At 45.7% G+C, this 141,752-nt stretch overlaps 1 protein-coding gene and 2 long non-coding RNA genes across 9 annotated transcripts; 1 reads left to right on the forward strand and 2 right to left on the reverse strand.

Annotated features, from left to right (window-relative positions):
* Positions 1-1,582: 1,582 nt before the first annotated feature.
* On the reverse strand, positions 1,583-3,770 carry LOC115512748. The gene is made up of 2 exons (XR_003968475.1): positions 3,605-3,770; positions 1,583-2,909 (listed from the first exon to the last, which is right to left on the reverse strand). It is a non-coding gene; the product is annotated as an uncharacterized LOC115512748 (long non-coding RNA).
* Positions 3,771-3,798: 28 nt separating this feature from the next.
* Positions 3,799-12,939, reverse strand: LOC115512751. 2 transcript variants are annotated; one of them, XR_003968477.2, is made up of 3 exons: positions 12,520-12,939; positions 10,196-10,253; positions 3,799-4,123 (listed from the first exon to the last, which is right to left on the reverse strand). It is a non-coding gene; the product is annotated as an uncharacterized LOC115512751 (long non-coding RNA). The 2 variants fall into 2 exon arrangements; XR_004343554.1 differs by having other exon boundaries at positions 3,799-5,579.
* SEL1L3 (SEL1L family member 3) lies at positions 11,810-116,829 on the forward strand. 6 transcript variants are annotated; one of them, XM_030314093.1, is made up of 25 exons: positions 11,810-12,005; positions 25,993-26,563; positions 36,934-37,060; positions 38,712-38,833; positions 39,188-39,306; positions 42,091-42,149; positions 50,110-50,242; positions 52,069-52,201; positions 53,733-53,873; positions 66,556-66,767; positions 67,925-68,104; positions 76,743-76,862; positions 78,599-78,739; positions 83,063-83,125; positions 86,201-86,377; positions 89,575-89,702; positions 91,977-92,060; positions 99,415-99,505; positions 99,638-99,722; positions 100,978-101,087; positions 106,274-106,401; positions 107,240-107,342; positions 107,427-107,499; positions 111,939-111,990; positions 115,650-115,738. In XM_030314093.1, the coding sequence occupies exons 1-24, from the start codon at positions 11,841-11,843 to the stop codon at positions 111,947-111,949; spliced, it is 3,276 nt and encodes a 1,091-aa protein (XP_030169953.1). In that variant the 5' UTR covers positions 11,810-11,840; the 3' UTR covers positions 111,950-111,990; positions 115,650-115,738. The 6 variants fall into 6 exon arrangements, with proteins under 6 accessions (XP_030169953.1, XP_030169952.1, XP_030169954.1 ...); XM_030314092.2 differs by lacking the exons at positions 111,939-111,990; positions 115,650-115,738 and adding an exon at positions 109,204-109,640; XM_030314090.1 differs by lacking the exon at positions 111,939-111,990 and having other exon boundaries at positions 11,815-12,005; positions 115,650-116,829.
* The last annotated feature ends 24,923 nt before the right edge of the window (positions 116,830-141,752 follow it).

Below are 141,752 nucleotides of genomic sequence, written 5' to 3' on the forward strand. Positions count from 1 at the left end.
AATAAAAATAAATAAACTTAAAAAAAGAAAAAAAGAAAGAAAGAAGGATGGAAGGGAAGGAAGGAAGATAAACTCTCTTTAAAAAGAAGGTAAAACAAAATAAAAATTGAAAGCCATCAGGGCTCCAGGTGGAGTTTGGAATCAATAGACTGGTCTTGTTTGCTTTTAAAAAAGTTTCTTCCCTTATAAGGAAGGGAACATAAGATAAAAACAGAGAGGCAGGCAAACCATAAGAGACTCTTAAATACAGAGAACAAACTGAGGGTTGATGGAGGAGGGCGGGGGGTGGTCACAGGAGGGAAAAGGTAGGAGATGGGCATTGAGGAGGGCCCTGTTGGAATGAGCACTGGGTGTTGTATGTAAGTGATGAGCCGCTGGGTTCTACTCCTGAAACCAATACTACACTGTATGTTAACTAACTTGAAGTTAAATAAATACATTTTAAAAATAAAATTTAAAAAAAAAAGTTTCTTCCCTTGGACTCACCACCCTTCCTCTTTTTTATTTTAATTTCTTGCTAGTGGTCTTGGGGTAAGGCGGATCTTTCATTTTAAAAAGGTAAGGAGGCCGGTCTTGTTAATCACTGGTCTCTTTCCCACGCTGAAACTTCCCACAGGTCACTTGGCCAAGTCTCAGCCTCAGCTGCCAGGTGCCGAGCCCTCCGGCCATATGCACACGAACAAATGCAGGTTGCAGTTTTAATGACCATGACCTCTCCAAGGACCACGTCTGTCCTCCTGCGTGGGTGCATTCCAATTTACTAGTTTTGAGATGCAGTGAACAGAAGGCTGTTCCTGCAACTGCCCAAGAGTGCTGGACCCAAGAAGGCACGAATCTTCTGGTGCCTGTATGGTTGCCCCGCTCACCCCTCGGCCATGCTCACTGCCTCCGAACAGCTGCCGCTTTCACTTCTTGTTTTTTAGTTTGTGTTTTTTTAATTTCCTAAGTTTTTTGTTTGTTTTTGCCCTCCACTGTTCTGGCAGATACATTTCTACTTTCCAGAGAAATGTTGAAACCACTTGTGCTAAAGGTATTTTTTTTTTTTTAAATAGTGTCCTGTCAACGATGCATTGAGGATGTAATTTCAGGAAGTCAACATCTGTTTAAACACAACTTACTAAATGCTGCTGCTCATCATTTGGCCTTTGCAATTTCATTTTACTTAATGCCATGTTCAATGTTCTTGGTTCAAAATACGTCCTAACTTTAACTTTTGTCTCAAAGGCAGTATTTTATTAAAAAATGCACTCCATTTGACTTTCTTCTAATAGCACCCTTCCTCAAAATATACTGGATTTCTGTATCATATCAATTTATGCGTCTTCCTGTTTGTCTCTCTCCGTAGCATCATTTATCTGTATAAGCAAATGCTGCTTCTTCTGGAAGGAGGGGGAGGGATCACCATAGTACCCACAGTTACCCCCCAGAAGAGGTCTTTTGTTATGCGGTCTCTGGTGGGTATCACACAGGATCGCCTCTTCAAAGCGAGACGCATCCATCACTCATCAACCCGCCGGTCCTTTTCTGGAGTAATTTTGCTCCCTTTCCACTCTGGAGTAATTTTGCTCCCTTTCCACTCAGATTTGAGGGAGTTAATTATTTAATATGTTTGCAAAGCACATTGGTTTCCCTAGAGAAAGTGTGCCACATAAATATATATAAATGAATAATTAATTAAAGTTTAAGCAGATTACTTGGTGAGTTCTTCCTTAACTGCCCCATTTTCCTAACGAGGTGTTTTGAAGTTACAATCTCCTTTTGGTTTCTCGCCCCTCCTCCTCTCTGACGCCTTCTCCTTCTTCCTCTTCTTAATTTCCTTCCGTTTAATTCTTTTTCCCCTCTGTCAATTCTATCAGTGCCTACCATATTGTGGGCACTCGGTCAATCAGAGCAATTTAGTGCCAGATCCACAGGTAAAAGCCTTCATTAACTTCAACGGGTGTCATAAGCTCCTCAGAACTCTAGGGTGAGATTAATAATTAGATAATGATTCTAATGCACTGTGAAAGCTAGAAGCCAGCCTCATGAAATGCTGAGTGATGATCAGTAGTCGAGATCAGTAGTCGAGAAAACCCTTGTTTACTGACCCCGTTCCCTGATCTGTTTCAAGTAAAACAAGAGATCCCTGATACTCTAAAAATTAATATAAATCAAATCAAATCCCTCCTGCAATCCTGACTCCTCTCACCGGTTAGAACAAAACAAGGAGGTTGCAATCGAAGAGCACGGTTTGGAGGTCCTTTGGATTCTATTTGAGGGAACAGCAGACTAATTTGGATCATGCTTGAAGGAGTGCCATAATTGCTTATTGAATGTTGACGTTCAAATCCTAGTTATTCCTTTACCAGAGATTAAGGGGAATTAGAGAACAGTTCACCTCCATCCTGCTAAACCTGACCCAGTTTATTTACACCGTAATCTTACTACAGAGCATGAGAGGTAAAACGAGCTTCTCTTATCAATTAATAGCTGGCGAAAAATTTAGATTTCAAGTTCAACATAAGAGCTATTTATTCTAAAGCACTACGGAAATGAAGAGGGGCTCCCTGTGATGCTGGAGGGAGGGACTCTGGGCGGGCGGGAGTGCTGAAGAGAATTTTTTTTTTCCTTTCCCTCTTAAGAGTTTGAATTACTGTGCAATCTTGGATTTTCTAGTGACCCGTGTTAAAGCCCTGGGGCTAAAGCAGACCTATAATGGATCTATTTCTGAATTGTTCAGCAGTATTGGAGTTTAAGACAGCAGTCATGGTGTATGCATATAATGAGGCCAGTGCCTCCTTCTGCATCCAGGAGGGCATTGGTCATAGCCCTTTGCTGCCGCTCAAAGTACAGAAGGGAGCAATCTCTTCCTCCGCCCCGTCCAGAATTCTCCGTGGTCGCCATTCTGTCCTGAGCAGACACCGAAGTTGCTTTAAGGATATGAGATACGAGGTCAATGAAAGACCCTACCCTTGCCCACGGGTCCCCCTGTCCTGCTTTGCCCGCCCCAACCTTCAGTCCCACCCTCCTCGATCCGAAACGCACTCCTCTGGGTTAAGGCATTGTTGCACATTCAAATACCTCTGGGAGGTAGAACATATTCTCGTTATCAGGGATTAATAATTTAGTGTTCGTTCGACAAACATTTGTTGTTTGTTGAATTTATTCATAACATGAATTAATCAGAGTCAGAGAGTGAGAAGACGTGTTGGAGTTCAATGCTGCCTTTTGACTGGTAGGGTGACCCCTCTCAACCTCAGGTGGTACACCTGGAAAGCCACGGGGCTGGATCAGATCTCCCAAGCTGCTTCTAGGCCCAGCACTGCCTACGTCTCAGCCAGTTGTGGGAACGAGCACAGACCAGACAGTGGTGACGGATGGGCGTGGGGGTGGGGGTGTCTGGGCGTAAGGATGCTGGGGGAGAGCCTGAGACTCGACAGAATGAGCATAGAAACTCATCAGAGGGCTCAGGTCTTTGATTTGTTTTGTATCAACCTGTAGCTTTGGGTCTGAGTTCTAGAGCTCAGCACAGAGTCTGGTACACAATAGGTATCCAATAACATTGGATTAAAAAGGTAATCCAATAACATTGCATTAAAAAATATAAGAAAATGACAACACTTACATATTAGTTTTCAAAGGCTGCTCGAACAAAGTGCCCCAAACTGGGTGGCTCGAAGCAATAGAAGTTTGTTGTTTCACAGTTCTAGAAGGTAGAAGTCCAAAATCAAGGCACAGGCAAAGTCATGCTCCCTCTGAAGCCGCTAGACAAGGATGCTTCCTTGTCTCTTCCCACTTCTGGTAGCCCCGGGTGTTCCTTGGCTTGTGGCCTCGTGCGTGGCTCCAATCTCTGCTTCTGTCTTCATATCTTCTTCTTCTTTCTGTGTCTTCACATTGTCACCCCTCGGTGCATGTCTATGAGCAAATTTCCATCTTCTTGTAAGGACACTGGTCATATTGGATCAGGGCCCACCCAACGATCTCAGCTTCACTTGATTACATCTGCGAAGGCCCTATTTGCAAATAAGGTCATATGTGCAGGTACCAGGGGTTAGGACTCCCAGCATATCCTTTTAGAGAACACAATTCAACCCATAACAGGGTCATCCCCCCAGGATTCCACAGGAATTGTTGAGGCAGTGACCTGAAATATGGATGTGAAATGTCTTGGTGATTTGAAAGTATTTAGGAAAATGTGGTATAAGGAACTCAGCTGGGATTCGAGAGTGCTCCTCTCTGCTACCCTTCAGGCTGTCCACACAGAGGTTCGCTACGAGGACTCGGAAGTCCTGCTTAGGGGTGTGAAGACAAATGTGGGGGAAGACTACAGAAAACAAGGTCAAGGACACAAGGACAAGGTTCACTACCTTCACAGGGTTGGCTGGGCCTCATTCAGGTTCTACGTAAGTGAGGTGACCTCAAATACCCCCCGTGCTAACCAGCCTTCCCAGAATGGGACCCACAGGCAGGTAACGCCTGTTCACCAAGGTCACACTGGAGAGAACAGAAATCCCCGATTCACACTCAGCTTTATGTGTTTCATTATCGTAGACTTGGAAGGTCACTTAATGAAGACAAGCTTTAATAAGCACCATAAGGCATTAAACATTGCACTACCCAGAACACAGATGCGGTTCCTGACCTCCCAGAGCCTGGGTCTAAAGGACACAAAGACGGTCACAGAGGTATGTTACATGTTTGTTTCCTTTCCCTTTCGGGGGCTAGCGCCAGGGAAGTGTTGCATTCTTAGGAACCACAAATCCAATTTCCAATTCTGGGCTGAATAGTAATTTTTCCTGAAGGTTTGAATAAATCATCCAATCTGCTTCAGTTTCAACTATTTTCAGCATTTCTATTTTAATCATTAATTTTGGCTGCTTAGGACCCCAGAGACACTGAGCCCATTTGTGACTTAATTTGGGGTGGGGATGAGGCAGGAGGCAGAAGAGGCACTGAGCACCAAACAGGAGAAAGTAGGCTCGAGCTACCGTCTGAAAGATTTGGGCCAGATGCAAGGAACATTTTGTTGTCAGTGACAACTGTAATTCTTTGGTTTGCTCTAGCAGGGCAGATGACAGAATTTGCACAACCGTAATTTTGGTCAAGACCGGAGAGATTCTAATGTAAGAAGATAGTTTAATTTTCATTCTGATTGGACCACAAGGAGACGAGTCAGATGAAATAGCCCTTCAGGTAAATCCTAATACTCAAGATGATAAGAAGTGCATATAATCCATCCTGCTCCCCTTGTTGCTTCGAATGCCAGGGAGCTCAAAATGAACTACACTGTTGAGTTAAAATATAATATTAGCCTAGGACACTGTTTCAGTTACCTACTGTTGTCAACAAACTACCCCTAAACTTAGTGGCTCGGAACAGTTTATTTTTACCTTTCATGGGTCAGTGAGTTGCTAGGACTCAGCCGGGCAGTTGTGGCTTAGGGATTCTGAAGCAGTTTCAGCCGAACGGGGCGGGGCTGGGTTCGAGTTACGTAAAGGTTCGAGGGATAAACCTTCAGGATGATTTGCTCATTCGCAAGTCTGGCCCACACGGGGGGTCGGAATGTCTGAGCATCTCTCTCCTGTCACATGGCTGGCTTGCTGGTGGTGAGAGTTGACACACGGCAGCTGGCTTCCCCCCCACCCCCCGGGGGGTAAATACTGGGGGAATACCCTCCCCCGCTCCAGGGTTATAATGGAAATGGGCTTCATGGGTGGGGTCATCCTTAACCCCTTGACAGGTTATTTATTTTCTGTTTTTCATAAACTTACAAGGGATGGGCCTTTCTTTGTGAGCCTTTTTTGGAAGTAGGTGAGTCTGAAAAATACACAAGAAGTGCTTTACTCTTGTCTAGGGCTTGACGATTTGCCACGCACCCTCACCCATGCTACCTCACTGGCCCCCACAACACCACATCGATGGCCAGATCGGTGACTTTATCCCCAGTTTTGCAGAGGCTGGAGACTGAGGTTCAAAAAAGGATTCCTGACCCGGCAAAGGCAACACAGCTGGGGAGTGGCGGGATGGCCCCAGACAGATGTGTCCGACATGGCAGTGTCTGTCCCCAGGCAGCATGAAGCCCGGACACACACCTACGTTTCAAACCCGGGTGCGAGCCCTGGACATACCTCACGACACCTGCTTGCCCCTCCACCACCCGCTGTCACTACAGAAGTTTCGTGTAGTCGTGGAAGCTCCGGTCCTTGAGCACGGCTGCTCTGACCAAACCAGCTCTGCTACCTGGTGATGACCCTGGACCTGGGATCTTTCAAATGACTCAGTTCCTTCGTCTGTAAAACGAGGCTGCTGCTGCTGCTGTCATGAGGACTGAGTGAATTAGTGCGTCAAAGTGATACGTGGTAAGAACTTTCAAAAGAAGTCTCTCAGTCAAAGGCTGCAGAGATAAGTAGCTGTTAAGAGAACCCTGGGCTAGCTTCCTCTTCTCTATGCTTCTCTTGATTTTATATGGACCTTACTAAGTGTCCATGCAAGTACAGCTCATCTTGACATTGCATTTCACTTGATATTGTTTATTACCGGATAGACTAAAAGCCCTAAGTCGATGTTAATGCCTGTCTAAGGATCGCGATTTCAGCTGCAGGATGCAGTTATAAAATATCGTCAGGACTTGTAGATACAATCCGCTTTCCCCAAGGTCTCAGGTGTACTCACTCTCTCTCTTCAATTATTTACACTGACACTCCCTAGGTGCACAGTCGCTGTCCTTCCTCGCTCTCCGTCCCACGTGGATCTGCACACTCACACCCAACCTCCCTCCACCCTTTTCACACACATGTTCTTCTCAACATGCTCACCCGAAGATATTTTTCTAACTACATGCCCTTGACCTTCTGCATCCCAGCGTTCTTCCTTCCTCAGACCCTCAGTATACAGCTATCTCTGTGCTCACTGAGCCGAAAATGTCCCCTGGCCATCCCAGGTGCCCTGAGGATGGTAGGAGAAGTTTTTGCAGACAGGCCCAGTGGGGCAGGTTGCAGACCTTTGTATGTATGAACGAGGAGGCTTTGGATACCTGGCTGCACCTGCTGTTCGGCTCTCAAGGGTCTCCATCAGTCATCTGAGGGGGCCAGGGAGCGGACTCCCCTGCTGCCCCCCTGGCCATGGCATAAACAGCCGCTGCGCAGTCCAGAACTCTTGAGATAGCTGCTGCTTAAGGGGGCAAATGTTCCTGACTCAAGAGGAGGCTTGGCTGAGGGAAGCTGCCTGCTTCTTCCCAGCTCAGGGTCGGGGGGAGAATTGAGCTGAATATGCACCTATTCAGAAGGGCAAAGAGCCAAAAATAACCGGGAGCAACAGCATTTCATCTGACAGGCCCAGAAATAGAGCTCATTTCGGAGTGCGCCAGGCTTACAGACTGGGTGATTCTGAGACCTTCCGCATCCCCACAGAAATACATGGAAAAACTCCCAGCTGACACAAATGCTTCCATCCTCTCTTCACACAACTTCTCAAAGCGAGGACCCTGTGGCCCAGGGAAAAGGAGTCTGCAGTCAGAGAGACTTGAGGCTCAAAAGATGGGGGTCTGGGGACCCGGGGATGAGGATGGTACCTGGTGGAATGTTCTAAGAGAGGAAGAAACAGGAAACAATTGGTGCATACGGAGGATTCAAAAAAGGAAGAACAGAGACAGGAACAGATTTAGGGAAGGTAAAGCCTAGGCTTTCTCATCCCCCCCCCCCACCCTGTGAGAAAAACGGAAGTACTGAATGTTAAAAACGTCAGGCAGGATTTAACTGGATCCCCAAGGTCATTGTTGGCAGGAAAAAAGGCCATGGTTTTCCAATGGGGATGGGAAATGTGTGGTCTGACAGCAATCTTCTCTTCCACTTTTGTTTTCTTCTCTTGTATTTTGATGTAAAAGGCAAATGTCACAGTTCATTTATCTTTATTCCGCATATCTGAAGTTGCAGAATGGATGGGAAGTGGCAGGGTACAGAATTCCAGAGGACCCTGCCCACGGGGACAATTGTGTACTAACAGGAAGGAGCTGGAGGAGATAACAATGGATGTAAAAGGAAAAGAAGGCAGGAAGGTAATAAGGGGGCAAGAAGGAAAGGACAGATAGAAAGAAAAAAATGAAAAAGAAGATGATGAAGTCAATCTGATTGACTGACTATGCCTAAGAACCTTCTACGTATAAGGCCAGGGGACAATGCCCAGAGCTGAGGAGAACAGGTGTACAAACCGACCAGAATACGAAGCAGGATTAGCCAGTTGCCACACGGGGTTACAAGCAATGTTCGCTGGGGACAGAGAGAAACTACCGGTTGATTTTTGACCTGAGATCACAAGGGATGTCTCTCTAGAGCTGGTGGCATTTGCCTGGGCCCAAAGGTTTATATAGGAGGGCGCTTTCCTCACTGCTCTGCAGTGCCCTCCCTGCCCCCTCTTATAACTCAGAGATCAGGTGTCTTTGCAGGGACACACCTCAAGACAGATCCCAAGACATCCTCAGTACCTAGAAATGTGGTTTCCAAGTGCCCATGCGTGGACTGTGACAGCCTGAAGGTAGCAAAAAATAAGGCAATGACAAGTCTGGAATTTTTCACAAATTATATTCCGTTTAAAGAGCTGTCTTTTATTGTGATATTGGATCCTTCCTAATTTTTTGACGGTAAAAATACCGTCTTTTGGATGAAATAATGTTGATAAAAATAGTATATTGGGGTTTTTGTTTGTTTTAAATATTTTTCTTGGCAAGTGGATAGGTAGCCAACTGCATTGGTCCCTGGGATTTTACAGATGTTATGCCATTTCAGATTCTAAGAACTCCTGGCCTAGAACGCCGTTCCGTGCTCACAGAGGCAAGCATATTCAGTGAAGGTCATGCCTTTTTCCTGCAGCCCTGACCTGACCCGTCCAGGCTTCCGGATGCTTCTCCCCATAAGCCTTGCAGAGAGAGAGGCTACCAAGCTCCTGCTGGACTCGGTCTTTTTCTGTGTTGAGGTGTGGGATTGCTCTCTCACTGTCTCTCAGAGGGGATGAGATAACCCTAAGGCAGTGATGAGTGAGATCAGATACAGTCCCCAGGGACCTTCCCAGGTTAGTGGAGCATTAAAACTTAATTCGAACCAATAAATTGTAAAGGTGGGAAAGAATGGTATTCTAAAACGAACGGTCTTCTTCTGCACTCAGACCACACCCTTCAAATTACTGATCCGGACAGAGGAGGCAAGGGCAATGACCGATTCCGTCTTCTGGATCAAAATGTCACAGTCCACTGTGAATAGAAATCCTGACCTTCTGTTTTTCTTCCCCCTTCAATACAACATTAATCAGTCAATCCTGCCACACCCCTGCCCTGGGCCACAGAGCAACCTGAACATCCCTTTTTGAGGACCGAATTGTCTTGGGGTCAGTTCTCTGCCTGCCTGACGCTCCTCACGGAACAGGGCACCTTCTTACCTCTGGATTTTGGGGAGTTGAGTGATGCCTGGCGCACAGTAGGGGCACAACAGAGGTCTAGTAAGTAAGAGATTCGGTGCACCACGTTAAAAATAGCTCAGTGCCCCAAGGGGTGCCTCCACAACGGCTACAGTTAGGTAAATTCAAACTCACAAGGCTTCTGAAACTTGGATTCCATGAATCCTGATTACAAACAACCTAAGGGAGCCATTTCGTTCCCTGAAGGCCAGACTGAGTCTGTGTGCAATGAAGTGGCAGAGAACTCCAGAGAAAGGCCCAGGAAGACAGGCGGAAATTCCAGAAATATTGTGAAGCCCCATTTTCTGGAACTGGCCAACAGTTTTCCTTCCATACACATTAAAAAGTATAGTCTATACTTTGACCTGCCCCCCAAAATAATATGGACACAATCTGGGACAAAGCTGTCAAATCTTTCAACCCCCCTGGACACTCAATAGAATAAATGATTTTCCACATCACACAGGAGAATTTTCAGTGCTTCGGGTCTTTGGAAGTGGGGCAGGGTGCTGGAGACAGCTGTCAAACAAAGACACTCTCAGATGTTTTAATGTAGTGCCTGCTGGATGAGGTAGGAGCAGAATGACCCTATCTACACGCCAATGGTTCTGGAAATGGGGTCTGTGGACCAGCATACAGCTTCTCAAGCCTCACCCAGGGCCAACTGAACCTGAAATTCTAGTGGGGTTGTCCAGCAACGTGTGTTTTAATAAGCCCTCTCTGGGATTCACATGCAGGCTGAAGTTTGAGAACCAGTGACAGAAGGCATTACCTTGGAATGAGTGACTGGGAGCCAAGAACCTGACCCAAGGCCGCAGCCCTCAGGTGACCTAAAAAAAGAAAGGAATGACTCAGCTCAGTTGCTGAGTGTGGCCAGGCCTGTACTGAGACGGCCCAGGGCATACCCTGGGCACTCCATCTGTACCGCCAGACTCTCCTGACGCCTGCCACGACTTGCCCTACCGTGCCCTACCGTGGTGGCATCTCCAGAGGGCAAGGGCCGTGTCCTTCCAGGCTCCCAATCGTTGTTAGTTCCAATACGCACAAATCCACCAGTGCCAAAGGGAAGCTCCTGAGAACTTTCGAACGTGGGTTAACTATTTCGGAGCGACAGCTACCTGCCCAAGCACTTGTCTGAACCGCTGGACACAGCCCAGCGCTTTCCAGAGCACCAGGGCGGCCGCAAGCTGGAAGTCTCCAGGGCCAGCCGTGCCCCTGCGCTTGGCGGCAGGACCCGTATCCGCGAACAGCCAGTCCCAATCTGGGTCCCACGGCCGAGGGTGTGCCTGGATTTATTCTAAAAAGTGGGCGCTTCACGAGCCTCACCCTTTCGTTTAGGGCTTCAGTACAATCGCATTGACCTAATTAATTCGTTTTCTCCTCGGTCCGAAGTGGAAACCGGGGCACAGGGCTGCAAATCCAACGCAAACCCGCTTTGGGCGCCGATACTCTGGACAATTAAAACAAAGAGCGCGGCGGCGGCGGCGGCGGCACCGCACAAAACCCTCGGGAAACATCCAGAACGTGCCGCGAACCAGCCGGCAGGGCGGGGCGCAACCCGGGTTAAAAATGTGCCCGCAGGGAGGCGGCCCCACCCCTGCAGGTGGACAGGTGGAGGTTGGCAGGGGTCAAAATCCATCCTTAAAAGACTAGAAGCTGCGCCGCTGCGTGGCGCAACTGCAGGGGGCACAGTCGCCCTGCGCCCAGCGGGAATGGCGCCCTCGCCAAAAAAGCAAGGAAACAAAACCCATTGCACCGGCGGGAACTGGGCTGCGGGACCCGCAGAAGGAGTGGGTGGGAGCGGGAGGACGCGGGAGCGGGGTATAGAACGAGAAGGGGAGGGAGGGAAGGGAGAGAAGGGCAGGGAGAGAAGGCAGAAAGTGGAAGAGGGGGTTAGGAAGAGAAAGGTGCGAGGGGGAGATGGGAGAGAGGGAAAAAGGGGAATGGAGGGAGGGGAGAGAGGGATCGCGGACAGGAAGAGCGCCGAAGGGGGGCGGGGGAGGAAAGCGAAGAAAGGGGAAGGGGGGGAGGCGGGCCGGGAACCGAGGGAACCGGGCGGGGGGGCGGCGGCCAGGGGGCGGGACCGGGGTCAGTCCCCACCTGCGGGGTCCCCGGCCGCGGGGCGAGGTGGAAGCTGGGGTCGGAGGCAGCCGCCGGGAGGCGGGCTGGGCACGGAGGCAGAGGGGAGGGAGGGGACGGGCACTGGGAGGCGGGGAGGAGCCGGCGCTCGGCTGGGGCTGCGGGGGCGGCGACGGCGGGAGCGGCAGTGGCGGCGGCGGGTCCGGCGGCGGCGGCGGCAGGTGGCCCCGCGCGCGGCGGCCGGCCCGGCCGGGGGCGGGCGGGAAGGTGGCGCCTCGGGCGGGGGCCGGTCCCTGCACCAGGTGACCTGTTCCGGCCCGGATCCGGGCGGCCTCGCCATGCAGCGGCGCGGCGCGGGGCTCGGGTGGCCGCGGCGGCAGCAGCAACAACCCCCGCCGCCCGCGGTCGGTCCCCGGGCCGCAGCCATGGCCCCCCCGAGCGGCGGCGTCCCCCCGGGCCTCGGCGGCCGCGCTGCCTGCGCGCTGCTCCTGTTCTGCTACCTGGTGAGCGCCGGACCCTGCCCGGGTCCTCCCCTCCGCGCGGGGCCCCGGGGACGCGGGCGGGGGCGGCCGGGGACCTCCTCCTCGCCGGGCGGTACGGCGCTGCTAGTTTTCTCGCTTCCGCGCCGCTGCGCCCCGGGCGCGCCCGGCACCTGGGATGGGTACGCGGGGCGCGGAGAGGGGTGCGTGGACCGGACTTGCGGCGCGGCGCTCTCGCTCGTGTCCGTTCCTCTCCCTCCGAGACGCGCTCCGTACCCGGGTTACGTTCCCCTGGAGACCCCCCCCCTCCTGTTCCCCACTCCCCCCGGGAGCGTCGCCAGCCGCGTTTCCTCCCCACCCGCCGCGCGCGGCTCTCCAGCCCCCTCCCTCCCCGTCCTGGGCTCCCCTCACAGTCTCGCAGCTCCTTTCCTTCCCGTGCTTAACTTCGCCTCTCTCTCGCGGCGAACGCCACCCGCCTCGAACCTCCTTTTACTTTCCGCCGGGGCCTCATGGCCCGGACTGTTTTCTGCCAACGCACCGGCGAGGAACCTAGCGTTTCCAGCGCTCTTCAACTCCTCCGTGGTCACTCCGGCCAAGTTGCGGATGCCAGAAAGAGATCTAGTTCTTTGTAACACGCTTACCGCCCGAGTGGGGACTTTAGCTGCGTCTTGAACGTTGTCATTTGAGAGAATACGCTTGGCTTATGCACGTCAGTTTACAATTTGCACTCTTCTTGGCTTCTGTTTCCGTCATCAACTAAATGGCAGTAACCTATTTTTCAAAAGCAGCTCATTTAAAATACCAGAGTAATTTAAACCCTCAGAACAAGGTGGGGGGAAATAGTCCTCGTCGGTTCCTTTGATGGCTTGCTTTCTTCTGCTTTGAATTCTCCTAAACAATAGTAAATTTACAGAAGGTGACACCCTTCCTGTCCAGCCTACCTTATGTTCTAGGATCCTGCAGAAACCTTGGGTTATCTCGCCATATATTAGTGTAAATAAATGAAATAGAAAATGCTGAATCATGAAACTGATGTAATAGGAAATTCACAGAACGCTTAAAATTGAGCAATGTCATTGTCCAGAATTATTTTCATTTATGTGGTATTGCCGTTATGCAGAGTCTGTCTTCACAGAAGCTAAAAACTGCTTGGGAGACATTGTCAGGCATTAGAATTGGATTCCAAAGAAATTGCCACCTAGCCCAAGTTTCTTTTAACACTCTTTACTTCTTGGCTGTTGCATTTCTTGAAGCAAGAGGGTGTAAAAATGCAAATTGTAATTCTGCTTTAGAAAATACCTGTTGAGCAATCCACGCTTTGCCTCATATTTTAAAGTACCGAATTTCGTGGTTGGATTTACTTGATATTTTCATGAGAAGTTGTCAGTTAACCTGAATTTTTTTTTTTTTGCACCCGAGAGATATTATTATTTAATATTTATGCCACAGGGTTACAGCACACAGGCTCATAAATAAAACTGCCAAAACAAATGAGAGGGTTTCAGTTTAAACAGATGATCCCCGTCCACAAGGCACTGGTTACCCACAGAGGCAGAAATGATATAGTAGAGTTGTGTGTGAAACATTAGTGTACAGGTGGTCTGGAAAGTTCCACGTGGAAATCCGAAGACCTGGCCGGGAGAGACCAGTTCTTGTCAGTTCCGAGAACTCAGAGGAACAAGAACAAAGCCTAAAGACCTAGTGGTCTGTGGGAACAGAGGCGGATGACGGAGCGGGTGTAAAAGTTCTGTTTGGACCCAGAGGGGATTTAAGAGAACAGGTCACAGAGAGGGGAAAGAGACGATACCCAAAGCATAAGGTGAGATAGTGAAGTCATGAGGTGCGGCTCCGAAGAGAGAGTATAGAAAATACCGTAATGTGGGAACTAACTGGAGCGTGGATGAGTGTCTTGGCAGACAGAGAAGGATGGGATTTGGGAACGATCACGAGGAGGGAAATGTCAGTGCTTCCTGACTGTGTGTGTTTCCTTCAGATGGGCCTCAGATAGGCTACTGTACAGGAAAGACTCGGATAAACAAGCAAGCCATTTTGCAACTCAATGAGAAGGTTTTGTCAAAGCCAGGAAAGCAAAAGTGTGATTTGGAAGATGGGTTTCCCCTTTTGTTCTAAAGGTCTAGCCGTCTGCTTAGGATTCTGTTCTAGAGGTACGAGCTACCTGAGCCACTGCTAAAAGGTAAGGCTTCCTGACCTTGGAGAAATTCAGTGTGCAAGGTGGGGGAAACCGCAAACATTGGCACAAAACACATGAGGGCCAGAAAACAACAGATGAAAAAAATGCGTAATTGTGTCCGTTCTGCTTGTCAAGGAATGCTTTGTAGAGGAAGAGATGGGTCGGGGGAGGCGAGGCCGGCAGGTGGAGGGTACGAGTGGAGCGGAATAACGAGGCAGGATCTCAGGAATGTGCAGACACTGGAGGGAGAAAGCTGTCCCATAATTTGGAAACGTGAATAATAATAAGAGTAGCAATAATAGTCTGCATTTTATCAAGTCATTTATACCCATTATGCAGTATTAATTTTAACAACAACCTTGTGAGGTAGAAGCTGTTGAGATCCTTATTCAGATGAAGTGACTTGAGACTCAGAGAGGTTAAGTAAGTTGCCCCCGGCCACACAGGTAGTCCAGGATTGCAACCCAAGTCCATCTACTTCCAGAGCCCCAGTTCTTAGCCACGCTAACTTACTGCTTTTCTGGATCTCACTGCTTGGAACCCATTCCTCCCATGCATAGATGCATGCATGGGCCGTTAGCAAAGCTCTTACAATTAGCAGCCACTGTGCAATTGGCCAGGATGTGAGGTCATGTCTAAAGTAGCCTAAAATATACAAAGCAGGAAGCACAGGCCACAGAATAGAAGCAGGATGTTAAAAAGAAAAAAAAAAAATAGGTGAAACCAGAAAATATTTGCCATCTGTGATGGAGAGGTTAAAGATAGGGTCCTTCTGTAGTCCAGAGGCAGCTGGTGGGGGTTAGCGCTCGAGTCTGTATGAATGCGTGTCCAGGTGTAGAGCGAGTGTGCCTTGGAATGCATTCCAAAGCCAAGTCATCCGTGATTTGGGAGCTGATTCCCACTTGGTGTTATCCCCACCAGTTCGCTCGTTCGCAAGGCCTGGAGGCTGAGAGTGCTTTTCTGAACAGATGCCTTTAAGCCCCTGCCCTCGTGGGTGCGGGCTTCCAGGAGCCAGGGTCCTGAGGCAGCGGGCGCCTTTCTTCCCCATTGGCGGGGACAGAGTAACCTTCAGTCACAGCCCAAGAACAGTACTGTGACTGTAGCTAGGATACTGCCAAAGCATGAATAATTGTGACGAGGCCTGAAAGATAAGTCACGGAACGATGCCAAGCAGATTTCGGAAAAGATGATCCCTGGTTCCAGCAGCTGCCAGAAAATTCTAAGGTCACCAAAGGTCAAGATGCAGAGAGCCCCCTCAGAGAAGGTGAGGGCCTCGAAAGTAAAAGGTGACAGAATCGCTTCCGCTGAGGTCACTGGTGCTGAGCGGTGTGGTCCATGTAGAGCTTGCCAACAGACAAGTCTCTTACATCATTAACTCTTACCCTCCTCCAGACCTGGCTAGACCAGCTGAGGCTGCCCCAGCCCCATCGATATCAGTGGCACTTGTAGAAGGCATTTCTGTCCATTCTGAACTCTGGTCTCGAATGTATAATTTTTTCTTAAATGAGAAAAACAGATCTCACGATGGCGAACATTGATGTCAGCTGTAGAGCCGAAATATTCAGAGTGGACATTTACACTTGTTAGACAATCAGAGGACAAAGAAATAAGAGGGCATTAGTGGCACGGATGTACGTGGGGATTGTTAGCAGACGGTGGCTGCGACAGAATTCTCCATCAGTGGCCACAGACCGTTGGTTATCCCTCTAGAAGTATTCATTAACTCCTTACTCTGGAACACAGGACTTGAGAAGATCAAAACAAGGTATAGAGAATTCTCAATTATCTCGCTTGCCCAAGAGTGAAAATGAATATATGAAATACAGAGATCACCTTCAAACTTCGCGTCAGCCAGTAGGGTCCACATTCATCCTGACCAGAGCTCCGAAAATCTCCCAAGCCATGGTGTTTGCCTCTTGCTTTCTATACCTTCTATTCCTGTTGACAATGGTGTGGGAGCCATGAATTGGCTGACGGAGGCAGCTGGAGGAAAGGTAGACGAGAAGGCTTAAAGAATCCAGGCAATTCAGAGAGGATGGATAGACTCAAGTAGACCATAAATAGTCTCAAGTGAATTCCTGTTACCCCACTCATCCTATTCCCCCGAGAAAGGAGCCAAGGGGCAGGAGGGCTGTGCAGCGTGTGAGGAATTGTTGGAGAGATTGGCCGACATCCTCATCCTCCCCTTACCCTAGCTGGGGAGCTGGTCCGGTTCAAGGTGTGTTTGTAGGTAAGACGATACCTACCCTCCCCACAACCAAGCTGTAGTGAGACGGTGGGATTTTCGCCCACACACATCCCCGCCCCGCCTTCAGGATGAGAGTGAGCAAAGTCCCAACTTTTCCCCCACCTGTAGCCAGAAAGTGGGACAGGTGGAGAGGTGAGTTGGTGAGTTGAGGGCCTCTCCTTTAGGGTGTTAACTGGGTGTTAAGAAGGACACTATCGCAGACTTGGGAGTCAGATGGGAATTTGAATTTTGGTTCTGGTTTTTAGCAGTTGGTTGGCCTTGGGCAAGTTACTTACCGTCTCTGAACCCATTCTATTTTCTCTGTAAAACTGGAATGCTGTGTCCCTCCCAAAGCCCTTGTGAAGATTAGCTTTGAAGGGAGACGTTCTGTGAAGGATGAGGTTAGAAGCGAGTGAGAAAAGGGACTTTCCGCACCTGTCCTGATGCCTGCACAGAGTAGGTACTCCATGAAATCAAACCAAACTCAACCTTGGTTACCATCTTATGATTTAAGTTAAAAAGAAATAGCATATCAAACAGTATTAAAGAGGCAGGGGGGAGCAGACACAACTAGAAGCATTGATCATTGTTGTGGTGGTTTCTCTAGCCAGCTCTCAGTTTGGGGAAGGCATATTAGTAAACTGGGAAGTATTTCCCAAGGCACATCTCGATTTTAGGGTCCATATTGACATCACTGCCCGTTCGGTTTAATTGCATGCTTTGTTGACATAAACAGGATTTTTGCTTTTTCTGGTCAGCAGAAATTGGAAAAGTAGGCGTTTTAAGGCAATACAGTTACCTCTTGACTTATGGAAAGTTTGATCTGGCCAGTTTGGAGAGAAAGCACACTCATTAGCCCAGGTTTCCTTAGGTGACTGGTGGGATGGAATGGGCAGGAATGAGAAAAACACACAGTTGTTGTTTGTATATCACATGAACCCACGTACACGTGTTAGTGTAAATAAACTTCCCATAACAAGACGTGAATGATTGAAGATTTTGCAGTCTCTCTGTCCCTGCCTTAAATGACAAGTGGACCATATGGAGAAAAGAGCCAAGTTTTCTCAGCTTTTTAGAACTGGCAAGATTATTTGAATAGAATTTCTTCTTATTGATTTTGTTTAAAGGCATCAGATGCAGCCATCCTAAAAGAAGTTTAGGCAGAATTGATAGATTTTTTTTTTCCATTCCAGAAGATACATAAATTCATCTGTTTTGCAATTCCCAGGCTGAATCGAATGCATTTTGGTCTCCAATTTGGGGTCTCTCATCATGAACACAACATTAACTGACCCATTTCTTTCTTTAGAAAAAATGTACAATACATACTCAGTTACACAAACACAAAGGAATCTGTTTTGTGAGTGGGTGTGACATTGTCAAATTTGACTTTGATTAAGGCTTACTTCTGGTGTAAACAGATGTTTGAGGGCTCAGGCATCTTTCAGAGCCCAGCTCCATTGTGTGCAGAACAAATCAGTAGCTTCCGAGGTGGAACATCTCTGTGACTGCCTAAATGGCATAATTTAAGGGGCACAGAAATGCCCCGTCACTCCCAAAATCTTGCTTATAGACACAGTGCGTTTAGGCTTTGCTTTTAAGGCATTCTTTTCACCAGGCTGGCATAGAAATGTAGGTATGTGACTTTACTGCAGCACTGTTTTCATTATCACATTAACATGGATGAACTTGCCAGATGAGCAGGAGTCCAACAGAGGGTAGAAGGATAGGAAACGTTAAAAATTTAATTCGTATTTTTGGTGTGGAGACATGGAAAGTTCTAGAATGTAGGGAGGTTGTCTGAAAGGTCTGGAGGGACTTGATAGCTGAGAGAAGTCCACCCTAAATGGGTAAGGTAGGTGCCAGAGTGCCACCTTCCCTGACCTCACAGTCCCTCACGTCAGCCCTGACCCCCAGGGGCCCGGTGGGATGCCAAAGCGTGAGGGTTCTTTCTTTACAAGGAGATTAGCGAGGGCTGGATGGAAACGGAGAAGTGGAGACGGCTCCCCATCGCAAAAGACCTTGTGAATGTCAGGAATGGGAGGCAGGGACTCAAGATTGGATGGAGTCCTCTGGTTAATATACAGGTGCCCCCCCCAGGAGCAGTGACCCAGGACAGACCACAGCGGGTCCTGGCAGAAACGTTCACGCCCAGGACTTTAGTTCAGCAGGAAGCACTTAACCAAAATCCTACTGTGTGCCTGCCTACCTGTATTTCAGAAGCCAGAGACATAACAATGAGTAAGACATGGACTCTGACCTCATAATTTCTAAACAAAGGAACGTTGGGGGTAATTTTTCACTTCCGCTAATGCAAGCTGGCATGTGAAAATACCTATGAAGGTTGGACACGTGTCATGCCTGTAGCTGAAACTCTTCAAGTTAATTGCCTGATTTTCCTGGCAGGAAACAGCTCATAAGCACACACATGACTTGAGCCAGGAAATCAGCTTCAGCTTAATCAATATTTAGAGTGTGATGTGTTGCTAATCGGTGTTGGTTTTGTACATAACAGAGGTAGCCACAACTCACGGCGTAGCAGCTGTCCACTGGGTCTCCTCCAGCCCACAAGATGCCAGCTTCCTACATTGCATAGGTGTCCAAAGGACTGAAGACTGTAGTGCCTTCTGGCGGGATTCAGACCTTGCCCCTAAAGCCACACACAGTGATGTCAAGGTCCCCTTTGGGGCCAGCACTCCCCCATCCTATGAAGAAAACAATTGTCCATCCCTGAAATTGCTCTTCTCTCCTACTAACGCTTCTCCCACTTGTCCAATCGTCTTTGTCAGCCCGTGAAATTTTCCAGCCCTGAAATTTTTAGCCTCGCTCGAACTTCTTATCCCACGTAGATGTTACTGAAACAATAGGAAGATGTCAACACCGCCACCAGGGAACCTTAGCAAAATAACAAATCAAGCGCCATCAACCACACGTATATGAAATTATATCTAATTGCCCAGTCTCATTTCTTCGGTATGATCGTTCCTTCAAAGTGCATATTTTCTGTCATCTTGTGTTTTCCTGAATTCTAAATCTAGAATAAAAGCTTGATAATCTTAGAACAGGAGTCGGCAGCCTGTGCCCCACGGGCCCGCCAGCCAGCCGCCTGTTTTGGTAAACACAGTTGTACTGGACCACAGCCGTGCTCGTTCGCTTGTGAGTTAGTTGTCTGTGGCTGCTTTCGGCAGAGCCGAGTAGTTTTCACGGACACCAAGTGGCCTACAAAACCGAAAATACTTACCATCGCGCCCTTTTTTTAGAGGAAAAGTCTGTGCTCGCTTCAAATCTGGAAGCACACCATCCAGGAGAAATACGACGTAAGCCACAGATGCTAGTCACATAGGTAATTTCAGATTTTCTAAAAGCCACGTTTAAAAAGCAAACGGGGGGCGCCTGGGTGGCGCAGTCGGTTAAGCGTCCGACTTCAGCCAGGTCACGATCTCGCGGTCCGTGAGTTCGAGCCCCGCATCAGGCTCTGGGCTGATGGCTCAGAGCCTGGAGCCTGTCTCCGATTCTGTGTCTCCCTCTCTCTCTGCCCCTCCCCCGTTCATGCTCTGTCTCTCTCTGTCCCAAAAATAAATAAACGTTGAAAAAAAAATTTTTTTAAAAAGCAAACGGAGGGGCGCCTGGGTGGCTCAGTCGGTTAAGCGTCCGACTTCAGCCAGGTCACAATCTCGCGGTCCGTGAGTTCGAGCCCCGCATGGGGCTCTGGGCTGATGGCTCCCAGCCTGGAGCCTGCTTCCGATTCTGTGTCTCCCTCTCTCTCTGCCCCTCCCCCGTTCATGCTCTGTCTCTCTCTGTCTCAAAAATAAATAAAGGTTAAAAAAATTAAAAAAAAAAAAAGATGAATAAAGATAAAAAGCAAACGGAAAGAGGCAAAGTAAATTTTAGTCACGTGTTCGATTTAGCTTACTGCGTCTCCGTAGGACCATTTCTACATATAACCGGTATAAGAAATATTAATGAGGTATTTTGCCTTTTTTAAAAAAATCGTCTTTGAAACCCAGTGTATGTTTTACACTTACAGCACAACTCCCTTTGGACCAGCCACGTGACCAGTGCCTCATGTGACTTGTGGCTACTGTATCAGCTTAGCATGAGTCTAGGACCCATAAACCCTGGACTTAGTTTTGCTGCACTTGAGACTTGAAAGTACATGCAAATAAAATAATCTTCATATGCATAGGTAGAGATTTCCTTTGAAAACAGAATTTTGAGGGAAGGGCCCAGAGAGAGTATGCTGTCAGGTGTCCTACACCTTCTTCATTTTCATCTGTCACCACCGATCTCCGAAGTGATGAGCCCTATGTGCGGAAGGTCACGGGTCATCAAGCAAAACTGAAACCGGTTTCCACGTGCCGTGCTTATTCACTTGGGACAGTGGACTGTGCGTGTTTAGCCCTGAGATGTAAGATAATGGACACTGTTACCAACTGCACTTTGCAATGAAATCTGGTGAAATCGAATAGCCTTCCCTCCAGAATTTGGTTTACCAGAAAGATTCACTGGAGTTCCTAGCGTCAGTACTAAACGCGTGGTTAGGGGTGTCTGGGCGTCTCAGCCAGTTGAGAGTCCAACTCTTGGTTTTGGCTCAGGTCATGATCTCATGGTTTGTGAGTTTGAGCCTCTCCTCGGGCTGTGTGCTGACAGGGAGGAGCCTCCTTGCAATTCTCAATCTCTCCTTCTCTCTCTCTGCCCCTCCCCCACTCACTCTGTCTCTGTCTCAAAATAAATAAACTTTAAAACAAATTAAGGGGTGCCTGGGTGGCTCAGTCGGTTAAGCGTCCGACTTTGGCTCAGGTCACGATCTCGCGGTATGTGAGGTTTGAGCCCCGCGTCGGGCTCTGTGCTGACAGCTCAGAGCCTGGAGCCCGTTTCCGATTCTGTGTCTCCCTCTCTCTCTGCCCCTCCCCCGTTCATGCTCTGTCTCTCTCTGTCTCAAAAATAAATAAACATTAAAAAACATTAAAAAAAAAACAATTTAAAAAAAAAGATTAAAAAATAACTCAAGTGGGAGGGGCGCCTGGGTGGCTCAGTGAGTTGAGCGTCCAACTCGTGATTTCAGCTCGGGTCACGATCTTCACGGTTGTGGGATCGAGCCCCGAGTCGGGCTCTGTACTGACAGCAAGGAGCCTGCTTGGGAGTCTCAGTCTCTCCCTCTCTCTCTCTCTGCCCCTCCCCTGCTTACGTGTTCTCTCTTGCTCTCTCTCAACATAAATAAATAAACTTAAAAAACAGTTGAAGTGGGTGAAGAGGGCTGGGGTGAGTCTTTAAGGAATACATAGGAGGAATGAGGAAGAGGTTTAAAGTCATTCTCTGAGAAAGAACACAAGGTAATATTTAATATACCACAGGGGGCGCCTGGGTGGCGCAGTCGGTTAAGCGTCCGACTTCAGCCGGGTCACGATCTCGCGGTCCGTGAGTTCGAGCCCCGCGTCGGGCTCTGTGCTGACAGCTCAGAGCCTGGAGCCCGTTTCCGATTCTGTGTCTCCCTCTCTCTCTGCCCCTCCCCCGTTCATGCTCTGTCTCTCTCTGTCCCAAAAATAAATAAACGTTGAAAAAAAAAAAATATACCACAGCATGTGTTGGACTCTAGTCCAAGCTGCCTCACTGACTGGGCCAATGTCTTCTTCCCAGGGAACTGAGCGTTAGGGGCACTTGGTAGGAGGGACACCAGCCACCGTTGGCCGCTGTGCCGTCCAGCTTCCATCTGCACCTGTGGCCTCGGTCTTCAGCCACCCTCTGCTGTGGGCTCGAGGCCGGATTCCCGTCTTGAGCGGCGGGCCAGACCTCCACACGTCCGACAAGCCACTGCTTATGGACAAATGCTGGGGGTATCTCTCATTCACAAGGAAGCCGAATTCAGCCCGGCAACCCTTCAGTCTTGCTGTTGTGCGCTGTGGGGTGAAGAACGGGGGGAGAGAGAGAGTGAAAACGGGGTGGCGGCGGGGGGGGAGGCTTCTGGGCTTGCCTCTGCTGAGCCACCGGCCCGGGTGATGTCGGAGAGCATCGCCTCTCAGCGACCCATTTCCTCGTTGGGAAAATGGGGTGGGCTGATTCCTCGCCGAGGGCTCATCCACTCTAACAGTCGCCACTTCTAATTCTAAGATTATTTTTATGTTTGTTCCCCCCTCCCCCGTGTAATTTGGAAGTATAAATGAGGACATAAAACAATTAAACCCCTTACTGCGGGGGCAGACAGTTTGGACTGTACCCACCTCTTTACATATTTCTTCCCACGCTTTTCCCATGACTAATCAAAAGGAATGGCCATTCTCCTGTTCTCACTCTGCCACTTGGAGAAACTATGTTTTTTATTTTCATCTTTAGGACAGTTGCTCCCCGCCCCCCGCCCTACTCTGTTTTGTTTTGTGATATTCATGTAATACAGAATTCAAAGATAATAAATAAGAATATACAGCCAATGTCCCTCTCTTACCCTGTCTTCTGGTCACTTTATCCTTCTCCATGTGAGCAACCCGTGCTATGTGTATTAAAGAAAATATGTATATATTTTCCTTTATTTATTTATTTTTAAAATGTTTTAATGTTTATTTACTTGAGAGAGAGAGAGAGAGAGCAGGGGAGGGGCAGACACACACACACACACACACACACACACACACACACACACAGAATCCGAAGCAGGCTCCAGGCTCTAAGCTGTCAGCACAGAGCCTGACATGGGGCTTGAACCCACAGACCGTGAGATCATGACCTGAGCCAAAGTCAGAAGTTTAACCGACTGAGCCACCCACGCACCCGAACCAGCAGTCTCTTGATGGACATTTAGTTTTCCATCTTTTGCTATTACAAACAGTGCTGCAGTGAAAACATGTACGTACATCATTTTGCACAAATTTGAGAGTATGTGTAGGATAAAATCCTAGGGGGGAATTGTTGGACTGGAGGGTTTTTTATACTTTCGATGGCTGTTGCCTGACCACCATCCACAGAGATCACTCTTAGCAGCAATACATAAGAGGTCCATCTGGCCGGTACAGTGTGTTATCGGACTTTTTTGATCTGTGTGAACCTAGTAAGTTCAAACTGGTGTCTTCCGTGTCATTTCCATGTGCCTTTCCTTTACTATCCGTGGGAATTCACTAATTGATGAACTATGTCATTTCGCTCATTTTTCTTGATTGTTAGCTTTGTTTCTAATTGACTGTCAGTGCTTTTAAAATAGAAACGCAGTTCCCTTTTACAGAAATTTTCGTTGATTCTTCACCGTTAGTAGAATGAGACTCCACATTCCTTGGACTGGGATTCGGTGTCCTTCCTTGAGAGCCAGAAACCTGCCTTTTGTTTTTCAACCTCACATCCCCATGTCCTTTTGTGTCGTTCCCCTCCTGTTCTCTGGTCAAAGCAATCTGCCCTGTATCTGGTCCCCACGTACGTCGGTGTTTCCCTGCCTTCTTGCCCCTGCTGATGCTGTTCACACCACTTGCAGAGTTTTTCCCTTTGCCTTTCTTCCTAAAGAACTTCTCTTCATCCCTCAAAGCCCAACTGAAATACCATTGTTTCCGTAAAGGCTGTTCTAGAACCCCCAGGAAGAATGACCCTCCCCTGGGATTGTATTCCTTTAGGACTTGCTTATAGTCCGACTAGAGCACTGACACGTTCTGCCTTGTGTCACTATTTATAAACACGATTTCCTGATACCCACATTTATGTCTTAGCCCCCTCTGCGTCTCCTACACCCTTCAGCCAGAATTGAAAAAAGAGTCCTTATTTCTTCCTTCTTTGGAAAAGACCACAGTGACCTTCCTCTTTAAACTTGTAAAAATACTCACAGCACAAAATTGACCATCGTAACCACTTTCAAGTGTATAGTTCAGGAACATTAAGTACATTCACACTATTGTGCAACCATCACCAAATCCATCTCTGGGACTCTTTTCGTCTTGTAAAACTGTAACTCTGTGCCCTTTAGACACTCACTCCCCGTGATCTTCTCCCCGCAACCCCTGGCAACCACCACCCTCCTTTCCGTCTCTGCGAATCTGACCGCTGCAGGTATCTCCTCTAAGCAGAATCACGCGGTATTTATTCCTTGTGACTGGCTTATTTCACTCCGCATAATGTCCTCAACGTTCATCCATATTGTGGCATGCGTCAGACTTCCTTTTTCAAGCGGGATCATATTCCGTTGGGTGGGTAGATCACATTTTGTTTATCCATTTATTCATCGAGGTCAATTCTACCTCTTGGCTGTTGTGAATAATGCTGCTGTTTTCTTTTCCTTTTTTTTTTTTTTTAAATTTGTTAATGTTTTTATTTATTTTTGAGACCGAGAGAGACCCAGCATGAGCAGGGGAGGGGCAGAGAGAGGGGGAGGCACAGAATCTGAAGCGGGCTCCAGGCTCTGAGCTGTCAGCACAGAGCCTGGTGCGGGGCTCGAACCCACGGAGTGTGAGATCGTGACCTGGGCTGAAGTCGGACGCTCAACCGGCTGAGCCACCCAGGCGCCCCTCGAGTCCCTGTTTTCAGCTGTTGGAGGTGTGTAGCCAGAAGCGGGATTGCTGGGTCACGTGGTAATTCTAGGTTTTGTTTTTTTGAGGAGCTGCTACAGTGTCTTCCTCAGTGGCTGCGGCATTTTACCTTCCCGCCAGCCATGTACAAGGATTCCAGTTTCCGAACGTCCTCTCCAGTGCTTGTTAGTTTTGTTTTGTGTTTGTTTTTGGATAACGGCCATACGAATGGGTGTGAGGCGGTCCAAAGTAACCTTTTTGCTATTGTGTTTTGGATGCCTGAATCACAAAAGTTATATTTGGAAGAGCTCTTAGCACCCATACATCAGCGCCTTATGCTCGAAACATCGCCTTGATCTCATGACCAACTTCCAAGATTTCTTCTGGAAGGAAGGTCCGTTTTAAGAGGTCTTCGTCGTTTAAAGAACTAGGTAGATACACACACGGCTAAAATCCTTCTTGGCACTTGGAGCACCATCCGTGGTGAAAGAATCAGACGACACAGTCTGTGGTCCAAGGCTGGCTGTGTGTGATTTGGAGCAGCCGGAACCTCCTGCTGGTCCTTCCGTCATGCGTGCTTGTCCTGGCTCAGAACTTCACGGGAGAAAAAGAGGCCAGGTTGGCATCCCCATCATGCTCCCTCTCGGGTGCACTTTGAACTCTTCTCCCGCCCTTTGATTTGGCTGTGTCTGATCACCATTTGAAGTCAGGACAATAGTTTGGAAATGTCTGAAGCTGGCTCGTCCCTTTTTTTCACACCAAGGCAGGTTCGCAGCTCCTGGATTTGTCGCGAACTAGCTCCTCCATTTGGAAACCAACTCTGGAATGATTGCCACGGAGCTTTGAAAGCCCCATTTTGATCAGCAGATGCTACTGAGTCTGGGGAGAGAGTTGAATGTGGCCTAATCTTCATTCGTGTGTGTGTGTGTGTGTGTGTGTGTGTGCGTTTTTCTCTAATTGTTCAGTAGTGGTTTTGCCATCTTTCGTGTCCCACGTTCTCTGCTTTATGTAGACGGGTATTTTTGTATCCCAGGAAAATGATTCACATATCTGTTAATATGATGATTTTTTAACTCCCTGTATTTCTTTCTTCTTCTTCCTCTTTTTTTTCCTTTTCAGAATGTCATGCCGTCTCTGGGCAGGCAGACGTCCCTGACGACGTCGGTAACACCCAAAGCGGAACAGAGCATGGCTTACAAAGACTTTATTTATTTCACCGTCGTTGAAGGGAACGTCCGCAATGTTTCTGAAGTCTCGGTTGAGTATTTATGCTCTCAGCCGTGTGTTGTCAATCTGGAAGCCGTTGTCTCGTCCGAGTTCAGAAGTAGCATCCCTGTGTACAAAAAGAGGTGGAAAAATGAAAAGCATCTTCACACCAGCAGGACACAAATAGTGCACGTGAGATTTCCGAGCATCATGGTTTACAGAGATGATTATTTCATCAGACACTCCATTTCGGTATCTGCGGTGATACTACGCGCCTGGATTACTCACAGATACAGTGGTGGAGACTTGAATGTTAAATGGGAGGACAATCTGCTACATGCCGTAGCTAAGAATTATACTCTGCTGAAGACGGTCCCGCCTTTCGAACGCCCTTTCAAAGACCATCAAGTGTGCCTGGAGTGGAACATGGATTATATTTGGAACCTTCGGGCAAACAAGATTCCCCAGTGTCCTCTTGAAAGTGGTAGGTCATTTGCCTTGCAAGGAACCTCATGCGTATTGCTTCAGATAGCCTGTATCACGAGAGGATGGTGGAGAAGGTTCTTATACCAGCAGTGGGGGGAGGTGAGGAAAATGGCGGGCACACCGAGCCTGTAGTTTAGGACTTTAGGGAGAAAGAGGGAGGAAGTAAAAAAGTGAAGAGAGGGGAAGAGTAGGAGAGAAGAGATTGCACTGGAGGGTCACAGAGGTCGTGGAGGGACCTTCAGAGGCTTGGGTCTGAACTGGGAAAGGAGCGTTACTGCCACTGAAACAGCCACTGGGGAAGTCTTCCTCCCTCTCTCCCCTCATGAACCCTTTGACTATCAGTTATTTTTAGGTGGAGTGTTTTTTTCCGGGAGGAGATGAGAACCAGAGCGGCCCTTGTGTCAGGCAGGAAATCACGTGGGAGTTTTCAGCCCAGCGTACCTGGGTTCAACTCCTTGCTCTGCCACTTTCTGCCTGTGAACCTTGGCATTCTGGGAGCCTCAGTTTTCTTATCTGTAAAATGGGGATAATAAGTAGCAATTCCCTCAGAGCAGTGCTGTGGAAATTAAATGAGATGTAATGTGCTTAACACGTAACCAGCACTTGATAAAATTAGCCACCACGATGATAGGGTCCAAACTCTACATCTTATCCTAAATGTCCCATGGTTATAGCCACCGAAGGACCAGTGCAGGAGGTTCCCGTGCCCTCCGTTAAGCACTGGGGTTGGAGATCTCTGGCTGTGCACTCTTAGAAGTTCTCTCCATTGGTAAGAGGCACACCTTGCTATGTGGATGCTGAGAGCCTGCTGGCCCTTCTGCCCATCCTGCGATGGGGAGTCAACCTGGGCATGCTCCCAGCACTCACCTGGAACCCGGCCGTATTTCCTGAAATGTGGCCCTAGGACCAGCTGCAGCGGAGTCACCCAGGGCTCTGGTAAATGCAGATTTCCAGGCCCCATCCATATCCTACTCCGTCAGGATCTGTAGGGTGTGGGGCCCTGAAATCAGCATTTTAAACACACTCCGGTGACTCCGATGTATCTTAAAGCTTAGGGGGCCTCTAGAGCAGGGGCAGAGCTGGTAGGACTCTGATCTAGAGTAACTGCGGCTCAACCCCCCGGCAGGCTTGGTGGGCGAAGCAAACCCATGGGCCTGTGATAGCAGACCCTTCCTCGGGAGGCGCCTGGATGGCAAATCACATCTAGGCGTCATCACTCCTAGATGACTTAAGAACACTGAGAAGATGATGGCCACGAATGTCTCCTGGGGCCACCCCCAAACAGCCCTGCATATAATGACAGCTTCCAGGGCCGGTACTACCATATATTATAGTTGGTCGAAGGCCACTTGCCATAGAACGAACACATTTGCCATTAAAAATAATCTCTTTCTTTCGAAATGATTTTCGATTTGCAAGAAGTTGCAAAATGGTAGAGTCCCATGTATCCCGCTTCCCCCTAATGGTGACGTCTCCCCCAACTGTAGTGCAGTATCAAAGCCACGAAACTGATGTGGATCTAATCCTGTTGAACTAGACTGCAGACCTTGTTCAGAATCCACCCGTTTTTACGTGCGCTTCTGCGTGTGTCTAGTTCTATGCGATCTTATCCTGCGTTTTGTCTGAATGGCCTCGTTCTGTGTCTGGCTTATTCCCTGTTTGTGTGGTGCTTTTAAATACAGATATGCAGAAGAAGAAGGCAGATTCCTTTTCTGTGTGTGTGTGAGTGGGGGGTAGGGCGGGGCGGGTAATTAACTAGTCGAGCTGCCTGCATTTCGATGATCAGTGTGCATCCTTCTTCCAGGCAGAACCCCATGCTAGCATCTTTCTGGAATGCCCTCCACGGGGAGACCTAATTTATTAAGGAGAAGGAAGCACGAGGCGCGTACAGCCGGTTTTGATTTGCCTCCGATTTTGTCAGGGCGTAATGATTCCATTTCATGTTTGGCAAATCACATATTTCTCATTGAACAATGACTAAATTGCAAGCTGGAAGTTTTTAAATGAAGTCATTTATGGACTGGCTGAGGTCTTAGGGCGCCCGAACATACCCTTAACAGGTGAACTGCCTTTTCTTTTCTTTTGTTGTTCCTTCCTGTGTTCACGGAGCTTTGGAACAGCGCAGTGGGATTTTTCTCCCCACCTTATTCCGAGCATTACTTTTGGGGTGAGAGCAAATCTAATAAGAGCGTAACGCAGGGGAAAACCTTTTCTAATAATTAAAGTCACCACAAATGGGGGGAGGGGGCTCTGTGCACTCTCAGACCAGGTCTGTGTGCGTGGCTGTGATTCCTTCACCAGAAAGGGGAACATTTCCTCTCCCTCTCTTTAAAAGACGAATCAAAAGAGTGTCTGCGGCCGCCCTACGGAAAGTGTCCACGACCTTTGTTCTTGATGCGGCTGTGCGATGGAAGGGGGCCAGGCCTCTGGCTTGTTCTTAGCAGGGGCTTCTCTATTCGGCTCTTGATGAACAAGAGTCAAGTCAGAACAACAAGATGGCATTAGGGAGCCGCGGGGGTGCCTTTCATGTCTGGTCCCCTTGCAGTCTGCAGCCAGCCCTGGTGTGGCGTGTGGGGGGACGTTTTCTGTGTCGAGTGCCTGGTGTCCTACGAGGGCTCCGTGTCTGAACTGAAGTGCCCCCTGACTCGCTTTCATTTGCTTTTTCCTTTACAAAGAGAGAGCAAGCCAAGGTCCCCATGCACGGCTGTTCCGTGAGTGTGGCTGAGTGCCTCTCCACCTAAAGCTTAGGTTTGGCTCCCGAGGTGAGGGTTGTATGCACCCGCCCCCCCCCCCGCACCCCCCCTACCGCTCCCCGGAAGCTTATCTCCTTTGCCAGGGCCGTGGCAAGCCCGGCCGGTGGTCCGATTGTTGGTGGACACGTGGGTAGAGTTTTGTCCTGCCTTGCTGAGAAAATCTAGCCCAGATCAAAAGTCAGCAGCCTTTCAGGACACGTGTGTGCCAAGGCTTGGCCACGTGCCCTCCTGGTGCACCTGCTCCGGCTGCATTCTGGGCATGTGGGCCATAGGTGGCCAGGCACGCCACACCTGAGGCTCCACTTACTCTTGTCCGCTTCCTGGGGGGAGGGGACCAGGCGGTAGCAGTCGTCCCTCACCCGTTAAACCTGTGTCTGACTCATGCATGACCGTCGAGAAAAACCCGCGGCACGGGCAGCAACTCTAGGCCCACCTGGACTTCTCTTCATGCCTGTCCTGCCGCGAGAGGTGAGAGGGCCGCTGGTCCCGTGGCCCCCGTCTTCAGACTACGTTGCATATTCAATCACTGCTCGCCGTGCGTATTGCTGTCCTACTGGCCTGTGTCACAGCCTGGCTTTGCCCTCATTCCTCACATGGCAACCGGTGCAAGGGGGTCCCACCGCCCCCCACCCCCCCGCAGGCGGTCCCTCCCATTACAGTGAGGAGGAGCTGCCCAAGACCCTTACCATGGCCCGTGCAAGGTGTCCCTGTCCTCTTCCTGTTCCTGTCCCCTTCCCACTGCCTCTCCTGCCATGCTCCCCCCCCCCAACCTGTCCACCTGCTCCAGCCCCACGGACCTGCTTGTTCCTCCTTGAGCTTCCTGAGTTCATTGTCCCTTTGGGACACTTATGTCCCTGCTCCCTTGCCCTACATGGCTTGCTCCCTTGCGTCAGGCCTCCGTGCTAATGTCGTCTCAGGAGAGAAGACTCCCCTGACCACTTTATCTATGATGGCAGCCCCACCCCTCCCTCTCCCCCCCCCCCCACCATCGTCATCTATCTTTATTTTCCTTCTCCGCCTTATCGTCACCAGACATTGTAATTAAATATGCGTCATTGCTTTTTTGCCTGTTGAATGTCTCTGTCTGGTAGGCAAGCTCCGTAACGCCAAGGTCCTGGCTTGTTTTATGCGGTGCCCGCCGCAGCCCCTAGCACAGGCCAGGCATGCGGTGACTCTTTGTGAATTGAGTGATGAATGCTCTTAGCCACGGGGCAAGGACCTTTTTCTCGTAGGGCTGTGTGTGACCGTCACACTGTGACATCCTCACACAGCTGTGTTGTCACATTAGGGAGCATGCAGGGGTCGTGGGCGGCTGTGTGCCGTCCCTAGGCTTGCGCACACACACCACAGCTGATCGGATAGAGCCCATCAGGGCGGTGCTGGTTAAGGATGCAGACTCTTGGTCAGTGATTCTCCTCGACAACCACACATGAGCTCACCTTTGCTCTGCCCTAGTGGTTTGAGTCTGCGATTCCTCACCTCCTGCTTTGACTACATCGGTGTCTTTTACGGGGGGGGGGATAGCCTTCCCCACTGCCCCCCAATACCTCCTCCCCACTGCCACACCATACCCATTATTTCCGGTAGCCAGGTCAAATTTTCCCCCCCCCCCCCCCCCCCGCCCCTGCCCTGAAGATTATTTTTCTTCTCTTTTCTTTTTGTCACCCCCAACATCAGAAATTAAATTCTCCCCCCTCTGGCCTTCCCTAACCTCGTGTTGGTACTTCTTTCCCTACACGAGGTGTATCATGTTCAGGTCAACTAAGCAAAGAGTGATTGAGCACCTGCTATGTATCCATTTCTTTACTAAGTCAGGTGGCTCAAAGATGCAGACATGGTCCCCTCTGTCTTTAGGTGCTCACGTGGGAGGGGAAAACAGCCACCCCATAGTAACAGCCGCTTTCTGTTACTGAGTACTCGCTGTGTGTTAGGCATTGTGCTAAGTGCTTTATGTATCTCATTTAATCTGCCCAGCACCCTCCTGTCAGGTTTGCAGAGGAGGAAACTGACTCAGAGGGTTAGTGTGACCTGTCTCAGGTCGCACCGCTCTTGATGATGGAGCAGAGATTGGAACCCAGGTCGTCTGGTTCCCAAACCCCACACATAACTATTAGTCTCCACTACGGAGAGAGGTCATGAGACCATTTCTTGACTTTAAGTCATTCATTCATTGAAAAAAGCCATTGAGCAGTCTCTGTGTGTGCAGAACTTTGCTCGGCTTCTTCACAGAGGAGGCGACACTTGAACAGAGACTTGAAGGGTGACTAGAGTTTTCATAGTCAGAAAACGAGTAGGGGGGACAGCATCCAGGCAGAAGGGAAAGCACGAATGACAACACACAGAGGAGAAAACGCAGCCGGGTGGCAGAATGGCGACGAGTCTGCATCTCTTGATGTGTGAGGTTTCGTCCTGCCCGCCACCTCTGAGTGGGTGGGGGTGGCCACCTAGACTCCGTGTTGAGAAGGATTCTGAGGCTGAGTCTGGGCCTGAGTCTGAGAATGAGCGCCATGTGGACGGATGACCAGTGTCTGCCACAGGGTGGCGATGTGGAGTAGCAGCTCCTTGCTCTGTGTTTGTTCACCCAGGTAGAGGAGGCTCAGGTATGAGTTGGGCAGTTCAGGAAATTACACTAGAATAGCAGGTTGGGGCCCCAGGTGGAAGGTTCTTAAATGCCATGCGAACGTGTATTAAGCATTCTGCCCTACTGTCTGTCTATATGAACATTTTTCTGTTCTTCCCTTTTAGGACAGAAACTGGGGGACGTGGCAGTTTCCTTCTTTTCCGTTCTCTTTTCCTTTTGCTAAACATCCGGTCTCATCTTCAGATCCGGTGGATTAGAAGTGTGATTTCTTACAACAAAATTCCATTACAACAAAGTAATGGAAGGACTAAGTCAGATATTGGAGCCAGGCTTTACCTGTCTCTGTGAAAATACCAGTTAGAAGTCAATGACATGATGATAATGTTTATAACTATGAGAACCATGTGTTTGGCACTTTTATTAAAAAAAGAGAGACTTAGTTCTTTCCCCCCACCCCTCCCCCCAGTTAATCACGGTAGTCTGAATTTCTCAGTAATAACACTAATTAGTGCCTGGTATCTGCCTTGCCCTTTATGATTTTCAGAATACTTTTTGTGTGCACATTGTCTCATTTAATCCTCATAATAGTCCCATGGGAAGGAGTCTTATTCTCATCCTTTCTTTTCAGAGGAGAAAACCAAGGCTCAGTTTGTTTAACGGGAGTCCAAGCTTCCTGATTCCTTCGACTTTGCTATGCCGCCTCTCTGAAATATGCTAATACAGCCCTAACCCAGGTTCTAAATTAGAAGGAATACTCTTTTTTTAAGTTGAATTTTTACTGATGTGAATCATCCTGTTTTCCTCACCCACTGGACTTTGTCTCTTTGAAGCAGATTGAATAGCCGCAGAGGCCCAGGGCGGGGAGGCCTCCGAATGTGGCTGTCCCTTTCTCCCTGCCTGCGTGGAAATGCTCAGACTTTGTTCTCTGGTGTTTTAGCCTAAAAAGGAATACATGTACCTGGTAAAAAATTCATAGAGTGTAAAAGGGATTGGAGCAAGAGCGAGTTCCCGCCCACTCTGTGTTCAAGTTCTTTTCCTGGAGGCAAACTCACTAATACTGGTTTCTGTGTCTCTTTCCAGAAATGTTCTCTGCTCACATAAGCATTAAGTTGACGGCCCTTGTCTTCGTGCACACATGGGAAGATACTGTAAACTCTGTCCTACACTCATTAACAATACAGCAGAGATTTTTCTATGTTACTGCATGTTACATGGCCTCATTCTTTTCAATAGCTGCTTAGCAAATCCTGTTGCCTGACGGCTCATAATTTACTCAGCCTGTCCCCTGCTGATGGTCACGCATATTGGTCACGTATTTTACGATTTTACTATCAACAACAACGGTTCACGGAATATCCCTGTCCATGTATCTTTGTACACACCTACAAGCATATTTGGAGGATAAATTCCTGGGAGTGGAATTTATTTTATTCTTAACACTCCTACTATTGAATATTCTACTGACTTCCTTACTCGCCCACTTCACTGCCTTGTATCCTTTGGGGGGAAGTTCTGACCTAAATCATACTTGCTAGAAAATGGAATTTTAGTTCTCAGGCTTTGCTTTTAAAGAAAATGAAACACCCAAACAGTCCTGCCTTTTAACGTCCCGTGTTCGGAAAGCGCGATTGAATTACCCGTACTCTCGCTTTCCTTCTCCAGGTTGGAAAATCTTAACTTCTTTTCCTCCCGTTTCCACTTACAGACTTTTAGCTGGTTATTTTTTGCCTCAAGATTATCTCTAACTTCTCCACAAACGGCCCGAGGTCTCCCCTGTGTCACTGTGGTGGTGCTTGAAGCCTGTCCTCAGGAGGGTTTTGTTACGTGGAAATGGGACCCTCTCCAGAGCAGATGTCCATGTCAGGGCTCTGATCACCCTGTTGAACTGGAGAGTGGGCTGTATGGCCAACCCCGGCCACCCCACTCAGGTTAGACGGGGTGGGGGGCGGGGGGGAGGGTGGCGCCCTGGTCAGTCTCCGCAGGCGCTAGCCGTAGTGCTGAAGAAGGATGGTGATGCAGGCTTTTGCCGAGCCTAGCTGTACCCTGAAGGAGAGCCTGGATGTGTGGTAGTGGTGGGGCCCTGGAGGGTCAACGTAGCAGCCATCCTCTAACCAATATGGGCATATTTCAGTCTTTTAACCACCAGCGAGGCCGCCCAGGGGCAAGCCAGCTGAACCTCAGCGTGAGTTCTCTTTGATAAGGCCTTTGAGATACGATGTGGTTTCAAAAGAAGCCCGTTGGGTTTGTAGCGGGAGACCTGCTTTGAGTCACGCCTGCATCTCTTATTAGCCGTAAAACCTTCAACGAGACACTAACACTTTCCTTGTCTCCCAGTGAAGGAGTTTGCGCCATACAAAATCCAATGCCTCCTCTTGCTCTAAAGTTGGAGAAAACAAAACAAGCAGAACAGTCAAGGTGGCGGGTTCCAAACCTGAACCGTGTCCCTGGTATTTTATGTTTATGTCGTAGTGATGCCTTTTTCCTGCCTAACTTCTTCATTCAAGATTAGCCAAAGAAAGGGATTTGGGGGAAGGGTCTGAAAGAAGAGAGACTGTGATCTGATTTGGGCAGCACGGGGCACATTATAAAATTGTGAAAAGTGTTGAGCAAAGGAGAGGCAGGTTTAAATCCTGACTCGGCCGCACTGTGTTCATTTGTCCATTCATTTCTTCATTCGTTCACTCCCTCAGCATTTGTGGAGCCTCAGGGGTTGGGTGCCGTTCTGGACTCCAGGGAAGGGGTAACGATTGCAGTAATGTCCCTGCTCTCTTAGGATTTATATTCTAGAGGCACCTGGGCAAGCCACTTATCCTCTTTGGACCTAAATTTTGGACTTAAGTTTTTGTACCTGTGAAGTTTTTAATGGGGAATGACACTGGTACTCTTACTCCCCATTCTGGTGCCCATGACAGCCATCACCAATCAAGCATAGCACTCCAAGCAGCCACAACCAGTTAATAGAAAACAAGCCTACATGTTATCCTGGGCTAGCCGAATTCTTAAATCCTTTCCTGCTCCAGAATTTCATTCTTACTCCTTCTAAGTAAATGGGAAGACAGGATTATACTGAAGAAAAAATTGCAGTAGAACCCCAAAATAGAACCATTGAAGCTGCAGGTCTTACAGGGAAAGCACCATCGCTTTGGTTTTTATTGGGTACGAAAGGTATGTGTTTCTGTAAAATTATCTTAGATCTTTCGGTCTTAGATTTTTCCATCCACATCTTTTGCTGCAAGTTCTCCTGCTCAACCTGCTTTACTTTGATCCCTGGATAAAGGAGAGGCTCATCAGCATTGACTTTTAACTCCTTTCCCTTTGGAAACCTCTTTATGAAGCCTCCTTTTACTGGAGGCAGGCTGGGCAGAATCAAATCCTGCTCCTTTTGATAAATGTTTCTACTGCACACGAGGTAACTCAACAGCAATCACTAGCAGAAGGCCTCCTAGGGGGCTAACGTGGCCATCTGGCCTTTTATGTTCCACTCCACGCGGTGGAAGCCAAACCAAGGTTGGGCTGACAGCAACGTCTTGGTGATTTTCCCCTCAGATTCCAAAGACACCTTTGCAGTATTTCCATTTGTGTGCCCTGCTTCCCATCCCTGTGATCGACCAGCAAATCCAGTGCTTCCAAGTGAGCTCAAATTGTGAAGAAAAAAAAATGGCATTGTTTCTGTTGGGATTGGTAGCCTTTGAGCTTTCAAATGCCTCTCTGCCTCTCGCAAAACAAGGAGATGGGCACTGGGGACAGCTTGGCTCTATTTTATTTAATTCTATTAGATATACTCACAGGGGTTGGAGACTATGAACACTTTGCTCCTTTGATTTCTAAGTTTTAATGACCCAGAGGTACCTCTCTCTATAATAAAACATTCTGTCCAATGAGGAATGAGAGCTGGGGTCTCCAGTATCCTAGGCTGAGGCTCCCGTAATCTGTAATCCGTGCCATATAAGCATTTGGTAATTGGCACAGAACTTAGCTCTTCCCTTTTCAATGGAAGAAACCCAGGTTTCTACCATTGAATCATGGACCTTTAAACCACAGAGTGTTTTAAGAAAGAGGAAAGGGATCTTTATTCCTCGGTTTAAGTCCGTGATTTTTTTTTTTTTCCTTTGAAGGGGAATGGGTATGGGCAATTTAGAAAAAAAAAAAAATCATTCTGGCCTTGTTTAGAACAGTAGGTATTAAATATAGATGAGATAACTCAGTTCTCCTTTTAAGACTTGATAAGGGCATCCCTATCTTCTCTAGAGCCACAGAATTCTCCCACATTTGCAAAATGAAGTGGAAAGCTCTCTGGTTTTAAGGGGTTTGGTTAGTCATTTTTGCAGAGGGTAATGTGTGGAGTATATTGGAAAGTCTGCACAGAAGCAAAAAGTCTGTGTGCTCTTAAGGGCATGGATTCTGAAAGACTGTTGTGAAATTAAATGAGATTATTCCTGGGATGCTATGATTCCATATTCTGTGTTATATACACGGTAGCTAACCATTTTGGGAGCTGTGCCTCCATTTCCTCATCTGTAGAATGGGGATAATAATGAGGCTTCAATGAATCTCTCTGTAGCTAGCTGGCCAGATGAGCTGTAGATGCATTTACAGCAGCGTGGACCATAGTGAGTGCTACTCATGTGATAATCGTTACTGTTGTTGCGTGAGCTCCGAATGCTTTCCTTATTGGAAGGGCAGCGTGTGAAATGGTTAAGAACCTAGAACCCAAGCTCCGGGTCTGCCACTTATTTGTTAGCCGTGACCTTAGGCGAGTCATTTTCCCTCTATGCCTCAGGCTTTTCATCTGTAGATTGGGACTAATAATGCAATCTCCTTTGTAGGGTTGCTCTGAGAATGAATTGAGATCGCTCTCTGTAAAGTGCTCAGAGGGCGCCCGACGTACATTCAGGGTTCCATAAACCATCGCTCATATTTCCAGACGATTTCTTTTAACTCTCTGGAGCGAGGCAGAGGGTTCCAGGAAGAATGTGCTTTGGGAAGCAGTGCTTTCTGGAGATAATTGAAAGGCAGCCGTCTTGCTGTTTGCAGATGTGGTCACCCTGCTGGGCTTTCTCTATGCCTCCAGTGGAGAAAACACAGGCATTGTGAAGAAGTTCCCGAGGTTTCACAACCGAGAGCTGGAGGCCACCCGACGCCAGCGGATAGATTATCCAGTGTAAGAATGGGCAGAGGACGGTGGGGGGCGCTGGGCTGGTGGGGCAGGACCGTTTTAACCTGAGGACAAGGGCAGGCTAGTGGAATCCCTTAGGAGGACATACCTGTCTAATACGTTTTGGAAAAATGTTGAGATCCACACAGCTTAGACGGAATTCGTGGCCCAAAGTGGTCTTGAGTTATTCTTGCGATTAGCAGTCCTCAGTTTGCCTTAGACTCTCTGTGTCGGTCCCAGGAATGACATGAGCAGGGGCGCAAGGTGTGGGGGCCTGAAGCCTTGCAAGCTTTCGGGGGCAGCCAGCCACAGCCGGCACACGTTGCCGCCTTTGCTTTGCCTTTTCTGTCTTGGAAGACTGGATGAGCTGCTTGAAATCTCACAACTTCTGATCTCCTCCATTGATTTCAGCAAAACCCAGATATAGTTTTTTCCTTCTGCTGAATTGAAGATGCTGAAAATGGTTCCTGGTTCACCTCAGACCGGATGGATTTAGCAGAGTGATTTAATTCTTCCCATGCTGCTGGCTGTAGAAAGATCTTGAGTCACTTTACTGAGCGTATGTTCTTGCTAAGCTTCCTTGTAATAACTTATCTTCATGAGCTTGCTCAGCTGGGTGGGTCAGGAGGGAGCTGTGTGGCACCATCTGTTTGCATATCTTACCACTGATTCCGAGGCCAGATTGTAAAGCCCAGAAAATTCTAAAGGACTTGTTTGGATATATCCCCCAAAGAACCCGGAGCCACTGCCACTTTAACCCCCAACCGTGACTTGCTCACCGGGGTAATGGCAAGAACTCTGTACGTTGGTTTTGACCTTGATTGCCGTTTCATCTGCAAAATGCAGTTGTTCCCAGCTCCTCGTCTTTGAACTTCTAGTCACTAGCACGATGCGTGGCATTAAGCAAGCGCTCGGCAAATATTTGCTGAGTGATGGACGGATCACACATCTTGGCTAAATGTGTCCTAGTTAAGTTGACTACTCTTATTTTATTCCCACTCGGCAAATCACAGATGTACAATACTTTTTTCAGCTAAAATAGCCCCGGTCCAGAAAAGAAACAATTAGATTAGTCGTTCCATGTGGGTCAGCCAGAACTGTGATCCTGCGCAACCTAATGTGTGCGTTAAAATAGTGTCTGTGTGTCCCCATTAACATAGAGCGATGCCATTTGCAGATTATGACATTTTTCTACCTTAAGGCTTTTATCTTGGAAGGAAACAAAATTGCTCAAAAAAGCCCTAGTTGTGTTTTTTTTTTATTTTTAATCACTGAAATTAGAATAGCTTCTTACCAAATCACCTCTTATTAAAATCCAGATTTTTGTTTTACGTCTGGCTTTCTAAACCCTAATCAAGAACTCAGATGGGAGGCGTGTGAGATTCTCAAAGGGGCACAGAAACAGAGTTTTGGGCGCAAGGTACGCTATCTGCCAGTTTTGCACAATGACTCTTAACTCCTGTCTTTTGCAGTTACTATAACTACCTCCTTTGTCTCAAAAATCAAGCTTTGCAAGCTGATCTCCCATGATGAACATGAAGGCAAATTCATCCCTTCATTGGAAAGAAAGCAATTTACTTGGTCATTGTTAACTATAATTACCTGTTCTTGGATGATATCAATCTGCAGAATTTTTTATTTCTCCTCACTCTTGTAGGTTTACTGTTTCATTGTGGCTTTATTTACTCCATTATTGCAAGGCCAGTCTCTGTGGGATTCTGTACTTTGTTGATTCTAATGAGATGTACGGCACGCCGTCTGTATTTCTTACTGAAGAGGGTAAGTATGAGACAGAACCTTTAAAACGATGTTGCAGTTTTCTCGTGCTCTGTCTATTGGCAGATACGTCTGCAATTAAGGAAGATGTTGTCAACGTGGCAGTTCAGCGAAAGTGACGATTTTCAAACGTGGGCTTCACGTGAAACTTTATTTCTGGCAGTCTGAAACAAAGGCCTTCTTTACAAAGGAGTTCACTTGCGTGTTCTTTTGTTTGCTTTGTTTTTGTTTAAAGGAAGGAGGAACACGTTCTAGCTGGGTAGCTGCTTAAGGCAGTTGATGAAAAGGTGCACCCACTTGACGCACTTCGAAGTAATATTTTTGTGTGGTTTTCACGAGCTTTGATTTTCCTTGTAGGCCACTTGCATATTCAGATGCACCTTGTCAAAGGAGAAGACCTTGCGGTAAAAACGAAATTCACCATGCCCTTGAAGGAGTGGTTTCGACTGGATCTCTCTTTTAATGGAGGCCAGGTAGCGGCATGCACGCCCCATGAATCACCAGCATCATCACTGATAACATTAAGCGTTGCCGTAAAGTCAGGGAGCCAGGATATCCGCCACAGCGAATTTGTGGAACATGATAAAGTCTTTACAGCTGCACACTTTTTCAATCAAACTTTTATAGATGAAAGTTTAAATCATAAGAATCCCGTCCCATTTAATTAACTTTTAAAGTGCTTCTTTCGACCATATTGTGAATAAGTAAATAATATAGCCAGCGATATGGCCACAATTATCTGAGCAATTCAGTTTTTTACCCCCCCGAGGGAGATAGGCTTAGTGGAGATAAATGTTAAAACAGCATCGGCCATGTTTATACAGTGTTATCAGATCTACGACTTTTTTTTTTTTTTTACAGGAAACTTATTGGTTAGTTCAGTCAAGAGATGGTTTCCCTGTTTTTGACAGTTACACAGTTGCTTATGTTTGGCATTAAACAGACAAATAACAAAATAAACGATAATTCTGGTGGGACAGAGGGTCTTTATCTATCTTGTACTATAAAACGGTGCACATAACTGCCTCAAACTCTCATAGCCCAGACTTTATGGATTCTGGCAAATCTGTTGTTATAATTGAAGACTAGTCCGTTTCTCAGTATATGTGATGCCATTATCTTTTTTTTTTTTCTCATCAGCTTTTCTTATTGATTTGTGATTTTTCCAGTAACAAAAGTGGAAGAGACGTTTTGTCTTATGTATTAGATAATACACAGACTTCCCTTGGTGTTTAGGTTTATAACATTTCCTTTTCCTGAAGAGAAAAGAAATCAGGTCAGTCCTTGTTGCCTTTGAAGAAGAATCTGTGAAAGGTTAGCTAGGACTGTGTGTGTGTGTGTGTGTGTGTGTGTGTGCGCGTGCGTGCGCACGCGCGCGTATTTGTTTCCTTAACAATGTTAGGTGACAGGGCTGTGGTCCGTGGTCCCATTTATATGCTTCCCATTTATATGAGGATTATGATGGCATTATAGTTTGGTTGCTGCTTTCTCTTAAGGAGAAGGTCAGCTCAGTACTTTGTGTCCCTTAAATGGGTACCAAATCATCAGAACAAATCACGGAGCTTATCTGGCGCCTTATGTATGCAAGGCACTTTGCTCAAGGAGCTAATTGACTATTTATGGAAGAAGCACTGAGCAGGTGAGGGGATGTCATAAGGAAAGCGTAAGTGCCAAATGATTCATATTGATTCACGCTGGGATGCTCAGGGAAGGTTTCGTAGAGAAGGTTCCTACGGATTGGGCGAAACTAAGAGCAGAGAGGAGGGAAGATTTTAGCACATCACTGGGGGTTGGTTAGTGGATAAACCAGTTTGGAGTAGAAGTTTGTAGACTATAGAAAACTACTAGAAGGGGGAATGTCTTTGGGCTAGAATGTGGACAATTGTGAGTATCAAGGAATTGGGGTTTCTGTTTGCAAGGCGGCAGGATGTCATGGCAGGTTTTTGAGCAGAAGGAGAGAAAACCAAAGGAGTCCTTTAATTAAAGAGACAAATTTAATTTAGCAAGGCACGTAATGGGGTAAGGATTAGGAAGACCACATGGGATGGAAGGAAAAATAAAGTAGGTTTTTGTTTTTGGTAGATTTTTTTGCCATCTGTCCTACCTTCTTTCCATCCTATCTGGTCTCCCTGATATCTGTAGGTCCCCAAACGATATTCCTGTTTTACCACACAGAATCCACCTCTGTGGCGGGACTTACCATACTCATTGCTTTGGCCAAATGGACAAGTGACTTAAAGCCAATGGCTGGTTTAGAGAAACCACTGGTTTGAATCCTTTTCTTCTCTGACCTGACATGTTGCATATGGCTGATGTGGGTTGGTCTTTCAGTGTTAGTTTGTCTTTCGTAGACACTGTTGTAGCCACACCTTTGAGACTCTGATCAGGCCAGCACATGTTTCCTCCACACTCGCTCTGTGCCAGCACTGGGGGAGTAGAAGGAGCCCCTTAGCTCCAGGGGCTTATGTCGTCATAGTAGTCCAAGGCTCAAGAAGAATATGGGACAGCCAGCGACAGTCTCCACAAAAACATGGTCCCTGTTGAAATGCCAGTGACAATTCTCAGTGCTTGGGAAGAGAGTGGGGAATAGCAGTGCATGAAAAATGCTCAGCACCAACTTGTTTCTCCCCCTAAGGATCTCATGGAATCAGAGTAAAAATTTTTTTATTCAATTTTGTTAATATTTATTTATTTTTTAGAGAGATCGAGAGAGAGAGAGAGAGAAACAGAGTGCGAGCGAGGGAGGGGCAGAGAGAGAGGGAGACACAGAACCCGAAGCAGGCTCCAGGGTCCTCAGAGCTGTCAGCACAGTGCCCGATGCAGGACTCGAACCCACAGACCCCAAGATCATGACCTGAGCTGAAGTCGGACACTTAACCGACGAAGCCACCCAGGCCCCCCCAGAGTAAAATTTCATAAACTCCTTGTATCTTACCCATTTCCTGGTCTTTCTTTGCAACAAACGTATGGGCACAGATACACCCAACGAAGCTTTGGGGTAGCTTGGAAGTATCTGAAACCTACTGGGGGAAACCCCACGATGGATATTGTGACCGTGTGAAGTCACTTGGAGAAATTAAATTTCTTAAATCTTACAATATTCATGGGGCTAGTGCTAGTAAAGTGTTGATTTTACTTCTGCAGAAGTGGATCAGGTGAGAGAAAATGCAGCCCACCTTATGAGTAATTTGTACCCAGGACTGTATCTATGACATGAGGTGTTGGGGCATAACTGATCTTGTGTGTTTCTCCCAACACAGATAGTGGTAGCCACCAGCCTTGGACAGGATTTGAAAAGCTACCATAATCAGACCATTAGGTAAGTGCAATATTTTTCTCTTTATTCAAAATGTCGGTTAAGGACTCAAAAATCTTCATACGTTAGCCTTCAACCCCCATGTTTTTCCCACACCTCCGTATTCAGCTTTTGTGGCTGGTCTGCCCTGTAGCCAGCCTTTGTATTTTTTTTTTCTGTCCGCAAGCTCGCCCCATTTCCCCCACAACATTTTTTTTTTTCCAAGCAAGAGAAACTGTTCCTCTCTCCAGATCTCCTGGTAAATTCTTCCTTTCGTGGCACCTGATAATTCATTTTCTTTGAAAATTGTCTTCTGTGAAGGCTTCTGAAAAATAAATCAAGGTATTAACGTTGCTTATTGAGAATGGTTGGTAACTTTGGCCTAGTATAAAACATAAAAGCAGACAGCCCTCATATTTATGTTTATGATCTGAATTTGAAATGCACACAACGATTGGTATTGCCGTAACTTTTCATCTTCCTGTAACCATTCCCCGCAAGAGTTACAGAAACTGAGAAGGGGGTCCTTTGCTTCGCATTTCATAATTTTTTAATTTGCTTCAGCATCCTTGTCTAATAGCGGGTTCTTCTGGTGGCAGAACCATGGGGTAGCCTCCTTTAGGGACTCAGGGTGCCTCAGCCTCGCTAGACAACATATATACGATCAAATGCTTAAGAACAAGTGTAGAGAATAACAACAAAAATTACCAGCTTTATGTGTATGATTTATGTATGCGTGTATATTACACATGTACCAGCTTTATCTGTATAATTAAAAAAAAATGTATCAGGCACTTTGGCTGGGGAAGGAGGACTCGTTCCTCCTCGCTATTGTTGTTCTACAGCAGGCAGGCAGCTCTCTCCGAACGGGGTCGTTTGCTCAGACTCGTCACACAGTCTGGATGTTCCTGGAAACCAATTGTTAAAGAAAGGAATATAAGGAGAGCTGGGGACAAGGGAACTGAGGGGGGCATACAATACGCCCTACTTCCCGCCCCCCCCTCCCCATTCCTGTTTACACTGAAGTCAAACCGATTGCTTTCTGGCTCTGGGCACTTAGAACAATTCTTATTTTCACGGCCGGATTAAAGGATTACCGTCATAAGGAGGGGCTAAGGAGGTGTTACTCCTCAGCTTGCAAGGAGAAGGTCAGGGGCGACTTGATAGTTGTATTGAGACAGAGAGGCTGATGCCTAAGAACAGAAGGGCGGTCTGGAAAGGGTACCAAGTGGATTTAGAGCAGTCAGAAGGAGTTCAGCAGACGTGAGTTTTGTGGTACAACAGGTGGCCGTGGGACCTCCTCTGAAGAGTTGGGGAATAGGCGAGGCCTGGGAGTTTGTTCGCTGCAGAGAAACAAATGATGTGTGCCTCTTCCGGGAGCTCCTTCTAGTGCCCTGCTCTGCCAAGTGAGCCCCAGAGAAGGAGGGCTTGCATTTTGGGATGTGAAGTGTGAAATAGTACCTTCTCCTTTTTCTCCCGACACCCGCCCACAACCCCAGGACCTTTTGGACAAAAGATTGATTTTATAGGCTCTTTTTCATTCGCTGTGTAAGGGCTTCTTTTCACTTTGCATCTCAGGGATCTAGATGCTGGCACGACTGAATGGTAGACGGAGGGATCGCAGGGTGATCCGGAGCTGGGCCCGGGATGTGGAGAGAGAGACATAGGCCTTCCACATAAAATTTAAGGAGGTACCAAAAACCTCAGTAGTTGTATTAGTTTACTAGGGTTCCTGGAATAAAACCACACAAACTGAGTGGATTAAACAACTGAAAGTTATTGTTTTGCAGTTCTAGAGGCTAGAGGTCCAAGATCACGTGTCAGCTGGGCCGTGCTCTCTCTGAAGGGTCTGGGCAGAGCTGTTCTAGGCTCTGAGGCTTCCAGGCCTCTCTTCAGCTCTGACAGCTCCTGGGGCTGTGGCAGCAAAACCCCAGTCTTTACAGGGTATTTTCCCTGTGATGGTGTGTGTGTGTGTGTGTGTGTGTGTATGTGTGTCTTTGTCCATATGTCCCCTTTGGACAAGGCCACCAGTCATATTGGACTACGGGCCCATTCTGCCAGTGTGGCTTCATCTCAACTAATTACATCTGCAATGACCCTATTTCCAGATAAGGTCACCCTCCGAGAGACTGGGGGTTCAGACTTCAACCTGTGAATTCGGGTGGGGACAATGACACAACTTAACTCATAACAGTAATCATGATAAATACCACTTAATGCAATATGGTGAGAAAGAGAAATTGATGGAAAGAATGCACAATGAACGAAAAATGAAAGTTTTGAGTAAATACAGAATCCGTGTGATCACATAAGCATCCAGAGAGGAAGACTGATTTTCAGGTACATACCAATTCAACATGCCCCTTAAAGCATTGCAGTGATTCCTTACCTGGTGGTACAGGCCATCCCCAGACCCAGGAATGCCCCCTGTCACCTCTTCAGCTGCCCTGCCTGTATTCCCGGGACCTCACCCATCAATAAGAGAACTAAAGATTTAATGTCGCGCCTACCCGGGATTCCTGTGGTTAGATATTTGGAATCTCATCCATCAGAGAGATCTCAGCGCGGGCCAAGCCAGTGAACTAAACGTCAGATATTTTATTCCTTTCTTGTCATGGAAACATAATGATAGCTGCTATCCCATAAAGGTGGTGTAGAACGATTAGTAATTAAGTGCTCAGAAGCACAGTGCCATACATGAACGAATGGCTGTCAGTAACACTGGGTGACAGGTAACAACTTCAGGCCTGTACTGTGTTTATCCTTCCTTCCTTCATTCATCCAGCATATCCTCATTCGTCCCAATGCGTCCACCATGTACCTGACACAGTGCCGGCCTCTGGGGATGAAATGATGAACGAAAAGAATACAGTCAGTCCCTGCCTTCAAGGAGGCTTAAAAAAAAAAAAAAAATCTAGTGGGGGAGACAGATCCTAACTAAATTCACAAATAAATTTAAAATTGCAATTCGTGGTGAATTCTGGGGAAGTGATGACTATAGGGTGACCTGAGGGGAGACAGGAGGTCAGAATTTACGGCAGGTCCCCAGGGACGTGACATTTGAGAGCACAGCTAATTTGAGGCTCTGAGTTCCCCTATGAAAAAAACCCTCGAGCTGGAACTGTTTTCTAATTCTGAGTGAGGTTTATTTAACGACATCGGAGATTCATCTGGGCTGCTGGCGCTCTATAGTAATACACCAAGGCACTCTCCTATGTCCAGATAAGAGTAGAGATAGTTTGCCAGTGTGTCTGAGGTTTCCAAAAGGGGTGGTCTGGGCTTTGGAACTGTCTAGCTCAACTTTTATGTCAGTGAAATTGATGACCTTCAGACAATGCACGCACAGTACAAGGAAGCTCTTGGCAATCTTTGGGCAGCCACTGAGAATTTTGGAGGAGAAAAATGTGGGGGCACCAATGTGGATGGAGACTAAACTGGAGAGATCTCTTATTTAGTTGTTCTTTGGGGGTTCCCAGATCCAAAACCGGGATTGAGGAGGTCTTTGCCCCCTACCACCACCAAGCAATTCTCAGACACCAGCAAAGTGTCTGAGAATTCAACTCCGTTACGACACTATCTGGAGATTGCATCAGATGCCACAGGGTAAGGGTCAGTCCTACAAGACTGTCCCTACCCCCACTTAAGATGCCAGTTCCAAGCTCCAGGCTGCAGATTGGAGGTTCCAATGACCTCCTCTGTAGGTTCTTTTAATTTGCTACAGCAAATCAAACTCAGAACTCAGGGAAGCACTTACGTAAATTTACTATTAAAGGATCTGATATAGGATACTAATCAACGGCCAGGTGAACAGATACATAAGGTGAAGTCTGGGGAAAGAGCACAGAACTCCCATGCCCTCTCCAGGTATGTCACTTCCCCCAGCCTCCATGTGGTCACCAACCTTGAAGCTCTAACTCAGTCTTTTACGGAAGCATCATTACACAGTCAGGATTGACTAAGTCATTAGCCGTTGGCTGGTTCAACCTGCAGCCCTTCTCCCCTCCCTGGAGGTTGGGGGATGAAACCAAAAATTTCAGTCCTTTAACCACATGGTTGGTCAATCTGGCAACCAGTCTCTCTACCTTTGGATGGAGTCCAAAAGGGACCTTTGTTGATGTAACAAAAGAAACCCTTATCACTTTCAACACGTAGGAGATCCCAAGGGTTTGGGGAGCATCGTGAGCCAGGAACTATGGACAAAGACCAAATATATATTTCTTCTAAATCACGATGTCACAGTTGTATTGTGATAATGATGTTAAAAGCCCAAAAAATTACAGTCCAGTACCATAGGGACCAAGTAGTTTATTGATTGGTTGAAAAATTTGAGTTAAAGCGAAGATCCATTTGAAAAGACACTTAACCATAGGGGCACCTGGGTGACTCAGTCGATTGAGCATCTGACTGCTGATTTTGGCTTGGGTCATGATCCCAGGGTCGTGGGATCAAGCCCTGCATCAGGCTCCATGCTCAGCGTGAGCTTAAGATTTTCACTCTTTCCCCTTCTACCCCTCCCCTGCTTGTGCTCTCTCCCTCTCTAACAAATAATTTTAAGGAGACACTTACCATAAATGTTTTATTTTAATTAAAAAAATAGAAGTGTATATCCATCCACCAGTCTTTCCAGATAGGGCCTTTCCTTTGTTACAAATCTACCGATTGGAGTTTTTTGTGTGTGTGGTCTTTCTTACATAGGTGGCACTCAATTTCTCTTTCTTAACAAATGAAAAAAAACCAAGCAAGCAAAGACCCCTGTGAAACTATCAGAGCCAAAATACATCTAGACGTCTCCCATTTTTTTCTAATCCTTTACAGTTGCCCTAATTCCACACTTTTTAAGCAACCATTACCATTCTTTTCTGAGTCTACCCAAAAGACTCAGCTTAATTGTTATAAAGGAGCAACTCTTTCTTCCTGCTCATATTTTATTGGGGAACATCATAGTTAATTTTTTTTTAAATTTTTTTTTCAACTTTTTTTTTTTTTTTATTTATTTTTGGGACAGAGAGAGACAGAGCATGAACGGGGGAGGGGCACAGAGAGAGGGAGACACAGAATCGGAAACAGGCTCCAGGCTCTGAGCCATCAGCCCAGAGCCCAACTCGGGGCTCGAACTCAGGGACCGCGAGATCGTGACCTGGCTGAAGTCGAACGCTTATAGTTAATTAAATTGTATAATTACAATGACCATCCAATCGGCACGGCCAGGTTTGGGAACAAATACTGCTTACTCTTACTCAGCCCGCGGTCCTACCAAGATGGTAGCAAAAGTCCACCAGTGAATGAGGTCAATAATAATAATAATAATGGTCGTTAACAGTGATGGCGCTTACTCTGTGCCAGGCACTGTTCTAAATGCTCTCTTTAAATTTTAGTTTATCTAATCCTCACAACGACCCAGTAGGTGGGTACTATTATCATCTCTATTTAAGCCATGAGAAGACTAAGGCTCCCGAGAGTAGGCTGCGGCCAGTGAGCACCCAACACGTTGCAGGGATGGCGGTCAGGTGAGCTGATGAGTTGGTTGAGCCGAGTGCCAGAAGGAGCTTCTATTATAGAAGCATTTGCACTGTATCCCTCCAGTGCCAGGCATTGCGTCGTGAGCGTGGCTGGAATGTTAAGTCATTCTACGGTCTTGAGAAACGAAATCAATCCACGGCTCTCAGAGATAATAACTTTGCAGTCCCACTGGAAAAGAAAGGGAAGGACCATCATCGTCTCGCAGCCCTTCAAGCCTGAGCTTTTCTGAAGAGAAAAATACCGGAGACGAAGCCCTTCTTTTCCAGTTTAGCTGCCTTCTGTAAAGCTAATTTCTAAGCGCTCACGTTGTGCTGCCGTCACTTGATGGGGTCAGAGAGTCTCATTCCTTCCCGCTTTTGCCTTCCTTTCTGGACAGGTGCACCTGTTAGGGGTCAGGTTCCTGGCTAACCGTCAGTACATCCCCTCCCTGGGGTAACCCCAGGTTGCTTGGCTCCTGTGATCCCACTGCTGGTATCTTGCTCCATCCCTCTTGGCGTCACCCTGGCCCATTGCTCTCGCGGCCCGCCGGGCTTCTGGAGGCTTGCCTGGCATTTTGTTTTCTTTCCATCTGCTTCCGTCTGCCCTCTGCCTTCCCTGGCTCTTTCCGCTTTGCCTGGCTTCTCACTTGATGCCTGTCTTGACTCCCTTCCCCCAACCTGCTGTCCACATATGCTCTGGTGGCACCTTGTTCACCTGTTCCTATTTTAGTTTTTAGGTTTTTTTTTTAAATTTTTTTTTAACGTTTATTTATTTTTGAGACAGAGAGAGACAGAGCGTGAACAGGGGAGGGGCAGAGAGAGAGGGAGACACAGAATCCGAAACAGGCTCCAGGCTCTGAGCTGTCAGCACAGAGCCCGACGGGGGGCTCGAACCCACAGACCGTGAGATCATGACCTGAGCCGAAGTCGGCCGCTTAACCGACTGAGCCACCCAGGCGCCCCTAGTTTTTAGTTTTTAAATAGGTAGTAAATGCACATGTTTTAAAAAGCAAAACTAGGGGCGCCTGTTGGTTAAGCGTCTGACTTCGGCTCAGGTCATGATCTCACGGCTAGTGGGTTTGAGCCCGGCATTGGGCTGCTCTCTGCTGTCAGCGTGGAGCCTGCTTTGGGTCCTCTGCCCCCCTCTCTCCACTCCTCCCCCACTCACTCACACCCTCTGTCAAAATTAAACATTAAAAAAATAAAAATAAGTAAATAAATAAAACTCAAAACTATATGAAGAGATAGACAGTTAGAGGTCTTACTTCTAGCTCTGCCCTCAACCAATCCATCCTTACTCTCCACACCATGGGGAAATACTCTTGTTAGTTTCTTGCAGTATATACTTCCAGAGTTTTTAAATGAAAATACAAAAAAAAAAAAAAAAAGAGAGAGAGAGACACGAAAAAAGCCATTTTCCTCTTTTTTTAGATAAAAAGTGTACTCTTTGTTTTAAATTTTCGTTTTACTTTTTTTTTTAAAGGTTATTTATTTATTTTGAGAGAGACAGAGACAGCATAAGTGGGGGGGGAGGGTGCACAGAGAGAGGAGACAGAGAATCCCAAACAGGTTTCACACTGTCAGTGCAGAGCCTGATGCAGGGCTCGAACCCATGAAACCGTGAGATCATGACCTGAGCAGAAACGAAGAATCAGATGCTTCACCGACTGAGCCACCCAGGCGGCCTTGTTTTTAACTTCCTCGTTTAGGGATCTCTCCAGGTCAGTTCACGGAGCCCTCTGTCCCTTTTTTAAGCTATGTATGAAAGAAAGGCTCACATTTAGGGTCCATTGGTTGGGTGTGGGCTGGTCTTCACTGACAGACACCTGGGATTTCCAGTCTTTGGTGAATATAAACAACACCACAAGGAACAACTTTGTGCATTTGATTCATGCTGGCCCATTGTTCCCTCTCTTTCCCTTCTTGCTCTGTTAAGTCTTTTAGGACAAGGTGGATTGTCAGCACGTCACCTGTGCTGACCTCTGGTGTGCGGCCATGCCCTTTGACCTTGCTGTGGCCTCTTCCTCCTCACTCCAAATTTTACCTCAGTTCTTACCTACCAGGATATGTTGTTAATTTTCATTCACAGCCACCTTCTATCCATGTAACAAGTTGTTTGTTTTGTCTTGTTTTTTCATTGTAGAGCAAAATATTTCCAATTAAGACTAGCGATTCCAAAGAATTCCAATTCCAGACAATTTTACCAATATCAAAAACTGGCCAGGTACAGAGTATTTATGGGGGCCAGGCACTCTGCTAGACGTACGCCTTTACATTTCACTTAATCCTCCTAAAAATCTAGTTTAAATAGCAGAGTTATGACCCTAGCCCAAGTGTGCCTGACCCCACCATGGTCTTATCTACTAGAACACAGGTAGGAAGTGAGGCAATTTGGGGGTTTAAGTCAGGAGGGTTAATGAAAGAGCCTCTTTTTTAAAATTTCTGGTTCCAACCGAGATTTCTCTTAATTTTTTGTTTTTCCCTAGCTTCAGGGAGGATTTCTATTATAATGACACTGCTGGGTACTTCATTATTGGAGGGAGCAGGTATGTGACTGGCATTGAAGGGTTTTTTGGACCCCTGAAGTACTATCGTCTCCACACTCTGCACCCTGCACAGGTGAGCCCGGGGCATCGAGAAGTTTCTGGGTGTTCGTGCATGATGGGAGTGTGGCTCAGGGACGTGGAGCCCAGTGTAAATAAAAGATTTGCCCAAGCCGGACCTCGCATCGGCTCTGTCATCACACCCAATTAATATGGAGGCTTTTCCCCCAGCAAACTCGATAATAGATTTCTGTTAAGGTTTGGTTCATTTAGTACTCATAAAATGGAAACCATTTACTTCCTCTGTTTTAATAACTACTAGCTTAATTATAGAGTAGATTTTTATCAGGCTGTTGCCTATCCAGTGATTAAGCTAATGAAAGGAGAGAATCTTAGTTATTTGGTAAAGCTTCTTTTATGTGCTATTATTTAAAGTATCAGAGGAGACACTCTAGCAAATTAAAATCTTGGTTCTGTTCGCTGGTCTCTTCAGAAACGCAGGCCCTGGGCCCCCACTGGGGTGGCTGGCTGTGGTTGTAGAGATTGCGGAGGGCTGAATCTACTGCACGCTGACCCTCACATCCAGAACCCACCCGCAGATGGGATGGTCCAGCTCTCCAGGCCCGCTCCCGCAGGGGTTGGTGCAGGGAGACGGGGATTTCCCACCTTCGTGGAGGGGGGTGTTTTCTGCCTTGGTAAGGAGATCACCAGACACCTGAACAAGGTCATTCCTGTGACCCTGCGGGGTCGGTTCTGGGAAAAGCAGGAGTCCCTAGGCAAAGTATAGGAAGAAAAATGCGACGCCCTACTATACCCATGGGTGCATCTCACAGCCCCTGTGGACAGACCTCTAGGAAGAGGAAAACAAAGAAAGAAATCAATTGATTCATTTTGCAACAAATGCTTCTAGAACACCCGCTATGTGCCGGGGCCCTGTGCTGGTGCTGAGGCATCCGAGATGATTAAAATGGTAGCTCTCAAACTTTTTTTTTTTTTGAAGGTGGTTCACACAAGAAATCTACTTAATATCATGAACATACATACGCGCGCGCGCGCACACACACACACACACACACACATACCCATACATATATACAAAACCAAATACAAAACCAAAACAAAGATTTTACTAAGAATACATATCTTTCCAATGTTAAATGCACTCTGATATTTTGTGTCCTGCTTCATATAAAAATAAATCACTGCTGATTACAACCTGCTGAAATAATCGCATGCCCCCCCAATGGGTCACAACCTGCATTTTGGAAATCAGTAAATTGAGATAAGGCCTCTGTTTTTGAGAAGCTCCCTGTGTGGGCCTCAAACACCTAAGTCAAGAATGCGGTATGTGCTTTAACTCACTTGCAAGCACAGTGTTTTTGGGGCGCTGAGGTGGGAACATCCGCCTCCTCACATGCTTGAGGGTGGACTGTTAGGGAAGCCGCCCTGAAGCATTGACCTTGGATCTGGCTCTTGGGGAGGTGAGTAGGAGCTTGCCGAGCAGAAGAAAGTGGGGGGAGGGTTCCCAGGCAGCGGCACAGCACAGGGAGACTTGGTGTCCTTTGGAGACTAGAAGGAGCCATGAACCTAATTGTCTGAGGACAGCGTGCGGCGAGGGGAAAGCAGAGGGTGGAGGCCTGGCGTCTGGGAAATCCTGACATTTAAGAAGCTCTGCGGAGGACAAGATGCCACAGAAAGCAGCTAGAGGGGACCGGCCAGAGCTGGCGTGTCCTGGAATTACACCCTCCCTTTGCTAATGCAGAGCGGACGATCTGTGTGCAAAAAGCAAGCCGACTGGTCGTACCAGTGCGAGAAGGCAATCCACCCGAACACAGCCTCGTAGGTATCGACGGGTGTTTGATGACAGCTTGTTGTTCATTCAATTCTCTTGCCTTCTTGTAGATTTTAAACCCCCTCCTTGAGAAGCAGCTTGCTGACCGGATCAAGTTATATTACGAAAGGTGTGCTGAGGTCCAAGAAATAGTGTCTGTGTACATGTCCACGGTACAGCAAGGGGGCGGGAGACCAGAAGCATGTAAGTACTGAGCTGCAGGAGAGCAGTTTTGAGCTCTGTGTATTTGTGTCAACACGTGTGGCCTCTTTCTAACACGGTTAACGTAGAACATATGTGAGTTGAGCAGTGGGGGCACATACGACCTCGAGCCCTCCACGGATGGGCGCACGAGACAAGTGTGTGTTCCACGTGGATTCCAAGGAGACCGACAGTGACCAGGAACCCAAATCTGCCTCTCCGCTTCCACCATGTGCGACTTAGTTGAGGAATACAAATGAAAGCCTTTTGAGCCTCACATCGCGTCCTTGCCATCCATAATGGGATCTTAGGCCGGTCTAAGAAAATAAAAGTGAATTGGAAAATAAATTAATCATTAGAAATGTTTCCCCATCGGTGCACTTTTGTCTTGGACCATTAATATCTGAATATTAGCTTTCAGAAATGTTGAATAGCGACTTTGTTGTTTGGGGCTCGGTTTTATTTTTTTCATCCCTGAAATTGATCCACTCTTGAAGACCCCGGTCACAGCCAACAGAAGGAATGCTTTTCAGATAGACTGCTTTCGTGCCTGCTCATATTCTCATGGACATCCTTCACTCATGCAGGGTGTTCATTGATTACAAAACTCGGTTCCTGGGTTGTCTCCCAAGTGCTCCAGCTTAGGTCTAGCGCTTATCAGTGTCTCTGTGCTTAGACCCTCTTGCCCAATACGGTGGTGCTAGAGTTAGTCACATATGTTCCTTCGGGAAGAGAAATTCCCGCGGGGCCTTTGCCATCAGCAAAAGCGAACTGAGTATCACAGTCCTGCCCACGCACCTCAGCCATCTCCAGGGCCGCACTTGCCATTCTAGGCCGTGGATGGATGGGTGCCTCTGGAACATACCTCAGTCGGATAGGGTTCTCCTACGGCGGCCTCAGGGAGGGAGCAGAGACGGTGATAGGTAAGTGTGGAAAGTCGGCCCTTCTGCAATTTAATTTAAGAAGAGGCGATACTGGGCCCCAGCTGCTGCTTGTACAGCTGACTCATCCAGAAAATATGATGCTGTCAGAAGAGGGGGAAGATATATAGGAATAGTAATATCCCAAACAGGAAAGAAACTGATTTTGATAACTGATGTAATTTCGGGAGAGAAGCTCTGAACTGGAAGGCCATCCTTGCCTGCTGATCTGTGCGGTGGCCTTGGAAGACTTTCCTAACATCCACTGCCTTGCCTCCCTGGGGGACCTTGTGCTTTGCTCCTCAACTCACGCTGCCAACAAAATGGCCTAGATATTGGCCTCCTGGGGAACAGTCCGAGGCCAGCTGCTCATTCTGGAGAATTATTCAACAGCCATAGCAACTTTGGCACATTGCCCTCGGACGTGGCTTTGAATGTGTGACCTCGAGGCAAAGGCATCGGAGCCAATTTCAAATCCCTAATGCACCCAAACCAACATCCAGTAACATAAAGTCTGACCTCTTACTCCTAGTTCCTCTTAGGGAGGAGGGGTTGAGAAGGATGAGACCTTTCTTCTCCTAAGGGGAGTGCTATCTTGTGTTTCCCTTGCCCAGGCGACCTCCGGAACTCCTATCTGGACCTGAAGCTCAGGTACGGGAGGCCCTCCACGTGCAGAGCCTTCCCCTGGGAGCAGGAGCTGAAAGACCGCCACCCCAGCTTGTTCCAGACCTTGGTGGAGATGGGTTTGTTGACAGGTGATTGTGTAGGTGCCTTGCCTTTGGACGCTGGCTGGGAAGGCTCCCTCTTGGCCACTGTTTCACTCACCCTCTTTGGCGGTTTATGCCTCAAAGTTATTCTTAACCCTAGTGTTCTAGGTTAACATCAGATTTAAATTCTGCCCTTGTGTGTCCACAACCCTCAGGGGGGTCTGTGCACATTTCAAAAGCCAGATACAAAAGCAAATTTGGGAACCACTCCAGCAATTCTTTTAAAGCCAAGGCCACAGATGACAGCCTGCAGCCAGAGCCGGCCACCAAAGGTGATTGGTTTGGCACACACGTTATTGTCCATTTTTTTAAAAAATTAGTTGCTAGTGTCTAAAAAATGCAATTTTTTTTTAGCTTTTCTTGAAAAATCCAATGATCTGGCAATGCTGGGGCCTCCGTTCCTACATCACAGCAATTCTGGAAGTGAGAGTTGGCACAGGTGTGCTCTGTCCACCCACGGTACCCCCCACCCCCTCCTATTCCAGCACCTTCTGCCTACTTCTTTCATGGATCTTACCTGCCTGAGTCCTTAGGGCACTTGAACTTGAGATCCCTGATTTGAAATGCACACTTTAAGCAGCATCTCGGGAATCTATACTTCCCAAACGTGGCCGGCTTCTCCTGAGGCCCGTGACAATTTGTGTGTGCTTAGTAATTAGTGCACTCTGGGGCCACAAGGGATCTCGAAACCATGTCTGGTAGGAAGGGGAGGGAAGCCAGAGGTGTTCAGCCGGGGGAAACTGGTTAGAGGCAACCCGTGGTTTTCTTGGGCATCCAACCAGGACCTTGAGTCAAAGTAGTGCAGAATCTAACTTCTAGTTCATGTCAGGGCCTCCTAAGAATGTCAGTGTTGAGTGGAGTAGATTCCCTATTATAGATAGTGCAAAAGGAATCTATTCTGGCCGGAAAGAATTCGAACCATACAAGATATTTCCTCTTACGTTCATTCGATACTTGCTGAGCGTCTGACCGGTTACTTGGCTAGGCTTTAAAGATAAGTAAAATAACCCAAGGTCCCTGCCCTTGAGGGACAGACTTGAAGACAAAGAAAAACGGTGATGCATTTTCAGTAAAAGTGGTGGGCGGAAGTGATAGAGTCATAAAAAACAAAAAAAGGGAGTTGTCAGGGAAGGCTTCCTGGAAGAGGTGGCATTGGGATTGATGCTTGAAGGGTCAGTAGGTGTTTGCTAGGTAAGCAAGGTAGGGGTTGGGGGGGTGGGAGGCAGAGTAGAGGCAGAGAATGGGAACAGTACAGCATTTTAAATGATGTACAAGGGGTTTGGGAGGCAGGAGAAGGCCTGGAGAGTGATGATTCTGACTGCGGTCCGGACACCGTCCTGAGAGTTTGGACTTCGCCTTGTAAGTGACGGGGGCCTGTTGAAGGGTTTTAAGCCGCGGGTAGAGGTGCGATCAGAATTGGGTTTTGAGGTTACTCTGGCAGCAGTGGGAGGTTGGGGGGGAGGTGAACAGAGAGGTGTGGCGTGGAAAGCAGGGAGTCCGTGGCCGTGGTCCAGGAAGAAAGGAGGCAGGGGTCAGAGCGGTGGGGACAGAGCTAAAGGCTGTAAAGGGGTTGACTGCTTGGGCGGCAAGGGGGACAAGGAGCGGGGAGGCCGTGTGCAGTCGTGTGACAGCCTCTGCAGCCAGGTGGCCTGAATCCAGCTTTAGCTTAGCACTCACTAGCTGTGTGATCTTGGGCGAGTTCCTTCGCTTCTCCGAGCCCTGGTTTCCTCATCTGCAAAATGGGGATGATAACAGCACCCCTCTCCTAGTGTCGGGTTGAATGAACCGAGGCACATGACACAGAACAGAACGGGCACGTGGGAAGCTCTGGGTAAACAGTGTTTCTCGACCTGGCCACTACGGACATTGGGGCCTGGATGATTCTTTGCTGGGGGCAGGAGGAGAGGCCTCTCCTGCGAATTATAAGATGTGCAGCTACGTTTCTGGCCTCAACTCATTGGACACTAGTAGTACTCCCTCCCCTCCCCTGACCCCCGTCTCGAGTGGTGACAACTAGAAAGGTCCCCGTGGTTTGCCGGACGTCCCCAAGGAGGCCAGATTCCTCACAGGGCGAATCACCGTGCTTCACGGTGGTGGAATCACCACCCAAGACAGGCCAACGGGAGAGAGGCTTGCATGTTGAACCGTTGAGGCTCAATGGGCTGAGGCCGCATCCGCGTCAAATTCGGTTTTATGAGATTTCTGATCCCATTTAGATACCGTTTCGCTGACTGGGAACAGGGGTGAATCATTTTCACCAAACATTCTTTTTAAGGTAAATACTCTCAGTAAGGAGGTTTTCGTGTTATTTTTATAGCTCAGAAGTTTTGTTCATGAGAATTTAGGATTGTTATTTTCTCTGTGGAGGCCTGGGGATGGAATCTAAGTAAAAGCCCAAATCATGGGGCTCCCGGGTGGCTCAGTCGGTTAAGGGTCCGACTCGCGGTATCTGCTCGGGTCATGGCCTCGCGGTTCGTGCGTTTGAGCCCCATGTCCGGCTCTGCACTGAGAGCGTGGTGCCTGCTCGGGATTCTCCCTACTTCTCTCTCTGCCCCTCCCTCGTGCTCTCTCTGTCTCTCTCTCTCTCTCTCAAAATAAATAAATAGACTTCAAAACTCATCACGAGCCCTTGAACCTCAGGGCGCCCTGGGCTAGGTGTAGGGACCGTGACATTGCCATGTGTTCTGCATACCCCTAGTAGGCCTCCGGGGGCCCCATCCTGGTGGCATAGGGAACCCCAAGGCCGGATTTGCCACCTTAGAGCCCACTGCTGGTGTCGAACCAGCCAGTGGAGTCCTTCTGGTGCCACGTCTGCTTAGAAGAGCTCCAAGGAGCGTCTTCTGAGGGGCCGTGAGTGCCCCACGCATAGCCTCTGTCTCCCTCGGGCACACAGCCACCTGCGTTCCTTCCCTTCCTGCCATTTCCTCGCACCGGCAGGCAAGGAGGGAGGGCGGCAAGGGCAGGCCGATCTCCGGAGTGAACCTCAAGCCCCCTTTCCGCCTTCAGCCCCTGGTTTTCTAGGTTACACCGTCCTGTCCATAAGGACTGGGAGCCTTCTGCAGAGGGAGGGCACACACTCCCCATTAAAATGCCTGGCACAGTGCCCTCGCTCGGGGCCATCACAGTGTCCTCCTGCTGGCCCCCGAGAGAGACTGCATTTGTGTGTGGCGCCCGGGTTCTAACATGGCTGAGCGGAAGGCAGAAAATTTGATCTTGTAAATTGAGGTTAAACAAACAAGTTTACGTTCTTAACATACCTTTGCTCTGCTGTCCTATAAAAGGCATGGTTGTTGACCAGCGTGGCTGGTCCTTTCCTGGTTCCTCCCGTGCCCGTCCTTCCAGATTCGTCTTGGGGTTAAGTGTCCAGCTGACTTGGGAGTGCTTCGGACAACTCTAGTTAATAGGAACCATGTCTCCATTATGTTTTCTGCCCTGTTGCCCTGAGCTGTCCCGTCCCGTGGACTGGTCGACTTCATTAGAACCTCCTCATCATACTACATTTTTCATATCTGAGATAAAGTCCAAGAATGGCAGTCAAACATCAGATGTTTTTGGTGTTTGGAATTCTGGCTTTGGGAACTAAATGGGTGGTAAGAGAGAGAAGGAATTCAACTGTGTGAGAAACTTCTAGGTTGCCCATGGCACCACCTTCGTTCACTCATTCGTTCAATCCATAGATGTTGGCTGAGTGCCCCCTGTGAGCCAGGACAGAACAAAAACGGGGCTGTGTTTTGAACGAGAGTCATTTAGGTAAATTTAAAGGAAGACATCCCCATTGTTCCTACAAAGGGAATTAATTTGTGGAATTCTGTTTCTCCTGGCATGTTGAAAAAAAAAAAAAATAAGACAACGGAAGACAGTGGCCCGTGATTTCTGGTTCTTTCGACAGGCTCATTTTTTTTTTTTTAAACGTTTATTTATTTTTTGAGACAGAGAGAGACAGAGCATGAACGGGGGAGGGGCAGAGAGAGAGGGAGACACAGAACCAGAAGCAGGCTCCAGGCTCTGAGCCATCAGCCCAGAACCCGACGCGGGGCTCGAACTCATGGAACGTGAGATCATGACCTGAGCTGAAGTCGGACGCTTAACCGACTGAGCCACCCAGGCGCCCCAGGCTCATTTTTTTTTTTCTTTGCGGTGTCTCCTCACATCCACGCGGACTCTACTTCCAGGCCGCTACGCATGCACGTTTCAGAGTTAAGAGTGTATTTTCCCTGCACTGTGTGATTTCAGGCGCCTCATCTGCTCTCTCTCTAAGCCAACAACACACTTAAAGAGGAGTGAGAACATTGCAGGGGGTGGGCATTTGGGGGCTTTGGCCTCATCCACAGCCAGGAGGGAGCCTATGACAGCGTTCCCTGCATCTGGCCCTGTGAGGTCAGGAGCGTCACCACCTTTCGGTTGTTCCCCAGAGTCCGAGTGGTATTTTCTTACAAAAGACAATCACCAAATAGTTGTACCCTCGCTCTTTAAGGACTGTAATTAAAACTTTTTTTTTAATTTTAAATATTTATTTTTGAGAGAGAGAGAGAGAGAGAGAGAGAGAGAGAGAACGAGCAGGGCAGGGGCAGAAAGAGAGGGAGACACAGAATCTGAAGCAGGCTGCGGGCTCCGAGCTGTCAGCACAGAGCCCAATGCGGGGCTCAAACCCACGAACCGTGAGATCGTGACCTGAGCCGAAGTGGGACGCTTAATCGACTGAGCCATCCAGGTGTCCCAAAACACTTTTTCTGGTAATATACATGTAAAATGAAATTCTCCATTGTAGCCATCTTTACGTACGCTCTTCAGTTGTGTTGAGTACAGCCACATTGTGGCACAGGTCTCTAGAAGTTTCTCAGCTTGTAAAACTGAAACCGCACCCATTCAACAACTCTCCGTTTTCCCTCCCCGCCGCTCCTGATAACCACTATTCTGTTTCTACGAACTTGCCTATCCTAGATACCTCAGCTAAGTGGAATCATACAGTATTGGTCTTTTTGTAACTGGCTTATTTGACTTAGCACACCGTCCTCAAGATCTATCCATGTGGTGGCTTGTGTCAGTCTCCTTCCTGTTTGAGACTGAATAACACCCCATCATAGGTATAGACCGTATTTTGTTTGTCCGTTCATCTGTCGGTGGACCCTCGGGACTGCTTCCACCTGCTGGCCGTTGTGAATGACACTGCTATGAACGTGGGCGTGCCAACGCCTCTTCCGGACTCAGCTTTCGGTTCTTTTGGATGTCGGTTCAGAGGCGGGGTTACTGGATCATATGGTGATTCTACGTTTCATCTTTTGAAGAACCTTCATACTGTTTTTCAGTGCAGCTACACCATTTTCCATTCCCGCCAACGGTGCGCAAGGGTTCCGATTTCTCCATATCCCTGCCAGCCCATGCTTATTTTCCATTTTTTTTGATACGTGGCCATCCTCGTGGGTGTGCGATGTGATTTATGTTTGTAATTTATCTACTGGGGAACATTTGGTTGAAGACCAGTTGAGAACAATGCTCTCATAAAGTGACATGATGCTATGAAAGAGCTTCCTGGACAGAGAGGCACCATACGGGTATGAGGGATAGGGTCGCCTGAAGAGAGCGCGTCTCACTCGGCCTCGGGTTACAGTTATTCGATCCTGTTTGTGTCTCTGTCACTCATGCAACTGCAAGCTTGTTGAGGGTAGCTCAAGAAGTAGAAGTACCCCGCTTAGGGGCGCCTGGGGGGCGCAGCCAGTTAAGCGTCCGACTTCGGCTCAGGTCATGATCTCACAGTTCGTGGGTTCGAGCCCCGCGTCGGGCTCCGTGCGGACACCTCAGAGCCTGGGGCCTGCTTTGGATTCTGTGTCTCCCTCTCTCTTCCCCTCCCCTGCTTGCTCTCTGTCTCTGTCTCTCTGTCTCTCTTTCTCTCTCTGTCTCTCAAAAAATAAATAAATAAACGTTTAAAAAAAAAAACGTTTCCACCTCCAGTTCTCCACAGAGCCTGCAGTGGTACTGGCCACATATTATCGATTCTTCTTCTGTATGACCCTACACAGCACCTTTCTGTGCCTTTCCCCTCCAGGAGCATACTTCATCTACCCATGCTCCTCAGCTGGCCTGTAAAGCGTCTTCAAGTCCCAACTCAAACTGTCCCCTCGCATCTGTGCCCCCAGGCAGGTGGCTTTTTTTCCCATGCTCCCCTTGCCACTTTGTGGGTAGCCTCTTCAGCGGACCTGCCCTGTTGCATTATTATTGTTGTTGATTTGCCTGTTGGATTCAGCGGAACTCGTGAGCCTTCAAAGACAGGAATGGGATCTAGGTTTTCTTTGAAGTCCCCCAGTTAAGTATTTGTTGGGTAACTGAGTGCACTCCAGACGAATAAATGATACCGTTGTAAGTACTAGAAATGTCTTTGCTGGCTCAGTGAATCACTGAAAGAACGAGGAATTTGACTACCAGGAGACACAGGTTCAAGGTCCACGAGCCAAGCTGTGACACCAATCCAGACTGATAGATAGAGCTCTGTGGGCTTCTTCGCCTTCTTCTCTACATTTTTCTCATTCCCTTCGTACTTCTTTAGCCTGTTCTCTCTCAGGAGCTGCTGTCCTGGCCCCAAGATGCCTCTGCAAACATAGCTCTGTTTCCCTGGTCTGCCAGCAGACTGTTTTCCAACTCCTCCCGTCAACAGCAGCAGACCAGGACCCTTCTTATGCATACTCCTTGTAAAAGAATTCCCAAAATGTAGCCCTCACGGTTCTTCCTTTCATATATCCGTTATCTGGTGGCTGACGCATACAGGTGCCTAGATGTAAAACAGCCCCGATGTTCGTGCAGACCCCGTTGGCACCCGTGGACCGCAGCCCTCCAGCACTGTGCTGGGCCCTGGGGCAACCGTAATGAAAAGACACACAGAACTCTCTGCCAAGTGCCAGGGGTCTGGGAGGAGGGAGGCTTCTTACATGTTGACAGCTGATGTGCTAACCTGGTTTGCAATGCAGCTGTCCCCACTGGTGGTGGTTCCCGCTCTGCAGTATCACAGGACGTGTTCCTCGTCTCCCAGAGTAGGCATGCCTTTGAATTAAAGATGGCAGCCCTCCTTAGGCGCCCAGCTGCAGTGCATATAGATGTGGCGAACACCCTTCCTGCCTCCCGGCGTTCCAGACCCACTGCTCTGCATCTTGATTTCCTTGCTTGGCACAGGAATTCTACTGTGCTGCTCTGCCCCAAAGTCCACCACGGTCCAGGCTCTGGGTGGCATCCAACACGAGACCCCCTGTTCACGGCTTCAGGGGGACTCTTCTGATTGGTCACTCTCTATGTCGTTTCCCAGGGAACCTCCAGTTCTCCGGGAAAATGGCTCCTGTCAGAGCATAGAAATTGCCCTATTAGCATTTGGGCTTTTTCTAATGCTAGGATGGTAGTATTCTAGTATGCATGCTTTTTCATTATTTAAGAGGTGTGCTGGCTATTTCTTCTAGTCTCCTGTTGCAACTTCCTTGTCAAAATGGAACCCTTAGAATTCAAAAACCCTTTGAACGGGGCCGGGGGGGGGGGTAGGCATCCATCAGCGGTGGTGGAGATGGGGAGGGGCGAGGGGGAGCTGGTAAGAGGCCTGGGGAATGGCAGTGGAGGGGGGCGGGACTCGAGGCCAGGCCGGAGAGCTGGTTTGGGTAGGAAAGCCCGAGGAGAGCTGCTCAGGTGCATGTGGGCAACAAAGGCAGGGAAGGACAGGTGCATGGGACAGGTGAGCGGGCCGGCACTCCCCTGTGGGCATCTGCCCCGGGGCCGGAACCCCTTACTCCCTTCCTTCCCTTCATTCTGGACGGGGCAATTCTGAGCCCAGGGGAGTAGGCGATTCTGGCTACAGAAGCCCAAGGTCTGCCAGCAGATGGGTCTCGGGAGGAGGCCGGGTCTGAGGTGGGTTCGCCTCCGTCTTGTTCCTCTCCTTTGTTGGGACCAGCCTGACTTGCCCCAGGCTTCAAGTGCAGGGGGAAGGAGCCTCCCCGCAGTCTGCCAAGGGGTTGCTGGCCCCACTTGCATCACCCTCGGTTGCCTTTAACTGTTCTTATTTTTGTCGACAATTGCAATGTTTATTTGGAAACACGAAAATGCAGAGCATAGAAATAGTAGAGATACAGTAATGTTCCTTAATAACGCCAAGATACCGTGTCCTTTAAGAGCTATTTTCAGTGTTGTGCATTGAAAAACCATCATCTTTATTTTTTTATTTAAGAAAGCGTACATTACAGATGCTTTGTTTTTGTTTTTGTTTTGTACAAAAATGCACAGAAGCACCAAGAAGAATACACACAGGGAGATACTTTTGCTGCCCAGAACATCCCTGGTGACAGTCCTGAGGGGCAGTGGGTAGAGAAAGGGAGAGAAATCACACGCACAAACCCAGAAAAGTTGCATACAGAAAAGGACGAGCCGTTTATTTCTTTTTTTTTTTTTAATTTTTTTTTTCAACGTTTATTTATTTTTGGGACAGCGAGAGACAGAGCATGAACGGGGGAGGGGCAGAGAGAGAGGGAGACACAGAATCGGAAGCAGGCTCCAGGCTCCAAGCCATCAGCCCAGAGCCTGACGCGGGGCTCGAACTCCCGGACCGCGAGATCGTGACCTGGCTGAAGTCGGACGCTTAACCGACTGCGCCACCCAGGCGCCCCACGAGCCATTTATTTCTGACAAATAAGCCACCTCCTTCCGTCTCTGGTGAGATCTTCCTTTTCTGGTGAAATGACATTTTCTCCTTTCACTTTCTTTCCCTTTCCAGCTTATACTTTGGGTGCATTCCACCTTTTGGAAGCTTGAAACTAAAAATGACTTTCTTATCGATGCCCCCGTCCCTCTCACAAGGAATGGGTCTGCATCCCTCCTGAATTCTCAGGCAGATGCCCACTCTGGCTCTCCAGCCGGGGCCCACCTTCTCATTTTCTGCTTCTTGCCTCTGTTAATGATGAGCCCGCAAATGGCCACCTTCTGGTATTGCTGTAGAAAAGAAAAGAGAGCAAAACAAACAGTGCCGTGCTCCTTGGAAAATAGGGACGGTTAATTAGTGGGGGCGCTGACCTTTTGTTTTTTCCTTAGCGTTGGGGGCAGGAAGGAAGAAAATGGGAAAAGGGCTCCTATTTTGTTTGTTTGTTTTCTTCATTACCCCATTAATCTCCATAAACAAGGCATGTGTTTTAGTTACAGATCGACTAGAAAAAAAATGCATATGCTAAACCAGATGGGTGAAATTAACAGTTTCATTAAACTAATTTTAAAATTGCCAGTTTGACAATATCACCAGCGGTATAATGGCTTTGATTTTTCTGCCGCAGTTGGAATTTGAACTTTAAAGAACGTGCAAAAAAAAGCAGTTTTACTTTCAAATTATTTTTTTTTATTATATTCACCAGTGCAGAAAATTGTTGAGATTCTTTTGCAGAGAAAATACTGATCGGTAATATTTGGGGGGCAGTTAGGAATTTTAACATGTAAAAGAAATAATGAAACCTTTGCAATCCGCCTCTGTTGCCTTCTGCAGGGTTTGTGTGTGTGTGTGTGTGTGTGTGTGTGTGTGTGTGTGTGCCCACGAAGGCTTTGAGCTTTGTGAAGGATTCCCCTTTTGCTCCTTATCCTCCAGCAATCCCGGCTACCTGGGAAGTGCTGCTAATGATTTCTGGGGGTTCCATGCCAGAGGTCAGCAGGGCAAGTGTTTCATTTGGAGCATCATTTGGTTTGGAGTTTCCTGTCTCTTCTGAGCCCACAAAGCCCATGTCTGTGGGTACTCAGGCAAAACCCATCATCTTGGTTAGGTGTTTGTCAGAGCAGGTAAGGCGGGAGTGAATCGTTAACAAAATGTTAATGTTGCTTTGCTCAGAACGTGCACAGAGGGGCATCGGAGATGAGTCCATATTTAAAAGTAAATCTATGAATAAGTAGGAGGAGGATTTATTTTGCAACTCCATCCGAGTGCTGCGGTGCATGCTAAATCCAGTGGAGAGGGTTCTTATCCTGTCTCATGGTTGGACTTCTCTCAACTATTCAAAGGGAAAATCCAAAATGAGATCCCCAGACTCCTGATGGAAAAGGGTGTTATTATTCAGATATACCCCAACAGATGAGCAGAGGGAAGTTCAAGGATGTTCATTGCCACATTGTTGGTTATAGCAAAATGACTGGAAGCAACCCAAGAGTCTAAAAATAGAGAACTGGTTGGGGAAACAGCACTGCTGTGGAATGCAATACTATTGAAGCTTTAGAAAGAATGGGCCTCTGACAGCCGCGGACAAATACGGTACGTGGTTAACTTAAACAAGAGAGTTGAGGGTCAGAATTATAGGAGCTTTTTGGAAAGAAAACACATATGTATCAATACAGATAGATGTGTATGTGAATTATTGTCTGCGGAAAGGGAAAAGTCTGGAAGCATACACACCAAGTTTTAACAATGTTTATGTTCACTATTAAAGAAGGATTGGGAGAGAGGGCACTCCTGGTTTTATTTTGTACAAATCTGCTTTGTTTGATTTTCTTCTTCTTCTTTTTTTTTTTTTAAACAAGCAGCGATTTCTTTAGGGATTAAAAAAATACAGAAAGAGAAGCATATTCCATTTGTTCAGTGAGGTGATTTTTTTCAGCACCTATTGCTTCGGATTGGGAGAGTAAAAGCAGACCCAGCTGATGCCTGTTGGGATCTGGAAGGCTGGGGTAAGGAGTTCCAGGAGCGCGGAGAGGAGACTGCCTTAGATCCAGGCAGTCGTGGGCTCCTTCCCCACAGCCCGGCAAGTGGAGGCACGTGTCTCCCACTCAGGGGCCAGCCAGTTCGCTTGTGTGCCCAGAAGGACTGGCACCAGCTCATAACTCATGCCTGGGCTTTTACAGTTTCATCCTTGGATCCCACCAGCCTCTGTTTTTAGCATGGGCTCTGCTAGGGGACTGCCTTTAAATAAATCCAATCTCAGACCTCCCATTTCAGTTGTCCCACATTGGAAACTCACCTGTGTTCATTCCTTAATGGAGTGCTGATAGAATTAATCTCTCGTGCCTCCTAAAAGCTGTTGGTAACATTTTCATTTTGGATAGAATGAAGATAAGAAAAGAAACACGTTAGACATAACAATTTTTAGGCAGGTAGAATTTTAGTCTTAAATAAGATGACCGTGGAGGTGCGTGGGTGGCTCGTTCGGCGTTCTGCTCTTGGTTTTGGCTCAGGTCATGATCTCACAGTTTCGTGAGTTTGAGCCCTGTGTCTGGCTCTGGGCTGCCAGTGCAGAACCTGCTTGGGATTCCCTCTCTCCTCCTCACCCTCTGTCCCTCCCCCACTCATGCTGTCTCTGTCTCCCTCAAAATAAATAAATAAATAAACTTTAAAAAAATGTGAACATCTTTGGCCATATTTAAAAAAAAATAATAGGATGACCATAGCTCTTTGAATGAAAATATATCTATGCAATCCTTTATGGTTTTTTGTAACATATCATCTAATAGATGCACAGGATTGAAACTAAACATTTGTTGCCTGAATTAATGAGCGAGAGAGATGAGTAATGTAGACAGACTTTGGAAGACCGTAACACTTACATTATAAGGACGTAGAACTTGCTAGTTTGGGCTTAAATGTTGATCAGATTTATGGGAGGATTAGGTAAAAGGAAGTATCATACAGCTTAAAGCAGTTGCACAGAGAAGGGTTTTCCGATAGTGGTGAGGTACTATTAAGACATCTGCTTGCAGGGTGCCTTGGTGACTCAGTCAGTTAAACTTCTGACTCTGGCTCAGGTCATGATCTTATAGTTCGTGGGTTCGAGCCCCACATCGGGCTCTGTGCTGACAGCTCAGAGTCTGTAGCCTGCTTTGGATTCTGTGTCTCCCTCTCTCTCTGCCCCTCCTCCACTCACACGGTGTCTCTCTCTGTCTCTCAAAAATAAATAAACGCAAAAAAAAAAAAAAAAAGACATCTGGTTGCCTATCAATCAGCAGGTAGGTGCAGCAGAGTAAGTCGGAATGGCTTTCTTGACCTGCAAAGCTGAATTCAAAACTGGGCTCAGCCCCTTGTCAGGTTTTGTAATTTTGGACAGGCTAGTTGACTTCTCCAGGCTTCAGACAATTCATTGGAAAAATAAGGACATTAATAATAGTCAAATTTTTCAAATTACATGCCATAATTTGCATAAAACACTTAATCCAGTATTTGGCATTTTGTAAGCCCTCTGTAAAAGTTGACTCATTGTTTTTATCGTATTTAGAAACCCTCAAGTAAAACTGGAGGAAAAAGATAAGAAAGCATCTCAAAATAAGGTTCTTTTGCTCAACTTTTTAGAGCAGCACCTAGGAGCTATTTCTGCGATAAAACACATTCTTCTGAGAGTCTTAGAGGGGAAAAAGTCTCTTTGGAACTTTCGGTGGTCCTGATTTGGTGGTGAGTTACACTCAGTAAATTACTCTCTGGAGGTGCTTTCTCAGCTATATAAGGCACATCCTTTTTCCCAGGATACTAGGCTGTCATTTAGTGCCAAAGAAAAAGCCATTTGCAGAATGACACCGTGGCATCCCCAAAGGGTTTAATTTACCTCCCTGGAAAGTGGTATATTTCAAGGCACTGCAGAACCAACCATATTAATAACTCAGGTGGTTTAATTGGCTTTTCCCTCTTCTCTCTAAAGCCCCGTCGATCCCATGGTAATTAATTGTGTGTCCTGTGAATTGTGGTTATTTACAGTACCGAGGAACCAAAATGAATCTGTATTAGAAGTTGGCGGGAGGATATTTGAGAAGGCTGTAAAGAGACTCTCCAGTGTTGATGGTCTTCACCAAATTAGCTCTGTCGTCCCCTTTCTGATGGATTCCAGCTGTTGTGGATACCATAAAGCATCCTACTACCTCGCAGTCTTCTATGAAACTGGATTAAGTGTACCTCAGGATCAGCTGCAGGTAGAGTATTTATGGGTTCCAGAACCATCAGTCCCCTGTGTTATATGTGCAGAGTAATGCTCTCATGCCCCACGTGGAAACCGGACATGTTCATGCACATCCTTTCTGGACACAAGCTGGGGGATATGATTGGCATACGCTAAGGAAGAGTTGGGGCAGGGCTTTCCAGACTCCTACTCTTTCGAGAACAACAGGTGCCCCTTACCCAGTTCTTATAACTACTCTGGCTGTAGGGCCATTGTCCCACATGACTGTTCAGCTAAGTGAAGTCATCTGGATCTCTAAGCAAAGTATTGTCACCTCCAGCCTTCTACCATCAATATAAAAGCCATACCAGACTGTTTTGCTTGTGGTTTTTGAAACCCAGTTAATTATGCGACCTGCCAAACATTTGGGATCCCATTTTTATAAGTGCTGTGAGTGGTTCTTGACCACTTTTAGTTTTCCGATCTGCACATAAGGTTGTTTGTCCTGGATTTGAAGGGACTCAGTTTGTTTAAACCTGCCCAGGTGGTTCCATGTTCCTTTTGAGTGACTTCTCTGTGTATGTCTCTGGCTTATTGAAAGTCATGACTGATGGCATGCTTTCCTGAAGTCCCCAAGGCAATCCTCACAAAGGTGGAATAGTGAAGAAGATTCTAGCCCTGTGTCTGTCACAAAGTCGCTGGTTGGTCATAGACGCCTGACGTCAAGTCTCTGGGCCTCCCTTTCCTCAACTGTGAAATGAGGCTATTGGACCAGCTGAGCTCCAAAGACCCTTCTCCACAGTAGCGCTGTGAGAGCATAAGGTTAGGACGTGGTCACTATTCATAGTATCTGCCATAAATGACGTAACTGAAACAGACCAGGGATCCTTAGACTAGGTGGCAGATGCACAAAAAGATTCAGGGAACAGCCGCTCTTTTCACTGAGTAGAGGGCAGAAGTCAAGGAATTGTGAGCTCTTAGACATTAAGAAGGACAGAGAGCTAGGTCTGAAAACCGTCAGAGAGCTGCTGTGGCTTCTTTTCTGAAGATTTTTTCTAAAAGGCACGTTAACATGTTTCCGGAATGACTAGGTTCATGCTTCGGGACGGGGCCAGATGACCTTCCAGTGTTAGGATTTCATTACCTTTTTTCTACAATCTTGTGAACACTTTGTAAATTTCTCCCTAACAGGGCATGTTGTATAGCTTGGTGGGAGGCCAGGGCAGTGAGAGGCTGTCTTCAATGAATCTTGGCTACAAGCACTACCAGGGTGTCGATAACTACCCCCTCGACTGGGAGCTGTCTTACGCATACTATAGCAACATTGCCACGAAGACACCCCTCGACCAGCACACGCTACAGGGAGATCAGGTAAGATAAAGAAGCGGGCGGAGATCATCATGGCCCTGTTTACACGGACTTCCTGAACCATTTCATACAGTGTCTGCACCTGTGGCTGGCTCATTTTCAGGCCTTCAGAGGATGATCATAATTGAGCGGAGAGGAAAGCCATCTTACGTGCTCCAATTCATATTTCCTGTGTTCTCAGGCTGAATGCGGGAACAGTCCTCCATCTATGCATGAAAAGCTTTTCGGGAGTGGGAGGGCTGGCGCGGGAAGGGTAGATTTGGCCCTGGACAGAATTTGATTTTGCAGAGAGCGTGTACCAGAAACAAAGACACCTTGTCTTTGTTCCAAGGCCATGTGAGCGGGTGGGGCTGGGAGGTGTTAGGGATTGGGTCACATTGAGTGGGGGCCACAAGCTACGGGGTCTTCTCAACGCATAGTCAGCAAGCAGGGTCTGCGGTAGAAGGAAGCAGGCCCCGTCCCTAGCTACGTTCCCAATGCTGGGCACCTCGAGAAGTGGCTGTCCCCATGACATGAGCCTCACTAGCCAGGTCTTCCAAGTGACTGATGTGTGATGTTTGAAGACTCTGCCCAATCCCAGATTAAGGACTGGATGAAGGGCACTATCTCTAGCCTCTCCTTTTGTAGGCTTCCAAATCTTATTGACTCATTGGACAGAGAAATCAGTGGCTCACATCCCCCCCAAAAATACATAACATGTTACCTTGGATCAACTGATGGTTTGCTTTGAGGATGGTGAATAAAAAGGTCTATACATAGAAGTGATGGTGTAAGATTTCAAGGAACGACGATGCAGGTCTGCATTCAGTGGGAGTAGACTATGATGTGGTTGGCTTCTTGGAAGGTATTTGTATATATCCTCTTTATCCAGGAAGGATTTAAGACGTGATGGTCGCAGCCCTTGAGGCAGTCAGGTTGAGAGGAAATGCAAGCCGTCTCTACCAGGAGTCGGCAGGGTTCTTTTTCTGTAAAGAGCCAGATAGTAAATATTTTAGGCTTTGCTCATACAGCCTCTGTTGTAGCTGCTCACCTCTGCCAGAGACAGTATATAAGCAAACGGGGAACCTGGGTTTGTGCAGCCATAAATAGTACATAAACTGCATGGTCGGATTTGGCCCTGGTATAGGCCATAAACTCTCGATTTTCCCTGCTTCTGCTCCGTAAGCCCAGGGGATACGCCTGGCTAAGTCAGGATTGGAGAATCTTAGCCTGAGCGGCTACCCGGGAACCAGAACCACTCACTGGTCCCCAGCTCTCCTCCTGGATGGCACTCGGAAACCCACAGTGCAGAAAACTTGTGCCTTGATGGTTGGCGATGGATAGTATCTGGAAATGAAATCTACAGGGGCCGCCGTACGGTTATGAAATAAATGAGTCAAAAATACATGCTGTCAGTGAACATTAAACATGAGTCAGACTATAAAATACCACATGGCTACCTATATAGACATTCTGATTCCTTCAGAAAATAACAACTTCTCCTGAATAAACTTGAACGATCTTGTCATTATTGTTTGTATTCTCTCAGTGAAAATATAAGCTATGCGCAAAATTTGACCTCAGTTTGACAGGAATTAATTTATGAATTGATCAAAAAAAAATTTTTAAAAGGAATTATTCTGAAAAAGGCATTCATACAAAAAGCAAGCCACAACGTGATCTTGCGGTGGGTTTAGCTAAGCCTGAATGTGTTAAGAATGTCCTCTATGTATGTATTATACTTTTAAGAATTCTAATTCAGCATAAATTAGCAATGGGAAATAGTGTGTTGCTAACAAGCTCCTTTTCTTTTGAAGATTTGGCACATGAAATGTTATGATTATGAAAGAAAATGTTTAATTGGTCAGAACCAGAGAAGATGAATAGAAGAGATCCATCTTGCAGCTGAAAGTCGTATGATTAAGAATCACAGATACGAATTATGCAGTTAGAAGAGTTGTATCATCGCTCATTTTCTTAAGAATGTGTAATTAATGGCTTCTTGAGAATTTAAGCAGGTGTCATACATGGATTTAAATGTCCTTTTGTTGAGAAATCTATTAATTCACCAGCAGCACGAAACAAACGAGGAGATACGGAAAGCCAGACCTCTAATTAACAAACCAAGGATCCGTCAGTAACTCCTTCCTTGATTCTTGCTTCGTTTTCTCTTTTATGTACCTCGTGCTTCAAATCATTTCATCTTCTTTATTAGTACTCTCGCTTCGTGTCACTTCTTTATGAGTTAGCAGGTCTCTGGCTCAGGTGGAAGAGAAAGAAGATGCTGGCTTTTGTTTGTTTTGTGACTTAATCGTAGACGAGCCGCTTTCCTTCAGTCGCTCCTCGGAATGTGCTTTTCCACGTTGGTGGTTTGGTCCCCCGCCTCGTCTCAGCCCCTTTCCAGAGGGGCAGGGGTCTCGTCCACACCCTTGGTTTCAACTGCCCTCCACATACTGGTGACACTCGGACCTTCCAGTCCGGCTGAGATTTTCTTACGCACTGCCATCTGGATTCATAACACAGTGAGGAGGAGGTAACACACGGCCCGTCCCCCGTAACTCCTCCGCTGATGGCCCTACCGTCCCTCCTTGCAGCCAAGGAGCCATCCCCCCATCCTCCCATCTGTTACAGCCCCCACCAGCTGCCCATTTCTCTCTCCGCCTGTCTCCATCCCTGGGGCCATAGGTGACATTTGCCCCTTCTCACCTCTGCCCCCAGCTGCTGGACAGCCTCCTGCTCTGGGCTGAATTGTGCTGCTCCCCATCCCCACCCTCACCCCCGCCCAAAGAACAGGAGAATAGGATTTAAACAGATAGCAGGATGACTATGTGGGGGGGGGGGGGGGCACAGTGAGAAAGTGGCCACCGGCATGCCAAGGAGAGGGGCCTTCGAAGAAACGAAACCTGCCAGCATCTTGATCTTGGACTTCTGGCCTCTAGAACTTTAAGGGAATAAACGTCTGTGGTTCAAGCCACCCAGTCTGTGGCGTTTTGTTATGGCGGCCATAGCAAACCGATGTGCTTCCTAACTGGTCTTTCTGTCACCAGCCTTGTCTCTTCCCTTCTCTTCTCACTGCTTCTTCCAAAGTAGGCTGTCGGCAGTCAAGGCTCTCAACCTGGCTGCACGTCACAATCACCTGGGGGTTTAAAGAACAATTCCGTGCAGGCTCCACCCCATAGTCTTGAGGTCGCAGCGTGGAGGGGCCTGGGCACACGTGTATGTGTGTATGTGTATACAGTTGACCTTCGAACAACAAGAGGGTTAGGGGCACCCAGCCCCCATACAGTTAAAAGTCCACATATAACTTTGACTCCCCCAAAGTTTACTACTAATAGCCTACTGTTGTCCAGGAGTCTTACTGTTAACATAAACAGTCAATGAACACATGTTTATTTTGTTATATGTATTGTCTGCTGTATTCTTACGATAAAGTAGGCCAGAGGGAAAAAAATGTGATTAAGAAAATCATCAAGAAATATATTTATAGCACCGTATTTGTTGAAAAAAAAAAAAAAACCTGCATGAGGCGGGCCTGTGCAGGTCAAACCTGCGTTGTTCAAGTGTGTTTGAAAAGCTCGGATGTTCATAATGTGCAGCCCGTGTTGAGAAGTACTGACCCACGACGCCTCAGCTCAGCGCATCGCTTGGCGTAGGAGGATTTCTTTGATCTGGTTTCTGTTTCTCCAGCCTCAGCTCTCAGTGATCCCTGCTCAGCCTGTCCACCCTGGTGACACCATACTATAGGCCACGCCTTGCTGTTCCCGCCTCCTGGTGCTGTTTGGTCTCCTCTGCCTGGTCTGTTTCTCCACACTCACTCCTCTTTTCCTGCCTGCTGACGCCTCCTACTTGAACACTGGGCTCAGACCTCACCTCCTTCTCCATGTCTATTGGTGGTGGGGCCAGGGCACCCAGGTGTATCCCTGCCATTGCCCTTATGAACGCTTATGAAGGGTGCCACGCACAGGGTCACAGAGCTGGCTTCCCCAGGAGACCATAGGCTCCCTGTTACAGGCTCCTTGTTCGTGTCAGCGATCTCAGTGCCCAGCACTGGGCGTGACACACAGTTGGCACCCAGTGTTTACCAATGGGCTGACGGATGGGGTAAGAGTGGAGAGCATCCAGTGATGAACCTGAAGTTATTACATTGTCTTGTTGACTCACTGGTGCCTAAAAAAAATATTTATTTAGTTTGAGAGAGAGAGACAGAGTTAGTACAGCAGGGGAGGGACAGAGAGAGAGGGAAAGAGAGAATCCCAAGCAGGCTAGTCAGTACAGAGCCCTGCGGGGGGCGGGGGGGGGGGTCAAACTCACAAACCGTGAGATCATGACCTGAGCCAAAATCGAGAGTCGAGGCTTAACTGCCTGAGCCGCCCAGGCGCCCCAGACTCTGGTGCTTTTTGATGTGACCAGTGTTCATTGTTGACTGCAAGCGCCCAAAGCACTTGGCTTTAAATCCCGCCCCTCTCCCAGTCAGCCTTTCTGGGTGGCATCCCGCGTTTGAGAATTGTGGGTACTTATCCTTACAGCTCGTATTTCCCCATTCTTACTTTAATAAAATCCCTAAAATGTGAAATTTCAGCAAAGAAAACGCGCACACACACCCACCGTTGGGAGCCAAGCGTTACAGCTGATTTTAAACACCCTGAGAGGCGGGTTCCCAAGGGCGGTTCCCACAGGCCTCGCAAGAAGTTAGCAGAGGTAGGCGGTTTAAGTGTAGGCTTTGAAATTGCCCTGCTCCTGAGTTCCCAGGGGTGCTGGCTGAACCGTCATATCTCACAACTCCAGAGAACGCAGATGCTCTGGAAAATGTGAAGGCCCCAGTTGCAAAGTCGGAGGGGTGTTCCAAGTCCTGCCCTTTCTGCCTCCCTTCCTCTCTGTCTCTCTGTCTCTCCCCCCACTTCTCTCTCACTCTTTTCTCTTGTTCTCTTTGTCTCTTTTCTGTCTTTTCTCTTCTTGTCTCCACCACTTCTCCTGCCCTCCCTACCCCGTCTCCTCTGCCCTGCCCTGTGATCAATGGCGGATAGTCGATACGGTGTGAACACCGCCCCTGGAAGCTGCAGGCTGAGCAGAGAGAAAGGTGGTGACACCGGTGAAGTGTCAGCATCTCTGGGACAGTGTGGTGCCTCCTCTGACAGTGGGCGTGGGGGCTGTAAGGTCTGTCCAGTCTCCAGACGTTGGACCTCCTCTGACCTGGTCAGCAAATTTTAACCCTGCAGTACAGGATATGAGCTCATTCGAGAGACCTTGACTTTGTAACGCAGCAACAAAAAGAACCCCTCAGAAGCCACAAAAGTCCCAGCGCTGGTCATTGTGGGGCCCTTGGGTCCCTGCCAGCATCTCTTCAGCTCTGCCCCCCAAACACCCCCACTGCTGCTTCTCCACACCACACCTTCTTCCTCCTGGCTTGGTCATATTTCCATCCGACGCATCATTCTCCGGTCACACAGTGTTGTCTGAATGCATGAACAGCCGAACGTTCCTCCCTTTTAGGGGTCGTTCCTTCATCAGATGTCTTTGCAGGTGGTCGGCTTTCACAGAAGGCCCAGACCATATGGCTCCGGTGCTGGCTGCCGCTGTAGTGACCCCAGTACCACGGAGAAGCTACCAGCTGCCTGGGTGTGGCACACAGTGGAGGTGTGGCTCCGGCCAGATTTACTTGGGTTAAGGTCCCAGGTCCGTTGTTCACTGGGTGTGAAATCTTAGGTGATAGTGCTCACCTCTGTCTCCGCACAGCTTTTCACCAGTAAAGTGGGTGCCATGATATGTACCTCACACGGGGGTCACAGCTTGAACAAGCGAACCCACATGATGTGTGGCTAGTGGAGCCTGGCTTCCGTCCCCACAACTCCCCCTTTAAAGTCTGTGACTTTCATCTTCTGACGCATAAAATGCTCTTAGATAGACCCCACCGCATAAGGTTGCGAGCTGCACAAAACTGCAGAACCAATAGGAGGGCTAATGTTCTAAACGGCTCCCAGCCTTTTACGTGTCGGAGTGAAGTAAGGACCTAACAAACGATGGGTTCCATTACGGAGAGCTCACCATGCACCACACGCTCTGCTAAGCTCTTTTATAAACAGTCTCATGGAATCTTCACGCAACCCTATGAGATCAGTTCCCATTTTACAAGTGGGGCAACTGAGCCTCAGAGAAGCTGAAGAACTGCCCAGAGTCACACAGCGGTTGAGTCGTGGAGCCTCGATTGGAACCTAGGCCTTTCTAACTCTTCATACAGTGAAAAATAGCGGCTGTTAGGTTGAGTGCTTTTGATCTAGCAAGTACCATATGCTAAGCTCCACTTTATGGATGCAGAGACTGAATCGCAGATAAATAAAGTTAGTTGGCCAAGGTCCATGGGTAGTTCGTGGTGGGTTAGAATTCCCCTTGGTCTGATATGAAAGATTGTGCTCTTAATGGCCCTGTCCTGCTGCAAAACTTGATGGCACGACCCAGGGGAGCCAGACCAGGGTACAACGACACAAAGGACAAAAGTGTCACTTCTTCAGAATTATGCACAGCTACCCAGTTCCCTCAGAAATGTGGCCTTTGCCAAAAGCCCACAAGTTCACTATCAGGGAGGACAAGGAAGCAGTCCACCATTTGCTTCCTCTCAAATGCATGAGCCCTTCACGGGGTGGTGAGGTCTATGGGCCCCACAGCCGGCCAGCCTGGATTTGATTCCTAAGTTTGAAGAACTAAATATATGCTCTTGGATAAGCTACTTAACTTCTGAGCCTCAGTTTCTTCATCACTGAAATGGAGATATTGACAGAGACACTCTTACAAGGTGGCAAAGATTCAATGAGGCAGTCTTGGGCAAAGCAATTAGAACAGTGACGTATTATCAGTGATACATCAACTATCATTGATATGTCAGTGATATATTGTCACTGCCAGAGAGCGGCAGAAACATCTAAGAGTGTAAATCCCGCAGGGTAGGACCTGTGTCTTCATATGTCATGTCTTTCATTCAAGCCCCATGACAAAGTTAGAGAAGGAAACAAAATAAGAAAAATAACCAAAACTCAAAAGACCCCAAACTGCCCAGTTGAAAACAAAATTCTAACTGAGGATTCCATTATCTGAACAGCTCCAGCGTCAGCCCAATTCCAAGTTCACCCCAGACCGTAGAGTGTCCCCTGGAGTTCGAGCTGAAGCACCCACTCGTTAGTCCTACGCTTGTCGGAGTCAACAGGATAGAGTGGATTCTAGGGCCTTCTCGCTAGAGGGTGACACTGTGGGGAGCCCGAGAGAGCCCTTTCTTTGGAGTCAGACCGGGCTGGCTTGACAGCTCTACAAGGCAATCATGAGTTCCTGGTTTCACCTTTCAGGCCTCCGCTTCTTTGCCTATAAATCGAGGACAGTGACATTTGGATGGCAGTCCTGTCGTGAGGATGAGGGGACAAAAAGATTTGTTAAACCCCTGGCACAATGATGGTTTCTATAGAAGGTAGTGGGTGGCCTTATTCTAATTGTTGCTCTTTGCTTGGTGGCCTCCACGGGTTAGACACTGAGCAAGACGGGATGCCTGCTGGGTTCCCGACACAGTCCCCACTTCTCAGCCCCCCTAGTGCCCTGGGGAGGGACCCATGGTGCCATGCGGCCATAGCAGAGGAGACAGCTGCCAGACCGTCTCAGGAATGGGCTGCAGGCTAGAGTTTGTGAATCTAAGAATTCTTCCTCACCAACAAAGAGGGTCAGAAGGGAAATCAGGCCTGGCTCCTTGTTCTCTGAGTCTTCTTTCCCAAACTCATGCAGATCCATTATTTTATTTTATTTTATTTTATTTTATTTTATTTTATTCTATCCTATCTATCTATCTATCTATCTATCTATTTATTTATTTTACCGTCTGCCTGTGCCATGTGCCGGGCATGGGAAGCCCTTCCCAGCACCCCTCACGGCATTGTTAAATAGAGTTCATTATGTATAAGGGGAGACCGTGAAACAACAGCGCTGGTCTCTTGATAAACAGCCACAATTTACACTTCAAAATGAGTCTGATTTTCTGCAGAGGAGTCGGATACCTCCGAGGCGGTGTGCAAATTCAAAACATTTTGGGAACTTTTCCCTTTGGATTCCCCCTCAGAGCCTCTAGCACCTTCTTCCTCGCATCCTCAGAATTAACAATGCCCTCTTTTCGGCAGGGTAGATTTAATTTTTGGAAATAGCCAAAAGATATTTGAAGCTGAGCCTTCTAAATAAAAAGGGTTAGTCATGCAGGATAATAACACTTCGGGATTAAAAAAAAAAAAAACAAGGTTATACTTAGAAAATATTGATTCACCTTTTTTGAGGCCGTGTGTAATCTGCTTCTGAAATCAGTGGCGTGAACGTGGTCTTCTGAACAAGCTTGAGCAACGGAAGTGGGAGTGGAATAAATTTTGTTCTCCCAAGGCAAACGCTTTGGTAGGAACAAATATGCCCATTTAGGTAGAGGAGATGTGATACATTCATTTAAAACGCATTTGATCTTATGACATTGTGAACATACCCCATGTTTCAGTTGTTCAGATAGTTTTTACTTGAGCAATTGCCAGTTTAAGAATAATGCCATGGCTTTTGTGTGCCTAAATCATTTGGGCATTTCCCGTGTCCCCCTCCTTCTGTTTTCCTTCCTTCATCCCTCCCTCTTTCTCTCCTCTCTGTCCTTCCTTTTTAGGCATATGTCGAAACAATTAGACTGAAGGATGAGGAAACGCTCAAGGTACAAACCAAAGAGGATGGAGATGTCTTCATGTGGTTGAAGCACGAGGCCACCCGAGGCAATGCGGCAGCTCAGGTAAAAATGCGGGCCACTGTTTTGGAAATTCTATCGGTTCTGATAGACCAGGTTATGCCATGGTAACAGATTGTCCCAAACCTCAGTGGCTTGAAACAACACGCATTAGTTTCTCACTTCCACTACCCGTCCCGTGGGGGTCGGCACGTGCCGTGCTCTCATGAGCCCCTACAAACCAAGCCACCAGGGGCTTCATTGCAATACAGTCGCCGACAGCCACTGCGGCGGGGCTCTGCGCAGAGAGGGGCCGCCTCTCATGTTTCACTAGCCAACGCAAGTCACCTGGTCTCCCTTGACGTCGCGTGGGCCGGAAGTGTAGTCCTACCCTGCACCCAGAAGGAGAAAGAGCTTTAACATTTGTGATCTGTCCTAAAGACTACCATCAGACATTTTAGTGCATTGGATAGAAATGAAAAAGAAGCATCTTGGGGTGCAGTAGAGATTAGAGGGATATCAAGAAGAAGGGCCGTGAATTCAGCTAAGAGACTAACAGAAAATCACGTGCAGTATGTTAGACCAGAGGACCAACCTTGTCTCTTGAACATGTCTTGTGTTTTTGGAAGGACTTTTCAGAGGTACCAGGAAGGGCAGAAAGCTGGGAGAATGTTCTCTATCTGACTTCTTCCCTTGATTTCACTATGAAGAGAATCCCTTAATGGGAGACAGCTTAGGCCGATTGCACCGGTTGGGAGAAAGCCTCCTTCCCCAAGAGTGGATTTAGCTTTTGCTCTGTGCTCCTGGTGAGCACACGGTGTGGGAAGAGCCTCTGGGTCTGTTAAGCAGGCAGAAGCTCAGAGATGGGAAAAAGAAAGAGAACAGAAAAGAACAAATGTATTGACAAGCAAATAGTTCAGAGACCCTTTAGTGTTGAATGGGTCTCCCATCTGTCTGTAGAGGTCTTCCTAGAATTTCAGGAGATACTCTGAGGGACGTTGTAGGTATTTGAGGAGTGAGGGGAAGAAAGAGGAGACGAGAGAAGAAGCAGAAAGAAAGACCACAAGAGGCCAGAATGGGCCAGAATGTTAACAGACATTGCTCTGACTCCTGTTGGACATCTCTCCCTGGCCTGCAGTCTTTCTAGTGCAGGAAAGAATTCTAGTACATAATTCTGGAAATGCCACTGCCAGAGTCATTTCCTGGGTACTCCAGAGCTTGCATGAACTTTCCTTCCTTCGTTTAGCAAATCTTTGTGGAATAGCTTCTATGAGCTTCTACTGAGCTTTGCTGAATGGGGGCTGAGGGGATAAAGGCAGACAAAAAAAAACATCTTGAGGTTCCTATTCCCAGAGAGCTCTCAGCCTTGAGTGTCATGGTGGAGTCAGTCGTGTGGAAAAATGCTGGGATGGGGAGAGAGAAGTGCCTTCCTGATATGGATGTGCACAGGCCTCCATGCCATTCACTAGGCCAAGTGACAGGCAGTACCTCCCAAAGGAGAGGGGCTTTGAGGACAGGAGACAGTCGTGATCGTTGACCAAGTTCCATCCAGCTCTGGCCCTGGGTGCAACAGATACGTCCACATACACGTGCACACGTGCCTTGTTTCCAGCTGGTGCTGAGGACTCGTATTTACACGAGTTCACCTTTCAGGGCTCCCAGTTGGAAGATAACACGCGCCTACCTATTTCTTGGTTCTCATGGGAAAACATTTTGAACTTGGTCTGTCCTTCCACCTTTTAAAGTCTTATGTTAAGCATTACACAGGAAAGTCATTCTTCTAAATTGCTACTGTCTTGAAGCAACGATTGGCCCAGATGCTGTTTTGGGGCCAGCAAGGTGTGGCCAAGAATCCTGAAGCGGCAATCGAGTGGTACGCCAAGGGTGCCCTGGAGACTGAGGACCCCGCGTTGATATATGACTATGCCATTGTGTTATTCAAGGTAAGAATCCCTCGGTTTGTGCCAACGTTATACAATTCTTATCAGACTTCTGAGCAGTTTCCTGTAGGCGTGCTGGCAAACAAGGAATCTGTAACTGAAAGAACTTAGTATGTATGTGCTTCCGTCACTCTTGATGGAAAGGGATACTTGCTGGAAAGGCAGAATCAGAAACAGTGCCCTGGTCTCATTTTTAATCATTAGCCTTATGTTTGGCACCTGGATTCTCTTTGCTTTTGCAAGCACTGTAGCATTCTGGAGGAGGCACCACGTTTTATGGATTGGAAAACGGCCATCAGCCCCCAAAGGGGCTGCAAGTTCCCCACCAGGCAGAGTTGTCACTGAATTACAGCTTAACCGAAGTGTGTGTTTGGGCTGGATCCCAACGGTCTGGTTGGTCAAAACAAATATCTTGCTTTAAGCCAACAGGAGAATGGGGGGGGGGGGTTGAAAGCATTAGCACAGGAGACAGAGGATGGAGTTCAAGTCCCTCCTCTGCCATCATCACCTATGTGTCCTTGGAGTTATTTGATCTCATGGGACAACGGTAATGATCACAGATTGAATGAGATAATATAATGAATGGGCTTCAAGAAATGAAAAATACTGTATCTTACATGAAATCTGAATAGATCACACTGCTTGAGCACTTATTACCGGAGTTACATGTATTAATGCATTCAATCCTCATAACGACCTTGTGAGGCAGGCCCGGGGGTGCATTATGATTGCTGTTTATATATGTGGTAACAGAGGCAGAGGAAGGCTTTTTAACTTGCCCAAGGTCACACAACTGGTACATTTTAGAGATCTGGGACTGAGCTCCAGGCACTTTGGCTTCAGAGTCTGTGCTCTTCACCCCCAAACACAGAGACATCAACTCCCCAACCTTGGCAAAGCGAAAAGCTGTTGGCTCCAGTAAGGAAACCCTTAGATCCTATGTCATGCCCAAAGCAAGTGGCTGTCCTCAGATAGTGAGTGTCTTCAGACAAGGACGCGGATTTGTGCGGCCAGGTCCATCTTTGGAACCGCAGCTGTGGCCACTCACTGATTCACAACCGTGACTCTGCTACGTTTCGGACCCTCCAAAGCCTTAAAACCTATTGGTTGATGTGGTTTCCAAATGTAGAGTCTGGACTTCCCTTTCTCAGTTGTCAAGTCAACACAGAAACGGCTTGACTCCTAGCCATATGCTGATGCATCCGTGTGTTTATTCAATAAACACCCATTCGGGGCTGACAAAATGCCAGACTCTGCGCTAGATGGAGTGACAGATGGATGCGGGCGCCGCGTCCCCGACCTCAAGGGGCTCATGCACTGGTGGAGAGGGCAGGCACAGAGAGGCACCTGTCCGCCGGAGTTGGGGCCGGCCACTGTCAAAGTGCAGAGAAGATAATGGCTCGAATCGGACATGACTTCTGCCCACCCGGAGCTCGCCATCTAGAGGCAGAGGCAAATAACATAAACAAATGACTCTGGAGGTGACCTACTGTCTGCTTTCCCAAACCTTAGAGACTTTTGTTTTTCCTGCATTCTAACTGAGAATCCCTCAGTGGGATCAAGGAAGCCGCTCATTAGCGTATCGAAGATCTTACCTCTGGCCAGAAGGTCACTTTAAGTGTATTCCACGGGAAAGAACCCCATGCAGAAAATGAGCTTCCCAAATGTGACGAACAGTACTGTGCTCCGGGCTTTGTGTGGGCCTTGGGCATATTGTCTCATGGTGCCATGACAGCTGCAGCTTGTCCAAGACAAGACAGTCCAGGCCATCCCGTCTGGCATCCACAAGAGGACAGAGCTTTGACCTTTCCTGCAGCAGCTGTTTTTGATTAATTCACTCAGTGGATATTATTGAGCACTTACTACGTACCAGGGCCTTCCATTTCTCTCACTTAACAACTTCCAGGACTACTCAGATTTGTGTAGAGTGCATAGCCCCTGTGCAGGAAGTTATCCCACTCAGGATGAAATGAACAAGTATTCTGGAAAATGCACGGCAGCTAGAAATCAGAGTATCTGAGTTCTAGTCGTAGATCCGACTGTAAGTCTTTGGATGAGTCATCCTCTCTGGGCCCCAGTTTTATTCCTTCAAAGCAGAGAAGTTGGAGAAGAAAAATTTGAGTTCAGCCAGGTTCTAACATTCTGTCATCCTGGTCTTTCTGACACTTTTCCAGAAGTCCAAAAGTGTTGTCTCATTGCCCTATCCAGTTTTTCCGAGTAGCCTTCTTGTTCTTTTTCTTTTTTTCCTCTCTTTTTCTCTAATTAAATGAAGTAATGGTGCATTTCCGAAAAATATTTTCGTCTTCAACTTTGCTTCAGCTCATTGGCTTTATTAAATAGGTAAGTTAAAGTCTAGTAGAAAATTTGGTGCATATAGTTTCACTTTTAGTTGGAGTCACGATTTTATTTTTGGGTCCTGAAAAAATAGAGACAACCATATCCTGCATGTTTTCTGGGTCCTGCCAGGAGGTTACAAATCGTTATGTGTTCTCAGCACAGAACTGGAATGCACACGAGGCAAGAGGGCGTGGTAGTTGTGTGCTTGGACTCTGGGGCCTGCCTGCCTGGGTTCAAATCCTGCCTCTATATCTCACTCACTGTGCTAGTCTGGGCAAGGGCTCAGAGGGGAATGCTCACAGCACGTCCGTCTCCAGGCTTGTGGTGAGGATGAGGTGTGACGCCCAGGGTTGGGCACACCCTAATTAATGCGGGAATGTTTGCTAGTGTCATCTTTATTCGCTGTGGTGCTAAGTATTTCAACAGAGTTAAAAGCTATATTCATTGCAAAGCCCTGCCACATTATGTCACAATGTGACCCCATCAACCGCCGTGTCTGAGGCCAGGAAGAGTCCAGGGGGCACCTGTGGTGTGTGTCAGTCACAGAGTCCAGTTGAGTTTGGTAGCAGCGACGTTTTTCATCCAGCTCCCGTTGCCCGCCATTTTTGTTGTCAGTCCTGTGTTGAGAGAGACCTCAGGGACCCCTCCAGTTCCCCCCTCAGACCTGCCACTTCCCCACATGGTCCTGCAGACACTTCAGCGTGATCCCACGAAGTTCCTCTCTTGCAGCAGGAACCCCAAGGAGCACCTGGGTGGCTCAGTCAGTTGAGCGTCCGACTTCGGCTCAGGTCACGATCTCACGGTTCGTGAGTTCGAGCCCCGTGTCGGGCTCTGTGCTGACTGACCGCTCAGAGCCTGGATCGGACTCTGTGTCTCCCTCTCTGTCTGCCCTTTCAATCTCTGTCTCTTTCAATCTCTGTCTCTTTCAATCTCTCTCTCTGTCTCTTTCTTTTTTTTTTCTTTTAATTTTTTTTTCAAAGTTTATTTATTTTTGGGACAGAGAGAGACAGAGCATGAACGGGGGAGGGGCAGAGAGAGAGGGAGACACAGAATCGGAAACAGGCTCCAGGCTCTGAGCCATCAGCCCAGAGCCTGACGCGGGGCTCGAAATCACGGACCGAGAGATCGTGACCTGGCTGAAGTCGGACGCTTAACCGACTGCGCCACCCAGGCGCCCCCTCTCTCTGTCTCTTTCAATCTCTCTCTCTGTCTCTTTCAATCTCTCTCTCTCTCTCTCAAAAAAATTATATATACTATATAAATATATCAAATTATAATATTTTTATAAAAATATATAAAATTATAATATATATTTATATAGTATATAAAATTATTTTCTAATATATTTCTCTCTGTGATGGTGCTCAAACCACGTCTGCTGGGAAAACTTGCTTTTGCCGGAGGAGGAACCTTGTCAGTTTCTGTCAGCATCTGAGGCAGAGGGTTCCAAGGGGTCCTGTCTCCTTCGCGACGGGCTCTCAAGCTGGTTCTAAAACCACCGTGTTCCACCCTGGGGACTCCTGAGAGGACCCAGGAAGGCTGCAAATGGCAGGCCTGATAACTTTTGACTGTCCAGTGCAGATAAAGCGCGGTATCTGGCTCACGGATGAGACCATCCCCAGAGGAACACATCCAGGATGACCAAACTCATTTAGCCCTATTCTTCAGGGCTTCTCCCAGTGGTACCTGTGGACAGACAGGAATGCTATCCACTGGATGATAGTGGGGGATTTTGTATGGACGCTAAGCTGGGAAGGTCAGGTCCGCTGCCTCAGCTCCGCACACATAAGCAAAATAATGGTGGTGGTGATGATGATGATGGGGTAATGGCTCTGCATCGAGAGATCTTTAAGGGAAGGCTTCTAAGTAGGAAGGCTTGGGTTTTATTGTGTAAGTATTTTACCTGGAACACTGATATACCCACGTGATGTCTTTGAGCGCACTCTGGGTTGATTTTCTTCGTACTCATTGCTGTTTATCATGGTTTAGGGTCAAGGAGTAAAAAAGAACAGACGGCTTGCCTTAGAGCTGATGAAGAAAGCGGCTTCCAAGGTAACACTTTTGCATATTGTCAGAGGGAAACATTTGCACCACGCATGCCCACACGCCTGCAAATCTGCCAAAGTGAATGGCCAGCCTTTGGCCCCGGTAGAAAACAGGAGTCGGGAGGGAGGTCACTGGCATTGCGGTGATTAGTCATTTTGGAGCTACAACACATACGGAAACCTGTCACAATGGGGACGGCAAAATTCAAAAGCTGAATTCACCTTCCAGTCAATAGAATTCAGGCCGATCTTGTTTGAAGGCTAAAATTATAATCACCTGCTGCCCTGATAACAAGCAAGGGTTGGGGGTTGGGGGGGGGTAGCGGGGCTCCTTGGAATTGAATGGGTATGTATAAATGCCATTGAATTGGGAAAACCAAAGGCCTAATTCCCTTGAAGCTTAACCCCGTCATGTCCAATGCTCCTTTACTTCCTGGGCTTTAATAACGGAGACGTTTATCCAGTTTGTTGCCGGGTTTAGAAATTTCTTTGCTTTTGTCACTATTTACTCTTCACTGCTATTGTCAACTCAGCTGGTTTCACTCTGGCCCTACAGAATGGAGGTTAAGTACCGTTTGTGAGGGGACGCACCCACACACAGTGCATGCGCACCCACCCAAGCACACTCAAGGGTGCACGCGTGCAGATTGGCAAATAAATACATTTGTAGAAACCACTGTAATTCTACAACCTTGACAGGGTCCTCTCTAGCCCTCCTGTCTCTTGAAAATGCCTCCCTCCCCCAGGCTGCCAATATCTGCCTTATCGACAAAGACTCCTGAAGATCCCGTGCTGATTTTTTTCCCTCATTCCCTCCCCTTGAGAAGTTCAGAGTGTCTTTTTTGTGTCGAGCAGAAAGTTGGAGCATGGAACAAGAGAGCCAGAAGACTTTTCCTCCACCTCTGTGGTGTCAAGAGGGCACATGACCCAGGAGAAGGGAGCCTACTTCAGCACACAACGACTCCTGACCCCACACAAATGTTAGGGCAGAGGTAGAGAGGCAGTTTCATGGTGGTCCTTGAGGGCATTGTTTCCAGAGAATCCTAAAATGGGGCAACGCTGGGGTTTCCCGGAAGCTGGGAAATTTGTGTCTCTTTGGCCATCGTAGTGGTGCGTTGATGTCTAATGTGCTTTGCTTGAAGGGGTTTTGAGCAGAGCTTGGTTAAGTATTGGGAGTTGCAGTTTTATAGCCTGGAGTCACTGCCTCCTTAAAAGTGCTTTGTGGTTCTCACTCATTCACTCAGCAAGGAATTTCTAAGCCCCTACTCTTTGTCAGGCCCTGATATGCAAAGGCCGCATATCATTTGATTTTTAGGCCGCATAACATTTGATTTTTGGAATGAGTGAAGAGTCACATGGAAGCAACTCTGGTGATTGAGCGGTACCTCTCCAGAACAAAGTATGAATAGTAAGCAAGAAGACGGGATTTCTTGTGGGGCTCCAAGTGCGGTCCCTCCAGGAGTTCCGCAGATGTTCTGAGGGATGGCAGGTGCATCTGAATAAGCCTGTGGCCTCTGGCTTCGCAGCAAAAGCCATTGTGGGGCTGTTCCACAAGCCTGTTCCAAAGCTGGTTCTTGCCACTTTATAGCATTCCCTGGTCTATTACAGTATTGAAATGCATTCTGTAAGATTTACCAGGAGACCACCTTGCACCTGCTACTGTGTGAGGTTCAGGAAGAACGCTTCTATGCCTAGATCCACAGCACTGATACTCCTTCCAAGTGTCCGTTATTTTGGAGTCCGCTATCTGGAGGGCCTGGAGATCTGAACCCTACTCTCCATCCTCGGGGTATAGGGTTTGGACTCCATTTTGTTTAACACCGAGATTCAAAGGGCGGCTTTCATTCATTTGTCAGCTATTTACTGAGCACCTACTCTGTGGCAAACACTAATAAAGGGACTTGGGAAACAAGATTCCCACCCTCATGGAGCTTCTCTTTTAATAAGCATTGTTAGTTTCTTTCCCCTGGTCTTCCCGACACCCAGAGTCCAACAGAGAACCTAGGAAGTATAGCCTCTTAGGATCCGTGGCAGACCAAAAAGGCTCAGACTGGGATCTTGGCATCTATTCTTAAGGGACACTTGTCCTTCGCTTGTGAAAGGGGGGTGAAAGAGGTTTGGTTCCATACTTAGCCTCTAACTTAACAAGTCTCACGGAGGCAAGGGCGCCGTTAGACCCTCGGATCCTTTCTCCCCTGCTTCTTCGTGGTTTGGTGGGGCTGGCAGGAAGGGAGGAATGAGAACACTGGACGCCCAGGTTACACACAGTGTTCTCCCTGCGGGTGGGAGGCTCGATCCGCAGCACTCACACCCCCTCAGGGCTTCCGAGCTCTCAACAAGCCAGCCGCCCGCTGCCCTGTGGAAGCAAGTGGGAGCTCCTAAGGAAAGCAGACGAGAGCACCTGACAGCACAAATCAGCAAGCACAAGGAGGCTCCAGGCTAGATTCGCATGAAGCGCTTCCTTGGTACCAGCCCCAGGTTTAGACACAATTTGAAAACCCGCCTCCCATCTCCACCGCCCTCCACCTCTGCCTCAGCCGCACCAGACTCCACCTGTCAGAACCGGGATGCTAAGTGGCCCCGAAGCACCTGTGTTTTGCCAGCCACTTCCCTCAGAGGATTTGTTGGTGTTTGGGGCAGAGGAATCAACAGATGGGCAGGCGGGTCACCTAGAAACTGTCCCAGCCGGGGGTAGGGGGAGTGCCTGGCGTCCTCTCGCGGGTGAGCGCTTGTGAGTTTCAAGGTCACTGTTGACACTGCAGGGCAGTAAGCAGCCTTTTGTGGACAAGGGCATTGCGTAAGAGCCCCCAGGAGCTGAGTGAGGCTTTGGGGGGTCAGCATGACCACGGGGCCAGGAGGCAAGAATCCCAGCAGCAGCCGGAAGAAACCCACCTGGGAAGGCTCTGAGGCAGGCTTGTGTTTTCTAACTCTTAGCGTCTCTTTAATGCCATCTGCCCCCAAAAAGAGATAGGAAAGGTTTTGCTCAGACTCAGGCAGAGTGCTTTCACAGCAATTGATTCTCTTTAGGTTTCAGTTAAAAAAAAAAAAAAAGTAATTTCTTTTTTGTTGTTCTAAAACCCAGGGATTGCATCAGGCAGTCAATGGCTTAGGATGGTATTACCACAAATTCAAGAAAAATTATGCCAAAGCGGCCAAGTACTGGCTAAAAGCAGAAGAGATGGGGAACCCGGATGCATCGTACAATCTTGGAGTCCTGCATTTAGATGGCATTTTCCCAGGAATTCCTGAAAGGAATCAAGTAAGTCTTGAGAGCAGCTGTGCAGGTGGCCGCCAGATCATGGAGCCTTGAAGGTCTTATGTGCCCCGTGGGCGGTGCAGGATGAGGCCCCGTGGGTGGTGCAGATGCCAGCCAAGACGCAGACCCTATCCTCAAGAAACTCAAGGGTCCAGTTAGGAAGATAAGATAGCCAAACACCAAGGACGGCATCTAGCCAAGTGTCCAGTGTGTGCCAACTGCTATGACCCAGACGGTTCTTAATGGGAAACTGTGAAGACCAAAGCAGTCAGGAAGGCTTCCTGGAGGAGGAGGGCCTGAACTAGGGAGGAAGGGGGAGATGATACAAGATGACAATGCATCAGAGGCAGTGCAGAGATTGATATTACTAGAAGGAAAGAGAGCTGGGTCCAGAGAGGGTTACCGGAAATGAGACGAGATTTAATGAGAGTAAAAACAGGGGTGCCTCAGTGGCTCAGTAGGTTAAGCAGCCCTCTTGTTTTTGGCTCAGGTCATGATCTCACAATCTGTGAGATTGAGCCCCATGTCAGGCTCTGTGCCGACAGCTCAGGGCCTGCTTGGGATTCTCTCTCTCCCTCTCTCTCTCTGCCTCTCCCCTGCTCTCACTGTCTTTTTCTCCAAATAAATAAATAAACATTTTTTAAAAATGATAGTGAAGGGGCGCCTGGGTGGCTCAGTTGGTTGAGCGTCCATCTTCGGCTCAGGTCATGATCTCACAGTTCGTGGGTTCGAGCCCCGCATTGGGCTCTGTGCTGACAGCTCAGAGCCCGGAGCCTGCTTTCGATTCTGTGTCTCCCTCCCTCTCTGCCCCTCCCCCACTCACACTCTGTCTCTCTCTCTCCTTCAAATATAAATAAACGTTAAAAAAAATTTTTTTTTTAAATAAAAATGATAGCGAAAACAACAGTGATAGTCTTCAGCGTTGGTGAAGCACTTTCTCTGTGACAGAGACTCACAGATACTTGACATGCATCCCGCGTCATTCTATCGTCTGCAATAGCTGCTGTTACACCCATTTTGCAGAAGGAACACTCAATGCTCTGAGAGGTTATGTCACTTGCTCAGAGCCACACACTTAGTGGAGGCAGGGCCTGGATCCCTGCACAAAGTGAAAGCCCCTCATTATTAATATTGATGATGGTAATTATAATTTCTGCACCATTACATTCTGCAAATTCCATCGAATGCCCATCCAGGCACTCTTCCAGGCCCTGGGGATACAGCAGCAGACAAAAACAGTCCCTGATCCTGGGAAGCTTACATTCCAGTGGGGAGGAAAGACCATAAACAAAGAAATATATAACATGAGAGCAGGTGGAGATATGTGTCACGGGGCAATAAAGCAAGAAATCAGAGAAGGCCGCTCTGATAATGTGACATTACAGAGACTCCTAAGATCTTACATGTATCTGGGAGAACATTCCAGAATGAGGGAACAGCCTGGGCAAAAGCCCTAGAGGAGAACAAGCTTGGCATGCTCAAGGAATGACCGGGAAGCTGGAGCCGCAGCAGCAGAAAGCAGGCGAGGGGCATAGGTGGGAGATAAGGTTGGGGAGGCAGGGGCACAGGTCGTTGTAAGGACTCAGCTGCTCCAAGGAAGATAGGAAGCCTGTGGGCAGCTTTGGACAGGGCAGTGATGTGCTGTTTTAAAAAATTTTTTTTTAACGTTTATTTATTTTTGAGACAGAGAGAGACACAGCATGAACGGCGGAGGGGCAGAGAGAGAGGGAGACACAGAATCGGAAGCAGGCTCCGGGCTCTGAGCCGTCAGCCCAGAGCCGGACGCGGGGCTCGAACTCGCGGACCGCGAGATCGTGACCTGAGCTGAAGTCGGACGCTTAACCGACTGAGCCACCCAGGCGCCCCTGACGTGCAGTTTTAGAAGCCGCCCCTGGATCCTAGCAGAGACTAGAATTAAAGAAGACAAGAGGGGAGCAGGGGGTTAATGTATTGAATCCAAGGGAGAAAGGACGGGTGACCCCAGAAGGGGTCGGAAATGTGGCTCGACTACGTATGTACATTGAAGGTCAAGGTGACTGGGTTGATAGTGTTTTGGACGTGAGGTGTGAAAGGGGAGAGGAGTCAGGGTGACTTCAGAGTGTTTGGCATTTATTGAGGTAGAGTGGAGAGGGCATTTAGTGGGGTGGGCAAGACTGAGGCAGCAGCAGATTTGGGGGATGGGGGACCGAAGATTATTTTTTGTGAAGCATCGTACTAAGCCTTGAGAATACATCTCATTTAATCCTTGAAACAGCCTTGGGGCGGCAGGGTGGCCCACAGTTAAGCATCTGACTTTGGCTCAGGTCATGATCTCAAAGTTCGTGGGTTCAAGTCCTGTGTCGGGCTCTGTGCTGACAGCTCAGAGCCCAGAGCCTGCTTCCGATTCTGTCACCCTCTCTGCTCCTCCCCCACTCACGCTCTGTCTGTCTGTCTCTCTCTTTCGAAAATAAACATTAAAAAATTTTTTAATTAAAAAAAAATCCTTGAAATAGCTTTTCCTGCTAGGTACTATCAGAAGCCACATTTTTCAGTTGAAGAAATTGAGTTAAACTCTCAGTTGGAGAGATTAACTAACATGCCCAAGGTCACACAGCTAGTAAGGAACAGAACTGGGATTTACACCCAAGCCTGTCTGATGCCAAAGCCCTGTCTTGAGAACGACAGTTAACTGCCTCCGAAAAATAATAGTACCCAGTGGAACATACACCCTGGTAAATGTTTGTCTTCTGCATTGCTAATGTCTGGTAACCCGCCCACGTATCTGCAAGTGTGGATTTTTTATTGTCACATTCTAATTCTCACCTTCCTACTGGAAATGCAGTTTCTGCACAGGGGTTTGAAGGAAGGTATTAAGCAAGGTCAGGAAAGTAAATGCCTGGATTTTCACCTGGTGTAACTTCTGGTACGTTCTCCTATTTAGCTTGTGGGGGTTAGGTGATTCCTAGCCAAGTGCTGTCTTGTTTATTTACTGGGTAAACTTAACAGACTCGCTTACCGTTAAAGTAATCACATCCAGAGGCCAGCTTCTGTGGTTGGCTGTCTTCCTGAAGCTTGACTTGGTTTTCCTAAAGATATCAGAAGTTATGAGCCTGTGAAAATCTCAGGCGTTAAGTGTCTGTCTCACCACGTTGGCTCTGGTGAAACCAGCCCAACTAGAAGGACTCCTTACCAATGAGATGACTTTGCTTATCTCTCTACAGACGTTAGCCGGTGAATATTTCCATAAGGCTGCACAAGGCGGACACATCGAAGGAACCTTGTGGTGTTCTCTCTATTATATCACAGGCAACCTGGAGACCTTCCCTAGAGATCCCGAGAAGGCTGTGGTGTAAGCATCTGTCAGATGTCGTGTGCGAAGGAAGAGCCACGTACTTTATTCATTCACAATGCCTGACAATGGGGTTCCTTCTCTTTGTTTTGCAATTTTTAATTTAATTTTTTTTGTTATCAGGTATACATGCACATAGTTTAAAGAGCCCCATGATTTCACAAGGCAAACATAGATTAGAAATCAAGCTAAAAAAAATAATTTGACAAGGGAAACCAGAAAATCTGCTACCCCACCCCACCTAGACTCTTTCCTGCTCTTAAGAATAAGTCCCTTTCAATCTTTGAATTATTTCTTTATGATTTGCCTCTATCTTTAAATGACACGTTTATACCACTGTTTCTTGTTATTTTCATCATAGGCTTTGTCTAATGATGTCTCACTGTGGCAGATAAAGATACAGTTCTCTCTCATTCAGCTGCCACCTGCTATCCCACACATCCACACTTCCCACCCTGTCCCATTTTCCCAATAAATATATCATTATTTTGGTTAGATTAGTATCAGGGTGTCCATTATTATGACCATGTGAATGCTGTGCATGGCTGAGCCATGCAGTGTCCTAGGACTGCCTTTTCTTTCTTACACAGCTTTTTGTTTTCTGTGGGGTAATAATTATATTTAATTGTTCTTTAGTTGCTTAGCTTTCTGCGTACTTACCATTTCTCGTGTGCGTAATCTCCACATTCTCCCAGGGTTGTCTAAATCTCTTCTCCGTATGTCCAGACCCACCAGGTATTCTATAACCTAATCTTCTCGGGGACATCTCTCCCGGAGTCTTCAGGACATAGCTACCCTCCTGAAATTAACTTTGTCCTCATTGTGAGGGTTCCCTTTCCCTTCCTCTCCGTCTCTTTTGGGTTCTGTTTGCTGGGCCCTATTTCTTCCTCTTTCTCGGTCTACTCCTACACTTTCGTGGAGCACATTGTACAGTAATGTCCTAAAGAACGGTGAACAGGAGGCACATTTTCGAGGTCACACATACCTGAAAATGTTTTACAGACGTTGGCAAACTATGGCCCATAAATACCATGTGTCCCACCATCTGTTTTGTATGGCCCCAAGAGCTAAGAATACATTTTACGTTTTAAAGCGCTGTAAAACAAACACACACACAACAATGAATATGAACAGAGGCCATAAAAATATTTACTATCTTGCCTTTTACAGAAAAAAAGAAAACAAACTTTGCAGACCTCTGCTTTAGACCACCCTCACACCAATAGTCTGGCTTTTCATCAGACATTTGAGAGCAAATCCAACCTGACCTGAACTCAGTGATTAAACTTGACCTAGACAGATTTGAAGCTTTATCATTGTTATTCAGGATGTTTGGTGTGAACATTCAGATGTTTCATACGTTTTCTTGTTATCTTTTTGTTACTGATTTCTAGCTTAATCCCACTACAATCAAAGAATATATTCTGAATGATTTCAATCCCTCGGAATTTGTTGAAACTTGTTTTATGACCAGCATATTTTGCTACACCTGCCTTTTTTTTTGTTAGAGTTTGCATGTTATATCTTCTTCCAGCCTTTGCTTTCAGTCTTCTCTGTCTTTTAATTTCAACGTGTGTTTCTTCTAAGCGGCATATAATTGGGTTTTTGTGTGCTCTTAATTCAGTCTGAAAAGTTTCGTTTTTAACTGGTGTATTTAGACCATTTACATTTAATGCAACATATGGATACATTTGGTTTCAAATCTACCATTTTACTATTTATTCCTTATTTGTCTCATCTGTTCTTTGTGCTTCTGCCCCATTTTCTGACCCTCCCTTTATATTAACCAAGTATTTTTTAAACATTATTTTATTTCCCCCTTCCATTAGCTTGTTAGCTATGTACCCTTATAATATTCTTTTAGCGGTTGTAAATCTAAAGATTACAACAAGCCAGTTCATTATTAATAAAATTCTCCAGGAGAAATTAGAGAACAGAAAAAAATGAGGAACCTTATAATGAATCAGTGTATATGTTTTAATGGAGAGAGTACTAGAACTCTTGGCAAAGATTGTCTTTTTTTGTACTGGTGGTTATTTTTCGTTAGGTACCTTTCGTGTCTTTGTTTCCATGCATGATAACTCCTGAGCATTCATAAGAAAAGGCACTAAATGCAAAGCTCTCAAAATGCATAGTGTTTCGTTCTGATTTGTTGCTGTATAAAAATTCTAGCAAGCAAAATATTTCCCAAGTGGGATTTATTGAGATCAAATGAAGAAAAATCAATTGTTTATTTGCCACAGTTTGGGTATTTTCTCGTTCCTTTCCTTTCAGATGGGCAAAGCACGTAGCTGAGAAAAATGGCTACTTGGGCCACGTCATTCGCAAAGGCCTCAATGCCTACCTGGAGGGTTCATGGTAAGCTGGGGACTTCCGTTAGAATGAACTTTCTCAGCTCTCACCTTTCAATTTGTCCGTGTAGTCTTACGAGATGGAGTCTTAAAATACAACCGAAAATGCAATTTGCAGGGAAATCACGGCCTCCCACTAATGATATTCAGAGTATCACAGACTGATTGGCTGTTGATTGGAAAACATAGCATTTCCATGTTTAATTATACACAAAAATTAGTTCTCCAGGGGAAGCGTCCACATTCATCAAGTTGAGAGACACATGAATGTATTGACATCTCTTCCCTTCAAGCTTGTTCCTCTTGGTTTCAGAGTGGAGACAGCACAGGGGGTCCTAGCTGAACCTCTGCCTCTCCCTGGCAGGCCACAGAAAGCTCACGGGAAGAAGAGAGAGCAGTGTGTTTAGGGCTCAAGCTACATCCTTCCACTGATATTTTACCACATCTTCCACGGCCGAGAGCCTGGGTTTGCTGGAACTCACTCACCAGACCTCTGATGTCATAGCCAAACAGTCTCCCCATTTTGACTTTCTTCTGATGAAGTTAGCAAGTCTCACCCTGGACCCTATGGGATGAGACACTGCACGTAAAGACTTGTAAATGCTCCCCGTTTGCTGTGCCTTGATTTTACAAATAAGGGCACACCTTTCCAAACTGCAAACCCCCCTGATCCACCGTTCTGTTTTCTTCTGCCAGTCCTCCCATTCTGTCTTGCTTTTCCATTGGGCCATATTTTCTTGGCTGGTTTTTTTGCCTAAATGATCTGGGTATTTCAGTAATAACTAACAAGGGCATGCAAATCAGCACATATCCCATCAGTCCACAGCCTCAAAGATATTAGACCAGACCTGTCACAGATCACACTCTGATCTGAACCTTAATTAAAAATTAAAATATGAGTCCAAAAGAACGCGATTTTCTCCTTTGGTCCATGGGTGCCCACATAATCAGCAGATAGCGTTCGGTAAATGAGAACCTTAAAGAAGGCAGGGCAAATGAATCCAATGAAAACAGCACCAAAAGAAATGCTTATCATTATCATCCTGTGAAAGCGTATTATCTCTAACCTCACTCTACACAATCAGAAAAAAAAAAAATTAATGAAATTGTTATTTTGCGATTGATACGCCTTACAATTTTTCTGGTGTTTCATCTTGTCTCCCAAGTTAAGCTTCAGTTCATAAAACTCCCAAATTTGACTTTAATTTATTCTCTACTTCTCACCCTCCAAACTTCCCACCCCCACAAGCTTCTGAGGGGAAAAAGAGCATTCAGATGCCGAAGTGTGTATGCGAGGGATTTTCCCACAGAGAGAGCACATCTGTAAACTCCCCCACACCGCCACACACACACACACACACACACCCCCACACACCAAGATGTTTGACACTGTTTTTCCCATAAAGAGAGTGCCTATTAATAGCTGACATTACTTGCCTGCTTTTGAATTTAACATCACAAAGCGTTTCAGGTAGCACACTTTAAAATTTGCTGTGAAGGTCAAGATGAATTAATTTTTGTGACCTGTTGTCCTTCGTGCAATATTCAGCCACAGCATGAGATTGATTTCTTTTTTTTCCTTTTGGTAGGGGGAGGGGGAAGTTAAGTGTATTCTCCACTGTTTGTGAGTTTGGGTCCAGTTCAGCGGACTTTATGGAGTAGACTTAAATGCAGGGTGCCTCATCTTGTCATATGCTTCAGGGGATGCCACAAGCAGGGCTTGGGGAAGTTTGCGGCCTCACCTCTTCTCATGCTGAACTCACATGGCCCGTACTCTGTTTGGCCTCTGGGTCTTTGAACATGCTGTTTCCTCTGCCCAGAAGTCCTACCTAACTCCGTACTCCCGTTAGGATCATGATGGCCCTTGTTGATTGCCCTGTGACTTATACCCCAGTGCCCAGCACTGATGGTACCTGGGAAGTGCTCAAAAACAAATGAATGTATGAACGAAGGCAAGTAGAACAACCATAACTCAAGACCCATGAGCAGCATATCGAGAGCATGAAAGATTCTGAGGAGGAAAAATGCTGTCCAGTTTGTGGGACTTAGGTCAGCCTTCACGACAGAGGTAGCAGAGGATATGGCCTTGAGGGGTGGGTGGAATTTCCACTTCGCCATGCAGGGAACAGCGTTTCTGGTGAAGGGAATAGCAGGAACAAAAGCAAAAGGATAGGAAAATTCTGGATGAATCTAGAAATTTTTAAGCCTCCAGTTTGCCTTCAGGTGAGATTTGTAAAAGGGAGTGATATAGAACAAGACCAAAGAAGTGCTGCTCTAGGGAACTTTAAGTGGCAGGTCATACACTTTTTACTTTATTTGTGAGGAGTGGGGAGTTATTGATAGTTTTGGGAGAGGGTACTGAGATGACAGAGCTGGGTTCTGAGCTGTTTAACCAAACAACTGTGTTTGATGGTAAAGAGAAGGGAGAGTCAGAAGGGGCATGTTAGTTCAGAATCCAGGTGAAAGGAGCTGAGCATTTGAGCTGGAGATGTGGCACAAGCCAGTTCAGTTCTTCTCTTCTTTTGTCATATAATGGTTGATGTGTATGAAGTAATATGTGATATATACGTAAGTTCTCAAGCGGGATGATAAAATGAACACCTATAACCCTACATAAGAGAATGAAGAGTTCTGGGGCGCCTGGGTGGCTCAGTCGGTTAAGCCTCCGACTTCGGCTCAGGTCATGGTCTCGCCATTCCTGAGTTCGAGCCCCACGTCGGGCTGAGAGCTCAGAGCCTGGAGCCTGCTTCCGATTCTGTGTCTCCCTCTCTCTCTGTTCCTCCCCTGCTCGTGCTCTGTCTCTCTGTCTAAAAAATAAATAAACATTAAAAAAAAAAAAAAGAACTGTTGAAGCCTGCATTTCCCTCTCAGATTAAATCTACCCCCACCCCTATGCCCAGAAGTAACCATCATCCTGAGCCTTATTGTTTTTTTTCTTTTCTGTGTTTTTTTTTAAACATTTATTTGTTTTTGAGAGACAGAGACAGAGTGCAAGTGGGAGAGGGGCAGAGAGAGAGGGAGACACAGAATCGGAAGCAGGCTCCAGGCTCTGAGCCCAGAACGCTCCAGCACAGAGCCCAATGTGGGGCTTGAACTCACAAATCGTGAGATCGTGACCTGAGCCAAAATGAAGAGTCAGACACTTAACCAACTGAGCCACCCAGGCGCTCCCCATTTCTTATATTAACACACATTGGCATTTCCCTTTTTTGTTGTTTTTAAGAACAATGTGGCCATGAACATTTTTTATGTAGATTGTGGCATGCATCAGAAAAGTTGCTCTGCAATAGAAATTTAAGAGTGGAGTCATAGGGCAGGTACATGTTCAACTTTGTCAGATGATGCCAACGGTTTTCCCAAAGGATTTTACCAGTTTGCTCTCCTGCCAACCATGTATATATTTTTGCTGCTTCCGATCCTTACCAATCTTGATGCTGATGCTAAGTGTTGTTAAAGATAAGTTTCAATCTGGATTTAAAGCCTTTTTTTTTTTTTTCTATCAGCAGGAAGGGACATCTAGTATCCATTACAATGGGAAAATCGTTGTCAAAGTATGGTTGAGGCAAAGTGCTTGTATCTCCCCCCACTCTCCAAGCCCCAAAACTTGCCCTGGGGTTAAACAGGAAATCTATGACTGTTGGCCTTCCCACACCACAGGGTGGCTTTTTTGGTACCATCTATCTGGCTGCAATAGAACTAAATCATCCATCAATGTCCCAAGTCCATCCCCCTTCATTTTCTGTGAGTGAATTTATTCTGGACGTTATTTTCAAATTACGTGTGTCAGTTGATGAGCTTGTGTTTTTCTGTGTTGTTCCAGGATTTATATGGGATAGTTTAAAAGAGGAGCATGATTGAGAAGAGGGCTTTTTGCTGTATAGGCATAATACGGAAGATAATGTTGTCATGCCTGAGGCTGTCCTCGGACACCAGAAGAAGTCAGCTAAGGAGAGGCTGGCTGTCATGTTTCATTTCTCTCCGCTTTACCCCTATGTGTGTTTTATCTGTGAGCTAGGTGTTTTATTGTCCGTTGTCTTAAATATGTCCTAAATATTCAACCCAGGAGGTTAGCCAGAGGGTGGGGGGCTTGGGGCATGCCAAGTTCTAGCTGAAAGAGATTCACCTTTCTGCAATAGACCAGGGGTCCTGAATTCCACTAAGATCCCAGGATTTTTTTTTCCCATCCATCCAGTATAAGCTGCTTCAGGCATCGGCAGAGGAAAGCACAAAGAAAATAACATAATTGTTTGAGAAGCTGCTCAGAGGTACTCAGATTCACAGTTCACAGCAAGCAGCTAAAGGATTGATTATTAATATGTATCATTACAAAAGTTCTGTAAATGTGTATGCCGAGTCAGAAGTGGGGGGATAGCAAATGTGCCCCTAAACTCGTTCTTTACCATAAATCCCCTCCTCTCCGCATCCACCCCCCCCCACCCCCAGTCCTTGTCAGAATGACTGTCTGGGGGACATTTTCACTTTGGTGCATTGGAAATAAAGCTTGAGGCTCTGGTTAGCTTCCTAAACCTTGAAGAAAGTCTTGGAAGGGCAGTACGGTTCTATGGCTTGCCTTTGGGCGTCCTGCCCATAGCAGGTGCCGCCGACATGTTTGTCCCATGATTATAATTATAGAAATATCTGTAATTAATACCTCCGGGCAGTTTGTGTCGGAACACAATTAAGTAAGAACAAAGCACTGGGAGGTAAGGTGGGTAGGATTTCTGCAAAGGTGTCGTTTCTCAGAAGTCTTAATGAGCCGAGCAAGTCTGGCCTTGAGTGTGCTAAGCTTCGCCTATGGATGGCGGTGATATAGGAGAGCACCAGCCTTCGATGATCGCTTCTGCAGGATGGAACACGGGGCTGGATTTCCAGTCAGCATTTCTACAGACATCAATGTTTTTTAGACCTCTCTTTTTGATGGATTTCAGTGCTTCCTCAAAGGAAACGCTTGAGAATTCTGTGAAATTTCCTCTTGGCTTACACATTTAATTGGACAGTGGAAGTCTTCCTGTAAAACTCATCCCTCCCTCCCCTCCCCACCACCAAGGTAGCTTGAGACAAGATATTGACTTTCTGAAGTTTGTCATAGTGACTCAGTTCTTACAGGAAGCATCAACCTCCTGCCTCCCCCGCAAATTCTAACAGTCTGCCCAAAGTGCTGTCAAAGAAAACGTCCTTTTATTACATTTTAATAATAATGTGAGCCACATTCCATCCATATGGCAGCAGAGGGATCCGGCCCAGTATTTGACCTTGGGCCAGTAAGTCTACACCTCTCTTTCCCTCATCCATCCCCAGGGGGAAACCAGGCACTGGTTCGCCTTCAAGCGTCTCCAAAGAAATGCGAGATTGTAAGACCTTGGGAATGGGTCCCTGTTGCAGAATGATGGGGACTTTCTGCTGGGCCACCTTTGCAGACCCTCCATCTGGGGTCTGTCTGTTCTGAAGATTCTTGTCCCCAAATGTGGTTTTTGCAAGCTGTGTAAGAATATGCCTAGGCGTCTTCTGTGCTGTGGGCTCGTTTTCTGGCTTGTGACGTAGGGGACACTGCTCAGCCAGCCTTGTGTCTCTTTAGCATGAGTCATGGCTAATTGGTCGGCTGCCTTGGATGTCTGGGAAGCCAAGAATCAGCTCACTCAGCAGCTACATGGCCCGTGACCTGCGTTGTGTCTGATTGAAGGTCTCACTGTCCTAATTTGACCCCCAGTCACCTCTCCCTGTCCCCAGGGGTTGGGCCACTAGAAGCTGCTTTAGCAGAGTAGAAAAGACGATTTCAGAATCTGCTTCCTTTGTTTCCCCAACCCTCCCATAAACCAGTTTCTAGGTGGAGTTGCAGTTAAAAAAAAAAGTTCTTAATGTCAACTGCTTAGAATGAAAAATAAGCTTTAGAAACAACTATATACGGCTAAAATAAAATTTTACTCATAAACTGGGAAACACAAGGAAAATGGAGGAAATCATACGAGTAAAAAGATGAAAATAAAATGATTTGGTTCTCACCACCTAGGGATAAGTGCTATTAGCCTTTTTTTTTTTTTAATTTTTTACACATTTTATTTATTTTTGAGAGACAGAGCGTTAGTGGAGGAGGGACAGAGAGAGAGGAGACACAGAATCCGAAACAGGCTCCCGGCTCTGAGCTGTCAGCACAGAGCCAGCCGTGGGGCTCGAACCCACGAACTGTGAGATCATGAGCGGAAGTCGGATGCTTAACCGACTGAGCCACAGGCGCCCCCGTGGTGTTACCATTTTGATAGATAATTTTTAAGTTTTATCTGTTTCCTCTCCATACATGCATCTGCATGTGTGTGTATATGAATGGATACATTTGGTTTTATTTCTGTTTTACAAAAATGGAATTGCTCTGTTTTTCATCCTACCCTCTTTTTTTTTTTTAACCGAAAGGAAAATTTCGCATAAACATCTCTCCACGTTTTTGAATCCTCTTCTACAACATCATTTTTAACGGCCTCATCTGAAAGTGGCTGCACTGTGGGGTAATTTAACTACTCACTGATTTTCAGATACTTAAGTTGCTTCCAGTGTTGTTTTTTGTTCATATAAACAGGTCTCCCATGAACTCTGTGGTCACAGAATCTTTACACGTGTTTCTGTTTTTTTAGAATAAAGCTTTACAAGGGGAAAACTCTTGGCTGAATGGTGTGGGCATTCTTAAGACTTCCCGCATTTAACCATTGGGTTAACCAGCCCTCCCACAACCAGCGGCTGTAGGAATCTGTCCGTTTCCCCAAACCCAAGCTGCTACTCTGTATTGTGAATCTTGTGCCAATCTTTCGACAGGCGAACAGTCATGTCTCATGGTCTTGCGATCATTCAGTTATGAGCAGTATCGAGCATTTATTTTTTTTCCTCTGTGGTTTTGGCCATTGGTATCCAGCCCCTTGTCAACTGCCTCTCCTCGGCCAAACTTCTCATGCATCACAAAAGCTCAGCTTTAAGCTTGCTCAGAATCCTAAGCCCCATGAAGCCTTTCACAAAACCGGGCTTTTTCTACCTACCACTTACCTCTTCTAAGCGGGGATGGACGGATTCAAGGACCAAAGGCTAAGAGACAACCCAGCCAGCATGCCATATACCATTCGGCCAGTAGAGGTAGCTGTTGCATCAACTAGCTCTCCACCCTTATCTGTGAGTTCAGCCTTTAAGGTAGAAAATAAATCAGTGCCTGCAGTATTTTTAACAACAGTATTTATTTAAAAAACACACACACAACAAACTCATGATTTTGTGGTTTTAAAAAAACTGCTTATTTTGTGCCCTCTTATGCTTGAATATAAAGCTCTCTGTGAATATTAGTAAGAGCCACTATATGAAATTTATTATTAATCATCTATTTTTAGGCACGAAGCTTTGCTGTATTATGTTTTAGCAGCAGAAACTGGAATTGAAGTGTCACAGACAAATTTAGCACACATCTGTGAGGAGAGGCCAGTAAGTAAATGTATTCTTCTCAGAATGGAAGCTCTAAGGTTAAGGATAATGAATTGGGTTGTAGGAAGGCAAAATCAGTCACTTGGCTAAAATATTAATGAATTCACTTTTTCTCCCCTTTCACCCCCTTAGGATCTGGCCAAGAGATATTTGAGCGTGAATTGTGTTTGGAGATACTATAATTTCTCTGTTTTTCAAATCGGTGCTCCTTCGTTTGGTATGTATAGAAAAATGGGTGCTAAATTGAAGCGTTGGGAGCTTTTAGTCTTTAGTAACCGGGAACATCTAACAGCTCTGTGTGAAGTATGATATTTCTAAACAATTAGAAAAGAGTGTGAAAAATCTCTGCTGTTAAGATCATGAGGCTGCCGTCAGCCTCAAGCAATGCGCTTCTCCTTGTCCGTGGTCCCCTGAATACTTGAACCTACCATTTCTTCAGAGTTGGTGAGAGGCCCAAAGAGACAGTTGTTTTGGAGAGATTCTCTGGGCCAGTCGTTTGCTTTTTTTTTGCCCTCAGATGTATCCCTGTCTTCCTCTACTCTGCTCTGTGTAGTAGGGGGCTGATCCCCAGGAACTACAGTTCCCAGACTCCTTTGCCCCGGGGCATCTGATTAGTTTTAGCCAATGAGAGTGCTGGTGAGAAGCCCAAGTATTTCTGCTCTTCTCTCTCTCTCTGCTTTGGGCTGTGTCTCCAGCAATGGCTGCACGTTTATGGTTCCAGCTCCTGCCTGGCAATCCAGCCTCTGTGGTCTCAGCTGGCCTCCAGATCTAGGGATGCTAGTAGTTTCCTGCATTCCTGTTCTCTGGATTGTCGGTTGTTCCTCCATTTGCCTTTTCAGCTCTTCCAACACCCTGGCAACTAACCCTCAGTGTTGAAATCCATCTTTTGAACTACTTGACATAGATTCTATTTTTCTGACTAGACATTGAATGATACATACGCTGTTAAACAAAACTTTTTCCGGAGGGAGAAAATAAAATATATGGCTTGAACAGAGTAAAGAAATACCCATCAGTCATCAAACCCAGGCAGCAAAATTTCAGATGTGAAATAAAGTGCCCAGAGCAATCTTGGCCAATTGGGCTGCAAAGTTGCAGACTGGGATTTTCACAGACCCATTCGGGACAGCTGCCTGGCAAAGCACAAAAATGTGCCTAGAAATGGTGATGCTCAGTACAAAAGCTTTTCTTTTTTTTCTTTTTTCTTTTTTCTTTTCTTTTCTCTTCTCTTCTCTTCTCTTCTCTTCTCTTCTCTTCTCTTCTCTTCTCTCTTTTCTTTTCTTTTCTTTTCTTTTCTTTTCTTTTCTTTTCTCTTTTCTTCTTTTCCTTCCTGGCACACCAAGGAAACAATGATGTCATGTATTCACATTCCGGTAGGAAAAACTCTCCGTCACGCAACTGGGCCAACCATTGAAAATGTCAGTCTGAAATAAAACCACTTCACAAATGGGCCTGTGCTTTCTGTCCTGCAGCATATCTGAAAATGGGAGACCTTTACTACTATGGCCACCAAAACCAGTCACAAGACCTTGAGTTGTCTGTGCAGATGTACGCCCAAGCCGCATTGGATGGAGACTCACAGGTAAACAACAGAAACGAGCTCTTGGTGGTGTCTGTTTGTGAGGTTGCAAGGCCTCAAGTCCTCACAAGCCGCCCCCCCCATCTTTATCTTCTTCCCAATTCACAAAGTCATTCCTCATCCATTTTCATAGCTCTGTGAAGGCATGAACCGTAATGGTGAACGTTTATTGAGCACCTACTGTGGTTCCCATACCATCGTCACAGCAGTCTCATGAAGGGGGGATTATTATAACCATTTCATTGAGAGGGTAAGACTGCAACAAGGTGATACATTGCTCAAGGCCAGGCAGGTAGCAGGTGAAGCAGTCCGATCCGAAACCCAGATCTTCTGGCTCCAAATCCAAGAATTCTTTCTTCCAGATCCCATCAAACTGACTCACTGCATAGAAGCTGAAGAAATTGGAAGTGTGGTCAAAATGAGAAGCGGTTTGTTTATTTGGCTGGGCCACCGATTCGGTGAAAGGAATTCGCTCTTGGTGACCTTTTTGGGGGGGAAACTTCTTATTGTGGAATGTTTTTACATTTATAGAGAAGTTTCAACAAGAGTACGGAGAGTTGCTATATACGAATCATCCAGCTTCCCCTAATGTGAATATCTCGTATAACCACAATACCGTTCTCAATCTAAGAAGCCAGTGGTGGTTCCGTACCATTCAGTCCACTTCAGGCTTTACCTGGACTTCACTTATTTTTTCACCAATGTCCTTCTTCTGTTCCAGGATCCCATCCAGGGCCCCACATTGCATTTATTTATCGTATTTCTTTAGTCTTCAGTGGGTAATAGTCACCCAGTCTTTCTTTGTCTCTCATGACCTTGATACTTACGAAGAACACTGGTTGGGTATTAGGTAGAGTGCATCTCGATTGGGCTCTGTCTTCTGTTTCCTCATGAATTGAATGAAGTTCTGCATCTTGAGCAAGGAAAGCACAGAAGTGATGTGTCCTCAGTGTATCGTCTGAGACGTATGTGGTGTCGGTGTCTCTCATTACTAGTGAGGCTGATCTCAGTCACTTGGTTAAGGTGGTTTCTTCCGGGGTGCTCCCCGGTAAAGTTGGTATTTTTCTCTTTCTAATTTATATATATATCTTGGGGAGAGAGCTTGCAACTCTGCAAATATTCTGTTCCTCCTCAAATTTCTGTCCACTAATCTCATCATCCTTTAGTAGATCTTGCCCACAACAGTGATTAATGTGGCTAATGTGCTAATGGTGATCTTCTGTTTGCCTCACTCCTTCGACATCTGCTAATCAGAATTCTCCTGTGAGGATCTCAGGGTCATTTTCACGATGGAAGTTGCAATAGTTTTTACCTTCTTATACACCAGTTGTCTGGTGTTGCGCTTTGGGGTCTGATTATAGAGAAAAAGCTGGAAACTTATGCCTATCTTAATTTTTGCTTTGTGTTTTTAAAAAGGGTACTGTGTTTCTTTCTCCCTCCTCCTCCTCCTCCTCCTCCCCCTCCTCCTCCTCTTCCTCTCCTTCTTCTCCCCTTCCTCCTCCTCTGTCTTCTTCTTTTTATAGAGAGAGAGTGTGCGCAAACTGGGGAGAGGGAAGGAGAGAGAGAGAGAGAGAGAGAGAGAGAGAGAGAGAGAATCCCAAGTGGGTTCCACATGCAGCATGGAGCCCAACATGGGGTTTGATCCCACAACCCTTGAATCATGACCTGAGCTGAAACCAAGAGTCAGACACTCAACCACCTGAGCCACCCAGGTGCTCCTGAGTGTTTCTTTATTTGGGTTAAAACCCCACATCTCTATCACTTCATAGCTATTCATACACGGCAAGTCACTGAATCACGGAGTCTGTGTTTTCTCATTTGGAAGGTGGAGGTATTTACCTCATAGGTTATGAAGATGAAATGTTTAACGTAGGGGCACCCGGGTGGCTCAGTTGATTAAGCCTCTGACTTCAGTTCAGGTCATGATCTCGCAGTTCGTGGATTAGAGCCCCGCATGGGGCTCTGTGCTGACAGCTCAGAGCCTGGAGCCTGCTTTGGATTCTGCGTCTCCCTCTCTCTCTGTCCTTCCCTCGCTCGCACTCTGTCTCTCTCTGTGTCAAAAAGAAATAAACATTAAAAAAAAATGTTTAATGTAAAGCACTGAGTGCAGCATTGAGTACACTCAATGGACATGATCTTTTCTATTATTATTTCTTCTGGAATGAACTAGGAGTTGGTGGTAAAAGGCCTCATTATAGAGCCAAACTCCCTTAGATGATGTCTGTTGTCACTCAAATTCAAGGGAGTTTTTTCCCCCAATTCTGATTTATATTTTTGGAAAAACAATGTTATACAAACATTAAAAGATAGTTTTAAAGCAAAATAAAAATTAAGGGATGCAGCCACAGTTCCATGGCAGGGGCTTTACTCCGTCCTGTCTTCTTGTCCCCTTCCAACCCCGTCTCTCTGTAACGTTAGCAAGATTGCCCATGCCACTTAAAAACCCATCTCTTTTCACACATTGTAGGAATGTGTGCATTTTATTGCAGAGTCTCTGTCATTATTAATTACTCTTAACCACCGCCCCATATTCTGTTGAGCTGAGCTGGTGAAACGTTATTCTCGTGTGCTATTTTATTCATTGATTCGCCACATATTTATTCAGTCCCGCCGTGTCTTAGACACTTCTTAGTGATGGGGACGTAAGAGAAAAAGATAGACAATATTCTTGCCTTCGTGGGATTGATAGTCTATTAAGGAAAACGTGGAGGCCATTTCCTGTGTGTTGCAATGCCACAGGGTGCTATGGTGGACATTTTCATATTTCCATCTTTTGTCTCCACTTGAACACTTTCTTTATAATTTGGGGGCTAGTATTGCTGAGACAAACAGTCAAAATGGGTTCATGGTTACATAATAAGAGCGTATTGTTGACTTGTTTTCTGAAAGGGTTTCTCAAGGAATACCTTAGCAAGCAGTGGTTGAGTGTAGGAAAGGAATTAAAATCTTGTCAGCACTGGATATGTTCACGACTTCATTTTTAATTGTTCTAATTAAGTAATTATAAGTTGCTAACTTCCTTACTGTTTTACATTGCATTTATTTGATTACTAGTGGTGATGGACACTTTTACATATACTTTATGATCATTTACTCTTGATATTTATGTGAATTCTCTTCTCTTATTCTTTGCCTATTTATCTCTTGGATTTTTGATGCTGTTTTGTTTTTTTTTTTAATTTATGTCGTAATTAGTTCTTTATACATTTGCCCGGTAGATAATGAACCTTAAGCTATTACACTGCATACAAATATTCTCTAGTCTATTTTCCCATTTATTTTAATTTTGTTATTCTTCCAAGAGACATTAAAATTATATAAAGTGATTTTTTTTTTCTTTTTTTCTAATAGTTCAAGTTTTAAGAGTACCTTCCTTTTAGGGGCACCTGGGTGGCTCGCTCCGTTGAGTGTCTGACTCTTGATTTCAGCTCAGGTCATGACCCCAGGGTCATGGAATGGAGCCCCACATGGCAATTCTCTCTCTCTCTCTCTCTCTCTCTCTCTCTGTCTCTCTCTCTCTCTCTTTCTCTTTCTCTTTCTCTTTCTCTCTTTCTCTTTCTCCCTTTGCCCCTCTCCCCTTCTTGCACTCTCTCTCTCTCTTTAAAATAATAATAAAAAGAGTACCTTCCTTTTAAAGAATGGAGAGATATTCTATATTCTGTTTGTGTGTGTGTGTGTGTGTGTGTGTGTGTGTGTGTTGTGTGTGCATCTTAAAGACACAACACTTTCATCTATTTAGGGCTTATTTAGCCGGGTAGTGGAAGTTAAGATTTGAGATTTGGACCTCGTCTGCTTGCATTTGAATCCCAATTCATGCCCCTGTCTGGCTGTGTTACCTTGGGCAAGTTCCTTAACCTCTCTGCACCCCCGTTTTCTCACCTATAAAGTAGAGAAGATAATAGTACCTATCTCAATTTGTTGTTATGAACATCAAGTATATATAAAACAGAACAATGTCTCACATATAATAGCACTAAGAAAAAGTTAGCTGGGGGCACCTGGGTGGCCTAATCAGTTAAGCGTCCGACTCTTGATTTCAGCTCAGGTCATGATCTCACGGTTCATGGATTTGAGCCCCATGTCGGGCTCTGCACTGGCAGTAGGGAGCCTGCTTGGGATCCTCTCTCTCTCTCTCTGCCCCTCCCCCCCCCTCACTCTCTCAACCATTTTGTAAAAACTTTAAAAAATGAAAAGGGAAGAAAATGTTAGCTGCTGTTATTTTTATCATGATTATTGCACAGGATAGCAGTGAGAGGCTTAGTGTATACAACCTGTTGGGTGATTTTCATTGAGATCCTTATCAATGGCAACTGAAAGGAAAGGTGGAAGGGAGGATATAAGTCGTTAAAACATGACCATGAATTCTTTGAAGGGCCACAATCCAGTTCCATTCGTAAATCCCTAATGGTACGTTACCCATTGTTTCTCGTTTATTTCTTGGTCCGGCCACGTGCTCAGCTGATGATGGTCAGGGCTTCTCCTCCAGGCAGTGTGGTAGCCTCCATACTTTATGAAGCACCTGTACTGTCAGGCTCTTAACTCTGCTGGGTTTTTTAATTGCATCTGCACAGCCCAGTGAAGCAGGTCCTACCTCTGAGGGTCAAGACCAAGGCATATAAGGAAGAGGTAGGGAAATGTACTTGGGAGGAGCTGGGCCAAGAGGATCACGAGAGAAGGTTCTCCGCATGGGCCTAAGAGCGCAGAGACAAACCCCCGTATCTGACTGTGTGCATGAGAGACTATGTTAGCATGTCAGTCGGGAGTAGCACCCCCAGCCATCAAAGCATTCTGCTAGATTTCTGACATGCTGATGGTGTCCCAGGGCATGATCTGTAAGTGATAGACATTGCCTTCAACTTGGTATTTTGGTTTGTTGATGATACAAGGGCACGTTTTCCAGTGAGTTCTGTCTTGAGAGAATGAGCAGGAAAGGACAGAGTCCCCTGGTTGACTGGTTTCTGGCAGATGGGACACAGCATTCCCTGAAAGCCTTCTGGTTCGCCTGCAAATAAATTTCTCAGATGCATATATTTAGGGAAACAATCCATCAATGAGGATGACAAAAACATCTGGCTTGAGGGACTGAAAAAAAAAATCTAGAGGTTGTAAAAGTTTACATTTGATGAAGGGCATGTGTCTGGGGTTTTATTATAAGGAGTTGATGAGTTTGGTCTGTGGCTTGTTTTCAGGGATTTTTTAACCTGGCTCTGCTAATTGAGGAAGGTGCTATAATCCCACATCATATTTTGGATTTCTTGGAAATTGACCCAACTATCCATTCTACTAACATCTCCATCCTTCAGGAACTGTATGAAAGGTGAGTTCAGGGGCGCCTGGGTGGCGCAGTCGGTTAAGCATCCGACTTCGGCCAGGTCACGATCTCGCGGTCCGTGAGTTCAAGCCCCGCGTCGGGCTCTGGGCTGATGGCTCGGAGCCTGGAGCCTGTTTCCGATTCTGTGTCTCCCTCTCTCTCTGCCCCTCCCCTGTTCATGCTCTGTCTCTCTCTCTCCCGAAAATAAATAAACGTTGAAAAAAAAAAATTTAAAAAAAAAAAAAAAAGGTGAGTTCAGAGCCTCTTTAATACCGTGGAGTCTGGGTGGCGTTTACTTCTTGGTAAAAGTTAGGCTTTCTTTTATTATGTAATGGCAGCTGTTATATAAAGGGCTCAGGACTTGTTTCGACTAGAGAGCACTCAGCTGGACCCAAACAGTTTCCCTGTCTGAAGCTTACCATACAGGATGTGCTCGATCTGAAGTCAAAGTGCGGACCGGGGTTTCCCATGAGGGTGGAAAGACTAACGTGTCCGATTAGACCACGCCTTGCGGCAAACAGAGAAGCAGTCCGACGTCCAGACTTTGGACAGGCGCTCGGACAGAAGTATTGCTCTGGCAGTTCGTTGCTTCGGGGTCCTCTTTGACCCATTCGCTTTTTTATTAAGGACAGGACTCCTTTTTCTGAGGTTTCTGCCAGGATCCTGGAATTTCAGGGCAGACCCAAGCCCTTTAGAACTGGCTGCGTTTCTTTGTCTTGCATCTCAAGAGTGGCCCATGTGCCCAAAGCGGGAGGCGGGTGTGAGGGTCTGATAGTGTGGGTCATAAGTAATGCCACCGAAGTTTGCCAGTACATCCGGATGCCCCGTGCTTTTTGTCCCGCAGGTGCTGGAGCCAAAGTAGCGAGGAGTCCTTCAGCCCCTGTTCCCTGGCCTGGCTTTACCTTCACCTGAGGCTCATCTGGGGTGCCGTGCTGCACTCCGCCCTGGTAGGCGCCATGTCTCCCGGCCCTGCCCATGGGGGGGGTCCCTGCCTTTTGTCAGTCATCTGATTCATGCTTTGGATTTTGCAGATCTACTTTCTGGGAACCTTCTTGCTGTCTGTATTGATCGCCTGGACTGTGCAGTATTTCCAGTCTGTTTCAGGTAAAGATTTATAAGAAGCCAGGGCAATATAAAAACGTAGGGATTCTTTTCACCTACCAAGAAGATGACACTCTTCCTCCTCACGCCCTTGACTATGCTACTTCCTTTCATTAGGTTGGTCGTTCGTAGGGTGGAGGTTTCCCCCAAGGTTATACTATAATCTCTGGCGGATGGAAGGTCCCAGTTTTTGTTATATTTGTCAAAGTAAGCGAGGATTTTTTTTTTTTAAGTAAGAAGCTTAAGATACTGAACTAAAAGGTCTTCTCCCATTGAAAATACATCCACTATAGATACTCTGCGTCTGTTGCCTTAAATCCAGATCTGAAGCCCCCTCCAGTATGAATTCTTCGTATTTATCCCAGTCAAGGAATCAGATGTGTGGGATGATAAACAAACACTCATGATGAATAAAAATACCCAGCCACATGGAGTCAGAAGGAGGGGCCGAAGAGGAATGTGAAGTGAGCATTTAGGTTAGCGTGATTTCCACTGGTCACTGTTATTTGTCTGAGCTGGCGTAGGACCGTAGTTAAAGAGACGGACACCGCCTTGGCGTCTCTTTGGGCTTTGGAGTCCAAGCTTGGCTACTCATTAGCTGTGTGACTTATGGTGCATTGGTTCACCTTCCTGATCTCCCAATTTCTCAACAATAAAATTAGGTTATAATAGTAGCCATTTCCCAGGGATGTCAGAAGGGTCCAGTGAAAAAAAATACGCATGACACTTACCAAAATGACTACTGTGCTTCATCTGAGCTGTTATATTTATCTGGCATATAAAACCCTCTCGGTAAATGTGAGCTATTACGTTCATCTCCCCCGTCAAACCGTAAGAGGAATCAGAGGCAGGATTTTGTGCATCATTTAGGATATCGCACACTTAGTAGGTGCTCAAATTTGCAAACCTCTGACCGTGGAGAATTATAATTTCCCACCATCTTGGATGACCGCAGAAGGACATAATGTCTCACGAAGACCAGGAGGGACATTTACAAATGGATAAATTAGGACTGGACATGGCATTTGAGCACTTGAGCATTTGCTCAACCATTATTCATGTAGCAGATAATGAAAAGCGAAAGGAGTGCATTCCACCACAGATTCAATGGTGGGAAGGAAGTCACTGTCGCGAGAGGCTAATGCAGAATCACTTCCCTCTGATTTACCTGAGGAGGTTAACAAGGAGCCATCAAAAGCCCATCCATATTTGCTGCCCCGTTGTATGCCGGCTTATAAATTTTCCTCATGCAAATTCTGTCCCGTCCCTAAATTTGTTACCAGGTAGAGCACATTTATTTTGCATCTTGTCAGTGTTTTCCATTTCAAATTATCTTTGTCAGTTTTACTCTGCAGAAATATTGTTATGATTATTACAAATGCAATTCCGTGAGAGGAGCTGAAAATTGTCTTTATGATTTTATGCCAGCTGGTAGCCATGAAAATTCATGGGCTGGTGGAATCGCTTTTATCAGAAGTTGTCTCTTTTTCCTGTCTTCCTGTCTTCATTATCAGTCTCTCCACATTCTCGCCTCCCTGTCCCTCCTGCCCTTTGATATTTTTTTTTCCCTTTGCTCTTTTACACATGTTCTTCATTTATTTGCAAACTCTTTCACTTCCTGTGCGTACCTCCCTCCCTGTTGCTGGCCTTGGACGAGTCTGGATGGGCTCTTAAAGTTCATTTAATTCTACGCCCTTCATTTCACAGATGGACAGACTGAGGCCACGTAGATGAAGTGGTCTGCCCCAAATCACAAAACAAAGTCCAAGAAAGGACAGAGGGCAGCAGGATTTCACACTTTTTCAGACTCGCAATACAGGTGGCCCTTCAGCAACAGGGCGAGTGAGGGACACCGACCTACCCTGAGCTGAAATGCTGCAGATAACTTTGACTCCTCCAAAACTTCGCTGCTGCCTGCTGTTGACCAGAAGCCTTACCAGTAACACAGTCAATTAACACATATCTTATATATTATATATGTCATGTGCTGTATTCTTACATTAAAGTAAGTTAGAGAAAAGAAATTGTTATTTAGGAAATCATAAGGAAGAGAAAGTACTTCCATGGTGCTGTAGTGTATTTACTAAAAACAAACACAAACTTGTGTACGTGGGTCCATACAGTCCAAACCTGTGCTACTCAAGGGTCAGCAGTATTTTATTTGATTTTATTTTTTTTTAAATTTTTTTTCAACGTTTATTTATTTTTGGGACAGAGAGAGACAGAGCATGAACAGGGGAGGGGCAGAGAGAGGGAGACACAGAATCGGAAACAGGCTCCAGGCTCCGAGCCATCAGCCCAGAGCCCGACGCGGGGCTCGAACTCACGGACCGCGAGATCGTGACCTGGCTGAAGTCGGACGCTTAACCGACTGCGCCACCCAGGCGCCCCAAGGGTCAGCAGTATTTTAAAACAGTGGCTACCATTGTGTCTCTGACCTATTGTTGCCTTATATAAAAAATATTTTGTAGCACATTTTTTGGGTACCTTGAAATGAACGATAATTAACCTGCCTCCAGGCATATTTTTAAAAATAATACCCCACAGCAATATAAAGGAGAAATAAAAAGAAACCAATTATAATAAAATGATGCGTATTTCACTATGTAAATTCTAGCCCCATACCTCTTTATTGTAATGTGCACATGAATCACCCAGGGATCTTGTTTAATGCAGATTCTTGAGTCAGTAGGTCCAGGGGTAGGATTCCACATTTCTAACAAGATTTCAGGTGATGTCCATGTCCATGCTGCCGTTCCATGGGCCACACTTTGAGTAGTGAGGGCCTAGAAGTAAAAAAAAAAAAAAAAAAAAGTCTCCACGTATTTCCAAAATGTGCCCCGAGTAGTACCTACTAGCCCTGTTAGAACTAGTGTTGTCAGGAGTTAAAATATGTAGTCAATTATTTTCCTATTTTTAAGGTCCTCCCCATAAGTGCAAATTTGTCAATAACTTTGAAATAGGAAGGTACTCTGTCAGTGACTAGACAGTGGGGCAGGGGACGAATTGGCACACAGGAGCAGGGGGAGAAGACGGCTGAGAGGACAAAGCATCTGTCTCCCCAGTGACCCCGGGGCCGGAGGTCTCACGACCTGCCCGGTGGGAAGGGGGCGCCCTCCCGTAGAGGCTGGTGGCCAAGGTGTGGGGAAGCAGGCACAGGAATGAAGCCCCGGCACTGGCCGACAGCGAGGAGGGACCAGATTTGAAAGTCGGGACCTCCTTTAAGTAGCCTCGTGTAAGGATTGTGCTGTAAGTCAGGGATCTTTGTCATTTTGTGATTTGCATTTTTCCAGTTAGTTGTTTTTCAACATTAGTGATTTACGGTCAAACTTTTAAATTGAGCTGTCCATCCGTTTCGCTTTCGGCTCCAACTACCTTCATTTCCCTCCTGAGTTTCTGTGCTCTGTGATATATGGTCCACACTCTGCCGCGTTTGCCACACTAAATCGTCCCGCGTCCGGAAGGTTAGCCGTGTGGGACAGTAGCTAACCGCATGGGCTCGGGAGTCACGCGCTCGGATTCTGGCCCTGCCACTGACTTGTGTGACCTTGGGCAAGGGAGGGAGCCCATGTGCGCCTCAGTTTCCCTTTCTGGAAAATAGCAGAAATAGCGGTCCACCTACCTCCTGTTGCAGTTGAGGGAAGCCAACAGCCAGATAACATGACGTATAGTGCTTAGAAGTGAACAAGCGGTGGCTGTAGCTCCCCGAGGAGTAATATCCTCGGGGGTTTCCACCCTCAATCCAAGCTTGACCTCAGGTAGCGCCTGCACTTACACATCGTGCTTTATCTCAGTAACAGACACGATTCCCAGAGCCCAGTGGGTTTTTCTACGTTGTTAGACTCTTTCTCAAACACAAAACGCTTTTTGAAAGTATCTAAAAGATATCGACCAGGCCACGAAGAGAGCCAGAACGAGTACATGAAAAATATCGCACGTCTCTCGTTTCCTTGAACTTGATGTTGCCTCCCAGCTTGTGTTCTACCAAGTGGCTCAGTCTTTCTTGAGGCCAGCGCCCCCCAGGGTAGTGCAAGGGTCCCTGGGTCTTGGTCCACTCACACTGTCGCCAGTCTGATAGCTGAACACACGCTGCCAGGCGCCTACTCTGTCTCTCCAAGTCCACTGGCTTTGCAGCTTCTGGTCACCTAGGGGTCCCGCCGGCTTTGCTTCACCTTTTTTCTCCCCGGTCTTCCTTTCTGAAATTGCTGAAGGGGCAAGGTGAGGGCTTAGCGGCCAGTACAACCCACAGCCGGGGCTCAGCCACTTTCCCAGGCTCCAGACCCTCCTTCTCCCGCCTCCCTGAGTCTCCAAAGTGCTCCGCCTCTCCCCTGTCAGGGACACCAAGCATAATTGCCTTAATGGACTCAGGCTTTTGAAAAAACAAAAAAAAATCCCCAAGCAAAATATGTCTAGAGCCATTTCCTTTTCTGCCCTGCTTGCAGTCCCCCCCTGAGACAGAGAGAGCATGGAGCCTGGCTGGCTGCCCGAAGGAAGGTAAGGAGAGAACGGAGGGGCAAAATGGAAGGGACAATTTCAGAGACTCCTGCCTTACCAGTGTTACCGTGAACTTCAAGTCCCAGTAGAATGCACAGTGTAGAGCAAGACATTTAGAACAAACTACCAGCTCCACCAGGTGTGATGGGCTAACCTCTTGCTCCAATGTCATTCTACTCCAAACGTTCATGATTCAAGCCAACTCTTTCTTTCTGCCTACGTGGTTAGCCCAGTGTCTTTGCAAAAGAGTAAGATGATATGAACGAGATGAATTAAGTCATTTCTACTCTTCTCCTGTCCTCTCCATTTCCAGTTAATGAGGCTGCTGCTAAAACTACAGTGAAATGTCACAAAGCAGTGCTCATGAAAAAAACTAGTAGGCTTAAAGTCAGAGCGACTTAATGGTGAGAATTCACTTTTCTTCGATCTCATTGCCCTTGGCACTGATCTAGTAGCTTTACTCATAAGAAAGGTTTAAATGACATGAATCGTATACTTGTCCCGGGCCTCGCTAGATCTGGAGACCCAGGTGAAGCAGGCTATATCTTCTTCATAGCATAGGATTTCCAGGTCTTGCCTGTTCCCACCCCCTCCTCACGCCCCCCCCCCCACGCCCCGCCATCTTTGCAAACTTTATTTTACCATTTCAGGACTGGCTCAATATATTTTCTCCAGTTCTTCTTTCTTTCATGCTCCCATCTGGTCAACCAGCAAGCAGACATTTTTCCTACAATGGTCCACCACAGGGGTTGGCAGATTTTTTCCATAAAGGCCAAATAGTAAGCATTTGGGGCTCTGAGGGCCATCTCAGCTACTCAACTTTCATTATACAGCCAAGGCAGCCAGCCATTGATGACACATGAAAACAAATGGGTATGGCTCGTTTCTGATACAACTTTACCGAGGACATGAAAATTTGAATCTCATCTGTCTTTCACATGTCATGAAACATTACTCCCCTCTTGATTTTTGCTCGATCACTGACAGTGGTAAAAACAGTTCTTAGATTGCAAGCCATACAAAAACAGGCGGTGAGCCCCATCTGGCCTGTGGGTTGCAGGGTGTCAACCCCTGGGTCTACACCGCTCAGGGCCAGCTCTTGATTAGTCTCACTAATGTATAGAACATGGTCCCCCAAGCAGCAAGTAATACAGAAACCATTTCTATTTGGTGCTGGAATAGTCTCTGTAATATTTGAAACGGCACACTCATTTTCCTGGTTACCTTGATTCCAGCCCGGTAATCAAATTAGCACACATTTCAGGTGAGCAGAGACGAAGAGACCACTTTAAAATTATGATGGGCTGTGGGGGGCTTGTCCAGTGATTGCAAACCCCTGATGGTGGGGGGGGAGGAGTTCTCGCATGGATAATAACAAATTTACTGTAGAAACATCGAGCATCTTCATTATGCTCTTACGAGAAGATTTAAAGTGTGGCAATGCTAATTATGCATTCCTTGTACATTTACACACTGGCACTTTTTTGTTTTAATCAGAAAACTGATTGCTGATTTTTCTTGTTACCATGGTGATTTAAACATTCCCCCCCCCCCCCCCCCCAGAGCTTGAAAAGGAAAAAATGCATGCTTTAGTACTTTGTTAACTTCCTCAGAGATCAATCTCGGGCCTAAGGGGGTCTGGGACACCATCTGATCCAAGCCCTTCAGTTCACAGATGAGGAAACTGAGGCCTATGAGATTTAAGCATTTTAGGACTAAAATAGCTGCCATTCAGTACCTACCCGAAAGTCCCCTGCTAATGGCAGATAAATGAGACTTGCCCAGGCCGGGTCTCCTGACTCCAGCAAATGGTCTTTGTCCCACGTCACTGGGCCACATGCTCCCAGCTATGGTTAGATCATCTACCAGAGTTTTGGCTGTAACCTAGAAACGTCCCATCATCATGCAATACCCTGGGTCCTCCCCGCCCCACCAACCACCACCACTGTCCTGTTCTTTCAAAACCATCTCCGGATTCACAAGATCTTCTGTAGGTGTTGGAAAGGGTCCCTAGGAGAATTCCTTTCCATATCCAGAAAAGCCAGAGGGTTTGGAGCTCGTTCCGAAAGTTCGTGGAATGGTCTCTTGGCGGTGAAACTCTTGACGAGTCTATCTAGAAGTCAGATTGTCAGTGTGGTGGCAGCTTTTTCAAGTTGATACATTTCAGGATGGACACTGGGAACTTCTAAAAATGGTCCCACCTACTGAAGACGGTATAAGACTCCAGGATTGCTGAGAATGGTTAAGATCACTACTTAAAGACAAGCTAGCAGTTTGCACAAACGATGGCCCCTGTGTTAACCATATGTCACACACGCCTGCAAACTGCTACCCCCATATCACAGATGAAAAAACCACAGCTCAGAGAGGCTACATAACTAGCTTAAGATCACTCATCTGGTATAAATGTCAGAGTCGTGTAAGTCCTGGTCTTTCTGGCTTCAAAGTTTCTGCTGTTTTCAGAGGCTCCTGGGGAGGGTTCCTAGAAACAAATGCACCAACTCTTTTATCAGTCCTATAAGACATGTCCCTGAAAGTAATAAATCTTAAAACACGTTTCGAGGGTAAAACAGGTATACGATCACTAGTATTAATAGCTAACATTTGTTGAGTACCTCGGCATGCCAGACCCCGTCTGGGCACTTTATATACTCTAGCTCATTTAATCCTTATAACCACTTAGCGTGGTATAGATCCTTTTATTTCCCCCATGTTTTAGAGGCAGAAGGAGAGAAGGTAATTTGCCCAAGTCACATAACTGATGATGGAGAGTTCCCGAGTGGCCAGTGGCCAGAGACTACAGTCTTCGTAACCGGGACACCTCTCAGCCTCAGTTCGTAAAGCAAAGTATGCCAGCCTCAGCACCACTGATATTTGGAGCTGGATCATTCTTTGTTTCAGGCAGGCTACCCCACGCATTGTAGGACTCCTAGCAGCATCCCTGGCCTCTACCCACTGTCTATTAGCAGCAGCCTGCCCTCCAGTTGTGACAACCAAAAACGTCTCCCGATATAACCAACTGTCCTCTGGGAATCACAATTGCCCTGAGGGGCGACTGGGTGGCTCAGTCAGTTAAGCATTCATCTGTTGGTTTAGGCTCAGGTCATGATCTCACGCTTGTGAGATCAAGCCCCGGGTCAGACTCTGTGCTGACAGCATGAAGCTTGCTTGGGATTCTCTCTCTCTCTCTCTCTCTCTCTCTCTCTCTCTCTGAAAAGTAAACAAATAAGCTTTAAAAAATTGCCCTATTTGAAAAGCGCTGACATAAAGTACAAAACTTCATAAGCTTCCCTAATATTTATGGTGGTTTAGCCTCCTTACTAAAGGTAGATAATTAAACCGAGTAGTCACGATTTCCAAAACTTATCCACATTTTATCTAAAGAACATAATTTAAACCAAATTTGGTACATCATCCAACTGGAATAAGAATGTGAATAAAACAAACACTCCTTTCTGATTGACTGGTATAATTAATTCATGGCTCACATTACATCAATGCCATGAAAGAAAAAAAAAAGAGAGAGAGATGACCACAGGAAACATAGACCGGGAAACATAGACATAGAGAGTTGTTATTCTTTCCTTCCTTCCTTCTTTTCTTTCTTTCTTTCTTTCATTTTCTTTCTTTCTTTCTTTGTCGTACATGTGTCTCTGCAGCCGGTGGTTCCCGTCCCACACCAGCCCGGGCCTCCTCAGACCCCACGGCCCCGACCACCAGTCCGGCTGTGACTCCAGCTGCAGATGCCTCCGCTCAGGACCAGCCCACGGTCACTAATAACACAGAGCCTTGAGGGTGAACTGTGCGCTCCAGGTCTTTCCCAATGAGAGACAGTCCTTCCAACAGCTGGTATTGGAAAGCTGGGGCTAGGGCATTATACTGATAAACACCTTACATACATGTCTTGTCAACTGGATGCGAATTTTGCACTTGGTGTCTTTTTGTTTGTTTGTTTTAATCAAATTAGGAGGAAGTACCCAGAGCAGGCAGTGGCTAAACCAAAGGTTATCAGCCAGATACAAGGAGACTCCCGATCACAGGGGCCTGTTGAGGAGGTTAATTGGGTCACTGCAGATGTGTGTATGGGGAGTCAGAGTTTGCCCTGTGGCCCATCTGAATCCTTACACACTGAGATGCATTAAAAAAAAATCTTAGCCCCTGTTCATCCCCTGTCATTAAAGAACAGAAAATTGTGACTTGTCTACCAGTTAGAGAATATTTCGGTATGTGTGTTCGCCACAGTCCGGCTCCTCAAAGTCCAAAAGACGGGTTTCAATTTGACTTCCAAGACCCGGCGGTTCTAAGGCACCTTGAAACAAATAGGTTATGGCTGGCAATGCAGGGAGGGTGATGGCTTTGTAAATGGGTTTACATTTTTCTCCTTGGATTTTTCTAGGGTCGGGCTTCCGAATCATTTAATGACATTGTTGGATATCGTTTACTTTTCAATCAAATCCATAAAATAACATTTAGAAAATCCTTAGTATTTAACTGTAGTCTTCTCCATGAATTACCCATTAGAATAGACCGGCAGCAGGGGAATATGCAGGAAATAAGCCTTTAGCTCATAGTTCCGTCCCTACCCCTTATGCCTGCCTGAGTTTGTGTGAGGGTGTGTGTGTGTGTGTGTGTGTGTGTGTGCATGTGTGTGTGTGTGTGTGTGTGTGAGAGAGAGAGAGAGAGAGAGGGGGTTGGGGGGGAAAGAGGAAGAGCAGACTGTCTGTATGCTGTATGCTGCTAAGGTAGTAAATAAATCAGTAATGCAATACTGTGGGTCCAAACTACTCTTTGCACTACTTTATTTACAGTAGTAAATAAAAATTATTTTTATACTGTTGACTTCTGGGAAGTGGCCTTTTTTTTTTTCCTTTTTCATAGTTACTGCTGTCCTCATACAAAGTCCTAAGGTCCATGCATGCTCCCCAAGGAGGCAAAAAAAAAGAGTCCTCCCTATGAGAGGGATTATTTCTGGTAACCATGAATATTTACAGATATAAAGGTGGAAGGAGGCTCTTCTCCAGGGATCCCATGCTCAAGAGTTTGGCCCCCCGTGATGTTCACATGGTGCCAAACATGATTTCGGGGCTTCTGAATACTCTGGGGCTGTATTTATATCAGTTCTGGGTAACACCTGCAGCCCATGCTCTTTCTCGTGTGCCTACTGTGTGTGTAGAACGCTCTTGTTTTATCAAAGGTTGTCTTTCCTGTTTGCGAGCGAGCCAGACTTTGGAGTCTGACAGCCCTGGATTCAAATTCTGGTTCTATATCTTACTAGCTTGATAACCTTGGGTAAGGCATTAACCCTCTCTGAGGCTTGGATTACTGCTTTATAAAGTAAGGGTCATAAAATCCACCCCTCGGACTTCTCATGCAGCTTAAATGACATAATGGAAGTAAACCCCCCCAAGGCAGTGCCCTAGACGTGGTTGATTGTTATTTTTATTAGAAAGAGAAGGCTGAGGGGTGCCTGGCTGGCTCAGTCAGTAGAGTACAAGACTTTTGAGCTCAGGGTTCTAAGTTCAAGCCCCACACTAGGTGTAGAGATGACTTAAAAATAAAATCTTTAAAAAAGAGAGAGAGAGAAGCCCGGGAGTCCAGATACCAGGTAAAGGGCTCTTTGCTCTACCTGGATCCTCTCTCCATGGCAAACACACTCACTCCTCAGTTGCTGGGATCATAAAACTGCTGGTGGCTCACACCTACATCCCTCACTGGGAACTGCCATCAGCTACAGGGACCTGCCCAAGGTTATGTCCTTGTAAGAGCACCTCACGGCCGATGACTTGTTGATATAGGGCAGGCTTTCTCAACCTCAGAACTAGTGACATTTGGGACCTGATGGCCACCTTGTGTATTGTAGGACATTTAGCAACAGCTTCCCTGGTCTCTACCCACTAGATGCCAGTGGTGCATGTACCCCCCACCCCCACCCCCAGTCCCCCCCCCCCACACACCAATTGTGAGAGCCAAAAAATATCTCCAGACATCGCCAAATGTTTTCACGGGAGTGGGGAGGGAGGGAACTCACCCCTGCCACCCTTCACCTCGGGAATGACCAATGTAGGAAAAAAGGCTTCTTGCTTCAACTTGGAACAGCCCCGAAGGGCCCTCCCAGCTCAGGATGCCAGCTTGGTGGCAACCTCATTATAGTTCAATATCTCCCTCTGCCCCATTCTGCCTGCCTTGTTTGTGAAGGATTTCCTGACACTGGTCCCATAAAATTTCACATGCCACCCTGCACCTCAGAGTCTTTTTCCAAGGAACACGGCTATATTAGTCTGCTAGCGCTGCGATAACAAGGTATCCCAGACTAGGGAGCTTAAACAACACAAATGTTTTTCCTCACAGTTTTAAAGCCTGATCCGGGTCCAAGATCCAGGTGTCAGCAAGGCTGTTTTCTTCTGTGGCCTCTCTCCTTGGCTTGTAGGTGGCACAGTCTTCCCTCCATGTGTGGCTGTGTCCTCATCTCTTCCTCTTATAAGGACACCAGTCACATTAGATCAGAGCCCACCATAACAACCTCATTTTACAGCACTGATCTCCTTAAAGGCCCCATCTCCGAACACAATCACATTCTGAGATACTGGGTGTTAAGACTTCAATGTGAGAATGTTGGGAGGACACAATCCATCCCATAACATCAACCGGAGACACCATGGGAGGCTGCTTCAGTTCCAAAGCGTGGATTCGTGGGAGCCATCCTGATTCGAGACAGTTGGCCAAACGTGCTCACCTGCAGGTAATGTGGGAAAGAGCTGGAGTCGTTTCGGTACCAGATGACCTCAGGAGAAGCTGGTAGGTAGGTCACACATCAATTCATGTCCCAGCTTAGACACCTGTTCTCATGGGGGTTCTCGGGCTGTATGATGGGGGTCCAGCCCACACCTTCTCAAACCTTGACCTCCCTCTTCTCTTCTCAAGCTGTAAATTCAATTCCTATGAGGCTAGTGTCCAAGCTGACTGGAACATAACCTTGCATAGTGAAGTCAACATGGGTTGGAGACGGGGGGAAGGAATGGAAGAGTAGGGTCAGAACTGATATTTACTTCCTTTCTTATTGTCCCCTCCCTTTGGGACAGTCTTAGATCAGGGGGTGTAGACCAGTAAATTGTGAAACAAATCTAGCACACAGATGTGATTTCTTTGGCACATCCAATGTATTTTTTTTAATTTGAATTATTTCCTAACATCTTAAAATCAAGGATTTGGGGCTCTTCCTAATAAAATCTGAAGATGTAAAAAAGTAGCTTTCCTTCCCACATGGCAAGAATGAGCTGAAGCTGAGGTCTGCTCCTTTTAGATAGAGCTTGTGCCTTCTGGTTTACCCCAGCCCCACCATTTCCTGTTGAGTTACACCTAGCCCACCTAGGCATTACAATCTATGCTTTGTACTTCCTTCTTTTATTCTTAGTGACCTCATTTTGGCAAATCTGAAAGAGATGCCCAGATTCATCTAGTGCTTAATCATTGTCAAGCTTCTGTTAGCTGGATAAGTAGTGGTCTTTCTTTCCACTCTTTGGTAGAGAGAGATGCCAAGTTGTGACTCATTTGAAGTCCCAACAAAGTGTCTAAAAAAGTTGTAGGATACAATAGCAATTAAAAAATAACCAAAAATATTTTTTTAAAAATTTTAATGTCTGGTAATTAACCCAACAGTAAATTCACTAGATCTTCACCGAGAAAGCTAAAAATTTTATTTTAGAAGAGTTTTTTTTAAGTGTATTTGTTTATTTTGAGAGCGAGAGCATGAGGGAGGGGCAGAGAGAGATTGAGAATCCCAAGCAGGCTCCGCATCATCAGCACAGAGCCTGATGTGGGGCTCAGATTCACAAATTGAGAGACAATGACCTGAATTGAAGTCAAGAGTCACATGCTCCACTGGCTGAGTCACCCAGGCACCCCTAAAAAATTTTTAAGCATAAAAGAGGATATAAAGTAGTCCGAATGTCCGTTGATAGAATAATAACATACAAATATGTTAATTTCCTCAAAGTTAATGTATAAATTCAACGACATTTCAACCAGTCCAGATTCTGTGTTTGTGATGAACTGATAAGCTGGTTTTAAGATGTGTATGGAAGGGGACACGTCCACGTACAGGTGAAGAAAATCCGAAAAAGAAGAAGAAAGACAAGTGACTTACCAAACATCGTTTTACCTCAAAGCACAGGAACAGAAACAGTGGGGTGGCGATGGATGAATAGACAAATGGTTCAAAGGGGAACAATCGAGAACCCAGAAGCAGACCAGTTATAAATAGACATTTGGTGAATGGTAAAGTGTCATCACAAACCAATTGGACTAAGAGTGGAATGTTTAGTAGACAGAGTCAGGAAGTTGGCTATTCCCAGGTAGAAAAACAAGATAGACACTGTATTTCCTGTCCTTTATATAAAAAAACATAAATAAATTTCATATTTAATTAGACTTAACTGTGAAAGGCAGAACTGCAAGACTCGTAGGAGAAAATTCAGGAGAGTATTTTACTGAGCTTGAATCAGAAAAGATTTTTTAAACAATATATACATTTCTTTTTTTCAAAAATGAAGGATTTCTGCTGTGATGCCACAGACAAAATTGGCAGATTGGTGACAGACGGGGAGAAGGCTTTCGCAACATCCATCACCACGAAGGATCAATGTCTGCACTGGATAAGGAATGCGCACTAATCGACCACAGCAGAAACCTCAGTAAAAAAATATATATATACATATATATGTGTGTGTATATATATATATATATATGTATATATGTATATTCAAAGCACATGATCAGGCAATTTATGGAAGGAAAAAAATCTAATGACATACAAGTGGATAAAAGGCCGCTCAATCTAACCCAAAGTCAAAGAAATACCAATTAAAATGAAAAGATATCACTTCATAACCACATATTTGCAAAAATGAGAAAGACACATAAGACTGAGATATGGGGGAAGAGAAGCTCTCAGGCTTAGCTATCACGAGGGCCAACAGCTGTGCAATATGGAGGCAATGCACTTACTGAAAATTAAGTGTTTATTACCCAGCAAGTCTGTTCTTGAGGACGGGCTCCACAAATTGCACATCCGACAGGGGATGCGTATGAGGGGGCTGTTCATCACAGCACCGTTTCAGAGAACAAGGAGATGGAGCAGCCTGGAAGTCCATCATTCGGAGAACGGACGTGGTAGATGAATATGACGGAAAACGATGTGCCAGTCAGAAAGTAAGGAACCAGACTTATGAGCAGCAGCATAGAGAGAGGTACAAAATATATTAACACATGAAAAAAGTAAGCAACTGAATAAGATCTGATCTCAATACTGTTTGTGTAAATTAAAAAATCCAGCTCCAGGGGCGCCTGGGTGGCTCAGTCGGTTAAGCGTCCGACTTCAGCCAGGTCACGATCTCGCGGTCCGTGAGTTCGAGCCCCGCGTCAGGCTCTGGGCTGATGGCTCGGAGCCTGGAGCCTGTTTCCGATTCTGCGTCTCCCTCTCTCTCTGCCCCTCCCTTGTTCATGCTCTGTCTCTCTCTGTCCCAAAAATAAATAAACGTTGAAAAAAAAATAAAAAAAATAAATAAATAAAAATCCAGCTCCCAAAGAATACTATACGCGCACGCGCGCGCGCACACACACACACACAGCTCTCAACCTTGGTGATATTCACATTTTGGGCTATCTAGTACTTTGTTGTAAGAGCTTGTCCTATGTATTGTAGGATGCTTAGCAGCATTTCTGGTCTCTCTCTACTAACTGCCAGTAGCACCCCTTCTGCTGTGACAACCCCAAATTTCCCCAGACGTTTCCAAATGTCCCCGGGTAGGGATGGAGGAAAGTCTGTCCTGGTTGAGAATCATTAGGTCAGATCATATATCACGGGCTCAAACTATTAGAGTAGCTAGTTAAGTATTCAGAGGCAGGGACTAGAAGACAGACTGTATGAGGAAAGGAGAAGTATTACAATAAAAAAGAGCAGTGTTTTGCACACCAGGTGATGGTGTGTGCCATGAACTGAAGAGAATGATTAATACTACGGTGGGTAACTGGGGTCAAAATACAAGAAGCAAAGAAAAACAAAAGAAACTAAAATTGGCCTCAGTCGTCAGAATTGGCAGGTGTTTATTGGAATTCGGTCTTCTACCATTTGAATATCCTTGTAGGGAAAAAATAAGTAGGCCCTATAATCTCTTGATTTTTGGCTTTCCCTGTGACTTTAGGCACAAGGAGGAAGGCTTGGCTTTCCTTTAATGAGCCTGTACTGAAGCATCTTTTGCAAAAGCTCTGGTGCCATGAAGACAGTGTTGGATTAACCAACGGACAAAGCATATCCTGTGGAGATCAGCAGAGCAGAGACCTATACACCGGTGAGAAAAAGTCAGCCCTGATGAAATTGCCTGGATTTTAAAACTAGAAAAAGCTAGAAAGGAACTTTAAAAAATATGTAATATTTTCTAAAAGTAGTACATTACTAAAAGATACAAATGGGGAATAAAACTAGAGTAGCTTTATTAATATCATACAAAATAGACGTTAAGACAAGGGGCATTACAAGAGACAAAAAAGGGACACTTCATTATGTCAAAGGGGATAATGAGGGGCGCCTGGGTGGCTCAGTCGGTTGAGCGCCCGGCTTCAGCTCAGGTCATGATCTTGCAGTCTCTTGAGTTCGAGCCCCGTGTCGGGCTCTGTGCTGACAGCTTAGAGCCTGGAGCCTGCTTCTGACTCTGTGTCTCGCTCTCTTTGCCCCTCCCCTGCTCACACTTTGTCTCTCTCTCTCTGTCAAAAACAAATAAACATTAAAAAAAATTTTTTTTTTAAAGGGATAATGGATCAGGAAGATAGAATAATTAGAAATATAGCTATGACTAGTAACAGAATGTCAAAAACGTATGGAGCAAAAACTAACAGAAATAAGGAGAAATAGACAAATCCACAAATTATAAATGTTAATACACTTCGTTCAGTAATAGAACAAAGTAAAACTAAATCAGTAAGTATACAGAAGATCTGAATGACAAAACATTTTATAAATGTTTTAACATAAAAGACTACACCCAAAAATCACAAAATACACATTCCTCTCAAGGGCACATAGAACGATTACAAAGATAAACTATATTCTGATACATAAAGAAAGTCTCAATGGAATTTAAAATATAGAACTTTTACAGAATATGTTATCTGACTACAATGGAAATAAATTAGAAGTTAACAAACTAAAGCAACTAGATTAGCTGGAAAATAAACAATACATTGCTAAACAATTCATTGGTCAAAGAAGAAATCTCAGGGGCGCCTGGGTGGCTGAGACGGTTGAGAGTCCGACTTCGGCTCAGGTCACGATCTCGCGGTCCGCGAGTTCGAGCCCCGCATCGGGCTCTGGGCTGATGGCTCAGAGCCTGGAGCCTGCTTCCGATTCTGTGTCTCCCTCTCTCTCTACCCCTCCCCTGTTCATGCTGTGTCTCTCTCTGTCTCAAAAATAAATAAACGTTAAAAAAAATTTTTTTTAATTAAAAAAAATAAAAAATAAAAAAAAATAAAAAAATAAAAAAGAAATCTCACAGAAAATTAGAAAATATCTTGAACTGAACAATAATAAAAACACATCAAAATTCGTGGGACTATATATATAACATTAACTGTTCCTAAGAAGTAGATCTCAAATCAATGATCTAAATTTCTACCATAAGGAAAAAGAAGAGCAAAATAAACTCAAAGTAATCCCCCCCCCCAAAAAAAGGTAAAAAAGAAAAAAGAAGATATCAATGAAATTGAAACCGGAAAGTAAAGAAAATCAATGAAATTAGGAGCACCTAGTTAAGCATCTGAGACTTTGGCTCAGGTCATGATCTCGTGGTCCATGATGAATTCAAGCTGCACATCGGGCTCTGTGCTGACAGCTCAGAACCTGGAGCCTGCCTCGGATTCTGTGTCTCCCTCTCTTGGCCCCTCTCCCCCTCAAAATAATAAATAAACATTTAAAAAAAAAGAAAAAAAAAGAAAATCAATGAAATCAAAGCTGATTATTTGAAAAAAAATCAATGAAATTCATAATGGTCTAGAGAAAAGACACAAAATTGTCAATATCAGGAAGAAGTGAACAATAGAACTACAGCTATTACAGACATAAAAAGATTAATAAAGGAACATTATGAATACTTTACACCAGTAAATGTGATATCATACATAAAATGGAAAATTCCTTAAAAGATATGAACTGCCAAGGCTAATGTAAAAATAGGTAATGTGAATAGTCTACAGCTTTTAAGGAAATTGAATTCATAGTTTAAAAACCTTTCCAGAAAGAAATTTCCAAGCCCAAATGGCTGTAGTGGTGAATTCTATCAAAAATTTAAGAAAAGGGGCGCCTGGCTGGCTCAGTTGAGAGAGCATGTGACTCTTGATCTCATGATTGTGAATTTGAGCTCCACATTGGGTGTAGAGATTACTTAAAAATAAAAAAATTAAAAAAATCTTTAAAAAAATGAAGAAAAATAGAATCCCAACTCTACACAAACATTTTGGTAAAAAATAAGAACAGGAATTGCCTCAGAATTTATTTTACAAAGCCAAGCATTACTTTGACGTCAAAATCAGACAAAATATTACAAGAAAAGAAAACCAAACTACGTATCAGTATCTCTCATAAACACAGATACAAAAACCTCTAATCAAATATTAGCAAATTGAAACTAGCAAAAAGGATATTAAAAAGGATAGTACATCATGACCAAATGTAGTTTATCCCAGGAATTCAAGGTTGATTTAACATTTGAAACAAATCAATGTAACTGACCATATTAAAAGGCTAGAAAATGTAAAAAAGGATCATCTCAATAGATACAGAAAAGACATTTGGCAAAATCCAATATTCCTTTATGATAAAAACAGACAGTAAATTTGGAAGAGAAGGGAAATTTCTCAATTGCATAAAGGGCCTATGCAGCAAAAGCTACAGCTACATTGCAGTTAATGGTGAAAGACTAAATGGTTCCCCCTGACTGGAAACAACACAAAGATGTCAGCTTTCACAGTTCTATTCAGTATTGTCAAGTAAATCTTTTGTAAAATTCTGAGGGATACGCAAAAAAAGATACTGTAATAACTGACCTTAGTAAGCCTGCAGGACTCAAAGTCAACATACAAAACCAAATTATATTTGGATGTATTACCAATAAATAATTGAAATGTGAAAAATTCTTTAAAAAACTATAATTGCACCAGATAATACAAAATATCTAGGGATAAATTTAACAAAGATTTAAAAGATCTGTATTCTGAAAACTAAGAGCATGACATTGCTGGATAAATGGGACAGAACAGAGAATCCAGAAATTCTCACATATATATGGTCAATTGATTTTCAACAAATTTGCCAAGACATTTAACTGCCTTGGAGAAAGAATAGTCTTTTCTTAAAAACAACAGCTTGAAAGTCATAAGCAAAAAATTGAAACTGCACCTTACCTTACACCATAGATAAAAATTAACTCAAAGTTTATCACAGATCTAAATCTACAGGCTAAAACTATTAAGCTTCTGAAAGAAAATATGAGCAATCTTGAATTAGCAAAGATTTGTATAAAGGACACAAAAACATGAACTAAAGAAAAATATCAATAAACTGAATTTGATCAAAATGAAAAATTCTTACTCTTGAAAAGATACTGTTAACACAAATGAAAAAAACAAGCCACAAAGTGGGACAATATATCTGCAAAAAATGTATATGACAAAGGATTTGTATACAGCATACATAAAGAACTCTTACAACCTAATAACAAGACTTCAAAAATCCAATACAAAAAAAGAGTAGGGGGTACAATCTGAACTAAACAGACTTTTCATCAGGTTAGCTATAGGGATGCCAAATAAGCACATTAAAAATATAGTCAATATCAGCAGTCATTATGGAAATGTAAATTAAAATCACATTGAGATACCACTGCTTCTTACTAGCATGGCTAAAATTAAAACATTGATCATATTGGGGCACCTGAGTGGCTCAGTCAGTTGAGCATCCAACTCTTTATTTCTGCTCAGGTCATGATCTCATGGTTTGTGAGATCAAGCCCTACATAGGGTCCTGCACAGACAGCGCAGAGCCCACTTGGGATTCTCTCTCTCTCTCTCTCTCTCTCTCTGGACCTCTCCCCAACTTGTGCTCTCTTCCTCTCTCTGTCAAAAATAAATAAATAATTTTTTTTGGGAAAAAAAGATTGATCATACTAAGTGTTGATGAGGAGATGAAGAAACTAGAACTCTCATTTACTGCTCATGGGAATGTAAAATGTGACCACCACTTCAGAAAAAAAGTTTGGCAGTTTCTTAAAAAGTTAATAGAGTTAATTAAGTGTTAATTAATTAATTTAGTGTTGTCAGGTAAAGGAAGTTAAATTTTAACCTCACATAAATAATAAATAATTTTTAAAAAAATTTTTAGCGTTTATTCATTTTTGAGAGATGAAGAGAGACAGAGCATGAGTGGGGGAGGGGCAGAAAGAGAGGGAGACACAGAATCTAAAGTAGGCTCCAGGCTCTGAGTTGTCAGCACAGAGCCCCATGCGGGGCTTGAACCCACAGACCATGAGATCTTGACTTGAGCCGAAGTTGGACGCTTAACCCACTGAGCCACCCAGGCGCTCCAATAAATAATTTTTAGTATAGGTATGTCCTAAATATTTAATGGGGTATATATATATATATATATATATATATATATATACATATTACATATATATATATTATATAAGCCATATAAGCCAGCCATTCCACTTCTAGGTATTTACCCAAAAAAAGTAAAAATATATGTCCACTGTACATAGTATTCATAGCATCTTTCTTCGTAATAACCCTAAACTGGAAACATCTCAAATGTCCATGAACAAAAGAAGGGATAAATAAATGATGATATATCCATACAGTGCATTACTATCCAGTAATAAAAGGGAATGAACTATGGATACACAAAAAGCATGGATGAATATCAAAGTAATTATTCTGAGTGAGAGAAGCCTGACAAAAAAGAGTATATACCAAATTATTCCATTTACATGAAATTCTAGAAAATATCAACTCGTTTATAGTGACAGAAAGCTGACGAGTGATTGCCTAGGGCATGCAAGGGTTGGGGTGAAATGTGGGACAGGGGATGCATTTGAAACTTCTGGGATGGATAGATGTATTGATTACCTAGATTTTGAGGATGGTTTCATGGGTGTTTACATGTGTCAAAACCCATCAAGTTGTGTTCTTTAAATATATGCAGTATGTTGTATGTCAATTACACTTCAGTGAAGCTGTAAAATTTTATTTTTAATTTTCCTGTGTGAATTAGCTGTATATATAACAGTGTGTGAATCTTCGTGGTGGATAAAACAAGCATTTTACTTACTCGGGAAAGAGGACTGACAACCATAAAAAGTTAAATGAAAGCACAAGCATTAAACAAAATGAAATTGGGATCATATTTGCAAATATTAAACCAATGTATTTTAATTTCCCCTACAACTCATGTTCCTTTGGAGCTTTCTCCCTCAGAGACAGTCCCAAAGCTTATAACCAGAGAGTGGAAGAAAACAGATACTTGACTTCATTAACAAATGATGGGCTTGCCAATTAAGCCTGGTGGGGAAAGAGTGGGTTTCCTACATTTCTTTAGTTATATCAAAGGATAGATTTGGAGGTCTAGCCCAAAGATTTTTTTTAATGGTTGTTTATTTATTTATTTATTTTTCAGAGACAGAAACAGAGAGAGAGAGAGAGGAAGGGACAGAGAATTCCAAGCAGGCTCCACACTGTCAGTGCAGAGCCTGACTCAGGGTTTGAACTCAGGAACCATGAGATCATGACCTGAGCCGAAATCAAAAGTTGGGCACTTAGCCAACTGAGCCACCCCGGCCCCGTAGCTCAAAGATTTTTCTATCAATGGTGGAGAGACAATTTTCCTTCTGCTTGTGACAACTAGATACAATGGTTGAAAGAGTATAAGGAGGGAAGAGAAAAATTCACTCTTTCCAGCCAAAGGATGGTGGGGGACAGAAGAGAGGAGCAGAATTTGAAAGAGGAAACCAGATGCCATGGTTGTCCCTTCTCACATCCTCTCAATATCCTCTGTGCTCCCGCCCCTACACATTCCTAGTCCTCAGAAGGACTGACTCTCAAGCTTAGACACAGGGAAGCCCTGGGGCACAGGGACCTCTATCTTCCTTCCACTGGAAGATGCCAGTCTTGCAGACCCTCCGCCCATACCTGAGGTTCAACCAGTGTCTCTGTTTGCCGTAGCCAAGAGGAAGAGCCTGAGGATTCCCTGAATCTTCCCGGCTTTCCGTGTGGTTTGAAGGTGTCCAGAAACACGTGTGTGCCCTGAGGGAGAAATGTGGAAGGAAGCTGAGGGTGCTGGCTGCCTTCTCTAGCAGGGGCTGCAGCTATGGGAATCTTTAAACATCAAGGAAAGCAAGAGTGGAGTTCATTGGTGAGTGGTTGTTGGAGAGGATGTCCCTGAAGCACTGCCCAGGCCAAGGGAAGGGACCACAAGTTTGCTGACAGCAGATATTTGCTTCAGAGGCTGGCTCAATGACTAGACAGTCTGAAGACTTTATACCCGTACCACAAGGATCCTGCATGTCCCACCATTACACCAGTCTTACGAGGGAATTTTGGGGGTGAGGGTGGGGGGTGAATCTGGAAGAGGAGACATTTTACATAATGAATCTGAACATCATCCAAAGACACTGTATTAGTTTATTACTTTGGACTAAATAGTTCCCTCACTCCACTTCCCACCCATCCCCACCAATACCCAAAAGTAAGTCTAGATTATAGACAAACTAAAGAAAATATATTTCCAATGCACATCTGAGTGTAATGTACATACCCTTACAACCCATTACCAAGAAAACGCAAGATGTTCAAGGCATTCTATGATGGAGAGCAACAGTGGTAGTTAGGAAGTGAGGAATAGTCACAGAGGTGGGGACTGAGTCCTGCCAGCTGGGCAGGATTTGGGCCAGGCAGATTAGAGAAGCATATCTGATGGGGAGAACTGCCTGAACAAGGGTCTGTAGGAGAGGACACGCACAGTGGGGGAGAGAGTGGAGCAGAGAGCTCCTGTTGATGGAGGAACTCTGATGCCCCACTTTGTTAGCATGACCAAGGAACTCAGCAGTGAGTGAGCTCAGAAAATGCCAGCTTTGAGCAGGCATGGGCTTGTCTTCTGGAAACTTTGCAAAGAGAAAGCCAGAGAACATGGCCACCCAAATGTCAGTTGGTCTCTCAATAGGTCAAGAAGCTGAACGTGGCTATCTGATGGTTTCTGGTGCTCACAGAGTGACAAACTGCTTCAACATGTTACTTAGAGAGACTGAGGTAATTTTTTTTTTTAATTTTTTTTTTAACGTTTATTCATTTTTGAGAGAGACAGAGCGTGAGGAGGGGAGGGGCAGAGAGAGAGGGAGACACAGAATCCGAAGCAGGCTCCAGGCTCTGAGCTGTCATCACAGAGCCCGACACGGAGCTTGAACTCATGAACCGCGAGATCATGACCTGAGCTGAAGTCGGATGCTTAACCGACTGAGCCACCCAGGTGCCCCAGAGACTAGGATGATTCTTTACAGGGCAAGTCTAAAGCACTAGAAACACCAAGGGTCGTCCTCCTAGTAAGTCGACCTATGGACACCAGGGAGTCAGAATGAAGGCTGGCTGATACCTAGTAAGAAGAGCTCTTATTTTCTAGTTTTAATTCAGTCCATGAAGAATATGTGCTGGATCGATCACTGAGAACTGGCCTGGTTCATATTTCATGTCACTTCCTGTAGCCAGGCTGCTCAGCCAGGCAGAACTTGACGAGAGGTCATGGAGTAGGAAGGGTGTTATTGTATGCAGCTCTGATGGCTGGACACAGCTTACCCCCACATACGTCTCCAACTCCCTGCCTAATGTGTTTTTAATTGATTGTCACTCTCAAGCACCCTTGTCCCTTTCCTTCTCTGACCTTGGCTTCCTGCAGCAGGACATGTTGTCATGGGACCCACACCAGGCCTCCTGTCTGCACCTGGAGTGCCCGCATGCCTCAGGTGAGTGCTGGTTTGAGAAGCCCACCTACTGCTTCCCTCCACGTGGCATGAAAAAGAGATTGTATCTGGAGTGGCTCACAGCTCTGGACAGGAAGAACAGAGTTGTTTGGGCAAGACCACAGGTGAGGTTGGTGGGGGCAAACCCAGGGGACTGTCGGGTGGTTCCCAAACTGATTGTATATAAGGGTCCCACATTGACTCCAAAATAAAAGAAAGCAATAGAAAGCTTATACCTATTAGACAGGCCCCAACCGGGAACACCGACCACACTAAACACTGGCAAAGGTGAGGAGCAACAGGAACTCTCGTTCATTGCCAATGGGAACGCAAAATGGGACCGCCATGTTGGAAGACATTTTGGTGGTTTCTCACAAAACTGAACGTCCTCTTAACATACGCTCCAGCAATTGCACTCCTTGGTATTTACCAAATGAGTTGAGAACTTCTGTCTACACAAAAAAACGTGCACGTGGATGTTTACGGCAGCTTTATTAGTAATTACCAAAATATGGACGCAAGATGCCCTTCAGTAGGTGAATAGATAAATAATAAGCTGTAGTACTTCCAGACAGTGGAATATTATTCAGAGCGAAAAAGAAATGCACTGTCAAGCCATGAGAAAACATGGAAGAAAATTAAATGCATATTACTGAGTGAAAGAAACCAATCTGAAAAGGTCACATACTATATGATTGCAGCTATATGACAGTCTGGAAAAGACAAAGCTATGGAGACCGTAAAAAGTTCAGTGGTTGCCAGAGTGTGTGATGGGAAAGGACAGAGATGAAGAGTGGATCATGGAAGATTTTTAGGGCAGCGAAAATACTCTTTATGATACCATAATGATGGATACGTGTCTTTATACATTTGTCCCAACCCACAGACCATACGGCACCATGAGTAAGCCATAATGTAAACTATGGTCTTAGAGTGATAATGACATGTCAATACAGGTTCTTCAAATGTAGCAAATATACCACTCTGGTGTTGTTGATTATGGGAAAGTCTACTCAGTGTGGGGGCAAGGGGTAAATGGGAAATCTCTGTATCTTTGCTTGAATTTTACTGTGAACCTCAAACTGCTCTAAAAAACGAAAGTCTCAGTGAAAAAAAAATTAAAAAATAAAGCTAATAGGGGATTAGTAACCATTTTAAATAAATAATGTTCACATTTGAAGAAGAGTCACAAGTGTAAGAAAAATAGTGCTCATTAGGACTTTAGGAAATATTTATAGTATTTCTGGGAGGCCTTATAATAATCTCACCGCCAAAAGGGTGTCTGGGACCCACAGGTCTGCAATCACCCAGAGCAGGCACACCTGGTGAGTATTACTTGCTAATGACCCTGAGCAATCAGAGACCACCTGGGCTCAGTTCACTGGTCTCATTCTGTCACCTTGGAGCTGACTCCAAGGTCTGATATTTGAGGACTGGACTTTTTTACTCCTCCCGGGCACCGAGACTTCGGTCCCCCTTCTTTTTTTATTCCAACTATTCGACAAACCAGCTCACGTTTCTAGTCCTCCAGGAAGTGGAAGAGAATGAACGCTTCTTGGCTACTGACCATTTACTTGGTACTTTCTGTCCATTATATCTGTAAGCAGGGATCCTCGCAGGACCTGATCTATCCATCGAGAGCAGACGAAGGGTACCCCACCTCTCAAGAAACTGTTTGCACGCTCGGATTTGCATGGAGGCCAGAATGTCTCCTGGGAGTGTATCTTGATTGCTGTTCGTGGTTGAGGTTCAGACAAGCCTGACAGACTTGAGGGCCATGGATTGGCAAAGTCTTACAGAGGGCAGGGAGGAAATTGACCCTAGGGACTCAGACTCAGCAACGGGCCCCAAGGGCTGTGCGGGAGAACTGAACTGGGTTTACTGTGGTACCTGTCAGAGGGTGTCTGCTGAACCCTGCCATTCTGGAAGCATTTGCACATTTGAAAGAGCTGTTTCACTAAATTCTGACCAGGCTGTGGAGTTCACCAACTGATTATAAATGAGGGAGAGCATGTTTTCTATCCTCATTTCCCTCTTCCAAGCAATTACCCCAAGTCATGGATCTAGCCCAGGGTACCACTGACATAGATATTTGTTAAGCGAGGGAGTCAGGCTGCCCGGCATCACGATGTTCAAGCCCTCTGCTGTTTGTGAGTGAATCTCTATTGCAGCCCCACCAAATGGCCAGCTGATCAGACGTAGGGGGACCGGGGGCTGGTGGGTGGAGGGGAACACCCAACACTGGGAAACATCAGGACTATTTATAACCTGTTTTCCAAGAGGGGAATTTCTTCATGAGCAGAGGAGCTATTGTAAATCAGGTATCAATATTAATGTCAGCTCAGCGGGATTCTCAGGGTGTTGAAATCTGAGACATTTGGTTTCTATGGCACTCAATTCTCACAATACCTCTGAAAGTAAATACATATTTTCCCCACTTTACAGATGAACAAACTACTGTTGCAGTCATACTGAGTCACAAGCCACTATAAAATCTCAGTGGCACATAGCCAGAAGCATTTATTTCTCGCTCAGGCACCTGTAGGTTGGCTGTGGTTCAGCTGATCTAGGCTGGACTCAGCTGGACCTGTTTGCAGGCTCTGGGGCATGTCCGGGCATGCTCAATTTGTCAATCTCATGGCAAAAGGCTCAAAAATCCAACTGTGCCAGCATATTTAAGGCCTTCATTCACATCATTTCTCCTAACTTCCCATTGGCTAAAGCAAGTCACATGGGTAAGCCATGTGGGCAGAGAAGCCAGTGCTTCCTGTGGAGGAGGGTGGGGCATTACTTTGAACTTCTACTTGTCTGCTGCCAAAGCTAGAGAAGCTTTCTTGCAGCCTTTGTTAACCGCTCCCTCCTATGAATTCCTAGGTTTGTTGTCTTTACCACTCAACAAAGCAATTAATTGCATACTTTTGTCCTTTCGTTCGGGTCTTTGTTCTTTGATATTTGCCTTTGTCTCCCCAGGGGGATTGTTGAAGGGACCCAGGGACGCTTCTGGGTCACCCCATCCCTGCACAATGCTGATATATAGAAGGACCACGGTAAGTAATTACAGAAGGACCGGTCAGGTATATCATTGTACCAAGAAGCCTGCAGTGAATACCACTTTGAGTATTCTGGCAGATTACATGAAAACAAGCCCAAAAGAGCCCGGTGTGTAACTGCAAACCCCCAGTGCTGGGAGAATTTGACAACCCTTTGCTATTTCCGGGGATCTGCCATCAACAGGTACCGCGGGATTAATCAGCACTGTGTCCTCCTTGCAGACTTAATTAGCAGCTCTTGTCAAAACCCAGCTTCTTGTTAAAACCAGACTTTAAAAAAGAAACTGTTCCAAGCTTATACCCTTACTTTCAGTTACGTGTCATCCAGATACGAGACTAAAATCTCGCTTTTTTAAAACTGAGTTATAATTGACATGTAACGTTGTGAAGTTTAAAGTATACAACGTGTTGATCTGATACACTTCTACGTTGCTATGTGATAGCCACCACGGCGTTGGCTAACACTTCCATCATATCACATAATTATCATTTCTTTTCTGTGGTGAGAACAAGTAAGATCTAGTCTCTTAATCACTTCCAAGTACGTAATACAGTATTACTGAAAATCAACAATACAGTATAGTTTAAAATTAAAAACAGACCTACCATATGATCCAGCAATCTCACTTCTGGGTATATATCCAAAGGAAGTGGAAATAGGATATAGAAAAGATGTCTGAACTCCCATGTTTATTGCAGCATTATTCACAATAGCCAAGATATAGAAACGATATAAGTGTCCCTCAATGGGATGGATGAAGACATTGTGTGTGTGTGTGTGTGTGTGTGTGTGTGTGTGTATACATTCATAATGGAATATTATTCAGCCATGAGAAAGAAGGACATACAGCCATTTGCATCAGTATGGATAGACCTTGCAGGCATTATGCTGAGTGAGATACATCAGATAGACAAAAACAAATAGTGTGTGATATCACTTATATATAGAATCTAAAAAGCCTGAACTCCGGGGCACCTGGGTGGCTCAGTTGGTTAAGTGTCCAACTCTTGGTTTCAACTCAGGTCATGATCTTACAGTTCGTGAGTTTGAGCCCCACATTGGGCTCTGTGCTGAGAGTGCAGAGCCTGCTTGGGATTCGCTCTCTCTGCCCCCCCTCCACGCCCCCTCAAAATAAATAAATAAACTTAAAAAAAAAAAAAAAAGACTGAACTCCTAGAAACAAAGAGTAGAATAGTGATTACCAGGTACTTGCAGGTGAAGGAATTTGGGATGTGGGTCAAAGGGCACAAATCTGCAGTTCAAAAATGTATATGTTCTGGGAATCTAATGCACACAATCTCATTTTCTTTTTTTTAACATTTTTTTTTTAATTTTAGAAAGAGAGAGAGAGCACAATTGGGGGAGGGGGCAGAGGGAGAGAGAGGATCTTAAGCAGGCTCCATGATCATCGTGGATCCCATAATTGTGAGATCATGACCTGTGTGGAAATCAGGAGTTGGATGTTTAACCAACCGAGCCACCCAGGCACCCCTACAAAATTTCATTTTCAAAAGAGAGTCAGTTATTCAAGAATGCCCTTGCCCTAGTCAAATGGAGATGGCGATAATGTGAGTTAACACTTAACTAAGCACTTACTATGTACAAGGATCATGTATTTATCCCCTTGTTCAATCTTCATCTTACTTAATCTAATAGCTATTGTAATTATCCCTTATAGCTATCGTAATTATCCCTTATAACTATTATAATTATATAATTATTATAATTATCCCCCATTTTGCAGCTGGGTGAAACGAAGTTTAAAGAGATAATGGGACTTGCCCAGGGTCCCAATGCTTACAAACGGTAATGCTGGGAAATAAAACACTGACCAAAAAAAAAAAAATCTGTGTTCTTTCATACTCACCACTAAATCCCTACTGCATTCTTGTTTATGTTAATGAATTATTTCAAACATTATAAAAGTATAGGAAATAATACCTGCCAACCAGTTTTGTAAAATGTTACCTTTTTCTTTTTTCTTTCAGTGATTTTTTTAAGTTTATTTATTTTGAAAGAGAGAGAGAGAGCAGGGCTCCTGGGTGGCTCCGTCAGTTAAGCGTCCAACTTCGGCTCAGGTCATGATCTCACAGTTCGTGGGTTCGAGCCCCATGTGGAGCTCTGTGCTGACAGCTCAGAGCCTGGAGCCTGCTTCAAATTCTGTGTCTCGCTCTCTCTCTGCCCCTCACCTGCTCATTCTCTGTCTCTGTCTCTCAAAAATAAATAAACATTAAAAAATATTTTTTAAATAAAAAGAGAGAGAGGGAAAGAGCACGTGAATAGGGGAGGAGTAGAGAGAAAGGGAGAGAGACAGAATCCCAAGCAGGCTCTGCACTGTCAGCACAGAGCCCAATGCAGGGCTAGAACCCATGAACTGTGAGATCATGACCTGAGCCTAAATTAAGAGCCAGAATATGACCTACAAGCATCCCTCCTCTATACTCAGGGGTAACCATTACTTGAATTTAGTATTCCAGTGTATTTTTAATGTTTACTATATATATAAATAAACACAAACATTATATAGAATTACTGTGAATTTTTAAAATTTTATTTACATGATATCCTTCCAAAATTTGCTTTTCATCCCACCTGATGTGTTTGAGCTTTATCCGTGTTGATACACATAGGAATATTGCAATATATTTTATTGTGTAATTATACCATTAGTTATTCATTTCCCTGTTAATTTTTGTTAGTACAAACAGTACATCAATGGATATTTTCTGTCCATATTTCTTCATGCACATTTGCCAGAACTTTTCTGTGAGAAGTACCGAAAAGTGCGACTACTGTGTCGGAGGGTGTGCGTATTTTCTGTGTCGATTGCTGTGCGGTTCTCCAGTGTGGTGATACCCACTTAAACTGCCATCAGCGGGAGATGAGAGTTCCCCATATCTTATATTCTCACCCACACTTGGGATTGGTAGAATTTTCCAACCTACTAGCGGTAAAATGGTAGCTCATTTTAATGTATAGTTTTCTGATTGTTAGAAGTGAATGTTAATCTTCAGTTGAGCAGGCCTGTTTCTTCTTCTGCGGATGTTTTGGCCTTGTTAGGTGTCCATTTTCATATTGAATTGTTTCTCTTTTTCTTATTGACTTGGAACTCTGGATCTCAATCTTTAGGCGGTTACATGTGTTGAAAATCTATTCATTCCTCCAGTATATGACTTATCTTTTCGCCTTTTTAATGATGTCTTTAATTGTATAGAAATTTTAAATTTTGGAGTGCCTGGGAGACTCAGTCGGTTGAGTGTCCAACTCTTGATTTCAGCTCAGGTCATGATCTCACAGTTCCTGGGATCGAGCCCTGTGTCAGGCCCCGTGCTGACAGCAAGGAGCCTGCTTGGGATTCTCTCTCTCCCTCTCTCTCTCTGCCCCTCCCCCTGCTCTCTCTCTCTCTCTCTCAAAATAAATAAATCAACTTAAAAAATATTTTTTGAATCTCAATGTACTTAATTTGGTAAATTTTAAATATATTAATCTTTTTTTAGGATAGTAATCATAATTATTATTTCATTATTTTTTTCTTCAAATTTTTATTTAAATTTTAGTTAGTTAACATATAAGTGTGGGACGCCTGGGTGGTTCAGTCGGTTGCGCATCCGACTTCGGCTCAGGTCAGGATCTCACGGTCCGTGGGTTGGAGCCCGGCATTGGTCTCTGTGCTGACAGCTCAGAGCCTGGAGCCTGAATTCTGTGTCTCCCTCTCTCTCTGCCCCTCCCCTGCTCATGCTCTGTCTCTCTCTGTCTCAAAAATAAATAAACATTACAAAATTTTAAAACAAAAAAACTTAGAAGTGGAACAGTGGTTTCAGGAGTAGAATTTAGTGATCCATCACTTACATATGATACCCCGTACTCATCCCAACAAGTGCCCTCCTCAAAGCCCACCACCATTTAGCCTACCCCCCCGCCTCTCTCCTTCAACCCTCAATTTGTTCTCTATCATTAAGAGCCTCTTATAGTTTGCTTCCCTCTCCTTTTTTTCCCCTTTCGCATATGTTCATCTGTTTTGTTTCTCAGATTCCACATAAATATATTAATATTTTACCTGAAAGACAATACATACATACAGCTTAAAATTCAAGAAGTACAAAGGGCCTATAGTGACAAGCCTCCTCTTGCTTTCTCAGTCACCCTGTTTCCCTTGGCATCCTTCCAAAATTATTTATGCACATAAAAACAAAGTATAAACATTTTCACCTTTGAACCCCAATATCAACATACTGTATACACTGTTGTATGTGGTGGTTTTAAGGTTTTTTCACCCTTTATCTATACCTTGAAGATTATTCTGTATCAGCACTAAAGAGTTTACACTTTACAGCTCCAGTATTCCATAGAAAGAATGTACTATAATTAACATTTAACCAGTTCCTGATGAATATTTGGTAGTTTGCCAACTTTTGTGAATACAAACAATGTTGCACTGAGTAACCTTGTTCTTTTATCATTATTCACATGTGTGTATATATGTCTAGGGAACAAATCCTTAGATATGGAAATGCACGGTCGAAGGGTATATGCAACTGTACTTTTGACAGATTATTGCCAAATTCCTTCTATAGGGTTGTAAAAATTTGCTCTCCACAGCCCTGTAAGAGGGTCTGTTTTCTAGACCACAGATGATATCATAAATCAGACTTCTGGATTTTTACCAACCTGATAGGTACAAAATAGGATCTCAGTGTAGTAATGAAAATGTTGCCATTTACGTTTCCATTGCTATTAGTGAGGTTGACATTTAAAAGTGTAGATTTTTTAAAGACCACTTGTACAAATTTTTCTGTGATCTGTTTGTTGATATCAAATTATTGGTACCGTATTGATTTGCAAGAAGGCTTATATTTCTTAGTGAAATTAGCTCTTTGTGATGTAAGCTATAAATTTTTTTTCCAGAGGGTTCCTTAATTTTTTGACTATGGTCATGGTTTTTGTCAGTTTGTTTGGTTTTAAGTAATCTATACACCCAACATGGAGCTTGGGCTTGAATTTAAAACCCAGAGATCAAGAGATCAAGAGTCACACACTCTGCTGACTGAGCCAGCCGGTGTGTGTATATATACACATGTATCACTTATTGAATAATCCTTTCTGTCCCAATAGATTAGTAATGGCCCTCTTGAAGATAATAAAATTTCCATGTATATGAGGATCTATTTGAGCTCTTTCTAGTCTGCTTGTCTATTCCAGTGCTTCATAACCTTTTCACAACATGAATACATAAAAAAAAGGTCATCTTTGATTTGCACATTGGTGGTCCCTCCTAGGGCTTCAGCGGCTCCAGGCCACCCCAGGCCTCCCCAGACCACCCCAAGAGTTGAGAGGATCAATATTCCAGGACATTTTTAACACCATGGAAGAGAGTCAAGTCTATTTATCTCATAGTCAAGCTGCTTTATGTCTATAATTACAGTTGACTCTTAACACAGGTTTGAACGGTGCAAGTCCACTTATACATGGATTTTTTTTGATACAGTAGAGTATTGTAAATGTATTTTCTCTTCGTTATGATTTTCTTAATAACATTTTCTTTTCTGTAGATTTTTTCTTCAAAATTGTCTTAAGTGACCCATTTCTGTCCCTTGCTTTTCTAAAAGAATTTTTAAAGGAGGTAATTTACAGATTGGAGATCTTGAAATTTTGGAGACTTGAAATACAAATTTATGCCAGTCAATCTCCCTATCCATGAACATGGTATACATCATTTATTCATTATGATCTTCCTTTCAATGAAGGTTTATAATTTTTATTCAAAAGGTTTAGCAAATCTTTTGTTAGATCTCTTCTTTGGTATATTATTGTTTTGTGGATATTGTGTGTAAATTGTGCCTTTTTTCTCTTGATTAAAGTATGAGGAGAATATGATAATGATAACAATAATATTAATACTACTACTACTTATACAGTAGTATATACCTCCTATATAGACAAGCATTATTCTAAGGACTTTACATATTTTAACTTACTCGGTCTTCAGAAAAGCCCTATTAAGTACTTTTACTATTATTCCCATTTTATAAATGAAGGGGCCGAGGCATTGACAAATTTTTTAACTTGCCCAAAGTCATCCAGTTGGTGGATGGCAGTCTTGCTTTGGGGGATGAATTTTTAAAGATTTGAAGACACCACACATTTACTTAAAGCCTCTGAGAGAGGTCAGGAGGGAAGGAGACATTTAAAAAACAAATGCCCTGAGACAGAGATTGGGGCACATGTTTTCCATCTCCCAGTAATCCTGTAAAATGCAGACACCAAGACCCAGATAGATGAATAATTCACCCCAGATCATCTCATCTTTCAGGTTGGACACAGAGCATAATACAAGTGTGCATCTGCCCACCTCCAGACCCCCTGTTGTGTGGTTGCTGTTTTCACATACTAGAGAGCCAATAGTGTCATGAGCTTTCAGGAGTAGGAGGCTTCATAACCCCAAGTCAGTGCCGGCTCCCTAATGCCAAGTATGAATATAAACGAAGCATAAAGAAAGAAAATGCCTCATCTTTATGAGTGTTTTCAAAGTATCGTCAGACCTTCACTACTTGAAGCAGTTAATGAAAGTGGGGAGGTTATCAATAGATCTCCTTCCTGGTTATCAGAGGGACCTCTAAAGGGGGTCAAGATGCTCTGTCAATGAACAAACATATAATAAATGGGAATTCTGTGCAAGGCACTAGATCCTTCCTACACTCACTGAGATGGCTGATTCCTGCTCTTTAGCTACTTAGGGGACATACCAACCACAAGAGCCTGATTCCATAGCAGGTAGCGGTCCTCAGAAAAGGGGTGTCACAGCCAGAATACCATCTGCCCTCAGCTATCTAGACTGATCAGTGAGATAGACTAAATATATTTTTTTTTAATTTTTTTTAACGTTTATTTATTTTTGAGACAGAGAGAGACAGAGCATGAACGGGGAGGGGCAGAGAGAGAGGGAGACACAGAATCGGAAGCAGGCTCCAGGCTCCGAGCCATCAGCCCAGAGCCCGACGCGGGGCTCGAACTCACGGACCGTGAGATCGTGACCCGAGCTGAAGTTGGAGGCTTAACCGACTGAGCTACCCAGGCGCCCCTAGACTAAATATATTTTTAAAATCACAAGTCTCATCCTCTGGAAAGCAAATTCTATTAGAGTAATGAGATCTTATGTTTTTCTCCAAACAAAGCTCTGAGATTCTGGCTCTATTTTAATTTTTGTTTAAATATGTATTTTTTGGACCAATTACAAAAGTAACATGTAAACTACAAAAAAAAAAAATCTGGAGAATATGAGAAAGTACAAAAATCTCCATAATTTCCTTAGCTGAGGACTCCCATTGTTAATAGGGCTTATACTTCGAGACTTTGGAGGTAGATAGATGACAGCTAGATTAGCAGTCTGTACCGCTTTGTAAACATTTTTGACTTAATTCTTGTTTTCACTTAACAAGACATTATTTTTCTTTACCATATTTTTAACAGCTGAATTGTATTACATTACATGGACATATTGTATTTGGCTTATCCAATGCTGCCATATGGGATATTTAGGTTATCTCTGATTTTTGGTTATTACAAAAATTCTGAGAAAAAAAGCCTTGTAGTCAAATCTGTAGTTTCCATACTAATTTACTTGGGGTAAAGTCACAGAAGTACAATTGTTAGATCATTGAGTGTATACAGTCTAACACTTGCTGTCTACATCTGTCTCTGTTCGGCATCTCAGGTTGGGGCTGGCATGACCACTCTGCTTAAGGTGTTTGGATTTCCAGCAGGAGTCACAGCAACTCTAGCCTCCGGGGGTAAGGCTGCACTGGAGAGCTCAGCAGCTGGCTTCTCACTGCTGGCCTGCTGTACTGGGACCCTTGGTAACCACTCTTCCCCCTGTGGTTCTTGCCCTGAAGAATTAACATCAGAAGCACTCATGGTATCCTCTGAACTCTAGAGGTTCAGAACCTAAAACTTGGTAGAATCTAGAACTTGGAGTGAGAACTGTCAGCTCAAGGTTAGAAACAGCTCTGAAAATCTCTTGGGGATCTGGTCAGGGTTAGAAGGAAGATAAAACTGCCTTTTGACCTTGATTTCATTTTATTTTATTTTATTTTATTTTTTAAAATTTTTTTAACGTTTATTTATTTTTGAGACAGAGCATGAATGGGGGAGGGTCAGAGAGAGAGGGAGACACAGAATCTGAAACAGGCTCCAGGCTCCAAGTTGTCAGCACAGAGCCCGACGCGGGGCTCGAACTCACGGAGTGCGAGATCATGACCTGAGCCGAAGTTGGACACCCAACCGACTGAGCCACCCAGGCGCCCCTTGACCTTGATTTTAGATAAAGGAGTCAAGTGACTCTCCAACAAGCGCTGAAATTCTATAAAATAGAGTTCTGCTATAGTTTACTAAAGGCCCATGTGATATTTCAGTTCCAGTGGCTAAAACATACGGAGGCAAACGAAGCTCCAGCTTATATTAATTGAGTCATTTTTAACTTGTTTTTATTTTTCATTGCAATTGAATTAAACTTTGTTTCCACTCTTTAAAAGAGAGTGTGTGGACTTTGAAGCCGGATGATCTGGGCTAAAATCCTGGCTTTTACATTTCTTAGAGATCTGCCTTGAGCAAGAGACCTAATTTCTTTTTGCCTCAGTTTTCACATTTGTAAAATGAGCATCA

The sequence above is a fragment of the Lynx canadensis genome, chromosome B1 (genome assembly GCF_007474595.2).
Source record: "Lynx canadensis isolate LIC74 chromosome B1, mLynCan4.pri.v2, whole genome shotgun sequence".
Classification (NCBI taxonomy): domain Eukaryota; kingdom Metazoa; phylum Chordata; class Mammalia; order Carnivora; family Felidae; genus Lynx; species Lynx canadensis.

Coding starts and splice junctions, on each gene's coding strand:
- SEL1L3 (XM_030314090.1), top strand. CDS start 11,841: ATGCAGCGGCGCGGCGCGGGGCTCGGGTGGCCGCGGCGGCAGCAGCAA. Junction 66,768..67,924: donor TACCTCAGGATCAGCTGCAG/GTAGAGTATTTA, acceptor TCTCCCTAACAG/GGCATGTTGTATAGCTTGGT. Junction 99,506..99,637: donor ACATCTGTGAGGAGAGGCCA/GTAAGTAAATGT, acceptor TCACCCCCTTAG/GATCTGGCCAAGAGATATTT.